Source organism: Melozone crissalis, unplaced genomic scaffold (genome assembly GCF_028551555.1).
Source record: "Melozone crissalis strain CALT ecotype California unplaced genomic scaffold, PUWL_Pcris_2 ptg000018l_1, whole genome shotgun sequence".
NCBI lineage: Eukaryota > Metazoa > Chordata > Aves > Passeriformes > Passerellidae > Melozone > Melozone crissalis.
In genome coordinates, this window is record NW_026535796.1 from 4,195,026 (window position 1) to 4,320,465 (window position 125,440).

Genomic DNA, 125,440 nt, shown 5'->3' on the forward strand with positions numbered 1-125,440 from the left:
TTTCTGAAACTTGTTGACAGAAACATCAAGAATGGAGCTGCTGTCTTTGCTTCCACCCACCTCAGCAAAGAGTGGGGGAAGAGAAGCAGCTCTTATAAATAGCTTGGTTCCTGTTGTATTTGTAAGTTCGGTGCTTTTTGTGTCAATGACATCACCCTCTTCTCCATGGCAACCCCCTACGATGTCAAAACTGCAGGGCACCATCAGAGGAACTCAGACCAGCAGATTAACAGGTTGAATCAAGATGATTTAACTGCAAAATAGTGCAGGGGCAACTGAAGGAGGTGGGAAACAAAGAGGCTACTGGCAGCTCTCTGGAAAACAAGCATCTCTAGTGTCTGATTCCCCAAACTCTGCCCTATCTCTTTTTCCAAGTCCTTGTCAGGAGGGGGTAGTGGAGGGCAGGCAGCAATCTTATTCCCGATCTTCAGTGTGTCTGGAGAGCACAACTACAGGTGACTAAGCAGGAGGAGTATGACTGACTCACTCCTGAATTATTTCTCACTCCTCTTCCCCCTCCCATCTATTCTGTTTGTTTTTTTAGCTTTCACCCAACAGCTCAGATTTTTCCCCCGGCTCTGATGAGGAAGAATTAGCAGCAGGCTTTCTTGTTACCTAATGTTCACAAAAATGTGCTTGTGGTTATCCAGGTGAGGAAATAGAAGCCAACTCCAAGAACAAGAAAAATGAATTGGCTCTGGAATACAACACCTTTATCTGGGAGAAAAAAAAAAACCAACAAAAAACAGTGCTTCTCTTTTCTGAGTGTTGTGTAGGAAATACTGAAGTAACTGACGTGCCAGGAAGTTGTAAATAACTGGCTTCTTTATCAGGATACCTATGGAAAATACCTAATTGCCTCCCTGGCAGCCCTGCTGGTGTTGATTTCTAAACTGACTGCAGTGGGGAGAAGCCATGGCACTTGGTGTCTTGATTAAAACATTGGATTCTGCTGGGTTGCATTTGGACTCAAGGATCAGGAATATAATGGTTACAGCTGCAGAGTTTCAGCCAGTATGAGCTGTTTCAATCAGCTTAATAAATCTGTCCTCATTTACATCCCTGTGAAGTCTGAAGCCATAGAACAGTTTACCTTCCTTCTCAGGGTGCCAGGCGAACTGTTGAAACCTAGCCTGCAGAAGTGTCAACTTTGTATTAGCTTTTGCAATTTTTGAAATTGCATTACTTGGGACCCAGGCAAGTTAGGCAAGATCAGCACAATGCCCAGAGTCCTGACATCCACAAAAAGACGTGGCAATGCTCCCCACATAGAGAAACGAGTCTGTGATGGAATGACACTTTATTTGCCACTTGTGGCCTGCAGTTTACAGGCATGAGAGTCTTTAATCACAGATTCTCAAAGTGTAAGGCTGTTATGTCTGTAGCTCTCTCCCCACCCCAGTGTGATGCTAAGCCTGTGTTTTCCAGGCTTGGTTGAGGGGAAAATGCATGGAGTCTCTACACACCAGAATCTTGATTAGTATCTTGCTTTTGCCTTTTGTGCAAAATGCCACTCAAGGCACTGTGCCATCCTCTTTGCTGAGCTCACAGCATCAGCCCACGATAAAAAAAGGTCCCAGAAAACATTGACTCACTGCATCCCAGCATCCTGACAGGGCTATGTGTCTGCAATGAGATCTCCTCAGCCGGAACTGCGAGGTTTCAATGGAATTGGTGTTTGTGAGGCTGTTTTACCTTCCCTGAGTTGTGCTACCACCTGTACTGCGTGCCGGGAGCAGGGGTGGGAGCATTGGGATCACTGCCCAGCACCTGGCAAGGGGCAGTGCTGCTGAGGAAGCAGCTGGAGCCGGGGGCTTTGCATGTGCATGAGGAGTTTTCTGCAGAAGCTTTAAGACTAAATTGCTGAGAATTTTTGCCTGAAGCAAGGGATGTTTCCCGTATTTAAGACAAGCAGCAACCTGCAGTCAGAAGGAAGAAGGGACTGAATTTACTCCAGAAGTATTTCTCTGGGATCTTTTTTCAAGGTAAGCCTGCTTTTGTGGGAGGTAGATGGGGCAGCAGGGCTCAGCATTCTGGACACTGAAACTAAAATGACTTCTTGCATTTTTATTACCTTCCCGGTCTGTAGAACTCAGATAAATGTATTATGTCTCTGGTACTCCCTTTTTAGGCTGAAAAATTAACCAGTAAGAGCTAATTTTCTGAGGTCTGAAGCCATGAAAATGGGTGGGAGAGAATTTTTTTAACACTGCCTTGTGCCTGTGGTGTTTTTAACACTGCCTGTGTTCTAGTGGTGAATAAATGCCAGGGACTGTGCCTCTAAAACATACATTTAAGTAGCAGAATGATGGGTATTGAAAGAACAGTAGATGAATGAAAGTAAAATTTAGTAAATAGACATCAGCTTAGGTTTATTAATTTAGTAATTTTCAACATTGCTAGATTATTTGTTGTTCTGTAGGAGGTGAAATGAAGATGGTTCCTGCCTTGGGAATTTGGACTTAAAGTTTTTTAATTGGCAAGGTTTGAGGGAATGCTGTTGAAACCTAGAGCAAGGAGATAAGACTTCTTTTTTAATTTGTATGACACCTGAACAATCAGTTTATGGCTCTTGAAAACTATTGGTTGAGAGGCCAGAAAGTAGTAGGGAGCTTGTCCTAGCTGCAGGAAAAGCATGTTAAAGGTAGGGAAAAAATACCTTGAATGTACAGAGATGGCTCTGAAAAAAACTGGTAACACCTAAAAAATGTTTGCTCATCAGTGTCCCTTCCTTACACTGAAACGATTCCTAGCTGGGAACCCTCCAGCCTGAGAAATGTGGGCTTAGGTCATGGGTATAAATGACAGTCCTTGATGGGAGTACAGCAGAGCATGGATTTGGCAGAGCTGCTGGAGCCACGGAGGGAAGGCACTTGCTGAGCCCAGAAGTGCAGGGCAGAGCATCCACACTTTCTCTTTGCATGCTAATGGTGCTCATACGTGAATGCAGTTCCATTTTGCTCTTGGAAAAGGAATAATATGTGCTCATAAAAGAAAACCACCTTCTAGTTAGGGAAATAACTATAGTCAGTAAACTTTTGGAAAAAAGCCTTGTCAAGTCTGTCAAGAGAGACATCAAAATAATTTGTTGCCTCTTCTTTTCCCTAGGGAAGGTGGGAACCAAACAGTGCCTGGAGGGAATCTGTGCCCTGGGCAGGCTGCAGAATGGCTGGGTGAGGTTGCCTGGGGAAGGGCACCTGTGCCAGTGTTGAGGCAGGGGCTGGTGGCCAGGAGGGCCTTGGTGCCAGCAGTGGTTGTGTAACGTTGTGCTGTGTCCGCAGCTGTCGCTGCCAGGCACTGGATCAGCTCACGCACTTGGATGTAGTTGCTGCAGCTTGATTCCACTCTGTAGAAATAGTTGAGGATATTCCTGCCAACTTCCAAGTCAGGAGTCATCAGTTCTGCCTCTGTCACTTGGGGAGCATGAATGAATAACTCTTAAATCATTAATCTAGCACAGCTTCCAAGAATCCTGTGTACCCAAGTCTGGAATACATTGTGATCCGATTCATTATCCAGGGACAGCAAAGACTTTGAAGAGGTGTTTACCCAGGGGTGACTGTGCTGCACTTCAAACTCCCAAAGAAAATCAACAACATGAGAGGGTAGGGGGGAGCAAAAGAAGTGGAAGCAAGGCCCCAGAGGAGCAGGGAAATCAGAAAAGGACAGTAGTAGCCACATGCTGTGGACTGGTGGGCAGGCCAGCACAGCAGCCTTTGGGGGATTATGAAAGCTGCTGCTGTTGCTTTTGGCAGTGCCACTTGACATAATTTTAAACTGGAATTCTGCATAGCCAGTATTAAACACCAGGCTATCTTCCATGGGATGGTTCTTTATATCTGGTAAAACCTTGTATTTTGCCTGGCAATGACTTGGTGGTAGAGGGGGGCTTTTTTGAGTTCCAGAGAGAACCGTGGTAGGATGGATAAATAAGAGGAAACAAGTGTTGCTGCTAGAGAATGCAAAGCACAGCAACCTAGATAAAGGTGATCCTAATTGAGGAGGAGGAGCATTGGTATCTAATTAAAACTACTCCTAAAACCCAGGTTCTTAGCAGTAAAATAAATAATAGCAGGACATGAGTAATTCCTCTCAGGGGGAATGTCAGAGACAAAATTACACTAATGTAGTAATAAGAGGGGCCTGTGTGCAATTTCTCAGAGGAATAGAAACAGGGCAGAATGATTTTTCACTGCTAAGAAGTTCAAATGTGGTTCAAGGGACAGATGCTGGTTAAAGCACACGCTCCTCAGGCCTCTTCCAAAGACAGAGCTGTCTGAGTTTCTGAGCTGGATGTTCTTGCAGGACTTGGCAATCCCAGCACAGAGACTGAGCTCCCTCTCTGCTTTAAGAAATGATGGCAAGTTCTGTGTGTCACTTGCACTCCTGCTGCTCAGTCAGGGTGTTTTCTGTGAATTAAAAACAAATATTTCAGACCCAGACTTAGGACAAGTGTGCCCCATGTCATGCATCTGAAGGCATGAAAGAGCATTAGGCACTTTTGGTTTCCTTATTTCCCTCCCATTCTTTATTTTTGATCATCTTAGAGTTCTCTCTGCATTCCTCAAGCTGTGATGCCCTTTTTGGGGAGGTGGTTAAATAGTGTGAACTCATTAACCACTCTTGACTGAGTAACAGCCAGTGACATAACATGTTTCTTCTCCATAACTGCCTTGCATAATGCTGCATTTCAGTTTTGGTTGCTCCTTCCATTTCATGCTTTTCATTTCTGTGACATCCATCTGTTTACCAGACAAGGTTGGGGGGGGGAGGGGAGTGGAAATAATCCCAGAATACACAAGGAAAAACCCATACAAGTGAGGCTGGTTAGGGCTTGGAGGAGCCTGATCTATTGGAAGGTTCCCTGCCCATGGATGGGGGCTGGAACTAGATGATCTTTAAGGTCTCTTCCAACCCAAATTATTCTGTGATTCTATGAGTATATAATGAAGAAGAGGCATTGGGACACTAGAATGAGACCTGCTGTTGCAGTGAGAGAAGATCCTGGATACTTGGGGAGCAGGAAAGCAGGTAGTAGAACTTTTTTCCTTTTGTGTTGTTCTTCCTTTCCTCTCCCTTTTACCCCATCTGTGAAAACAACCAACCAGCAACCCTCAGCTCTCCCCCAGAACCCCCAAGTTTAGTCAAAGGACAGAGTAAGATGATAGTAGCTTGTGATAGTTGTGGAAGGCCATTTTTAACCTGCTCTGAAAAATCAATTTGGCTAAACTGTGGCTTTGAGCAGTGTCATTTTTGGTGTAGACCCAGCTGAGGCAATGCAGCAGCATCCCCTGGCCAGGGGCAGGTGACCTGCTCATATGGCATGGAGAGAATGTATAGACAAGATTGTGTCATTGTTAAAATGAAACATGGCATTGCAAACTAGAAAGCAAATGGTACTCAGCAACTTGAGCAGGGACAGTGACTCCATAAGTTGATAATGTCAACTTGATGGCTCTGAGCTCAATTGTTTGTCCCTGAGATTTGGATAAATAGAGTTGACTGTCTGTGGGGTCAGTGTTCCCTTATTGACGGCCTTCTAGTTTTTTTACTTTCTTCCCTGCCAAGTATTGTGGGAACCATTTTATCCCACCTGTGTCAACATTTGAGTCTTCTAAATCTGTGACTTTTCAAGGCACAGAAGGAGCTGAGGGTCTTCATAGCACAGCTGGAAAGCTGTGCTTAGAGGAGGAGAAGGAGGGTGCAAGTCTGTCCTTAATCTGGGCCAGGAACAGAGGAGTTAACATGTAGTGGCCAGAAGGCACTACACAGATCTTAAAATAACCAAGAACAGGATAATTTGGCTTAAAAAACCATCTGGGTCTTGATTCAGTGCTCATTAAAATTCATAGTAGCCTTATGATTGGCTTCTGGAAGAATTAAGCAGGGTGTTACACTTCATAATGAGTACTTTGGGCCCTGGCCAAGAAAGTACATCACTGCATACAATAATGCTAGAAATTAACTTCTTTCCTGTAACATCCAGCTTAGAATGAGGATCTTTCTAGCACTTGTGGCAGTCAGTGAAAAAGCTCTGGTTTCAAGGGATTTTGGATTGCACCCGAAGAACAGATGTTACAGCTGACTTTGGGAAGAAGTCTCTCTGGGCAAGTCATCTCTGAGCTGGTCATGCTGCAGCAAGCTGTCCACTCTGGGGACCCTCTCAGTCTGCAGCCATCAGAGCTCCTGAGTGTGCAGGGAAAGGAGAAAAGTCAGACTGCAAACCTAGCACTGGGATGGAGTAACTGGGGCCTAAAAGGAAAAATGCCTGCTTGTGTTTATTTCATTAGAAACCTAAATGTATTAACCAATGGCACAAATAGCTTAGAATCTTGTGGCACCTCATCAGCCATGAGATGATGTCAGTAGACAAAATGCCCCTGTCTGTGACTGCTGCTGAGAAAACCTCCTGATTTCTGCCTCTTTCTTAGAGAATACTGTTTGGTATTAAAGGAAAGAAAATAATTCTGCTTGCTCCCGAACCAGGAACTTGCAAAGCTCTTTGGCCTTTTGTGTTCTCTCCAAGTTCTAAATACGTTCTCCCAAAGCATCTCAAAACAGCAGCCTGGGTCACATAAAGCTGAGCCAATAACTTATTTAGGAATATTACATTTTATTCATTTAAAGAGTCTTGTAGAACTTGGGCTCACCTGAATTTTCTGGCTACTCCTAGCCTGTGGTCTGGGATCACCTTCAGTGGTCTGTGGCTGTGCTTAGACTGAGACTGCTACTTGTGGAAAGAAGAAAATGAAGGAATTTTCAAGATAAATACTCAAGTATTTCTGCAGGACATCTTTGGGCACCACTGTTACCCAGGCTTTCAGTTTTCATTAAAATTCTCAAGAGCTAAATTTAAAAATGGTAATTTTAAGTGTTAAGAAGCCTTTTTTCCCCCCAAAGATCACATGTGGAATGGAGACAAACTAGTTGATTTTTTTTGTGTTGGAATGTATTTTTAAAAATTAATTTATTTATAGAATTTATTTGGCACCTCAGAGAGCACGTGAACAAGAAAAGGAGTTTTTTTTGGATTAGTAGTTTGAGGAATGGTGATTAAGTAGAAGATCAACTGAAGTTTTTCAGTTATTTTTGCTAGCCTCAGAATCTCTAAATGTGCTGATTAGGAAACATTACATCTTATTTACAACTTAAATAGCTATGTCTTATATTGCTCTTCTTTAAGGATGATGGTGGTGATGGAGATTGTCTTTAATATTTAGATATACACACACACACATGTGTATATCAGTGGACTGGTTTCTGGTGTCATGTTGAAGAGGGTTCTGGTTGAGTTGTTCCACCATGGTTCCCCTCCCAGCAGCCAGCAGGATCTAGACTCCTTCCAAAGGACAGGCATTCACTCTGCCAAGTGCCAGCAGGTCCATGTGCTCAGGCTGTGCCTGTGCTCAGTTTGGCCTCCCTTAATTGTAGGGTAGGGCTGTGGTAGAAAAATGTTCCTACAGTATCAAAGACAGCCGGCGTGTTCCAGTCCTTTTGAACGTGCATTGCCTGACTGTGTGCATGCTTTAGTTCATTATTGTGGAATCTGGCAGCCTTAGTAGTTGCAGAGATGTGTTGGGTAGTTTGGAAACTTGTTTTTAATGGAGACTGTGGTAGTTGAACTTTACTGTTTGCCCACTAGTCTGTGCTGTGCTGAAACCGGTACCTCAGAACAACCAGTGCCTCCTGGTTTGGGCAGTATTCAGGCTATTAAAATTCCAGCCTAAATGAAGGATGGAGGAGATTGCTGAGGATAGAGAAAGTAAGACTTGTGTAACTACTATCAGGAAAGTAAAACTGACTCTTAGGGGAGGTAGGAATTTTAACTTGTTCCTCTGTCGTAGCAGTTAGAATGCAAGACAAGGATGTCTCAGCTACCATTTTTCTGTGTTATATCAATAAATCTCTAAGTGGGGATTATAATAATTTAATCCTTTGCAACCCCTCCTGTGGACTCCAGAGCATTCGCTGCTTGTGGAGATAAGGGAAACCAAGGGTTCAGTATTGTGACATGCTGCTCTCAGTGGCAGAACAAGAAGGTCCAGTTCCTGCATTGCAGGTTGTGGCTGCTGTGTTGTGGCATGACTTCGTGCAGCTGAACCATATGCCAGGCTCCTGAGACAACCAGAGCTTGAAAATAAATTAAAAATAGTAAAAAAAAAAAAAAAGAACCCCAAAAAAACTCAACCAGGTTTAACCCTTCAACTGCCTCCTGCTTCTAAGGAGAAGAAACCAAATACTTGATCCAGTGTCAGCGGCTGGAAGGGGTTGAAATATATTTTGGATACTTGTTCCCATTGTGCTTGTCAGCCCTTTCCTTCTTTTCTTCCACAGAGATGAATAGCTGCTCTGCCTCTATCAGCCTTCCCCCCCAAAATGTCACCCACTCACCACCATAGGTCAAAGCCTCCTCTGTACTTGCTGTAGGGAAGCTGCTGCTGGGAGGTGACGCCTGTTCCCTGGCATGGGATTAGCAGTGCATCTTCCTGATTTTCATGGGCTGAATGCTTTCAGGGTAAGGCTGAGCTGGCTGCAAGGACAGTTGTTCCCTGCCTCCACACGGCTGCAAGTGGGATGGGAAACCTGTGCTGCACGGAGGCACGTGCTTGGATTTTGACAAGCATAGGCTCCAGCCCTCAAATTATTCTAAGCTCTGCAGAGTTGGGTTTGAATGTACCCAGAGGTAGAGTGACTAATGGCAGCAAATGGTGTTAGACTCCTGCAGCCGTTATTTTAGCCACTAGGAATTTGCTGGATTCTGGCTAATACTTCAGCGATAGCTGACTGACCTAGTTATTCAGAACAGAGGCTGCGGTCTGTATTCCTCTGGTGCCAGCGAGGGATTTCAATCTGCATTTCTATAGCATCCTTAAGGATCGCAGCATGCTTGGAAAAACAACAGATTAAGCCGCCTCTGTTCTGGGGGAGTAGAGCATTGTCACAGTCATTTTAGCAGCATGCAGAATGCCTTTCCCAAGGTGACTTGGGAATCTGTAGGCAATGTTGGCTTTCTGTTGTGATGTCGCCATTGCAGGACTGATCATCGTGTCTTTTGTGGGAAGCAGAAGAAGCACCTTTTGTAGAGGGTGGCACAGCCTTGTGAGGTGGACCATGATGTTACTTCTGTTATAATCAAATAAGTCTGTGGATTTATACAAGTAAAAGATCTGGAAGACGTGTGAGGTGGCTGTGTTCCAAGCTGTATTGATATTATCTATAGGAACATCTACCAAGCCACAGGAATTTAACCAGTAGCAAAATAGCATGTGCTGTGTTCAGGTGATATTCTTGAGCTTTAACTTCAGTTTCTCATCAGAGCAGGAGTTAAAATTTTCAAAGAGTCTGGTGTTTTCTTACCCTCTCTAAGCTTACCTGCTTTCTTCACTGAAACAGTTGTCAGGCACTGGGGCACTGCACCAGGGCAGCAGTGGAGTTATCATCCTTGAGATGTTCAAAGAAGGATTGGATGTGGCGCTCAGTGCTCTGGTCTGGCTGACAAGGTGGTGATGGGTCCAAGGTTGGACTTGATGATCTTAGAGGTCTTTTCCAACCTTAATGATTCTGTGCTTCTTACCTCTGGCATTCTGCAAATTTGGCAGAATTCGCAGGTCCTTGTGCTGTTTTCTTGCTGGCCACGCTTTGCTCCACCACAGGAGGTGTTTGGCCCAGGTGAGCCTGGCTGTAACCCATTGTGAGCCTGAAGCAGGACAAATTCCCTTCTTCCATGTGCCCCAATCTGCATTGTTTGGCATAGGGTAAAGAGAGACACTCAGCTCCCCACTGCCGTGCCAGATAGGAGTGTGGGGATGTGTCCAGATCTTTGACAGCACTCAGAGTTCTGGACTTGCTCAATGAACTTCCAGTTCTTCAGCTCTCATGCATTTGTGTTTTGTTTTGAATTGGAAAAAACCTCTTCTGGTTTAGACCGTAAACCTTGGATAAAAACACTGCGTGAGCTCATGCAGCTGAGTACAAGCAGGACTTTGTCCTGCTGGCATCTCAGGATCCTACCTGGATAATGGCAGCAACGCATAGTAAGCAGGAGGATAACCCAAACACTGGAGCTGGCTATCCAGGTAATGCTCTCTTGGAATGTTCTGCCCACCTCTGAATGGGATACCCTTAAGGAAAGGTGGCTAAACTGTAAGTATTTATTTAAAGTGAAACTGCCTCTGGATTGCTCCCTCCTTATCTGCAGTCCTGGCTTCACTGTCATGTGTTGATTGAGACTCCCAGACTTGATTCCTATCTCGTGCTTCCTCACACCGGTTGGTTCTGATGTGCAACACACCCTTTCTCCTAGTGACCCCTTTGTCCCAGTCCTTAAGTGTATTCTTTCACTTCCCTGGCCAGCTTCTCTAGATTTACAGAACCATGAAAGAGAAGGAAGGGATTCTGTGTGGAAGAGCATTTCTGCTTCCTATCTGATCCCTGAGCACAGGGAAGACTTGATGGAAAGTCCGGTCCTGAGCCACAGCCTGGCTTCATAGGTGGAATTGCTGTAGTTCTTACTGGGATTTCATGAATGTATCAGATTTCCTGTGCCTTGGTGTTAGGTTTATCCTGGAAGCTCTGTTGAATACAGATCCATTTTCCTTAGCAGTTTGCTCAGTTTCCACAAGCTTCAGACAGGTGAGCAGGTATGTTTCTCCTGGCTGAGGTAGAAGACAGACATTGTATATGGTACAGTTGGCCCGGCTGTCTCAGACTTTTTATATTTTAAGTTAAAAGTTCCCAGTTTTGTCTATTGGAGTAGGAAAACATTTAATAATGGGGTTTTCATCACAGAATCTTCCTCCAGTGGTGATTAAATGGAACCTATTGCAGCAGCAGTGTAGGATGTGAGATCCTGGAGTTCTCCTAGCACAACGATGTGGCTGGGCAGGATGAGGAACGAGGTGAGATCAGCACTTTGGATCTGAAATTTGCTTTGCTTTGTGTCTGGGGAGGGGACATGGAATATGGAATGGCCTTTGCTGGGAAGATAAATCAGGCAGGCTGCAATGCAGACATTTAGTCAACGTACCCTGCAGCACTTGTTGCTGCCAGGAATGGCTGTCCCGGAGACCGACGGGACCTGAGAGAGCAGCCGTAGGAGGAGTGGGGCGTGTATCGTGTGTTTATATAAATGCGCCAGTATAATTATTTATACTGTCTTGTGCAATTCTCTAGTTAAGAAGAGAGCAGTGGGCAGGCAAGGAGCAGTAAAATGTCTAATGAAGGGATAGTTGCTGAAGGGGAAAATTAGAGACGTGTCACTTTTACTGGGAAATTTTTCTTCAAAGTGTGCAGGACTGCTGGGACCAAACTTGTGAATATAAAGACTGGAAAGTGTCCTAATTTTTCATTAAGATTGTAGGCAGCAGAGGTTCACACTGATTCAGAACTGCCTTGGTTTCATCTAAGCTTGTGCCTTGACAAGTAAAATCAGGCTCTGCCATTTATAACAAACTCAAGTCTTGTTCTAGAAGATTGTGCTAGCATGTAAGCCAGGAAATACAATACTCATGCAAATGTGGAGCTCCAAGGCTGGATGACTCCTTGTAGACTGCAGAAGCTGTTTGTGTGTGACGCTCCCCACGCCATGGTTTTGCAGATGACTCCGCACTGCCTGGCACAGCAGCAAAGCCCAGGTGCACAGATGACAGGGATGGTTTGCCATCCACACCTACTACGTTCATACTCTGCTTCCTCATCCCTGATCTTCCACCCCACTGCTCTGCTCTGCGAGTTCCAGTGCACTGGGAAAGAATGCTGTCCCCCTTTGTTATTTACTATGATTTTTTACTATTAAAGGGAATTTTCCTGCTTTTGATTACATCTGTGTATGGGGCCTGCCCCGTAGGAGGGAGAAGCTAATCCCCAGACAGAAAGGAACCTGGCTGGCTCTATTTCCTATACCCTGGGGAGGGAACAGGCAGGAAACCTGGGTCACTGTGGCAGGCAGGGACCTGCAGTGTAATGTAGAAGCAGTGACTGCACGTTCGGGAACCAGCCTTCCACAACTTAGCCAGCAGGTTGGGAAATGAGGATTAGGAACCTCAGACCATCAGCTCCAAAACGCTGTCTCTATAAACCTTGGTTCTGTTCCTTCCCATGATAGTACTGTAGAGCTCATGAATTCCAACTACAGCTGAGACTGAGGTGGTTGCACAAAGATACTGCAGCTCTTTTAGTTGGAATGGACAGGTAGGGAGGAAAATGGGAATGGGGGAACAGGGCTAAAAGGTCACTGGGCTGGCTCATCACTGTGGGACAAGCCACTCCCAGCAATAATAATGACTGCCTAATGATTATTTGTAGCACGCCTCTCATTTATTTAAGGGTGGTTCAACAAAACCAATGTTATTTAAAAAACCCTAAAAAGTCACAGGGGTGGGTTTTTATGGTTTATATCTCTGTTCTTTGGACCTAAAAATATCTGAGGGTTAAGCCAGCATTGTCAGTGGTTTGGATAGGCCAAGAATCCTCCTTGTTTGCAATGGAGCGAGGGCAGCTGATGAGTTTGCTGCCATGAACTCTAAACGCTCCAGGCTGTAATCCCCAAAGTGTCCTCTGACGATGGCCCAGTCACCAAGCCCAGGCGGCACTGCCAGAGCTGGTGTCCTGCTGCTTGTGGAAAGTCTATTTCCAGTAGTCAGTAAAGCCTGAGGCACAGGCAGCGCAACTGAATTAGAGGGTGATCCCAGACTCCAGACCTGGCAGCACTGACTCATGGCGAGGACAGGGGAAAAGTAAAAGCGCCAGGTCATGTGCTGCTCATCTGCAATGCAAATAAATAGGAATGAATTCTTCTACAGCGAGCCATAAAGCAAGCAATCAAAGCTTTCCTTCCTGGAATGACAAGGGATTGGTGGCAGGTCCCGAAATGTGCAGCTAGGTGACACAGGCGGAGATGTTGGGTTTGTTAGAAGCTTCAGCAGCTCCCGGCCCTGAGGCTGTGGAGCTGAGGGAGAAAAGCTGACGAGCGGAGCTTTAATAAGTCACAGTGAAGCGGGGTGTGAAAAAGGGTGGAGGGGAATAGGAGATGATCGCCCCGAAGTTCTTGCCTGAGACGTGGCACATCGGGGTGCCCAGGTGTGACTCTGAGCTCCTTCTCTCTCTCATCCCCTCTAGGGACCAAGAGAGGAGACTGTGAGAAGAAGGCGAGATGGTCCCAAGAGACTGCTGTTGGCATCTGTCGTTTTCCATGGAACAGAAATCTGAGTCTTCTCTACGCTGAGTGCTCCTGTGTCCCATCTGCTACCACACCCTGAAATCAAACTCGGCAGCTTAGGTGAATCAGGCACTGTACAAACATGTCAGACTTGCCTCCACCCCTTTTTCTTCTCCCGCTTTCTCCTGCCGTCTTTCTCGCTCAAGTTTATCGACGTGTCAGCGGATTCCAGTGGCGGAGCATTCTCACTTCATCTCTGGGCACGGAGCAATGAGGAGTCAGGGGTAAGCGCCCTCCCGCAGATTTGGGGATCAACATTGATTTGCTTGCTTGCTTTAAAGCCAGAACAACCGTCCTAATGGCCGCTGTTTCGTGGGATTTGTTCCCTGTGTTTACGGAGGACTGGGTTTGTCAGTTTAAACTAAGTCTCTGCTTCCCAGTGGCTGTGCTGCCTCGGCTTAACCCCTTCTCTTCGGAGCTGAGCCGTGCCACTGCCATGGATTAGTGTAATGATCACACGTGTGTTGGCAGTGCCCGCCTGGGGTGAAGTGAGAGTGGAATAGTTCAGGGGGTCATACAATTTTTTTCTCTCAAGGGATGTTTCTGGAAGAGAAGAAAAACTGGGAGCTGGATTCCTTTGGGAAGGAGTTTGCTTCATCTTTACTCCTATAGCCCAGCAACACCGTCCGCCAATCGGCTTTGCTGCATGACAGTGGGAGAGTTTACCTCCAGACCCTTCTTTCTCCTCTCCCTTGGAACTGTCCACCACCAGCATTGTTGCAGCAGGACTGCCAGTAAGATCTTGTGGTTTTTACTTTCCAGGGTCTATGAGGTGGGACACCCTGTGGGGCTGAGGTCTGGCAGTTTAGCCAACTGACACTCAAGAGGATGGGGAATGTGGAGGGAAAATGCCTTGTTCAATCTCGCAGGGTGATGCTCTTAAAACCTTGGGGTGAAGAAGGGGTTAAAAATTACTCGGGATGATGCTTGAGAGAGCAGACAGCATGTCAGGAACATGCATGCTCATCGCCTTTGCGGGAGACGGAAGCAGTATCTGCTCTTAAGTATCTTCTATCTGCAAGGACCCTCACCGTACCTTACAGAGAGGTCTAGTTAAACTCTTCCTGTGTGTATTCCCAACCTTCTGGCAGCTGTGCTGGCCAGGATCCTTTCAGAACACCTCCTGAAGCTATGCTGGAGTACTCGTGTGGGGCTGGATGTGTCTGTTTTGGCTGGCTGAAAGCTGCCTAATCTTGTTCTATTTAAGTTACAATATACAGATTTATTGTGCATTTGTATTTAATTATTTTTGTCAGGTAACCAGTGCATACAGGCAGGTGTTTGCAGTGACAGAAAACAGTCCTGTCTGTTAATATTTGCTTTCTTCTTTACCAGGGCATTAATGCTTTAATGTATTTGGGGACAGAGCACTGAAAAAACAGAAGAGCAATTTGTGTCTGGTGAGTGTGAGCTCTCAGGTGAAGCTGGGGGATGTACGGAGAGTAAGAGACCTTTGGCCACTCTTTGTCTGCTTTTCTGGGTTCTCTGTTTGGGTACAACCTGTCAGCCCCTAACACAGCTGCTGGGGAAGGGAAGCTGCTGCCTTGTTCTCTCTCCAGCCATGTCCCACAGAAAAATCTCATTCCTGATGATGTGATCAAGTTTTATATTGCTTTTAACATTCAGTGCTGCCTTGGTACGTACATCCTGCATGCTATGTGAACAATGATTTATGAATCTAGAAGCAAAGCTGATGAAATAGTGGAAAGCACTATCAGCAAATAGCTTGCTGGATTAGTAACTGTGCTCCCAGATGGAAAGTCTGCTCTGTGCACAGGGGCTGTTTCTGTCTAGCTGGGTGTGAGTATGGATATACCTGGGAAGGCTACCCTGGGTCCTGCTGCCAAGGCTTGCAAAGTGAGAAACAACACTTACTTGGCCACAAAATGGTTTTCGTTCCCAAGAAGAATGAAATTAAGGAGAATTCTTTAAAGTTTGGCTGTCCTGCCTCCAATCTGAAAAAAAGAGCTCTTTTTAACCTACTTCTGTAATATGCTTAGGGAAATTCACAGGCAGAGAAAAGAGCTAAATATTTGTATAAATTGCTTTAAACAAAATTGCTTAAAGCGGCTTGGACTAGCTTAGCCCAACTGCAAGTAAAAAACACACAGCCAGGCTCTGAGCTCTGTATTGCACTTGAGGGTTTTTTGGGCACCCACAGGGGTACTCTACTGAAGTTCCATCCTGTTCAGAGCAGCACATCAGTGCTGTACCTGGACAGGACACAAGTGAGCAGGAGTAGCTGAAGGCTCACCAGGAGTTGTGCTGCTCAGCACGGAGGGCTGCAGAGAGCCCAGCAACCTCTGACACCTTGTCAGGGGGGGTTCTGGCCTGGGGAGCAGCTTCCTTGTCTGTGCCACCAATGCTGCTCCTGCACCACTCTCGCTGACTTTGAGTTATAATGTCACAGACTTAGTGCAATGGAGCACAAAATCAGCACTTGGCTGCTACAGGTCTTGTTTTTAAAGAATTCCTCATTATGGTTTCTTAAGCTGCAGGATTACCATGTGGTTCAGGGACTAATGCATTGCCATTTGGTCTTACCAATGGTACTGTTGTTCTTAGACTGACCTTCCATTTGTCTGGCAAAAAAGAACAGTGGGAATGGAGGGTGCCCAGAGACTAAAAGTTGAAATCTGTTTCCCTCAAAATGTCTCAGGAAATTACACTTTCCCTAGGGCTTAGCCATTTAACTTGTAGTGTTAGTAATTAGATTATTTTGTAATTAATTGATGAACGAAATGTAGCTGTAGCCAATAGCAGTCATTTATCTCGTGTTAGGAGTGCACCTCAGGTTTAACATACAGAGGGCTGTGTGAACACTCACAGTTGTGGCAAACAGAGCAGGATAACTGATATTCCCTGGGAGAAGACTTGTCTGTTGTAATTTAAATTTGCATCTCTGTGTTGGCAGCAGTGAGCAGGAAGGCACTGAGAGTCACGCAGGTTGTGGGGTTAAGCAAATCTGTCCTTCCATGTTTTGGGGGGCACTGCCTGGGCTGGAGTTTTCCCATCAGTTATCCTGTGGGGACAACACAAGCAAACTGTCTTGCAGGCTGCTGACAGCAATTAAATATATTTCTATTTCTCTTTGGGAGAACATGACAAGCATAACTAGGGACTGAGATTGTTTAGTGTTGGCTGGAAGGAAGTTTAACTCTTGCATCTTTATACTTGGGTCATCTGGGGAATTGCTGGGGTGTCTCTGGCAGCCCTTTGCTGTGCTACTGGAATGAGTATGGTGATCCAGGGTGGTGGTCACCAGTGCCTCTGCTGGGACAGGTCTGCTTGTGAGAATCCAGCCCTGCTCCCTGAGTGTGTGACTCTTCCTGCACACAGTAAAATCTGTGCTGTGCCCATTTGCACATGGAGCTGCAGCTTCCCTCTCGTAGCCCTGTGTGCCAGAGGCAGCTGCATCTGCGAGCAGTGCAAGAGCGTGCTGAGCCTCCAGGGCTCGCATGGAGCTGCAGGATGTGGCTCCCAGTGTTGCAGCCCAGTGCCTTGGCTCCTTCCCCTGCCATGTGACCCCACATGCCAGATGTGGCCCCTTGGCTTGTCCCAATGTAACCTCTTGTCTGATATGCAAGATGTTGCTATTCATGTGGATTTTTGGAGAGAGGACCTTAAATGTTCTTATTCTAATCTCAGTAGTACTTTTATGCTGGTTTTGAATGGATCTGTCACACAAGACAGTGAAGAGTGAAGCCCTGAATCCATCAAGCCCTGTCTTGAAGCTCTGTGGGGCTTTGGATTAACAGCAAAATACAGCAACCTGGTTTTAACCCTGATGCATCCTTCATAGCAAAATAATGTGGAGAAATCCATGTGGAGCAATGTAGCTGCTCTTTGGACAGGGGTCAGGGAGGGGATGTGGGTGTGACGTGAGTGTCAGGTGCATCACAGCATGGCTTGGTACAGCCAGAACAGGACATGAGCCACATGAATCACATAAAAGGTGGGGGAGAAGGGTCAGAGTTCTTGTGGCTTTGGTCTCAGCCTGGTGACCTGCAGCACACGTCCTGCTGCCTCTGTGTGCCAAGGACATGATGAGTGATCTGCCTTCCCTGGTGCTGCAGCAGCGTTTGGTGGCTGTACCCTCTCACACACTGAGCTCAAGGGGGAGAGGCTGGTCTTGTAATGAAGGCACTGCAGCTGAGGTTTGGGTGTGATTTCTGTCTGTGCTGCTTAGTTCTGTCAAGGCTTCTGGACCTACATGCTGGTGTTGAGATCAAACCTGTGGTCAGAGCATGTCTTGGCCTCCACTGGGGCCCTGCACCCATGTTTTCCATCCAAGCCAGGGTGTGTTGGGCCTGGATGTGGCCTTGATATAAAGTTAAAAAGCAGCCAGGAGACATAGCTCAAAGATGTTGTAGATTTGCTCATCTAGACATAGGTGGGAAGAAACTGGGCTAGTAATTTTTTTTGTCTCATCTGCAAATGAGGATAATAATTCCCTTTCCTCACCTTTAGTCTGTTTAGATGAAACCTCCAGAGGGTGGGGCCTGACTTCAGAGACAGACACAATGGGATGGTGACTTCAGCTGGGATTTCTAGGGGACTGTAAATAATGGAAAACTTTATTTGTTAAGGGATAAAGCCCATTAGCATTTGGTACATGCCTGTGCTGGTTTTGTAAAGTTCAAGAGGTCTTTTCTTTGCAAGTGCTTTTATATATGTCCCAGAATGAATTTGGTACGGTATAACTAAAACACATCTAAAAGTATGTAACCCAGCAGCATCCCAAACAAGCTGAGCAAACAGGCGTTCACTGGGATTTAGTCCTAATTTATGAGCAAGGAAATGGAGCAGAGGAGAGAGAGGCAGCACCTTCAGACCCTGCTCAGTGGAGGCATGGCCAAAAATGTCCAACCAGTTGTGCTGTTCTTCTCATTCCCCAGAAATAAACCCACCAATATAACAAATATGTCTTTCCCTAAGCTTATTTCTAATGTAATATTAATCTGTGCTCTCGTGTGTGTTTGGGCAGGATTTAGAGCATTACATCAGTTTGCTGTGCTGTTGCTTTGCTCCAACATGCAGCTTTGCCATGGGGGGCTGGTGAGGGAGAAAGGAATAGAAGGAAAGGACTTGCAATGAGGAAAGGGATAGCACAGCTAGGAAATATTCACTCTTCCTTTAGGAGGAAAAAAATACTTCAATATTTCTAAAACTAGAATTGCAGAAAAATGTAGAAGGTGTCAGGACAGTGCTCTTAGATCCCATTTCAGATTTTGGACCGTTTGGCTTTTCTTTTTCCCTTTCACTGACCCTTGTTGCCATTCCCCGCTGTGTGAAGTCACGTTCGAGTTTGTCAGCTCTTCAGGGACCTAACCTGTCATTTCCCTTTATTTGCAAACTGCTGTGATAGTTTATGGCTTGTTATAAATACTAAGAGTGTTGGAAACCTCAGGAAGGCAAACATGAGTATTTTAGAAGGTATGGGATGCAGTGAAATTCCATGTGTGCATATTCACACATACATTTGTGTGAACACATGCATATGACATGCATGGATAATGGCCTAGTTAACCTGTAATCCATTTCAAATGCAGCACATGACAGTGACCTGAGTAGCAGAGTATGGAAATACATTTTTTCCTTTTAATTGGTGTGTTCCCTGGGATCTTCATCTTCCCACTGCAAACTCAATCTGCATATTGCAGTTCCTCAGGTCCTGTAGGAAGAGTTTTCCTTCTCTCCCTCTCCTCTTGGAGCTGGCCAGAGCAGTTTGGCAGATCAGCTGTGGGAGGACTTGGAAATGATGGGAATGGCTCTCTTGAGCCCAGGGACCAAGCGTTATCTCTCGTCCGGGGCAGGAGGAATGTAGGGAACTGCATCCAGATCTGCGATAGCGACGCAATGAGCTGATGAGCGAGTTCAGTGCTGCAGCAGGGAGGGGGAGGGAGAGCTTATTTTTAACTGGAAACTGCACAAGTGAGACTGAAGTAGCTCTGTGCTGCCGTGCTATCATCAAGTGCATGTGTGAGTGAGGGAGGCTATGAGCACGGCTCCGTACGGCGCGGTGTCCTAGTGGAACGTGTGGCTGGACGTGAGCAGGGTGGAGGCAGGTCGGGTGAAAAGGCAGTGCATGCTGCTGCCTTTGTCTGGGCGTTGGAACGAGCCACTCCTGATAACATTTATCTACTTCTTTTTTTTCTTTTTTTTTTTTTTCTTCCCCTCCGGGTGATGTTGCTTCTTTTCTGTGCCCTCCTCCTCGGGTTGCCTATCTCCCAACCATTCCTCTCTCCCTTACTAACACTCATTCCCCTTCCATCCTTAATCTTCCCACCCCTTCCTCTCATCTGAGGCTGACCCCTCTCTCTTCTTGCCCCTCCTTCCCAGCTGATCCCTCCCCCTGCTCTGGATCTGCTGGCTGTGGGATTTTTTCTCGTGCTCACTGGCAGATGTGACAGCTTTTGGAACTGTATCATCCAGGAACAGCTATATCTGGAGTTGAAAAACCTAACGTGGTTTCCCAGGCAGCAGGAATGGATCGCTGAGAGAATTTCAATCTCCGACTGCTTTTGTCTTGTGGTAGTGACTTTTATTATTTATGTTTGTGACATTTCTTACAGTACAGTTGTCAGCACTGAATGAAAGACTAAAGTCTAGTAGATTATTATAAAATCAGTGTCACAGTATTTGTGTTGTTATATTAAAGGGATGCTGTCTATGTTTAAATACAGGTTTGGCTTGATTTACAAAATCTTATATGCATAAAATGTTCTTATGAATTTCTTACTGACTTAGAAAAGGCCTGGTTTATGTCTTTTATTTAACAATAAATATTCTTTAGCTGAGCATTGGAAATGCAAGTAAATAGATCTTGCATGAAAACCACAAAGTGAAAGGAGACTGGTTAAATACAGACCTCCTCGATGAGATGCAAAACCTACCAAGATTATTAGAATTCATTGGATTTCAAATAACTATTTTTAGTGTATGTATTTCATTTGATCCTAATGCAGTTTACCTTTAAACCACCTGTCTGATCTCTTTATAATCAGGGATTGATGCTGACCATGTAGAGCAAATGCCACTGGATGCCCAGGGGTGTGTTGTATTTGGAGCTGATTACATTTTGTTGTTTTTAAGCTGTCTGTTTTAAGCCAATAAGGCAGATGCAGGCCATGCCAACCAGTCACTTAAAACTGACCAGGAACTCAGTAGGGGCTCCTTTCTGGGTTTTGGAAGCATGCTTTTGGCTATGGGATCCAGCTGTAGTCCACATGTTGATTGTCAGGGATAGGGATTTTATGTAAATATACAAATGTAGTGTTGTGTTTATGCTTCTGCAAGCTGGGATGGTGAAATAGAGCCACTGTTCTGGTTGGGGCCAAAATATCACCTGGGCTTTAAAATTTTGCATTTTGAAATACTTAAGCCAGAATCATTCTTGTTATGAGGAAATCAGGAAATGGTTCAGAAAACCATTGATGCTACAAGTGCTAATGATTGTGGCATTTGTAACACCCTGTTTTACAGGACCCTTTGCCACATGAAGCACTTAAAAAGCAAACTTAAGACTGTCTGTTGTGCCCTGGGTATCCTCTCATTATGAGGCTGTGAGAGTAGGAGCAGAAGAAGAGGTACTAGTTGAAATAGTAAGATCCCTGGGATTGCTGTGGCTGGGTTAAGGTGGATCAAGGAGCTGTCATAACTCACATGTAGTCAAGGATTCAGAACTGAACCACTTGCTGTAATACTACAGAGTTACTCCCTGCTTTCCTTGGAGGCTCTCAAGCTCCTCAGCAGCTCCAGCTGTTGGTTTGAGCACTACTAACACCACGAGCTATTAGAGTATCTTTCCTTTCTGGGATTGTCTGCACTTTTTTTTTCCTTAAAGAGTTGCCCTCTGACTTTAGTCTTGATTATTACTTAATAAGCAGCACCTAAGGGGCCTGAGAGATGAATCACTGTGTTTGAGGAGCTGCAATACAGACCTGGAGCACAGACACCCTTCCCATAAGCTCTCCATTAAGATCTATTTGAGTTTTCATTGGAGCTTGTTCTAAGCAAAGATTATTCTGGCTGAAAAATCTCTTCTAGGCAGAGCAGTTGCTTCCAGCCTCTTTGGTAAGCTTTTTGGTTTTTTTTCTTTTCTTTCCTAACCTTTTGTTTTCTTTTTCACCTGTGAGGTATCTTTAGTAGGCTGTTGAAATGGACAGTGTGTGTGAAGTTGGTGTTTCACCAAGGGTGGATTGCTTGAATGGGGGGTTAGATGGAGCAAAGTCCTTCTCTGCCATACAAACACTTCCTATCCCTGTGACTGCAGGGTCATTGTAACCAAACTGGGAACCATTGTGTATTGGATTTTCAATCCAATCCCAGTCTAGCACCGGGGAGCAAAGCCATTGTTCAGGTGGTGGCTGCACTTTGCTCCCTAAACAAGTTTAGAGTGGGACAATCTGGGAAATGTTTGACATAGTTTTCACTGGGATGTGCTGATTTTGGAGACTGGTGTCCTCCAGAAGTGTGTTCATGTCTACACTGCAGTGGGTTATCTCTCTATGCAGTCTGTCTCTCTGACCCTTGTAAATATTTACTCAGCACAAATAGTTGGAAACTGAGGTCCTGTACAGGGGAAGAGTGACTGCTACAAAGTTGAAGATTAAGTGGTAAAAATCCTAAGCCTGATGTGGGGGAAGAGATGGCATTCATGGCTGTAACAGTGTTAGTGGGAGGCAAATGCCAATAGGAATGTTGTCTTTGGAAAAGGAAGAGCATATAAGTATTGTTATTTTTGTTTACTGGCAGATGTTAATTGCTTTAAAAAACCTGTGCAGCTTATTCCTAAAGCAGTAAATAGAGTCAGGGAAAAGGGGCCTTGAAAGGTGCAGCCCAACCCCCCTGCTCAAGGCAGGGTCAGCTTGGAGGGTCAGGCTGGATTACTCAGGGCTTTGGCTTTGAGAGCAAACCCCTGAGGATGGAGCTTGCCCAGCCTGTCTGGGCAGGCTGCTCCAATGTTGGACTCTCCTGGTCACAGGAAAGCTTTTCCTTCTATGCTGTTGGGACCATTCCTGTTTTGATTTATGCCTGTCTGTCTCTCACTCCCACCACTCCCCACTGTGAAAAACCTGGCTCTCCATAGAAAATCTCCTTACCTCACCCTGTCTTCCGTATCTGGTTTTTGTGAAGAGGTTGTGTCAATCCACTGCAGTCCTCCAGCTTTCCCACCTCTTGTCTGCATGCACAACTCTGGTTCTTCCTTTTCCTTCATATCTGCCCGATTTCAGAAAGGTCCAGTCTCTGAGCTTTCTGTCTAAGTATATTTTTTGGTTATAAATTTGTTTATAAATTCTTAATTCAGATTTTGAAGTCTCCTGTGTTTGGGTATATTTCAGTGTTAGGTGCTTTTGGCTTGTTGCACTTGCACTGGCTGTTCACACAAGCTGTCTCTCTCAAGCCCCCAAGGGAAAAGAATCTTAGTTTTTAATTTTAGCTTCTTCAGCTACCTGCTGACAGAGTTTGATTTCCACCTACCACCTCCTCCCTCCCTCCCGAGCCCTCTGTCTAAGCAAGAAAAACTGAGATCCAGAGTCAGTCTCTGGCAGCTCTTCCTTTGGCAACAGCTCTGCTGTCATTAAATGGGAACCAAGTAGATATTACTTACTTGGAGTAAGCAGTGGGAAGACAACCTGAGCCCTGTTCATTGCCACCTTAAATTTCAGGCTTGTGGTGGAATCAATGCTGTTTAACTTGGTGGATTCCAAAGCCATTTAATGTAGGTATAAGCAGGTAAAATATAAATATGTATCTCTTAATTACTTTTTAAATAGTTTTATCAGGCAATATGAATTTGTAGAAATAAGGGAAGTCACTAGAAATCCCATCTGAGCCATGAACCTGCAAGGTGGCCTTGGGCAAAATCATTGCTCTCTTGGTCCCTGTTTCCTCATCTATAAAAGCAGGTGATCAACTCCTGATAAAGTGCTTTTCACTGGAAAATGGTCTCAATACAACATAATTAACTCATAGAATTGATACCTGATTTTACTGCTTGGGCCCTTCAGCCCTAGACAGGCACTGACCGTGTTGCCCTCTCCCCCTCAGGCATCATGTTCCGGAAGAAGAAGAAGAAACGCCCGGAGATCTCGGCCCCACAGAACTTTGAACACCGTGTCCACACCTCGTTTGACCCAAAGGAGGGCAAATTTGTGGGCCTGCCTCCTCAATGGCAGAATATTCTGGACACGCTGAGGCGCCCCAAGCCAGTGGTAGACCCTTCAAGAATCACAAGGATGCAGCTCCAGCCTATGAAGGTGAGGGAGGCAGAAAGTTCTTTCCTGTTCCTCAGGGAGTTGCCTCCGAGTTGAGGCTCTGCTTCTGGTGCCCCATGAATGGGACTAAGGGTGGTATCTGTATGGAATTCAGTGGATAGCAGGCTTTGATAGCCCAAGGTGATAGTAACTTCATCAGGAATAAGGACAGTAGGATCCTGACCTGTTGCTGTTGAAATAACCAGGCTGCCTGTCACAGTGATGGGGACCTGTGAAAGCTCCTGTGGTAGCTGACAGGACCCAGGATGCGTTCAGCTGTTGTACAGGGGAGCCAAGAGAAGAATTTGTGGAGAGACCTGTTTTAGAAGGCTTGTCATTCTTGTGGGTGAGAAAATTTGGCTGGTAATTAAGTTGCCAGGGAAGCCTAAGTGGGAGAGAGAGCAATGTAGCACTGCCTTGCTGTTCACGGACAAGCAAGGAACACAAGGACTAAACTAGGGTCTGGGCTAAAAGGGTTAATAAACCAGCGTTTTAATGGAAAGTGGGACATAGAAATGGAACAATGTCCTTCAGTAAGGAAAAAGAAGTGATTCCTGTAGATGGGTGGGTTTAGATGGCTGCTGGTACTGGCATCTGGAGACTGTGTAAGTGACAGCAGGAACATGCTGTGGGAAAAGGCAACTTCATGGTGACCTCTCAGGAGAGGAAATGAAAGATGGTGACAGAAATATTGTGCTTAAAATCTTGCTTGCTTGGGAGAAGTTTTTGTTCCCAGTTAAAAAAAAAAGGCAAAAAACCCTGCAGGAGCCTGAAAACTGGAAGGTGTGCTGTAAAACAGAGATGTTGCTACTTGGGTTTTCGAAGGGATATAAAAAAAGAGTTGACTATCTGATGAATATATTTAGCTTTTTGTGTACAGGTGCTTAAAGCATGGGGAATAAAGAGGACTATATTTGGTATAATGTAAGCTTTGGTGCATAATCAAACCTACAAATGAAATGGCTCATCAGGATCTTGGAGCAGAATGCTGGTTTATAAAGGAAAAACTTGCTTAAGAAGAATAGGTGGGGAAAAAAAAGACAGGAGGTATTACCTGGTGTCCTGAATGTGCTTTGAGGTTCAAAATATAGTAGAGGGATAGGAGCACAATCCAGAGGAGAGATAAAATGTGTAATAAGAGACCAACTTGGTTAGATCAGGAGCTCTGTAATGAGCTTAAACTGCGGGAGGATTGCTCAGAAGGGTGGAAACTAGGTCAAGTTATAAAGGGCAAAGAGAAAAGAAATTCATGTAGGAGCGAAACTGGAAGGGCAATGCACAAAAAAAGAGATGTTATTCTCAAAGAACATAAAGGGCACTGAGGACACATCATGGGGGCAATGAGGAGGAGAAGAAGGATGAAGGAAAGAATTTGTTCACTGCGGGTTTTGGAAGAAAGTTAACAGATGATACCGAGAATTCCTAAGTGTTTAATGATTTTTCTCTGGTCTTCATTAAGTGTGATCAGTGGGCTGACAATTAGCATGAGGATGAAGGGATGAGAATGCAGATCAGAATAAGAAAAGAACAGGAACAGAAATGAGGCTTAGCTAAGAAGTTGCATATTTTCAAGTCAGCTGGGCCTAATGAAATTCAAGGAGTTGCAGATCAGTCAGAATAATTTCTATCCCCAGAAAGAGACTGGAACAAATAAGCAAGTAATCTATTTGCAACCACTTCCAAGGAGATAGCAGGGTAATAGCTGGCAGCCAGTATGGATTTATCAAGAAAAGAATCACATCAAGCAACCCAATTTTCATTAATCACAGGGCAGGGGGCTTTGGGTCAGGGAGAAGTGATGGCACTCCCCTGTATCTTGACTTCAGGGAGCCTCTGGGCACTGCACCGATGGCGTTTCCAGAGCAAGCCAAATTTCCTTAAGTATTAGGCCATGGATGCTCAAAAAATAGTGAGGCATCACTGTTGAAACAGAAATGTGTGTGAAGAGATTTCCTGGAGTTTGCCCTGAGCCTTATTCTGGTCAGGACTTTCATGTCTGACTTACTCAACCCGAGGATGGTAAAAGCTGAAAGGAGGTGCAAATCCTTTAGAGAACAAGGACAGAATACCCAACAGGCTTTAAAAAACTAAAGAATCATTTTAAACTAACACTGTTTTTCCCAGTAATTCCAAATGCAAGCACTCTCATGGACTGCATAACAAAGCTGACTGTTTCTGGTAAACTCCATTTGAATTAACTCTGGTTCGATGATACCAATCAATTCGATTTTGTTTTTCAAGTGCTAGTTGGCCAAGCCCTTGTACATAGTCCTGGATTAAATTATCATAGTAGTTCCTGGGTTTGTGTGTAGTTTATAAAAAGGTGTTTTTCTTATTAGAATTTCTCAGTTTTGGTCAGTAAGGCATGAGCTATGTAAGAGCACTCCATATGCATCTGGCTCAAATTTGGGTGTTTCCTCATTAATCTGATGCAATGCTTAAACATAGAAGCAAAGCAAGACTCCCATCTTCCCTGTCTGCTGGGGCTAGGTCTGACTTCATGGGTGTGACCTGAGTCTAATTCTAGGGAGTTTTAGCTAGAAGGGGACAAGAGCACTGCAGGGGATTTTCTGGAGAGGCCATAGCATGTTGTTAGAGTCTTCTTATTTTGAGAATACCCGTGTCTTTCTGGAATTACTTTTGTCAATTTTGGACAAAAAGTTCGTGTCCCCAGCAGATTGTTCCGTGACAGCAGCTGGGCTGTGGAGGAAGGGGTGTGTGTGTGGTGAGAGAGTAGGAGTGAAGACCAGAATTTCCAGCTGCAGCTGGTGTGTGTGCCATGGAGTGAGTTGAGTTGTCCTTTCTTCACCCTGTTGAACAAAAATCTTCTGTTCTGCCTTTCGTTCTCAGATGCTGAGCAAACCAGGTGCTCATTTGTGCACTGTGGTGGTGTTCTGTTGAAATTACTGGAGCTACTGTGTTGCACCAGCTAAGTATTAGTCTCAGTAATTAATTCAGCATGTTTAGAAGATCCCTGGAGCTCAGTTAGCAAACAGAAGATTGCTGTCACTCCAGGGAAGGACTTTCCTCAAGCAGAGGTTCAGGAAAGTGTAGGAGTGATCCTGTGCTGCAAATTTCTGTGGAGAAATGAAACATTTTGGTTCCCAGCACTGGAAAAGCTTCTGTAAGCTTTTCAGTTCCAGAAAAAAACAAGGTAGAACACTACCTAATATACCAACAGCTTCAAGTTGTCCTACTGTACAGAGCTGGTGTCTGTTTGGATGGAAGCCTTGTTCTTCAGTGTTTGCTTACAGGGCAGTTGTGAGCTGCTGTGACCCTTTGTTCATCATTTTTAATTATAATAGCTTGGCAGAGTAGAGCAGGGAGGCAGAGTTGGAGCAGCACAGTCTGCAGTGGTCAGGATTGGGATGTATTAGCAGAAATTGTAGAGAAGCAGACTGAGGGACGCTGATTACAACGCTATTGAGAGCGCTTCAGGGGAGAGATGAACCTTGTGTTGACACAGCAAAGGTGAATTTTGCAAATGGAGCTTGCAGCATGCTGGAACTTCTGAGAACTAATATTTCAGGAGCTTGGTGAGTGCATTAGTGATGTATGTAGTGTCACACAGTTTCAGCACAAGAAAGCCAGGAGTGTTGAAATATCCCAGTTTTGCTCTAACATAGTCTTTTAGAATGTGAGCACAACAGCAGAATTGACTGTTCTGGCTGACAGCACTGCTGCTCTGACAGCAGGATGTAACCCAAGGACTTTTATTTTCCCTCAGTAAAGGACATTGAAACAAAAGACAAAAATTGGTAATTTTTCCTGAATTCCTTGAATTGTCTTTGGCTACATGTACAAAATCTAACCTTTGGTAAGACAAATTGAGCCTTGATTCTTACAACACTGACTTGTTTCTCACCTTCCCCGTGTTTCCCAGACCGTGGTGCGGGGCAGCACCGTGGAAGTGGAAGGCTACATCTCTGGGTTGCTCAATGACATCCAGAAGCTTTCTGCCATCAGCTCGAACACTCTGAGAGGCAGGAGCCCCACCAGCAGGAGGAGAGCCCAGTCCCTCGGGCTCCTGGGAGATGAGAGACCCCCAGACATGTACCTTCAGAGTCCTGAAGGAGACTGGGCAGACAAGTACGGGAACTACCTCAACTGCAATGGTGGGTCCAAGGTGGCCCGGAGGCAGACCATGTGGCCGGATTACAAGCCCCGCCTGGAAGGGCAGTCTCATCCCAACGGCATGGTGACAAAAGCCCAGTCCCTGGGGCCCTCGGAGTTCCAGGGCGCCGATGGCAGCTGTGTGCAGCGCATCTCTGGGCTGCAGCACGTGCCCGTTGTGCCAGGGGAGAGCGACACGGCCACGAGGAGCCCGGAGGAGGGCTGGCTTCAGCGCCAGCCCAGCACCAGGCCCTCGGGGGAGGGCAGCCCCAACTCCAAATCACGGGAGAACAGCCTCAAGAGGAGGCTCCTGCGCAGCGTGTTCCCCTCGTCCAGCGCCTCAAACAAGCCGGGCCCTCCCCTGCAGATCAAGGTAAGAGTTATTCACTGGACTGCAGTGTTGACTTTACAGTTCCAGAGGTTACATATGCAGCCAATTTAATTGCAAACATCGGGTAACCATCTGTTCTTGTTATGATTAATGTTGGAATTAAATAGTCCTGAGCAGAGGAAATGTGTGGTCCGCCTGAGCTCCACGAGATGCTGCAAGGCACAGCTCAGGATGGCAGCCAGATCTCCAGCAGAAGGTTTGGCGGAGCTGCAGGAGCGTGGGCTGGGAAGGACGAGGGGTCTTAGTCACTGCCTTCTGTGAGGCAAAGGCATAACTGCAATGCCATTCTGCTGGCCCCAAAAAGCCTTTGCCATTTGGGAAATTGCCACGATTTGCATTAGCAGAGTATTCTTCTGCCTGTGTAAACCAGAACTACCTTGGGGGAGTGTGTTGGTTATAGCTCTATCTGCCAGGCCACTAGAGCAGCAGGGTTTGCAGCAGCACCCACGGTGCTGTCACACAGGAAGTCAGACTGTTGGATTTTGTAAAGGGTGTGACAGCTCATAGCTACAGCTCCCCCAGGAAAGCTGTCCTGAATGGATGACTCATTTCTTGTTAAACTGAAAATCTCTGGTTCCTGGTACTGGATAGGAAATGCAGCCATTGCTTCTTTTCCATTCTGGGCTGACCCAGCATCCATCTTCTGTGCATGGCTTCAAAGGTGATGCTGGGCCTGGCTGATTCCCAACAGCTGTGAACTGGGAGGAAGATGACAGGAACCACTGTCCAAACCAAACCTGACTGTTCTGAAGGGTGTTGCAGGGAGGAGATGTCTCCAATCCAGTTTCTTGCAGTTTGTATAAGGATCCAGGCTCAAGGCTTTGGCACAGTGGGAGAGGATTTTGAGAGAATGCAGTCCTTGTGTAACACAAACTGCACTTATTGCTGTCTCAGTGGCTTTGGGCTGATTTAAACTGCTTCAAGGCCTGTCCCCTGAGTACCTAGAACTGGCCACTTCTCTTTTCCCCTGAGTGTCTTTGCCATGCTCAGCACTTCCAGGAGCAGGACCAGAAGTTGCCAGCCCAGTGAATGTGCTTGGGAGTGTGTGAGCTCCAGCTGTTTGTCAGAGGAGAGGAATAGGGAAGACCTTTAGGACTAATCTATCTCCCTACTCCAGTGAGGGATCTGTGCCATAGTTGTTTATCTGAGATGTTCTTACCAGTCTCTGATGATGAAAACCTGGGTCTCCTGCTCTAATGGAGCTGATGATGTGTAAGAAATGTGTAATTGCAGATTAAAGGAACAGTAATAGAACTGAATCATGGAATCCCAAACTGGTTTGGGTTGGTAGAGACCTCAGTGTCCATTGGGTTCCACCCCCTGCCATGGGCAGGGACACCTTCCACTAGACCAGGCTGCTCCAGCCTGATTTTGAGCACTTCCAGAGATGGAGCATCCACCACTTGGCTGGGTAGCTGGCTGAAATGGAAAGGTAGTGCCTTGAAAAGCACCATGGTAAGTTTGAATGCACCTTCCTTATGAAGGGAAGGAGTGGTAGAACCAGTGACACCTCAAAATGTCCCAAGACAGAGAACATGTGCATGGGGACTGTTAGATTACAGGAGCAGGAAATAAGACTTATATGTGGTTAAGCAAACATGTGTGAGCTTGCATGCATGTTGTGTGCCCTTCTGCATGCTCTGGGTTATGTAAAACGTGGGTTTTTTTCTCTCTCCTGAGACAAAACAAGACTTGGGAAGTAAATTCTGTGTTGCTGTGAGCATGTCAGCACAGGACTGCAGGGGTGGAGCTGGTGTACGGGGAGGAAGGAGCTCCTGACAGGCAGTTGTGTTTGTGCTGTGCCCTGATGCTGCTCAGTCGTGTTTTCCAGGGCCTCTCTGTGTGTGAGGCTTATGCAGATTCTGCTCTTGACAAAAATCCTTGATTAAAACCCAAAGTGCATAGAATTAAATCCTACACAATTATTCCCTGTCTGAGACAGGGAAAATGAGTGCTCTTGTAAAAAATTCTCGATTGGCAGTTTTCAGTTCCCATGCCCATATTATTAACTTTATTAATAATCTCTCTGAATTGTGAGAGAGAAAAAGCTTTTTGCTTTGAAGTTTCTGTTTTGCCCTATAATATAAATGATGGGTTTGCTCTTTCTGAAGTTGCTTCTTTGACAGATCTACCATTATTTTGCATGTATTTATATACATATACTATGTATATTTTACATATACATATGTACGCATATAATGTATTTTGTACCTCACCTGCTAAATGCTGTTGATTTTAATTAATCAACATTTCCAGGGTGAGTATTAGCACGACAGTGTTTATCTTTCCTGGCATGGGAATGCATATCCTGAAGCCACATTCCCACAGGCTGTGATCTTACTACATCTCCTACACTAAATAGGGTTGGGCCTGCTTGTCATTTGAGTGGGAGGTCTCCAAAAACCTCGAGCATTGCTAATCCAAATTCACTGCAGGTCAGTTTTAAGCCAGCAAGGGGGCCGGTGGCTCTGTGTAGCAGGAGTCTTATGTTGGCTGCCTCCAGCTGTCCTGGTGCCTGGTGCTTTTCCCAAAGTGGAGAGCTAATTCCATGCTTGATCGACAGGAATGCTCTGCAGGTACCAGTGGAAAGTGCAGAGAGTGTTTTCAGTAGGCAGAGTGTAATTACCCAAAGGGAATTAGGCCAAGACTTCAAAGTGATTTACAGCCTTGGCATGAATCCCCTTTCCTTTTATACAAAGGAAGATCAGAGGCATGGAGGGATAAAGGATTTTCAAATTCTCTGCAGCACAGGTTGCCCCTGATTTTTGGTGGCAAGGTTGGAATGCTTTTTAGCAGCTGGGGTTTTTTTCTGTGGGTTTTGTGTCTTGGTGGTTTTCTTAAAGCATGTTCCCTTTAAACTGCCTCAATTTGGAGGCCGCTAAAGCGTAGCACCCATTCCCTAAGGGATTCTTGAAGATCTTGCATCTAAGGAGATCTTCATCCAAGCCAAATGTTGGACAGACCTGGAGACAAGAATCTGAAGCTCTTGACTCCAGTCTGCTCCCAGGTGTGCTAGGGCAGAGTGGGATGACACAGAGCTGATTCCTCACCTCTCTGCTTGTTAATCCAACCATCACTTTGTTTTTCCCCTTTGTTCTTGAAGCCTAATGCTTTCTTCAAGCCCCAGCAGTGGGGTTCCCCGCACAGCCCTGCAGCCAAAGCCCAGTCTCTCCCCCCAGACCAACCTGCCTCCGAGTTCCCCAGGATGATCTCCGAAGCTGGGACCCCCCAGAAGTCCCCAACAGCAGAGAAGGCTGTGGCAGTGCCACCAGGCCGGCCCTCCCCAGCAGGGTCCCCCAGGAACAGGCAGACCCAGACCAGCTCCAGCAACCTCCACCTGCCCCAGGACTCTGCTGGGAAGGGGCAGCCAGCCAGTGAGGACCCTGTGGTTGTGACTCACGAGCAGTTCAAAGCTGCCCTCAGGATGGTTGTGGACCAGGGAGATCCCAGGGCACTGCTGGAAAACTACATCAAGATTGGGGAAGGCTCCACGGGAATCGTGTGCATCGCTCGGGAGAAGCACTCGGGGCGCCAGGTGGCCGTGAAAATGATGGACCTGAGGAAGCAGCAGCGCCGGGAGCTCCTCTTCAATGAGGTGAGAGTGCTGGAGACAGTGGGATTCTGCTGTCCTCACTGGAGCCATCAGTGTGGCAACAGGAAGGGAAGAGCAGGATCATCTTCCTTTTAGTAGTGTTATGCTCGTGCCAAGACCAGCTATTGCTGGGGGATGGAGGCTCTGTGCTGGAGTTGCAGGGCTGTGTGTGTTCACTTGGTTGGATAGGATGAAGTGTGGTGATTTTGTGGTGGTCACTTGTCCACTGTGGTTTTACAGGTGGTGATAATGAGGGACTATCAACATGTCAACGTTGTGGAGATGTACAAGAGCTACCTCGTGGGAGAAGAGCTCTGGGTGCTGATGGAGTTCCTGCAGGGAGGAGCCCTCACAGACATCGTGTCTCAGATCAGGTACAAAGCAAAATCCCAGACATCAACATGGGAGAGCAGGGACAGCAGAGTGGGGATTTCTGGGACAAATTGGTTCCCTTAGAGATCTTGTGTTTGCAGTGCTCTGAAACTACTACAGTTTATAACTGTTATCAATTTTGAGTATGTGATAATACTTCTGATGTAAAAGGGACTAATTTAAAGTACTGATCCCTTTAGATACCCACTAGTCATCTCCTTGATGACCTTCCCTGTAAAACACAGTACTTATATAAGTGTTTACTGTATCTGTTGAATCCTGGCCAGGACCTTCATTGAATAAGTATTAAAGAAATAGTTTTCAGTGGTGCAACCTTAGCCACAAATTCAACCTCACTAACTTCTCTGGAGAAGTGCAGCAAAGCCTTGAGATCTGGACTCCTTCCCAAATTTCATTGCCTAAAGATAGCAACTACTGGACACTCTCCTAAATTTGTTTCCTTATCTATATTGCTTCATATTCAATAGTTCCCAAGGCATTTCTGTAGGGCAAATAAGTTGTTCTCAGATGGCCTCTGGTCCCTCTCAGAAGGTGTTCTGATGATGCAGTTATGGTGATTGTGTCTTACCCACGACTCTGGAGCACCCTCCTCCTGCTTCAGAGCAGTCCTGCAAGGCTGGAAACTGAGACAGGGAATGCCAGTGGAGAGACTGACCAAGAAGGTCTGTAGGGTGAGAGTTTCTTTTTGGAAGATTCTGGATCTTAACTGGATTACAGTTAGGCAGTATTGATAGCACTAATTGTATTCAGTTTTTAAAAAACCATAGTATACCTTTAGTTCATATATCAGCTTGGCCTAGGTCCTGTGGTGGGTTTAAGGCATGTATCTTACTCTGCTTGGTGGATTTAAGGCATGTATCTTGCTCTGTTGGGTTCTGAGTTTTGGAAGTACAATTTTGAGAGGCATCAAGAGCCACATTGTCCTCTGTAGCCTCCACAACCCCACTTGGAAGGAGTGCCCTGGAGACACTTACCTGGGCAGGCCCTTCCAGAATTGAGTTCAGAGGCATCTCAGGGTCTGCAAGCCAACATTTAATTCTGAGGAGTGCTCAGTTACAGCTTACAGGGCCAATGAAACTCCTGTAGCTCTTGGCCAGTACTGAATTGCAGATAAAAAGTGATGAAGAGGTTTATGAAGGGTCTGTGTATTTATATCCACCAGTGAGACCTCAGCCCAGATTTGTTTAAAGAAGCTTCCTTTAAACCTGTTAGTGAATGCTTTTTTTTAGCCTCATGATGGAAGAAGGATCTGTTATAACCAAAACATTTATCAGAAGTAAGCTGCAAACCTTTATCAGTATTTCCCAGGAAGGAAAATGCCATCATTGCAGTCATTAAACTTTTGCTGAGGGGGATAAGTGATTTACGTCTCCAGGAGTGAGGTAATCCTCCAGTAATCTGTTTTACACTATGCAGTCACTTGACTGAAACCAAATTCCATACGTGACAGGGTGAAAGTGCACCTCTTGTGATCTTTGGGAACCCCAGGGCTTTCAGGTGATCAGCTCAGGCACTATGAAAGGAACAGCACTGTTCCTAAAGGCATTGGGTTCTGTGCTGGGAAGTGCCACAGGTAGCCTTTTCCCTCTCCCTTTTCAGGTTAAATCTTAAAGACAGAAGTAGCCCCCTGATATCCCTCAGATTTAGTTGCCATCAGTGTGGCACAGTGCAGGTACAACCTTGTAGCTGTCCTGGTTTGGAAGAGTGAGGTATGGGATGCCACACAAGCAGCACAAGTGTAGATTTCTCAGCTGATGGTCTAGGAATTGTTATGGGTTTAGAAGGTACTGTTCACTGCACAGTTCTGCCTTCTGAGTGCTCTCTTCTCCTTAGGCTCACTTGCAGATCCACATTTGAGGAGGTTTCATTTCTGTCCTCAACCAGGGGTTGTTCAGAACAACTGCTAGAGACAGGCTGAGAATCCACAGTACTCAAATTGGTACTTCAGCCATTCTTTGAAATAATTTGCTTCTAGCATTGCTCAGTGTAAACATGCAGAGCTGTCACTGTCCCCAGATACAGGAGAGAATTTTCATTTCTACCACTTTCACTTGATTGTGAAGATTTCTGTATTGCTATTCTAAACAGCAGCAGCTTCTAAAGAGAGGCTTCTTGGGGCTCATATTCCATGTGCTAACAGTGGTAGAAATCAGTAGTGCCTTCCCTGCTTGTAGCCTGTGCTATCTTTAGTTAGGTGTGAGTGTACCCCAGGTGTCTGCAAACACCTAAAGGATCCTAAAGGATCCCTATATTTGCTGTCGAATCATGCATTGGGATTTTTTTGTGGATACAGTTGCACAATAAGCCTTGTGAATAATGTCTTTACTGTGTTTGCTTAAAAAAAGCTGTCTCACCAGTTACTGCAGCACCTTGGCATCAAGCAGCACTGCTGCCTGTCAGAACTGCTTGAAACAGCATCTTGCAGAATGAATTTAGGTACAGAACTCAAAGCGCAATTTCTCGGTATTAAACCTATGAAAACTTTAAAGTTGTCAAGCCTCAAGTAAAAAATGTTTTCCTCAGTAACAGACGTGGAAAAATGGTGATGGTGAGATGGTGATTGTCACAGGGAACCAAAGTGTCTGTGTTTCAACCCCTGAGCCCCTGTGAAGGAGCACTATGCTCTGCACAGTTTAAGTGCCCTGTCTGTAATTGCAGGCTGAACGAGGAGCAGATTGCCACAGTGTGTGAGTCGGTGCTGCAGGCTCTGACCTATCTCCACTCTCAGGGGGTCATTCACCGAGACATCAAGAGCGACTCCATCCTTCTGACGTTGGATGGCAGGGTGTGTTTCCTCAGACAAATTGTTTCCTGTCTTCTGCTGCTGCAGCTTCTGTCTCTTACTTCCTTTCTGCTCCCAATCCCTTGTTTTCCCCTTGTCCTTTTACTCTCTTTGTCTGTAGCATTTCCCTCTGTGTTGTTTAAGGCTTATTTTTAAGGTTGGTTGCTTTTCTCTCTGTACAGGTCAAACTCTCTGATTTTGGCTTCTGCGCTCAGATCAGTAAAGATGTACCTAAAAGAAAATCCCTAGTGGGTACTCCTTATTGGATGGCTCCAGAAGTCATTGCAAGGATACCATACACCACCGAGGTAAGGGACCACCTCCCTAATAGCAGGAGAGCAAGTGACAGTCTGAAGTGTCACAGGAAAATAACTATTGGCTTTTCTAGGAAGTCTCTAGATCCTATTTAGAAAACAAACCCAACTATGACTACAGCTTTGATGGTGTTAACATCAATATTTCCTAAATCAGTAGAAAACCAGATTGTTCTGCTTCTAGGAACAAGGCATCAACTTCTTGTGTTTTTACACCTAAAGCTTGGCCTAGACTTGTGTCTGCTGTGGTCCAATGTGAGCAAGGAGCAGCCTGTGACATTATAGGGATCAGTAAATCAATTCCATAAAGGTGGTGGAGGGGGGGAGATGTGAGCTCTGAGAGGCTCACCTCAGGGAAAGCAGACATGGGAACTCTGGAGTTCTGGGCAGGTGGCAGCAGACTGACTAGTTTTGTTTACCAACCAGCCAGGTACAGGCAGTTACTTGCACACCTTTACATGTTGCAACACCAGCATGGCTCAGTCCTGGGTGCAAAATTGACTTTGTTGAACTTCTGTAAGGAGCCCAAAAGCATTAAGGGCATCAGTGTTGGACTCTCTGTACCATTTGCCTTGAGTGGGGTGTTGTGGTCTTTGTGAAAGCAACAAAACAAAGACCTGCTCCTCTGGAGTGTGTGTATTGATATGACATTGTCTCCCACAGGTGGATATCTGGTCCCTGGGGATCATGGTCATAGAGATGGTAGATGGAGAACCCCCCTACTTCAGTGATTCTCCAGTCCAGGCAATGAAGAGACTCCGTGACAGCCCTCCTCCCAAACTGAAAAACTTCCACAGGGTGAGTATGCTGCCAAGCACTTGTAAGCCTGATGGTTATCATGGGCAAATATCCATATCAGCTGTTCCCAGTACAGCTGGCTGTGGAAATGGTCTTGCTCGGACATGTTTCTTGGGGAACAGTTTTGGCCTCAGGGTCTTAGTGGCTGCAAGCTGCTGCTGACAGCTGGTGGCTGCTTTAGGAAACAGCCCTGGCAGTGTGAGGGCACCTGGGCATAAATGGAGAGTGCAGGTTAGAGCTGCTTCAGGTGCACCCAGCAGTTCCCAGCTTACTGATGTTGATTGAGTAGCTTATCTTACAGGGAAGGGAACAGGAGGATCCCTGCTCATGAGAGTTTTCAGCTTCATGGCCTTCAGGACTACAAAGGATGCATTATGGTCAGAGCAGGTGAGCTCAGGACAGATGCAAACTCATGGAGACACTGCAGCAGCTCAGAAGATGAACTTGGCTCCATGGTTTCTTAGGAAAAAGTAGCAGTGACATAAGAAATAGTGATCACCTTTCAGTGCCCGCTTAAAGAAGTCTTCCTTTCATTCCATGCCCAGCCTCTGAGAGATCAAACAGCTTCTGCAGCATCCTGAGCTACCCAGTCTTTCCAATTAATCAGAGCATCTGCAGCTGCTAAAACTGAATTATTTAAGAGAGGAGACTGCTGAACTAACAGCACACATTCCAACATCAACAGCTGTTCTTTTCTTTTTGCCTTAGCAACACTAATTAAAATTTCACGGTCACATTCTGGACCTGGTGCTTGCTCTCCTTGGGCAGTGTAAAACCATTCTGGTCTGGGTCACACCTTGCTTGGTGACATGGGCATGCCACAGGCTGTGACAACCAGAGCTGGTTATGCTCTTGCTCTGCTCCACTTTGTACTGGGAAGCAGACTGGCTTCCAGCAGACCGATTTACAGGCTGGTGAGCATCCTCCCCAGTGTCCTGCTGGAGTGCAGCTCCAGCTGTGGATCCAGCCTTCCATTCTGGTGCCCATTCATGGCTCACTGTGGTTGGTGACTGCAGTTCTGGGGGCAGCAGGTTAAAGGGATGTGACCTGGGATAATCCCTGCTGCATTGCTAAAGCATGGGCAGATTTATAGACAGGGATACAGGCTGGATCCTGGCACTCGTCCTGAGCTGTGTGGTGCCTTCTCCAGCAATCCCAAGTGCAGTCATCCAAAGCACTCCTGAGATGAGCAATATCTCAGTGTGAACAGTATTTCAGGATCTACTGAGGGAACCAGAGCTGGGAAAATGCCCCCAGTCTAAACTGGGTGTAATTATCAGCATTACAATAAATAAATATATGCCAAGATAATTTTTTAATTCCATTTTAATAATGCATAGCATTAAACCAGTCAGAGATGTGCAGGGTCATGAAGTGATGCTTGGGGCTGCCTACTACCAGGCTTTTACACCCCTTCCAAAGGACAAACCTGTGAGGTCATTCAGCTTTTTGGTACTGGTGCTGCAGCTTCTTCATCTTCTTGTACCACTAGCACGAGGGTTTTTCAGGCTCTCAGAACCTAGGGGAGAACTGTTGCTATAGGACATGAAGGAACACAAGTGCACACTGCTGTTCTCAAGGTGAAGGTAAAAGGGAAGTTTATTTTCTGACTCTAACATTTATAGTTTTCCAAAAGTGATAGTGGATTGGAGGGTGACAGTGCCACTTCTCCAATGACACTGGACAAACGTAAGAGTCTGTCAACTTTCTCCTCTTCTATAAAGGAATGCAAAACAATGAACTGTCTACAGAAAGTGTGTGAGAAAGTTTGCTATAAAAATGTCAACACCAGAAGGCTTGGAAAATATTAAGAAATCAGGGTGACAGAGAACTCTATTTAACTACCTTTCCATAATCTGTGACCAGTAAAAGAATGCATTGATGCCCCCTTCCCACTCAAGTGCTGTGCCCAGGTAGCAGGAGTCCTGCAGAGTTTTTGAGCTGAAATCCAGGAAAGTTTAAGTAACGAAATGGGAAGCAGAAGTAATTCAAATGGAAGGATGTGGCAGGTAGTCTTAGTTTAATTGACTGTATCCCATTGAAAAGAAAACAGCCTAAGTGTTGTGCCTAGCAGTGACAGAAAGTTATGTCCATAGCATAAAAAGCATGTGACCCGTGTCACCTTGCTGGAAAAACAGGGATATAGACTGGGAATGTGCAGGATCCTTTTAACCACACTCACCTTGGCAGCCTGGTGTTGCATGAGCTGTGCCTGGTCCCTTTGCAGGGTTGACTTGGTTGGTTGCTTTTTCACAGACCTCCCCCGTTCTGAGAGACTTCTTGGAGAGGATGTTGACACGGGATCCATTGGAAAGAGCAACAGCACAAGAACTTCTGGATCACCCCTTTTTGCTCCAGACAGGACTTCCAGAGTGCTTGGTGCCCCTTATCCAACAGTACAGGAAGCGCACCTCCACCTGCTGACTTTATATGAGGGGAAACTCGAGGGAAAAGGAATGTTTGTAAAAGAAATATATAGAAAAAATTAAGAGCCCAGGCAGTCTCAACCTGTGAATGGTGCTTGGAACTTGCCAGTGATTGTTTTGGAGGACAAATGTGAATCCTGTCCATGCATCCTCAGCCTCCTGTGGCTTCTCCTTTGCTGAAGACAATCAATACAGACTGGATCTGAGTGAGACCAAGTCTGTCTCAAGGATAAAGCGGGTATTCCATGGCTTGCGGATCACTGCTGCCGAAGGATGGCGTTCAAAAGTGGAGTCTGAAGTTGGGTTTCTGAATGTCTGTGGGTTTCTGCACACCCAGGCTGCTGACTACTGAGCTGGAATGACATTTCCCACTTAGAAATGTGATCTTTGTTTCCTTCATTGTGCACTGGAGCCATGAGCTGACTCACTTTGGGGCACAGACCCCTTTAAACTGTCAATGCACAAAGACTTTTTTTTTTTCCTCTGAGACTTTTTCACAGATTATTTTAATTTCCCTTGGTTAAATATGGACCTAGAAACCTGCACACACTTCCTTAGGGAGCAGATGTGATATGTATATATTTGTTTCTAAGTGGCTCTCTTGCATCAACATGCTTCTCTTTTGCTGCAGAATGTGTATGGTTTAGTGGTCAATCTTGAATCCATTTCATGATTTTAAGCTTTTGGAGGGGGAAACCCTTGGATACGGTCCTCAAAGTGGACTCTATGAAGACCAGGTGCTCTTACCACCAGGATCTTATGGTTAAAAATTCACCATTTGCAACACCTTGTATGCTGGTTGGAATGTGAACAGCATGCTCCTGTGGCTTGCTTTCCCAGTCCTTTCTCTCTGGAGAGGCTGAGAAGTGCTGCCCTGGGGCAGTTATTGGGTAGCATTTTGGGAATGCTGTAGGAGACCAAATGGAAATATTTGAGCTATCCTGCATATCCCAGGATTGATTTTTGTGTTTGTGTGCTGCTGTCTGGCTATTGGTCTGCCCTTCCCTGTCAGCCCTTTAATCTGGAAGGTTTCTGGTTGTCTAAACAGCTCTTTCAGCTATTTTGACGTAGTTTTAGGTATTTTGTATGCTGCACTCTCTGATCAGTGAGATCCTCAAGGTAATTGGACTCTAGGTCGGGATTAACATTGTACAGTGATGGTGTGTGTTGTTGTGAGGTCTCAAGAATATATTTGTAGATGTGGAGCTGGAATCTTGTTTTGAAACTCCAGATACCAAGATTTTGGACTTTTAGGTATTCTCAGGACAGTCCTGCTGTCTCAGAAACTGACCTCAGAACTGCATTTTCTTCAGAAGATGTTCATAACCTCTGTCCTCTGCTATTTGCTCCAGCTACAGATCCTGCTTCAAAATTGAAGCCATGGTTGATTACTTGAAGTAATTTGGGATGGAATTCATCTGCACTGCTGCCAGCCAGCAGAGGGTGGGCACCCAGTCTGCAGAATGTGTAGGTTGGCTCTGTAGCCCATGGGGAGAGGAACACCCCTGGGGGAACAGATCCACAGGTGGTTCATCCCCTTGGTTCAGTCATCTGCTGAAGGACAAAACCACTCTCTCTCTCTCACCCATGGCAGGTAGAGAAGTCATAGGGGGTCTCTGTAAACTGGATGTCTAAGTTTGGGCTGATGGAGTTGGTTGAAATCAATTCATTAAGCTCCTCCTTAGCTGCACTGGAAAATTTTTGATGTAAAATGTTTCTGTATTCCAGATAAATTGCTTTTTTTTAATGCAAAAAAAGCAGGGCTTGGAAAAGATTTATAATTTGAAACAAACAGTCCTGCTCGTCTTTAGTTGTGAATCCTTTGCACTTGTGTTTTAAATTAAAGTAGTTCTTGATTTATTCATAAACCTGTTAAAGTGTTGAGATGCTTAAAAATGTGTCTGTAGTTCAGAGATGCGAGTGTGAACCTTGGAGTCTGCTCTAACTTCCCTGTTCTGTGGCTGTATGGCTTCTAAAACAAGAGGAGACTGGGGCAGGAGCCTGGATCCTGAGTCCTGAAACAAAGGCTTCTGGGAGACAGGGATGACCATTTTATACTTTAGCCCAAATCTAACTAAACACAGTGAGGGAAGGTCCTGGAAAAATTGCCTTCAAGTATCTTATAAAATTTTAAAATCTCATTACCATATTTCTGAGGAATGCAGAAAGGATCCATCTTCCTGTGCAGTGTAGAATTAAATCCCTGCTTCTTATGTTTCTCTCTTTGCAGTTCATGCACGGCCCAGCACCAATTAACTGCTCCATTACTTAGATGAGTGTGGAATCAAACATAAATCCTAAGATAAATCTAGATTAGCTGAGAGATTGAAGCTCCGTCTCCAGGGCTGACAGCTCCTTCCCCAGGAACCAGGCAGCCAGGCAGGAGAATGAGGATGCAGAGCAGGTTTGGAATTTGTATTGCAGTAGTGTTCAGGTCGGGATTTCGTGTATGCTTGGTGACATCTGATTGTACAGCAAGGTGCAGCCTCTTCTCTGACAAGCCCAGAGCCTACTCAGTGGGTAATTATGCTCAGAGATGCTGTTTTCTCTGAGTATCTTTCCTTTTCTACAAGGGTGCACTTGTGTTTCAGGGTTTGCTGCTGTTCTATGTCATGTTTCCCCTGAATCTTTCCCTTTCATTTTCCTTCCTGTCAGCTTTGCTGGTATAGAGCCTTTTTCCTTGCTGGCATAGCTCTGGCAATCAGCATCCAGGAGGCCTTTGAAGATGGCACATGGTATTTATATGAACAATTTGCTGAATCAAACAGGGAGTCTGTCAGTGCTGTCACATCCCAATTGCACTGGTTTATCTATAATGGTGCCTGTCTCCCTCCAACAGGCCTCTGATGTTGGATGCAGCAGCTTATTATCCCATTTCTTTTGGAACCAAATAAATCTTTGTGTAGAGGCCCCTGTTTTTTAACCAGTGGCAACAGAAGGACCCTGGTTCAAATGAGGTTCCTGAATTTGACATTGTTCAGTTTGGTTTGAGACATTGTTTGAGACAAGTGCCACCCTTCCCCTGCAGACTGGGGAGAGCTGCTGGCTATGCCCTGACCAGGTTATAAATGGGATAACAAGTAATAATCTAGATAATCTCAGGGAATCTTGACATGTGAGATACATGTGGGGCAGTGAGAGTGTCTCTAAAATGGAATAGATACTGTGCAGCAGCTCCTTCTCCGAGTGCCTTAGGCACATCAGCAGTACCTTTGCTATGGAGGTAAAAAGGACTGGGGTCATTTAGGTACAGTGTCTCCTGTTTGTGTCCCTTGCTGGGGTTGGAGTCCTCCTCTGCTTTAGACATCCTCATTATCTAATTTTTAATTATCTAGTACAAAGGTGGGCCTCACTTAAATATTTTGGGTGCAGGATGAGATCTGAAATATTCCATTTAAAAGATGAAAATTTGGAAAGGATCAGAGATTGTACCTGAATCTGCTGCTGTTCAGTGTCTGACTAGATGTTACTGTCTCAATTGCCATTGAACTGGAGTTCTGTGTGTAATGACAGGCCTGATGGGAGGCCTGTCTGAGCAAAATACCACATTGCCCTGTGCTTGGCAGGTAAGTGAAAACATGGGCAGGGCTGCACAGGAAGGAATCCTCAAGGATGTTTGAATCCCATGGGAAGAAACAGTGCTGGAAAATCAGATGGCCTCTCCCCTCTGGAGTCTGTGAGTAACCAACCATGATGTGACTGAATTGTGCTGCTGGGAGGGATGGTCGGGTTCAAGATGTGCTCGGGAACCCTTGCAGTAACGTTTGGTTTAGTGCCTTTATTTATTATGATTTATTATTTATTTGTTTGTCCGTTTCCCATCTTGCAGAACTTTCCCCCATTTTGTGCAGACAGGCAGGGAGGTGTTGGAGGCACCATGGCACACAGGTTCAGAGGCACCCTGGGGAGAAAGGGGGTGATGCAGAGTGTGGTCTGTGCTTCATGGGAGCCCTGGCTTTGCTTTTAGTGATGCTTCTGATGCACACTGAAAAGTACATTTAGAAGGTGTTATTTAGCACTGAGGTGAAATCTGTGTAAAAGATTACAGCTGTTTTTCATGAAATTTGGCATTAATCCCCTGTGCCAGTGTTGGGTTCCATGACAGAAGGGTTGCAGTGCAGAAACTGTGCTGGGGTTGTGTGAGGGCACAAGTTGTTGTGGTGGATTTCGTTGTTCAGGTTTCAAACATCAGTGGACATTAATGCCACAAATTCTCTGTGCTGAAGTTCCCTGTGTCATAGTCCAGCTGAGCTCTGGTCAATTTTGTAATGCCCATGCCTCAAGGAACCCCCTGCAGAGCATTTTGCTCCGGTGCTGTGTCAGGCCTTGCTTTGGCCTCTGGGTTTGTGCTGTTCAGAGCTGTGGGGGCACTGATGCTCTGCATGGGGAAGGGACAGAGGAGCTCAGCTTGAGGAGGGCAGAGCAATGGGTTCTGCTGGCTCTCAGATGGCTCCTGGGGGGGCAGTTGAGGCAAGGCAGGAATTGGAGGTCTCCAAGCTGGAAAGTGAGGCTGTTTGGGAATTGTGGCAGGATGGAGGGAAGGAGACTGCAGTGGTGCTGTCCAGTGTCACAGCTTGTGCTGGTGCTGTTGGTAGGAGCAGTCTGTGAGAGTGAACCTGGCCAGCCTGACTTGGAGTGTTTGTCCTGTCACATGCTGTGTGAAGGGACAGAGCATGTCCTGCCTGCCACTGTCCCTGTGCAACAGAATCTTTAGGGTGTGACCCTGGAGGAAGGAAAACCTGCAAGCCCCGGCCCTGCTGTTGTGTTCTGGCTTTCCCTGCCTCTCTCTCTGACTCAGGTTTATTCTGCAGGATTCATTTCCAGAGATGCTTTGAGGGGAAAAAAAAAAACAGCCCTGAAACTTTGGCAGTGTGTGGAAAAGGGGCCACCCTGTGCCCATGTTCTGGTCTGACATTGGTGTCTGGGTTCCCCCCAGGGAGAGATGGGACAAATTTTCCTTTAAAATAACCTCTAAAAAGCTCCTCTGGAGAGGTTTGAGTGGCCAAAGCTGGTGACACACTGGTGTAGGATGCAGGGCTCAGTGCCCCTGTGCTCCACCTTAGAACTGCCAGTGCTGCCTCTCTGGATTTAAGGTAAAACCTCCAACTGCTCCCTGGCTGCAGTTGAACCTTGCTGGGATCTTTGTTCTCTGATGAGGAAGGGCCTCAAACACCACAGAGACAGGTGGACAGACAGCCACACAGGGACATGGACACACAGACTCACAGACAGATACGTGCACACAGACACACATGGAACAGAGGGACACAGCCACACAGGGACACACACATGGACACAGCCACACAGGCCCAGACACTGTGACATTGACATGAATAGACAGATGTGAGACACAGGGACGTGGACAGACACACAGAAGACAGACACACAGAAGACAGACGCAAAGATTGACACACATACCTGGCTACAGAGACACAGACATGCAGACACACGCACATGCTTGCAGACATGGACAGACAGACAGACATGGACACATAGAGATGCATGGATACAAAGACAGACACAAACACACACTCAGGCACAGAGAATACACAGGGACACAGCTGGACACACATACAGTCCCACACTGAGACATGGATCACACACATATGTGGACATACAGAAACAAATGGACAGACACCGGACACACAAACACACAAATGGACACATGCAGACGTACACGTACATACCCAGACACATAGACACACACATGAACACGGGCACATGGATACAGCTACACAGACACCTGGACACACACATGGAGATGGACACACACACACACTAACTGCAGCTAAGTAACAAGTGACCCCGTTGTTTAAGAACTGCTATGTTTTATTTTTTTTTAGAAAATAAATAGCTCAGAAATGTACAATCCATAATTCCAGTACTCTGGTGACACCACAGGGGAGAGGTGGACTCTTGTTGAGTGTTCAGACTAGGCTTGGAACATGCTGTCTCATACCTGCTTGACCTGGGGTTTGGTTTGTTTTCTAGCAGCATTTGTAATTGTTTATTAATGCAGCTTCAGATGTAACTGTTCTCCTGTAGGACACACAGCATGGTGTGCTTTGCTGTGACTGAGCCCATTTCCCACCCCTACCCCACCTGTGGTGTCTCTTTGTATCAGTGTTTAGGTTTGTTTATTGCTGTTTCATTGAACCGTGTGGAAGGTGTTAGGAGGAGCTGGACTGATGTGAAGAGTTGCATGTGAGGAATGATGAGGGACCTGACTCTAAAAACTGTTCTGAATGCAAAGTAAATATTCCTGTAGCTGCTGCTGCGATGCCAACAGGGAGCGTTGGGCTGCAGGCACAGGCCCTTTCCCACTGCTGAAATACCTCAGAGCTCAGGCTGGGGAAGTCAGAAGGTGCAGTACTCTGAAGGGTGAGCTCTCCAGACTGCTTCCAGGTATCTGGAATAATGTGGTACATTCCTGAAGGATTTCAGGAGCTCCCCAGAATGGAAAGGGATGGCAGTAGTTTGTGAAGCTGGTTGTTACTTCACCATTATAATTTCTTGCAGTGAGCAGTAAGGAAGGGCCTCATCTCAGAATATGCTCTCTTCTATCTCCACATCCATTGCAGCTCCCGAGGGCTCAGTCATTGCCAGTGTAAGCCTGGACACCTCTGCCACTGGGATATTTGCTTCCAGTTGATCTGTAGAGCCTTGTTCTCCCTCAGGAATGCTCTGACCTGCTTCCTTCCCAGTCTGTGGCTCTCTGGGAAAGCTGGCTTTGGTGTAGTTCTTCACCATCTCCTGAACCTCCAAGTTCAGAACTCTCAATTTCTCCTCATATTCCACCCGTACCTGCTGCTGGAGCTGCAAATGGAGAATCAGGTCATTCCCACACACTGGAGTCAAGCAGAGAGAGCAGGAGCTCTGGGATGAGCTGTTGGTCCTTCTGGGGTCTGTGTGGGCTCTCTCATCCACTTTCTCACCCCCTGGGAATGGGTGGGCTGAGAGCAGCCATCAAGATTGATTCTCTGGGGCTTGGACTTCTTGTGCCAAGGAACAGCCCTGACCCTAAACATTATTCTTACCTGGCTTTCTCTCTCCTTGATGGACTGAAGATTTGCTGCCTGCTTCTCCTCCAGTTTCTGCTGGAACCTGCCAGTCTTCTCTGTCATCTTTAAAAAGAATAAATTAATCCCCCTCAAGTTCCAGTTTTATAAGTAAGGGGTTTGGATATCCCAAGCTCAGCCTAGCAGGGTAGGCCAGGAGCAGCAGCCTGGATGTAGGGATACCACGACAGCCTGGCAGGTTGAGTGCACATGGGCATGTGGGACATAGGGACAGGGATGCAGACATACAGGGGGACACACACACAGATACATGGATACACACACTTGCATAAGGACAGACACCTGGACACACACAGACACAGGGATACCTGCACTCACACACAGACAATCAGGCACAGCTACACACAAATGGACACAGACACAGCTGAACACAAATGGACAAATGGACTCAAATGCTGACACTCACAGACAGACATGGACTGGCACTGGGTCTTCAAAGGGCAGAGCTGGGGTCCTTGAGGTGTCTTTCCTCCCAATGGGCTTTCCCATTGTTCCCAAATCATGAGTTACAAATGCCCGGGACACTGAGTTCCCCTGGCCACCCCCTCCCCTGCAGAACCCAGAGCTGCTGGGGCAGCCTGACCCCCCTGAACTCACCCGTTTGACTGTCTGCACCACTTCCTGAATGTGGGAATTGTTAATTTCTTTCTTCAACCTTTAAAGAAAATTACAAAACCCTGTAAAATCCAGCTCTTCTCCTTCCATAAAACCCATTTGTCAGGACTGATCAGTTCTATAGTGATCAACAGGTGTGTTACATCCCCACCCTGTCCTACCACACAGAGAAGCTGCTGTACTGCTACAAAGGACAAATAAAACACCAAAACACCACTCAGAGTTGGCTGAGCCATAAGGCAAATAACTGGATGCAAAAATTCTACTTTCTCATCTTCCAAGTCAGCAGGAGACCCTGCATGGGCAGAGCCCAGGAACATCCACTCCCCCACCTCTCCTGAGCAGCCTTGTCACTGGTATTCCTCAGCATGGCCTGGACCCGCTCCACTCTCTTTGCCTCCATCCGCTTCTTAATGTCTTTAATGTTGCTGTGGAGAGAAGAGAGGAGATAGAGCCTGGTTACCAGCCCCAGACAGCACAGCAGTCCTCCATCCACAGTCCTCTGGAGTGTTCCACTGTCCAGAAACACCAAATGTGGGAGACTGTGCAGCAGGAGGCCTGGAGTCTCAAGGATATTTTAAGTCCGTCAGGATATGTCCTGGCCCAGCAGTGGAAGCAGCACATGCTAAAGGCCAAGTGTAAGAAAGAACAAATGTACAGGAAATTTTCCCTCCTCCACCTTCCCAGTTTCTAGTCTATCCTCCAGTATCTATACAGGTATCATGTTCCATGATGTCACTTGTACTTTAGAGTTTACCTTCACTTTTGGATTTCACAGCTCTTTGCTGTGAGAACAGCACTTAATTTATACACAATGTGACAGACACGCCCAAGACATTGACTGGATGTCTCATCCTTCTTTCCACTGAGAAACAGTGAGCAATCACTTCCCTCTTCCAGACCATTCATGATTTACACATTCCTGTCACATTCCCTCAAACATCTGTTCTCCTAGCTGTCCCATTTAATTCCTTTTTGTGCACAAATTTCTCCCCAGTGCTGGCTGTTCTTCTTGGCCTTTCAAACACTTCATTTGTTTCAGATGGCACACTGAGAAGGGGACAGCTCTATGCAGATGGATCCAGTGGCACAAGGCTGACTCAATCTTTTTTTTTTTTGTTTCCCTGTACAATTCCCAAAGTCCTGTTTGCCACTTTGGCCACTGCAGAGCTGGGAATGAGGAACATCCACAGCAGCTGAAGATCTCTTACCTGAGTGCCAAAGCCAGTGCACTGGTGGGCTGTGGCCAGGGTTTTCCATTCACATTATTGTATATTTATTCCTGCTGAACTGAACTGCCATTTCACTGCCTGTTGCTGCAGATCTTGGAATCTTTCTGGAGCTTCTCCCAGCCAGGGAAATGTGACTGTACTAATGATATCCTACTGTCAGCAAAACATTACCTGGCTACTCACCTGTTTCCTTAGACTTGCCTGAATATGCTGAATAGCTGAGTAAAGGGACTCTGGTTCGGTACAGACACAAAAGAGGCAGTTTTATATGAATTTGCAACTAAAGACTGAGACAGCATTTAATGGGAAGGAGGAATGAGTGAGGATTCCAGCTTCAGGTCAAAGTTCTTGTAAGAACAAATGGATACATGTCTGGCTAGAAACTGATCAATTGATTCTGCCAGTTTGTTTAAATACTGGAGCCAAGAGGCTCAATTCACTTAGAGCACATCAGTCCCTGGAAGGGATTAATGTGAGGTCTCGACTGTAAGAGCCAGAGGTGGCAGCCAGGGACCAGCAGTGTATTTCCTATCCTTCCCCATCAGTGGCTCCAGGCTGCTCACTGCAGATGGAACACTGTGTCCTGCTCGGTGCCTCATGGCAGGAACACTGTTCTGGAGATCACAAGAGGCATCTTCCCCCATACCACTGCGTGAGATCCCCTGTACATCCCCCTGCCTCAATTTCTCACCATCCTCCCTGCCTGGCTGCAGAGCAGAGCTGTGAGATCCAGCAGAAAGTGCTGCCTGGAGCAGAACCTGGCATTGTTTGTGATTCCACTGCCATATTTACCTTTCTGACGTGTCCCTCAGGACCCGCAGCTCAGCTGCCTGCTTCTCCCTGGCCAGCTCCAGGATCCTGGCAACTTGCTGTTTAAGGGATGAACACAAAAACCAAAAGGGAACAAAGCAGGATGAGACACTGCACCTCATCTGTATCCAGTTGCACCCAAGCCAGCTGTACACCTCCCTGTACTGAATTCCAGGAGCAACAAATTCTGAAACCGCGAGGCTCAGTGCAAACACTGGCACAGGAGTGAGCTCAGCTGTACATGCAGGCCCCACTGTGCCAGTGGACTGCACTTGTGAGACAGGAAGGTTTCATCCCTGGCTCCTCTCCCAGGTGAGAAACCTGATTCCCAGGTGAGCCAGTGCCCAAGTGTTATCTTCCCCTCAGGGTTGATACAGCTTGCAAGAGGCCTGTCAAGCCTAAGGTGCAACAGGGAACTGAAGATTTAAGATATATTAGTGCAAATTCCTTCAGAAAACACTAATGGGAACAGGCCTCCCAAGCCTAGAATCACTCCCCTTTCATTGGAACAGATATCATGTGCTGGATTTACCATCACCACCATCCCACGGCCTGCACTCTGTCCCCAGGCACCACCGTGGCTCCTTCTGGCTTTGGCTGAGCTCAGCTGCAGGACTCCCCTCACCTGGACTCTGACTTCCACCAAGTCAAACAGCAGAACATGCTCTGATGGTGCTACTGGTGAGCCCTCAGCCCACCCCCACACCACCCCAGCTCCAGGGCTTCTGGAGAAGTGGCAAGGTGTGAAACCACTAAACACCACATGAACTCTGTGCCAAGGCATCAGAAGAGCTGGAGCAGATGGAGCATGATGTGCTCCAGGGCAATGCTACTCTTGTTTTAAAAATAGCAGACATATAATAAGCTTCATGTCTTCATTCTCAGTTACCTGGTGTGTGCATGTGTCAGGTATGTTCTGGGCCCACATTCCCAAGCTCAGTTTAGTGAATAACTTGGGATTTTTGGGGCTGTCCCAGGACACGTTTTGAGGTGACACTCGCAGCCCTCACCTCGGTAGCGTGCTGCTCTTTCTTCCTTCGGATGCAATTGTGGTGCTCCTCCCCAAGGTGGATGAGGTCCCTCTCCAGCCTCTCCCTCAGCTCCACGAGCCAGTGGCAGTCGATGCTCTCTGCTGCTTTCACAGGATTTGCACTGGTACCAGCATCACCTGGGGTCACGCTCCTGCAGAACAGGAACAGGGGCCGTGCTGCTTCTCGCCACACCAACCCAATCCCAACCTTCCCACCCACCCTCAGAGAGAACAACCCAGGCACGTGCACATGCCTGCACTGCTCCATCTTCCTGCAGAGAAGGGAAGGCCATGTTTCCCTGGGGATCCTTGTTTTGGTTTGGGAAGGTGACCCCAGGCTGTGGTTACCTCTTCTTCTGTGTTTTCCTTGTGCGTATTGTCCTTTTCTTGCCCCCAGAGCAGGCCAGCTCCGAAAAGAGCACCGAGTATTTCTGCAGCAGCTCCTCCCTCTGTTTGCTTCCCTTCCACTCCAGCTCCCTCAGCTCCTTCTCCTGCCTCTTGAGCAGCTTCAGGAAGCGCTTCTTCTGCTGCAGCTCAGCAAGGGTGATTGTCTCAGGCTCTGAAACACAAAATAAAAAGGCTGAACAGTGCCAGCTCCTTCCCAAGGCTTGGAGTGGGGAAACTGGAGCATACAGCTCCAATACAAGTGCCTCGATCACCACATCCAAACCAGAGCCCCCTCTGCTCCACACCTTGGGATGCCTCTCCCCAGGTACATATTCTGTCCTGGCAAACCCTTTTCTTTAGGAATAACTTCTAAAAAAGCAGTGTACATAACAGTAATTTGCCAACATATCCTGAGTGAAACAGGTTTCCTCTTGTGCCTTCAGTTCAGTTTTCAGGCACAATTAGGCCTCGTGTTTGCAGGAATTGGCATCACACTACATTCAGGCACCCAGAAGCAGATGAACAACATGTTGCACAGGGAGTGCAGCTGTGCTGAAGGAAACCTGTCCTGGAACCCCAAGATTTCTGGGATTTATCTTTAGTGCTGGCTACACCAGGAAGGGTTGGGACAAATCTTTTTAATGTGGAAATGTAAATTGACAGGCAGGGCCTCAGCCCAGGTGACCAGCACGAGGAGTTACCTGCCATCTGCATTACTTCTAACATGGCTTCATCCTTGGTGAACACTGCTGCTCCTGAAATCCCAAAAGAAGTTCCTGTTAATGTCCCATCTTGGATGTTCAGGTTGGAAAGGGACAGAGGAGAGCTCACCAGAACACAGCCCGTGTGAAGGATGTTGGTGTCAGTACAGAAGAATGAATTAAACTGCCAACATGCTTAAATGCTTGGAAACTCTTGGAAACTTACCTGTGGACCTCTTAGAGGGAGGAATGCTGGGTTTCCTAGTGGAGCCTGCCACCCCATTAGTCTCAGCAGATGAGAGGTTTGTCTGTGTGCCAGGCTTCTAAAACAAAGATCAGAGGTAAATGAAAACTCCAGTATTTCAAGCTGAATCCATGCAAGGTGCTCTAGAGAACAGAACCTGGAAAAACTCACCTCCCCTGAGGTATCCTTGAGCTTCATCAAGCACTTGTCCTGCAGGTTGAAGAACTTGATGGGGTTGGAGAGGGCAATAGTGAGATCTGGAAACAGAGAGCAGGGCTTGGCTTGGATAGCAAACAACTCATGGACTCGTTTCCCTGCCCAATGCAGGACACTGTGAAGAAGGAATAGTTTGTGTTCTCTGCTTGTAACCAAAGTCTCCCTGACAGCACAAGGGAGGGAGGAAGGGAACCTCCTTCACCTTAGTGTCCAAGGCCATGGCTCACAACTGAGGTTCAGGGTAGCTCTGTGAAGTGATTTTGGGAACTCTGCTCCCAAAAGCCAGGGCAGGTTAGGATTTTTCCCACCTGCACAGCTGCTTGCTCCAATTCCAGCCCAACATTGTATAAACCTCATCTTTTTAATAAAAATGTGATAAATCAAATTTCTCAGGATTTCCCCAGTGAATAAGATTCATTTGTCTGAACACAGGGAGAGAGAGAGCAAACATGAGAAGTATTCACAAGAGCTCCTGTGGCTGATGCTGTTGCACTCTGGTTTGGTCATGACAGTTGATCCCTCTGGTGAGGCTTCTGTCACATCCAGCTCTGACTCTTCTCAGAGGAAGGTCCCCATATCTCAGTACCAGCAAGAACCTCCCTTCTCTTCCAATAGGGAAGAGAATCACTCCTTAAACCTCCCTAAAGGCCCTGTTCTCTGCAGCCCCTGAGAGATGTCATCTATTCTCTCAAGGAAACCTCTCCCTGCCTCTGAACAAGGGTAGGGCTGACCATTCCACCCTGGAGCCTGGTCCACCTGCACTGCACCTCAGGTGGGAGCCAGGCACAGCTGCAGTGGGAGCCTCCACGCTCTTCCCAAGGCAGCGAGGCTGTGACAGGATGCTGGCATGCACTCAAGTCCCACCCTGACAAGGAATTGAGGGTGCAGCAGGAAAACACTTCCCATGCTGGAAAAATACTTCTGAATCAGAGTTTGGAGGAGGCCAGAAGCGCGCACACACACACACCCCCCACATTCCAGCACTCCCTACCTGCCCAAGCATCTGGCACGTAGTCCTTGATCTCCAGGAACACGAAGAGGGCGGGCATGGTGAGCGGCATGTTGCTCTCGCTGCGCAGGCACACGTGGTGGTAGCCTGGGGCACAGAGGGGAGGGAGTTGAGCTGGTGGTATCCTGTCCCTCCCTGTCTGCTCCAGCAGCCCAAGGCTCCTCTTTACAGGAGGAGCCTGTATATCATGGGATAAAGCCAAGGCTATAAAAAGATGGATTTCAAGGTTCCTCTGCCTGTGGACATGGAGATTAAGGAGCAAAGTATGCAGCTGCTTGTATGGTCTTTATGGCTCCCACTGGACAGGTCTGAAGGGCACAAAAAGCTGAAGCAATTTCCCCTGATTTACCTGGGTGCATTGCGATGATGGGAATGATACGCTGGCCAATGAATTTCCCTCCTTCTTCCCAAGCCACAATTTTGAGAGATGCCAACTCAGGCATCATGATCTAAGGGAAAAGCAGAGTAAGGCACCAGTGTCCTCACCTCACTCCTCATAGCAGCATCCTCCTCCTTCCAACCAAACAATTCCATCTCTTCCAGGATGGCACTGCCATCCTGGAAATTGTAATCCTTGTAATTTAAGGGCACAGTTTATCATAGATATTATTTCTGAATGCCCAGAAACTCCACCAAACAGAGTCTTCTCAGCCTGCCCAGGATCACAGGTTACCTAAAGACAAAAACAGGGCAACAAACCCTCCAAACCACTGCTTCCACGAAGAACTCACTGGAATGAACTGAAATGGATAATTTAGCAAACACGGTAACATTGTTAATAAAGGCTTTTGACTCCATCCTTCCCTGTATTCTTGTGCCATAAAATAAATTCAAAATTATTCTGCCAGGAGTGAAGTCTCAGAGTGTTTCTGAAAGGACGATATTTTAGCCAAGTAGGCTGAAAATATCTGTAGCTTCATACTGTGCCTGACAGATGAATTGTATAATGTATACTTGATTTATCGTCCCTGTGCCCTGCAGCTGGATTGGTGATCACTGAATTCCTGGGGAGAGACAGGGCAGCTTTCCATGTTTTGGCACAACTAAAAACTGGTCCCATTACTACTCCAGCTTGGCTGTTTCTCACTGACAGTTTAACCACAGAAATTCAGTTCCTTTCTGATGCTGGAAGTTTTCCAAACTGATCGGTCTGAAGAGGGCATCATAGAGGGGAGACTTTGGATGCCTGTTATCTCCAGAACCATTCCCAGCTACCCCTTGTCTGTTCTGGGGAATACTGATGCAGAGTTGTTTTGGATATTGTTGTTTGGATGTTACCTGAGAGTGTCCAAAGCCACGCCAGAGGTCTCCAGAGGGGAGTCCCTTCTGCTGGCACTGACCTCTGCCAAGCCAATGCTCATGGCCATCAGGAGCTTTAAGGATTTTCTGCCTAAATGACTATCAAATGTTCTCACTTTTTCAAAAACAAAAGCCTCCTCCTTCCACACAGGGTTAATGGAGTTGGCTGTGGAGGTCAGTTTGGTTCTGTGTTTGCGTTTGGCATCCCTTGGCAGCCCAAGGAGCTCCACTTCCACGTAGGTCTTCACGCTGCGGTCCGAGAGGAACTGACCAGAGAGTACCTGTGAACAACACAAACGGAGTTAGCAACTGCTGGGAAGAATAAAATGGAGGGACCCACCCATTCCTTCACCTTAAAGTCACTCTCCCACTCCAAAACAGCTTTTCTGCTCCAGCTCTTCTTTTACCTTCACCTCTGTTTCTTCCTTCAGCACTTCCTCTCTCCCTACCAGCACAGCCTTGGCTCCCTCTGCACGGCAGATGCTCATTTTCCATTTTCATGTGATTATGATTAATTTAAAATAGCGACAAGCCTGGGAGTTGCCACAGTAACGCTTTCTCACAGGACTCCGTGAGTTCCTGTGGCACTGAGAGTCCCCCTGGGTGACAGAGGACAGGGTCCCCAGGCTGTACTTGCCGTGACACAGACAGTAGTGGCCACCAGCCCGTCGATGCGGTCCACAGAGAAGGGGTCCAACTGCTTGTCGGGGCGCCGCATGAACTCGTGCTTGAGCAGGTACCCACACTGCCCATTGAACTCAAACAGGGCCATGTTCTGCTGCATGGGGACATCTGAGAGCAGAGCAACACAGTGAGACAGGGCTGGGGGGGACAGGCAGCCTGTGTGCTGGGAGGGAGCTGAAAGCTGCCGGAAGCTCCCAGCCCCTGCCAGCCCACAGCTCGCAAAGCCATCTTGAAAACTAATTAAGCCTCTCAGCACCCTACAGGGAAAAGTATTACAGCAGCTGTTGTAAGGAAGGGAAGTGGTTTGCTTGTGCTTGCACCTTAAGTCATGGGCAGAACTAAATTAAAACCTGCTTTAAGGAGCACCTGCTATTTTTGGGTGGGAATAAGTAACTGTCTGAGCTCCTCTGCTCCTTCCCCCTTTTATTTTGGGCCTTCTCTGAGGCCATCTTCTGTCTGACACTAGTGAGGACACTGCCTGGTGGTTGCTGCACCTGCCTGCACTGCCATCCTCTTCAGAACCAACCTCGCACTCGCTCCCTTTTGTCTCCTATGCTCTATACATAACACAGCCCTCTGAGGAAGGAAGAGGGGTAAGGTACAGCTTTCTCTCAAAGCTTTTCTTTCCTTCTTATGCTGGCTGTGCAGCAAAGAAAGGCCTTTCCTCCCTGGTCAGGTCAAAATTCTGGAAATAATGGCACAGACAGGTCAGTGTTGTGGCCAGATGGAGCTCTGCCTCTTCCTTGTAGAGGTAGCAACTTGGGGGATGGGAGCTGCAGGTGCCCTCATGGATATGATTCAGCGTGACATCGTGGAAAAGGACAGCCAGGGACAGTGCCCGGACACAGGGCGACAGCAGCCCATATGTGTGCATGCCAGGTCTGTGCTGGGCATGGAAAAGTGCTGTTGGTCTGTGGGAGACCAAATCAGAGGAGAACAGCACTTTGGGAAAAGGCACATGGGACAATGACCAGGGAAATGGCAGAAAAGGAAGAGACAGAGACCAGGAGCACCTGGGGAGCAGCAGTGCCTGACCTCACCTGCTCGGAGGCTGGAGCACACCCTGACACTCACCCATGGTCTGGAAGTTGAGTGCCACCATCTGACAGCCGACATTCCAGAACATCTGGGGCTGGTAATTGGAGGAGTCCATCCGGGTGCCTTTGGGGTAAATGCGGCTCATCTGCCACTTGTTGTATCTACAGGCTCTATAGGAAACACCATTCCTGTTGTGTCCTGGGGCCAGCCCACTTATTCCCGTTACAAAAATTGTTGGAGCTCTGCTACCAAATGCTCAGAGCCTTCCAGACAAGACCCCAGGGAGGCTCAGGCTCCTTGTCCATACACTTTTCACTTAAGGACAAGCATCTGGCAGCCTTGACACTGGCTACAGTAGGATGCATCCTGTCAGGAATCTCCCTCACACTCCAAGCACCCAATGGCACTGGGAAAGGGCTGCCAAAAGGATACTCTACAAACTGCACGGGGAACTTGCTCACTAGATCACAAGCCTTGGTCTCGGTGAAGGAAGAGATGACGTAACTCCGGTTCTTCTCTAGAAACAGGAGATTGCATTCAGGAGCAAGGCACGCCCAGCCCCCCGTTCTGCACGGGCACTGCCAGAGGCAGGAAGCACTCAGCCTGCATTCCAAAGGGACTGAGGCTGACTTACTGGCAGAGAGCTCGAAGGAGTTGAATTTGATGGGCTGTATGTAATTAACCAGGCTGGACATCTCCTCGTACGCCGTCACTTCCAGGCCAGCCGTGCCCTGAGCGGAGAATAATTCAAAAGGGAACAGATGAAGAGACCTTCCCTGGAGATGAAACAAACTGCACCAGGGCCTCCCAGTCAAAGAGCTCTGGTGGCTGCCCTGACCAAAGTGCTCCAGTTTCTCTTGGCTCCCCAGTCCTACAGCTCCATGGTGAGCAGGGGCACAGGATCTCCATGTGGCTGGGCAAAAATGGAATTAAGGCACATGGAGAGGTTCCAGGGAGGATGTACACAGCCCAGGATCTCTCTGACCCCTCAGAACATGGAGTCTGGGATAAACGGGGATATTGTTTTCCCTCCTCTCCAAAGGATACCAGGGAGATGGAAATGGGAAACAGATCAGATCTTTTATTCAAGGGAATGCTGATCTCCTCCCTCCTCCTTCAGCAGCACCACTTTCAGTAACAACTTCTCAGACCAAGGCTAAGCCTCTCCAACACCCCCAAGGCAAACAGTTATCTCCAAATCATGCACAGTCAGCAGTAACTCCTTTGCCACATTCTTTATGCTTGCAACAAAATTTTTCTTTTTCAGTTTTTACTGCAAAGGTCTTGTCCTGTGGGGGATGGAAAGTCCCCCACAGATTCATTCCCCTTTGCACTTTGGGTTCATCTCTATTCAACAGGATGAGGCCCCAGAGAAAAATGGAAGCCAGCAAAAATCCAAACAGAAAAGGAAAAGAACCAACAGTGACAGTACCTCATCTGACTGCATCTTTTTAATTTCCTCTTCATCCAGATTTCTGAGCTGTTCATCCTCTTCCTCTGGCTCCTCTTCAGCCACATCACCTGCCCAGACTAAGCACACAGGCCCTTATCAGTGGTATGGATCAGGAGGACACAGACAGGACCCTGCAGGCTGCTGGCAATGGAGGGCTCTGCCAAACTTCACCACCAAGTAATGCTGGAACACTGAGGGGAAGAATCCTAAAATTTTATTGGCCAAATCCAAACATGAACTAGTACACTGAGGATGAGCACACCCAAGAGACCAAACCATTCTGGCTGCAGGCTCCCCTCATACTCAGGAGCAACAATCACTGGGCTTTCCCCTCCTAGGTCACATGTATTTGCGGGAATAAATGCCCATTTCCAGGTGTTCTGCAGTGATGCTCACCTTGTCCTCACATGACATCATGTGTTCTTACCATGACTGGGACTGTTCTGCCACAGGGGCCCTGAGCCCAGGAGGTGACAGGAAGGGAGGAGAGAGGAGCTGAAGGTTTTATGAACCTCCAAGACCCTCATGGTGAAAAACTAGGCTGTAGTGAATTTGTGGTTATCAGAGTGCTACAAGCAGTAACTAATTATCCCCCTTCCCTCAACCCAAAAGCCAGAGTGTATCAGTGGATCACTAAGGGATGACCTGATGGGCAGGTAAATGATCTTCTCTTTTGGCTGGACTAAGTGTTCAAAGTATTCTGAAGATTTAATTTCTCTTCCAATTTTCTGCTGCTGCTTGGAATAACTGATTTAATGACTAGTGCTGGCTTGTCCCAAGTTCACCAAGTATTGAGTGATTTAGAAGGCTTTGCCCATCAGTTTTATTATTTCTCCTTCCCTTCACACATACCAGTATCTTCAGCATCCACAGAGGTTGGCTGCTCAGTGGTTTCTGGTTCCGCGTTCCTCCCTTTCTTCAAAGAGCTCTGCCTCTTCCCAGACATAGATTGGTTCTTTTTGTTTTTAATCAAGATTTTCCTTAAGAGATCCTTAGGACTTGGGAGAGGAACTCCTGGCTTCAGCTGTAACAGATAAACTTCATCACAGAATTCAGACACTCACCACTCCTGTCCCCCTGGCCAATTGCCAGTGCACAGACACATCTCTCACCCACTATACTCCTAACTTCCTCCATCTGCCAGCTAGATCAATGCAGATTTTTCCTAAGATTTCACCTGTGGTTTCAGACCAGCATTTTGCACCTCTCAGCTCTGCCATGCTGCCTAGCCACCCATTCTGCTAAAAAAAACCACCTAGATGGCCTGAAGGCATCCACATACCTCTGGCTTCCCATTCCACCTACTTCTCTCATTATATCCCAGATCCTCAGTCCCTCCTCAGTACTCAGGCCACATTTAAACACTGCCTGCAGCAGATTTAAAAAAGATCCCAGAGGAGGTGGCTCAAGACAAGGACATGTGACAGACTGCACAGACAGCAAAAATAAATAGCTTAGCTGATCTCTTGAACTGTTCCCCCCTCATCCCTCTGTTCCTATTGCCTGGACATGGGGCTGGACAGTGGGCAGTTGCTGCTGGCTCACTGCTTCTTTCCAGCCCTTCTTTGGGTCTCAGTGCTTTCAAACACCCCAAGGATCTGCCTCATGTCCTGCAGAACACAGATCCTGCTCAGATGTTTAAAACCATGTCTCCTGGCAGGGCAGTTGTGTCACCAAAGGTGTCACTGGGGCCACAGAAATACCTGTTGTACAGGTAAGATGAAGACTGAGGTCAAGCAGAGGGGGAGCTTTCCTCAGCTATTCCAAGCACATGACACTGACCTGCCCACCTGTGCCTGGAAGGGAATATTTCCAGGCTAGAAGCAGGATTAGGCCTTTGCTCCTGTTTCCAAGTGCTAGCAGACAGAGCTGGACCGGTGTCACATAGAGAACACACCTGGTACCCTCTGTACATCCTTGGCCACCCAGAGCTCAGTGCCCAGAACCCCTCAGGTGACAGAGTGCTCAACAAGAGTTTTCCACCTATCTCTATGAACCAGGATCCATGTCCATGGCATTGTATCTGTTGTTGTGGCACCTCCCAGCACCAGGAGTGACCGAGTTTTCCAGAAAGGCCTCGCCAGTGGCCTCCTGCCCCAGCTCCTCATACCGGGTATTTCTCCAGTGGCTCTGTCAGCAGCATGTCTCCAAAAATTGTTCGGCAGTACTCGGCCATCTTTGCCTGCTGCTTGGGCCTAGGAGAGATCAGGCAGGAGCGAAGAGGAAAGCAAATGCCCAAAATCAGAGTTTGGCATGAACAAAAGGTGTCCATGTCCTCTACCCAGAAAACCATCTCAGCTATGCAGATGTTAAGGTCCCATTCCCAAGCCATCTCCTGTGTTCATACTCTGTAATCCTAAGGTAAAAGGCTGCACAACTGTGATCACCCCACTCTGCAGGTTAAGGCTCATCTTTCAGCTCTGACCCACCTTTGGTTGCTTCAGAGACCTCAATTAACATTTCACTTCAGCTCAGCACTCACTTAAAACCCAGCAGCCCTTGCCTGTGTATTTTCTGCTCTGGACACAGCAGCCAGTTCTCCCAGTCACCAAATACTCACGAGTCCACGTGGTTCTCGAAGGACAGGATCACAGGGTACGGAGATGTTTTAAATGCACTTTCTGCAATGGCCTCGATGGCATCCTGAGGGAGAGGCCATGGTCAGAGAGAAGCTCAGCAGTCATTAGTAACAGCTGACCTCCCACTGAACAGATTCCATAACTGTCTCTCGGGAGCTCCTTTCAAAGTCACTAAACTTCTCCCAGTAAGAAGGTGAGAAGTGTCATCTTTTTCACACCTGCCCAGATTTCCAGTTCCAGAGGATGCACTCTGAGCTAAACTCAACAGCTTGCACCAAAATGAAGCTGAAGGTGAGATTTTGGTTTTGCTGCACAGGTCAGTGTACACATCACTGCACATGAGAGTGTGTGGCCAGAGGGACAAACCCCTGCCCCAAGCACCTTGAACTGGCACAGAAAGGTGTGTGCAGCACCACATTAAACCACTGCAAACTCTATCCATACTTACCTCTGAACCTGCCCAATTTTCTATCATTTCTGCTGCTTATAAAATCCTTTTGCCTGGCAGCAAAGAGAGCTGGAGTGTTCAGTTACCAGCTGTGCTGACATTTCAAATGCAAATACCATGGAAACCTTTTCAGCATTAATGATGTAAGAAAAAATAATATTTTCCCCAAGCCCCTGTTAAACTGCCACAAACTTTCCACTATTTTCCTTTCTGGTCCTGCTAATTGGTAAAGAAGTGCCATTTGCTCCTTTACAATTAAGAGTCCCCTGATCATCCCAAATCCTGGATCAGCCATGACCTCAGCAGGGAGGGAGGCTGCCATAGCTGCTCCTCCATGGATCACTGGGAGTCTGTCACAGAAGCCTCAAGGCTCTCAGGAGAAGCCTCAGACAATGCTACTAAAAGGCCACAGGAGCTGTAGTGGAAGGAAGGACTGTGTGTTATGTAAAACCAAAACCCAGCACATGCTGTGTTAGCAGGTTATAATTTCCTTGAGAAACAGTCCCAGGCTTCAGCAGCACTCTGCAATTACAGCAGCTACAAATGCCATTATTTCTGTTCCATCTGCAGTGAACTGCTTTGCAAAAAGCAGCAGTGATAGTACAGGGCTTTGGAAATAACTGAGTCTGAGGACAATACCTCTGACCTTAAGGACTGCTTTGGTTTGTTGTTTTTTTTCCCCTTCACACATAAATATTTTAGTAATAGTGAAGTATGGGAATTGGGGGGAAGATACAGAAGAAAAATAAAGAGCTGGAAAAAAACTTCTAAAGCGCCTCTACCTGTTGGCAGCAGCTGTGTAAAGAAGTGCAGAAAAAAAGTCAGTGTGATGCCTTTGTATGTAACTTGCAAGCTGTGGATAAATGCCCTGTACTGCCTGGCTTTGTGCTGTGCTTCCAAAGGCTGGGAGCTGAATCCTCAGGGAAGCCAGCTGCTGCACAAAACACATTCCAACACTCAGGTCATTAGCAAGGAATTGAACCCTGTTCTTCCAAAAGCCTCCACTTGAGGCAATCAGCCATAGAAACCTGCAGCAGACCAGAAGATTAACTCATTTTAACTGTTTCCTGTTCGCTCCTCTGATGTGCCTCTATCTATAAACCCCCCAAACTCCTGCCAGTTCTGTGCATCCATCCTGTGGCACAGCCCAGTGTACACACACCTCTGCTCAGCCGTCTCTCCATGGCTTCTGCCTGACTTCCCACATCTCCCTCATTCATCCATCCATCCATCCATCCATCCATCCATCCATCCATCCATCCATCCATCTTCATCTAGCTATCAACCTCTCTTCTACTCCTCCCATTCCAAAACTGTACAAACTCCAGCCTAGTGCTTATCTGCTCACTCTTCCTTCTACCCACACATTCATTCACTTGTCACCTCGCCATCAGTCTTTTCCTCTCAAACATCCTCAGCCATCTGGCTCCCTCAGCAATCAGTCTAAAAGCAGGCAGGGGAAAGCATCCATGGAGAAAGCTCTTCCCTACCTTGAAGAGGATCTCAGTTGTCATGGTGAAGCCGTGGGTGATGATGGGCTCCTCATCCGGGGGCCGGCCCTTCCAGCAGTCCAGCTCCACGCAGCGGCAGCCGGCCAGCAGCGTCTGCCGGTACATTTCGGGAGAGGACGTCCCAGAAAACTGCCCAGCTGCAGGAGAGGGGCTCAGTGTTAGCTACTCACACAGGACAGCTCCTGCACACACAGGGGCAACAGGAGTCTCTGCCAGCCTTCAGCAGGTGGATGCGGCAGACTGACAAGATGTTTTTGGTTGCAGGGTGACACTGCTTCATGTCACACAGCATTTAGAGTCAGCCCAGCCCTCAAATCCCCCAGGGCACACACATCTGCCAGGCTGATTGTGTCCCTGCCCCGTCCCTGGGTGTGCCTGGCCTGGCACAGCCCTACCTGTCAGATAGGTGTTGTGTGAGGAATTGATGTAGTAGTGCGAGAGTGGCTGGGTCATGTCCTGGTACAGCATCAGCTTGTCCAGCACTATCAGGTTGTTCTCAGGGCCACAGAGGAACCAGACCATCCCCTCTGGAGACAGCTGCCCTGCATGGCAAACAGAGCTGTTCAGGGTCGCCAAACAGAACGGTTCTGGCCCCTCTTTGGAGGTGGAAAGAGAGTTGTGGGAACAACAGGGAGTTGTGGGAAGCAGGCTGACTGCTCCCCTGGAAAGCAGGATGGCAGAGGGCACAAGATCTTTTGCTCTGTCATCCCACCTGTATAGCAAGAGCTTTGGGCTGAACAAGACTCACCTCTCTGGATGTTAAACCCACTGGGCTCATACTTCTCTATCAGGCTCTGCACCTGCTCAGGTTTGGCTGGTGGGAAGAGGACGTCATTGAGGCGGGTGTCGCGCTGCTTCTTGTTGATGAACTTTGCCAGGTGATCTTTGGTCATGTAGGGCTTTGCTTTTAGATGGCTGCAGTGAGAGAATCACAGAGGGGCAGAGGTAAGGCTTGGGAATTACCCCAGAAATCTTTTCACATAGGAGAGGTTGATCCTTCCTCAGGTTGATCCTCCCTCTGGGCCCATATATTTCAGAGTCCTGTAGCACACTAAGCTCTCATCCTTTTTATTCAGGCCATGAGTGAAGGCATTAAAGGACCTGGGATCCTGCCCTTCTAAGCCTAAGGCCAGACAAACCCCATGACACCAAATCCCTTCCTTCCTGTCTATCTTTTGCCACAAGAGACCAAGTTCTGGGCTGTGGCTCGAGGGAAACTTACTGTGAGGTAAATATCTCATCAATCTCAGGCCGTGGACACAGATTCATGAGGAACGTCTTGTACACCGGCACGGGGAAGTCCTCGGGGTTGATGGCATCATTCTGAGAATGCAATGAAGATGTGTCAGGACCACAAACCCGGGACAGCTCTTACCTGTCATGAACAGCCACAGCTCAGCACTTGGCTGTGACAATCCCAGTAATGACTGGAACACCTGGGCCAGGTGTTGCTGCTCCTTGTGCCACACAGTGCACGTGCTGGAGTCACAAGTGTTACTGGAAGACACTAAGAGCTGAGGCCAGCAGGCCAGAGTTAAAGCCTGGCAGTGGTAGGGTAAGGTAAACAACTGTGAGCATCTTGGCTGATGGTTTTTCACAGCCAAAGGCATCCCAGTCAGGGCAGGGAAAAAGATCCTTTTCAAGCTCATGAGACTTCTGGATACCAGAGAAACTCTTACCTTGCCATTTGGCAGATGACAAGCTCTTAATGCTTCTTCCACCCTCTTCTTGTCTGCAGGGAACATCTGAAAAATACTGACCAGACAGGCAAACAAACATCACCATGGGGCAAGACAGAGGCTGGGGGGCTGGAGCTGCAGGCAGTGCAGGACACTCCACATACACAGCAAGGGAGACAGGCAAGATAACTGCAAACATGAACCAGCAAAGACAGACAGTGTTTTTCCAGGGCAGTAACTGAGGGACTGACTTTGATAAACCCACACAGCATTTTTTGACTGCTGATTTAAAGCAGAAGTTCTGTATTTCTGCAGTGGACTCTGTAAGAGCCCTGTCACTCAAAATCCCTCTCCTGTCCTTTTCTGCCCCTCTTGGAGGTGCTTCCTATGGTACTGGGGAGAAGTAACAATAACTGAACTTTCCCTCCTTTTAGAACATCCCTGTCAACAGCACCATGGTCTCCACCACGGATAAATCCACCTGGATTTGTAAGTGCATGGAGGCACTTAACAGCCTCAGTTCTGTTAAGTTCCTGGAGTCACAGCAAACAGGGGAACAAGGAGTGCCCTGTGCTGCCAGGTGGGAGTGCCTGATGGGGGTGCAGCAGCTCATGCAAACCCTGCCCTTTGCAAGGCAAAACTGCAGCAGCCTTGGTATGATTCCAGAGGGATTTACATATTTAAAGGAAAGGCAAATGCTTGTGGAATTTTCAGAATTTTAGGAGTTTTGAAAGCTTTATGTTTACCTATAGCCTTTACTGGAATTTTTTTACCCTGCAGTACTGAGTATTTGTATAAACCTTGCTCTTAATGTGGGCTATTTAATGGTCTGCATTTATACCATTCTGCAAGAAATGGGCACTGAGGAGAGGTACATCCTGTATCAGATATTTTTTCCTAGTTTGTTCCAGAGGAATAAGCTGGTTTCTCCCTGCAGCAATGCTACCTGCTTGCATTTTAAAGATTAATTCATAGCACTCTTCCCTAGTGTGCTATTCATTATAGACCTACACATTTTTAACAGCCTTTTGATGAATATTCTGGTTTCTGACAATGAAATTCTGCTGGTTGGTGGTTTAGAAAACAAATAACAAAAAATGTTTAGTGTTGAATAAAGCTCAGCCCTCCAGGAGCCCATTTAGTCAGCACAGCCCTAATCCAGCACAGGTCTGCCTTACAAGACACCCTGGAGCCTGTATTTATTTGGGGTAATTAGTGCTCACCTCTTGTGATGCTGTAACACAGCACAGACCTAGAGCAGAGTGGTTCAGAACTTCCCAAATGCACTGTCTGCAGCTTCTTATTCTTAAAACAAAGCATAATTTATGGACCCAAAAGGGAATTCAACATGGCAGTGCTGCCTTTTGTCATTCTATGAGCTAAATCAACACAGAGGAACCACAGGACCAGCCCTGAAGCAATTTTTCTTGGGAAGACACTGAATGGCACAAAATCAATTCCAGATTAATGCCACATAGTGCAGGGGAGAAGGGACAGGCTGGGCTTTGTTTCTCATTCTGATGGGAGCCCTACCTGATGCACAAGGCCAAGCTGGGGACAGGGAAGGACAAATCTCCATCTGTTCTGCTCCTAAGCCAGCACTTAGGCCCAGAGGCTGCTTCACTCTCATGCGCATCCAGAATGAAGGCTGAGGGATGGAGGAAGTGTGGGAGGACTGGAGTGCTCACACAGGGAGAAAGAGACAAGAAAAGCAGGGGAGCCCTGCTGCAGGTGAGCTGGGGAGTCCAGCAAAGAGCTCTCCAGATGGAGAACTCCTTACAGGAAAGGGAAACAATCCTGCACCTCATCCACCTTTCAGCTCAGGTTTGTGAAATAATCTGTGATCAGAATTTTACCAAAGTTACTTTGTTTTGTTGGTCTTTTCTTGGCAACAAGCAGGAAATTATATCTGCTATTTAAGCCATTTCTTGCTGTAGATGAAGGCCAAAAAGTTTCCTTTCCAGAGTCAAATTATGTGTCACCTATGGCAGTGCAGCAGGAGCACTTCCATGGCCTGGACACAGAGGGAAAGTTCTCCTCCTCTTAGGTGCAGGACGAGCAGACAGCTGGAGCCACTGAGCAACCATCCTCTCACCAGGTGCTCTGCCTGTAGTCTGACTGAACACACAAGGAAACAAATATCCACACTCACTTCCTGACAGGAATCTTTCCCTCTTCATTCAGTTGCAACTTCAGCTTCACTAGACTGTGAAAAAAACCCAAAGAAGATTACAAAAATGCATTTGTACCATCTTAAGAGATCCCACTAAGTGAGAAGAAAGGAAAAACATGCAATTGGGAAAACAATCTAACAGTGAACTGAAAATCGGGGTCCTACAGACCATCAGCTTAACCTTGGCATGACCCAGGCCTTGGTCTGGAGGCTGCCAAGGGACCTGGATGCTTTGAAGTCTTTTTTTTTTTTTCAAGCACTGTCAGAAAGAGCAGGACATGGACATTTCAGAGAAAAAAGTTGCTCAGAAAGGACTTACATTTTCTCTAGGAAGGTGGAGCGGGGAGCGTTGTACGTGAGGGGATTCCGGGCAATGGCCATGATATCCTCAGCCCAGTCCTGGAACAAACAGGGCAGAGGCAGTGGGGAACTACTGAACTGCTCCAGGAAGTACACAGCAAACAGGGAAAGGGCACAGAATCCTGGAATCATTGGGTTGGAAGGGACCTTAAAGCCCATCCAGTGCCACATCCTGCCATGGGCAGGGACAGCTTCCATTATCCCAGGTTGCTCCAAGCCCCATCTGACCTTGAACACTTCCAGGAATGGGACAACCACAGCTTCTCTGGGCAAGCTGTGCCAGGGCCCCTCACCCTCACAGGGAAGAAATTCTTCTCATATTCAATCAAAATCTACCTTCTTCCAGTTTAAAACTCTTACCCCTTATTCTGTCTGAGACTTCTGGGCTTTCCTCTATCACCTTCCTCCTGCTTATAAACATTAGGAGCTAAAACTTTTCTACCTCTCAGCTGCCTATTCATCCACACAAAACACATGAAAGACAACAATGACCAGTTTCTACTGGTCCTTCTCCTTGCAGGGCAGAAGCTTCTAGAACTTTGGAGATACCATACCTGACTGGAACATAAACCTGCTTGTTTATAACCTTGTCAGTAATGCTGAAAGAGCTCAGCATTATGTTTAAACTCCTATCTTACATTATCATGTCTCCTCTTCTTTCCTGCTCCCCAATGAATATCCCAATCCTTAGAGGTTCCCAGTACTTCCAAGACCTCAGGCCCTGATACCTTGCAAATCTCCTCCTTGTAGGCCACAAAGTTATGGAAAGTGAGGTCAACCATATCAGAACCAGATACAATTGTCAGGTTCTTCAGCAGGAAGGTGCTGTGAGGGTGATCCAAGTTAAAAACATCTCGGAGCTTCGGGGACTGCAAAAGAAACAGAACAGAGGGGAGTAATTGGAGAATGAGGGAAAACTGTACCCAAAAAAACCAGACCGCAATACACACATTGGTTCAGATTCACAGAAAGCATCTAAAGGGTTGCAGAATTGCTTAATGCAATCTTCCTTTCCTTGGCTTTCCTTATTTTTTATCTTTATTCTGGAGTCTGCATTACTGGATCCTCCATGGGACAAATCACCATGACTAACATCCCTGTACAACCCTGAAAAAGTCAAAGCTGGAGACTGCTCTTAAAGAAATTTCTTCTGAAACTTCAGGCTGGACTTGCAAACAAGCAAGGGAGGGTTTGGCCTGCTTGTGCCAGGTGTAACCAGTTGATTTTATCAAAATACACACACTAGAAAGTGTATTAGTGTGACACCTGGTTTTTGGGACCCCCTGTCACTTCAGAGTTGGCTTCTTCCCCTCCAAGCCCCATCTTCTGCTGCTGTCAGTTGGTAGTAGTGGTTTTTTCCATAGCAATTCCAGTACCCTACAGCAATGGCTCACCAGAGACTTGTTTTGTTAAGTGTAAGGCTCATCCGATTAGTGGTACTTGGATTGCAGCACCATATGAAAGTATTTATAGAATGCTTTAAATTATTCATCATTTTCTGCATTCCTATGCATGGTGTCACTAAGCCAAGGTATCCAAGGTATCCTAGAGTTTTACTGATGGTGCTATTTATAATGGGAAGATAAAAATTTCCATTCCTAGAATAAAGCACAGGAATCCCTTATCTGAAGCAGGACAAATCCCTCTCCAAGCCAAGCAAACAGGGAGCTGTCAGAGCACCTGCTCTCCTTTAGAAACAGGGCAAATCCACAGTCTGGGATTGCTAGAGCAGGTCAGACTTGGAACTTAAACTGGAGCTGGAATCTGAGAGCACCTTTAGGTTTCAGCACTTTCAGGTTTCAGCACCATGTTACACACACAGCTGAATACACACTGCAGAATTTTTTTACTTCAATTTTCCTAATTTCTGAAGCATTTGCTATTTTGTCACAGCAATAGCAAACAGGCATCTTTAAGAAAAACAGGACAGGGTGGGTTGTAACTCTGGATCATCTGACTGCTGTCTCTTATTTTGGAAAAGCAACTTTCCAAGGGGGTAACTCTGCAACCTGTTTATCCCAGAGCATTTGAAGGGAGGGAAGGGAAGGAATATGATTTGCCTATTTTCTACAAGGGGATTTCTAAAATGGCTCCTTCTTGCCTCGTGAGCCATTTTCTTTCACAGAACTGAGCACCACCAAACACCCACATCTCCTTCCCAAGCTCATGGCAACTCCTTGTTGGAGCTCAGCTTTCCAGTGCCAGCAGCAAAATGTTGGGATTTTAACTCATCTTGCAAATGCACCAGCATTTGTTCAGCTCCAGGGCTGTACAGGAGAGGAGGCCCAAACAATGGTGAACTTGTGGTTGTGCTGAACTCATTTCCTGTATTTGTTATCCGGGGCTCCACCCACCCCTTCCTTCTCTGCACGCTACTCTCGCTACTCCCTAGCAGACATTTGTCACCTGGCACTCTCCAGACCTCTCTGACCGGGCCATGTCCCCAGCAAGCCAAGCACTTTTGCTCTTATCCAGGCAGTGATGCATCCAACACCCAAGGAAGATGTGGAGAGAGGACCAGAGACTTGTGTGCAGGAGCTCTGAACCTGATGCCACATCATGGCTCTTTCACAACCTGCACTCCTTGAGCGCCTTGTGTCACAGCTTTACCCTGGGATTACTCACTGTCACCTTGCAGGCAGCCATAAAGGAAAAATAGGAATTGCTGCATGAAAAGCAGGACACGCATATTAGCCATGCAAATCAGAAGGGAAACACTCTTAGCAAATCTCCTTAAAAAAACCCAGACAAGCAAAAAACAACCTATTAGCAGAGTGGCTGAAATATGGAGTCAGCTGGAGTTTCATGTCCCACCCTCCTGATTTCCCTAAAATCCTCAGCTCTACAGAGATCCACAGTCCAGAGAGAAGCAAATTCTCATGCAAATATAAACAAAGAGTCAGAGACAGACACAGGATGGAGAGGGACGGTCCTTTCTCTGCTTGAGAGGGGGCAGAGCCAACTGACTGCAGGACCTGTTTGTTGCTGTGCCCTGACAGAGCTGTGTCTTGTGGCACAAGGACAACACATCTTCTCTTTTGGAGAAGAGAGCTCTTATTTGGTTGTCAGAAGGGAAAAAGGAAGCCCCAAGATATTTGGGGGATGCCTTTGACTCTGGAGGTAACACTCCTGTCCCCATTGGCCTTGCTGCTCCGCACTGGAGATATCGGCTGTGGAATGGGGAGGGCCAACCTGTCCCTGTGCCAAGCATCTTAGGGACACAGGCAGACAAAAATCCACAGTGAAGCACTCCCAGCCCTCAGTGTTTTACCTAAAGGAACTGGAAAATCAGCAGCTCAGAGTCCCAAGCACAGAATAGCCCATGGTATTCCGCAATCCAGCAGGGACATGCTGCCAGGGACAGAGAAGAATGTGTCACTGTGGATGTTGTGGCCCCAGAACTCACTGCACAACGATGGCAGAAGCAGGAGGGCCCAGCATGGCAAAGGTCATCACCCACACGTGCCCATTTCCTTGCTCAGCTCCTGCTCCACCACTCATAAATCCTTTGCCAGACACAGGCTGCTACCTGCCTCTCTCTTGCACGCTCACAGATTGGTGCCTCCATATGGCTCCACATGATCACTCTCCAGTTGGAGGGCTGGAGTTAGACTTAGTTCAGCTCCATCCTGGGCTCACAAGTTGCTCAATCCCAATGCCAGAGCTCGTCAGCCTCTGTGCTGCAGCAGAACCACTGACCACCCACAGTGTTTAGAGCCTGTGGCTCACAGCCACAACTGTGAGGGCACTGCGATTGTCCTGCAGGGTTCCTAAACAATTCCACTGGCTTTAACTTTATCGTCTCAAAACGTGATGAGTGAAATGCTTTGGTACAATTTTCTTCTTGTACATGTGCAGTTCAGGCTGTAGCTCCAGGTCCAACACCAACAGAATGAGGACAGAGCATGAAGATGGTTTATAATCATGACAGTCAGAAAGTACAACTTTTGTTTTTATTAAAAAATATGTCTGCCTCAAAGCCAATGCCTCCTAAAACATCTAAACAAACCCCAAGACACAGCCAATAGCCAGAAGTCTGGCCTAAAACATCATGTATTTTGGCCTTTATTATTATTAGATTCTCTGTCAGCATTCCAGGGTCTTGGTGCCTTAAAAAAGAAACCACAAGAAGCCCCACAAATGGAGCAGCCCTTATTGTTCCTCATTACTGAAAAGAAAGCACAGACCTGATTGTAAATAACAGCCCAATCTGTATCAGCACACTGCTGAACTACAGTCAATAGCTTTTTAATCTTGTCTCCTTGCTGTTCAACAGCACTGCTCATTCTTATCTTTATTATTCTCTTGAACACATGCCAAAGTTCGCTCTACCCCACGTAAAAAAAAAAAAAAAAAATTCCGCAAAGAAAAGTCACGGCAGAAACGCGGAGCCACCCTCAAAGAACCTCACAGGGGAGCCCTGCGTAGGAGGGGCGGGGGAAGATTCTGCTCTGTGGTGAGGCAAGGACTGGGGAAGGCAGGCAAGGGCCAATTCCATTTGGAGGCTGCTCCTATGGCTGGCAGCCCCTGGTGAGTCCCTTTCCGTGCTTCACCTGCTCCCTAAGCATCCCTAACCATGGCCAGGGCTCCAGCTGTGACCTGTGCTGGCAGTGCCACGGCAGCAGGTCTCTTCTCAAGTGGTTTTTCACGTGGCTGCTTTGGTGTTATTATTCTTGCTGTGTGTAGAGGTTACAAAGAAAAACCCCAAACCTCTGAGCAGGCAGTTGTGGGAAGGTGCTACTGAAAGCAGGGAACTCCCAACACCCACACGGACCCACCCCCTCCCAGGGAGACTTCTCTGTGCCACAGGACTGGAAAACTGAGGGCAGGTTACACCCTTGAGCCACAGCCCAAACCTGCACAGCCCCTTGCTGTGGAAAGCAGTGGCACAGATGCTCTCCATACAGCACTCTCCTTCCTCTGGACTTCTTTCAGTAACAATCCAGCAGGAAAACCAGGCCACAAGCTTTGCCTCAGAGCAGCTGCAGACTGACTGGGGCATCACTTGCAGGGAAGGGGAAATGATGTTCTTTTTATTGCTGGTGCCATCCACAGTTCTTCCTACAGCTGTGATCCTGCTCTTCTTGTCCTAAACAAGGCTGATGGCTCATTTCTTCTTCACCTTCAGGCAGTGAAATAGCTCTTTGTATTAATTCCAGCAGTTATTCTATTCTACAACCATTCCAAGCTACTATTTTGTAACAGGGCAGAAGAGCACCCATGTTCATTCTTCCACCTCTAAACAGATTTTTATTTGCTTCACCACACCAGTTTTTTATATTAATGCCTTTTGTAACAACGCCCCAGACACAGCTGCCCCATGTGGAGGGTGTGGTGGTTCATGTGAAGAATTTTTCCCTGCTTTCTGCATTCCTTTGTGAACTTCTGCTCTCAGGACAGCCAAATGAACACGACCCTGAGGGCTTTAAGCCAGAGGCATCAAGGATAGCAGTGCTATGTGTAAGTAACAATCTTCCAGACCCAGATGGCACATCTTGGTTCAACACCCCTTTGGTGCCCACATAAGGCCTCCCAGGCTCCACAAGGAAAAGATGGATAAGGAGCCAATCTAGTGTATTTTACTACATGTTATCACAGAATTCCAGAAAACTCCCTGAAATAAAAAGGGGACTTATTTCAAATGAGTCTCTGTAAAATGCAGAATTCAAAGAGCACTTGGGATTTTCACAGCAAAGGTTGTCATCAAGTGCATCACTTCTGCCCACTGAGAATATTTAATAAATCAGTCAGTGCTTGACCCTTGCTTCACTGTTCTTCAAAAATGAGCTGCAGCCAATTCCCATGGCTCTAAAATCCCATCCCTGGCCTATTACAACAACTAGAACAAAGATCTCCATCCAGGTGCCTAGGGAAAAGCATTGGAACAGGGCATATGCACTGGCACTTCTTTGACACATTCCTGCAGCTCCCAGCAATCTGGGATTCAGCAGCTTCCTAACCCAGAGACATTATCTCACATTTAATAACCCCCTAAGGGCATTTCCTTCTTGTACTGACTTTTTATACTCACATTTCCATGACTGGGCAGGAAGCATTACCAATGGCATGGTGATCTGAGGTGGGACAGTCAGCAGCACCTCCTGCTTGTGCCACTCCTACCTCTGGAAAATTCCACCTTAAATGGAGATCCTGCACTGGAAGAAACCCTGACTAATTGCTTCAAACTCTGAGTAAGCATTTCGTGCTCCCCTTCTCCATTCAACTGCTGATGTTACAGCACTCCACATCCCCTTCACCTTACTCCTTCTGCCAGAACACAGTCCCTCCCACTCAGATGCTCTGCCCCCAGCAGCCACTTCATTCCTTTGTTAATCCTGCTGCTCTTCCATACCTTTTCCAGTTCTCACTAAATTTGAGAGTACACTAGAATTGCACATAAATATGGATCAATTTGGGGTGTAAACAATAGCACAACTTAGAGATTATAAGGAAATTATTATGAAGATACAATTTACTTTTCGGAGGCAAATACTGCTGAACACTACATTGATATTTTACCACACACCCACGATGTTTTCTGAGTAGCAAGAGTCAACTCAGAGCCTGTTATTAGAGAAGGATGAGGGATTTTTTTCTGTATGCATTGCCTGATTTTTATCTGTATAAAATGTATCACTCATTAGATCATGCATTCAATCAGCAATTTAAGGTCTTCCTACAAACCAGCCTGATTTTATTACTCCAAATAACTCTGTACCATTGGCAAACTACTGTCTTCTCTTGGTACTCTCCAATTAGTCTTCCTTTACTATTTCTTAAAATCTAGGCCATCTCCAGCCTTCTGTTACCATCAGGACATCCAGCCATGGCCTCAGTGCTTCCCCCAGCAATTTATTACCTATATCAAAGATCAATTCATTTTGTCAACAGGTCATTTCTCAAAGTTTAACACCCTAGAAAAGAGTATCTCCTTTAAGTCAGCCTCTTAGTGTGTCCCATCTGGAGGGCAGCACCAACTCAAACAGCCCCAAATATTTTATTCTCTCAAATGAAAATCCAACCTCTGACAGCATTTTTAAAGCACAATTCCCACAAAACAAGTTGCTGACAAAGTTTTAGGCTCATTGAAAACTGAAGTATGTTCCAGTCTAGTGAGCTTCTAAGGAGAAAGGCAGTTTCTCTGAAGGAGATATGATTTTTATGATGGGCACTGTTCTTGAGCTCTGCTGTGCCTTTAGCCCCCACCTTTTTATGGTATTTTGAAAAATACCACTCTTGGGGAGCTCTGAATAGACATTTTCAGAGCAGATTGAGAAAACAGCCACACAACTTATACAAAAGGCTGCTTGAGGCTCAGGAGATATTGCAAAACCTTTCCCCTTTGCCTTAGAGAGTCACCTATGTCACCACATGATGCATCAGCTTTACTTCTTTGGTCCCTTTTCCACCTTTGTGCTTTACTGCAGTTCTCTGCTTGCCTTTTCCATACATGGAAAAGTTAAAAACAAACAAAGTCCCAGAAGCAAAGTCCTAACAAGGGCTGCAAGAATCTTCAATTATAACTGAAATTGAGAACAAAGCCCTGATCATGTGCAAATGTAAAAATATATGGGGGGGTAAAGAAACAAACCACTTTTTCTGAAAATGCATTTTCTTCCCTTTAAAGGGAAGATCCCAGCACACACTGTTGGAGTGGCATTGTAACCCCAGGTTTGTGGGTACCCTGTGTATCCTTACACAAGAGCAGCTCCAGTGTCTCAGTGCAGGAGCATCAGTCTCCAGCAGGACTTAGCAGTGCAGCAGGGCACTTGGAAGGGGAATTGGTTCTCCTGGCTTTCTGACATATTCCTCCCAATGAGCCCATCTACCACAGTCTGGAAGTGCTGCTTTTGGGAGCACAGAGGGCCCCTGGGAGGTCAGGGACAAGAGTCAAGATGGCTTTTCTGTATTTACATAGCTGTGATGTAAGGAGATGAGATCCTCTCTAGCTTCTTCCTACAGAAATCCAGGACAAGCTGCCTGAGCCCACCAAAACCTCAGGCAGCCCTGCCTTCCCACTGAAACACAGGGCAGAAAGAAGCTGTGGCCTCACCTTGGGCGTTTTGGCAAACCGCCCCGCTCGGGTATCTCGGATGCTGGTGATATCCAGAATTTCTCTTTCCTACAAACAGAAAAAGGACAAAAACAAAATGAGGAAAGACAAAGGAGGAAGGAAAGCACTCCATGGCTTAGTGTCTTTCCCTGTGGAAGAGCTCTCCCAGCAGGAACAAGGCAGGGAGGGAAGCCATTCCCACTGCACAGCCTTCCCCAGGCAGCCCCTCCGTGTCCTCACTACTGGCTTGCTGTCTTGTTTGTTCTTTTAATATCCAGCCTGAATTTCCTTCCTCTGTTACTAATTTTTCTTCTCACCATGGATCTGGAGAACAAATTATACTTGTTGTAGCAGATAATATTATTTTCCAAGATCACATTAGAGGACAATGTGGATGCCATGTCTTCTGGCTAGTATCCCCATTTTATTGTTAAGCAGGAAGTAATTTCACTCCTAATCCCACTCCGTTCCGAGTCTCTAGTGCAAAAGCAGTTCAGTTTACTTTAGCTGCTAACCAGGAATGTGTGACCCCTTCCAGTCTGGCTTTCCTTGTGGCAGCTAAGCTTCCTTCCCCCAGCCCCTTCCCCAGGTATCCCAATGAAGTATCTCCCTTTCCATGGTGACACCAGCTCCCCCTGTCTCACTTTGTGCTCCTCTTCATCCTGCTGGCACCCTTAGAGCAGATATTCTACTGCCTGAGTGGACCTTGAAAGCAGAACGGGAGTGACACCAAGGGGTGTGACAGTCCCCAGCATTGTGACACTGTTCTCAGGGGATGTGGCTGTGGCAGAGATTCCACAATCTCTGGAAAGGCAGAGCCCACCCAAACCCACCAGGTCCCTGGCCAGGCCTGGGCAGGACTGTCTGACTGCCATGGCATGTAGGGCAGGCGGAGGAAGTAGAGCCGAACCACAGCCCGCTCTGGAAAGCGGAAGTAAGGCCAGCCTTCCACGTCCCTCTCCATCATTTGATGTACTCATCAGTGAGGAACTGAATTCTCTTTCCTCCATGTGTTGTCTCTCCCTCTCCTCCAGCAGCTGCAAACATCACCCTGAGCACAACTTGCTCTCCAGACTCCATGTAGGCCCTACATCACTACGGTCACTACTTTTTTAATTAAAAGGTCTAAAAGCCCAATGAGTCAGTTAATGGCCCCACTGCACAGGTTAGGAGAATCCTGTATCTTGCTGGGTGACAGGTATATCAGCACTGGTTTTATACTGGTATCAGTAAAAAAATTTAGTGGTAGCAGTGATATCAGTAAAACTGTTCTTCATGAAGTCCTTTGAAGGACACATAAGCTTTGCAGGAGTCAAAAAATGTGAAAGCATGAAAGGCACAGAAAGGCCACACTCACACCTTCAGTTCTTGCACTTTCCTGGTGCTGTGAAGACCAACCTGCCACTGAGCAGCTCTCACTCCATGGTGGGGTGTCCCTACTAAGAGGAATAAGTGTGGCAGTTTGCTCCCAAGTGCAGGACTCGAGCACTTGCAGCGTTGCCATCTCACACAAACCTGAGCTGGCTGGAGCCCGAGCTGTGCGGCCTCAGCACTTACCGTGCTCTGATAGGTCCAGTACACGTAAAAGCCCTGGGGGTCCACTCTGAGAATCACAGGAGAAGCATTTGATGTTTCCTGACAGAAAAAAACAGCAAAAGAATGTTGGCACCTTGGGTGACTTGGAGAAAACATCCTGGGACACAAGGTTCCCAGTTCAAACACAGACCCAGCAGGTGAACACCCTCTGGGATTTATGAAAATGAACCCAAGGATTTTTGGACATCTCCACAGTGACACTTGTGAGGTTCTGGAAGCTGAATCCTGAGTCTCACCTAATCTGTGCATTTAACAACAGCTGTCTTGGAGTTTTCTACATAAAGAACTGAGATAACAAAGCCTCTGGAGATTCAATTAATTTTTTCATTTGATAAGTCTTCTTTGACTTGCTCCATTCTACAAGCTCAGGAGTAACCCAGGCCAAGCAGAGAAAGCATTCATCCATGGCATCTCCCATCCAGGTGTTTGTGCAGATTATCTGGGCTCCTTGTCAGGAAGGCTTCAAGGAGCGGATACATCAATGCAGCATCATTATGCTGCTTTGGATGGGAATTCTGAAACTCCACAGACTGTACACTCAGTCTCTACACAGACTATAGAAAGAAGCAGCTACACAAACACCCACACCAGAGGCTGCAATGAGATGAAATAATTTGGGGCTGATCCTGAACCCCACACAGCCATTTCTGGGAAGGCTCCAGATTCAATTCAGGAAGCTGAAGCACATCACTGCTAATATGAAACCAGTAATGAAATCTGGAAGTTGTACTTGTCTGTTGGCCTCAGATTCTTCAGTTTTTTACTCAACTCATACTTCACTCTAGAGTGTATCTATGTTTTCAGAGACCTCCATTTCCATACACAATATTTGCAGTAAAGTGCTCATTGCACAGCACATTGTGTGTGGTCCTTTTACAGCCTCTTGTCTTCCCCTGCTGTGCCAGGGCCAGCACCAGCCTGCCCAGCACCGTGTCCATGTTTCCAGAGCTCTTGGCTGCTCCCTGCACACATGGCCATGGAGAGCAGAACAGGCCTCATGGTACCACCACAGAGGATTGTGCCATGTTCTAGATTACCCTTATCTCCCACAAAGCAGCTTTCTGGAGGGCAAGCTGAGGCTGCAAGGAAGCTGCTGCCAGCCAGACTCCTGGCAGGCGGTGCAGGCAGCCTCTCCAATGGGGCAGCTCCTGGCAGCAAAGGAAATGGGCAATCCTACAGAAGATGGTCTGGCAGCCAACCTGGTTGCTTCTCACTCTGTGAGGCAAAAAACAAGCACTGTCTGCTAAAATCCTGTAATCCATAATCTTTCAGAGATAGGAACATTTCTTACTCTACTGTGAGGACTCAGAGGCCGCACAGAACCATACCCATACCCATCTGCCCTGCCCAAGAGGTCAGCTACTGCCTTGTGCCCTGCCTGGGGTTCTGGCACAATTCCCAGCTGGTTCTTTAATCCAGCTACCACCCATGTAGCAGAACTTCACCTCTTCAGTCTGTTTAGGAGCCCTAGCTTGCTGGATGCTGACCAAAGCACTGCAGAGCTGCTCTTTACCCCAAGGTCCTGCAACTAACCCATGGGACAAGTCAGAACAGTCCCGCCTGTCAGGGACCCATTGCTCTCTCCTCTAGACAGTGCCTTACCAAAGCTGGACAAGGTGAGGGCTCTGTAGAAAAAGTGTGGGTGTGCTTTTTTGCTGGAAGGCCCTAGTTCAGTCCCAAGCTGAACAGTGATTTAAGAGGCCAGCCTGATCTTCCTAAACTCCTTTGCCTCACTTATCCTGGAGGGAGTTCAAAACTGTTACCAACAGTACAGTCCTGTCAATTGAAAGAGATACAAAAAACTTAACACTCGTGAATTCTAAAGTGCAGCAATCCTGCAGTCTGGAGCTCTCACCATCATCCTCTGCAGCCTGTTCTAACCATGGGTTGGGAAAGCCCAATGTGATGGAGCAATGTGACCAGAACAGCCCACTCATGGAGAAGCCTTTCTTTATTGGTGGAGATGAAGCCTGTAAACTACTTAGTTGAGGCAACCACTTAGAAATGTTTACAAATATATAAACCTTAAGGAAGGATCCAGACGGGAATTGAGCTCACTAATCAACAGCTACAGCAGGAAATAAACACTTGGTGGGTCTTGGAAGCCCAACTGACTCACATTGGTTTTCAGGGGACCCTAACCCAGGAATACCCAGTGATGAACTTAACAGCTTCCAATTCTTGGGAGAATGGCCCCCAAGGACTGAACACAAAGTCATCAGCAATTTTAGACAAGTTTGGCTACTGTGATTCTGAGAAAGCAGATTTCAAATTCTGAGAAGCCCTGAGTGCAGTCTGCAGGGAGCAGGCCCACAGGAAAGAGGAAGGCTGTGCTTTTCACTGTACCCAGTGTCATCCTCCTGTTTATGTACTGCTCACAGGGGAACTGGCAGCCATATTCCAGCTCCTATTCCTCACATCCATCCTTCCTGCCAGCTGCACAGTACACTGTTCTCATTCTCAGTGCTGCTGGACCACCCCACTGATGCTGAGCACAGGTGATCCTCTCCCCCACATGCTCCTTTGGGACTTAACACTCTATTCCAGCTTCACACCCACAAAAGTGCTAATCCCTCCTGCACTGCTGCTGCAGGCTCCTTCTGATCATCTCATTTGCACCACCACATGAACCATCTCCCCAGACCCCTGTGAATAACCATAATCTGAGCTTTCCCCCTTTTATCAACATCCCTGCCCAACAGCAGACAGTCCATCTCCAGACAGCACAGATGGGCAGCAGCTCTCCTCCTGCTCAGCTTTGTGGGTGCTGGGGTGAGCACTCCTTTGCCTCCTTAGAAAGTGAGGAGGGGAGCCCTTGCATTCCAATGAACTGCTGCTGCTCTACACTTTGTTCCCCTCACACAGAAAGGCAGTGACTGCAAAGCAGCTGTTTTGAAGGTATAGAGGACAATGAGCTGGAGAGAGCAGCAGCTTGCTGCAGCACCCTGAGGTTTCAGCCCTGTTAAAGCACAGGCCCTTTGCTCTTCAGTCATTCCCAGGCCCAGGGGCCGGGCAGGCGTGGGAGGCCATGGCTCACCCCCGATCCACTCAGGCAACAGGGCCATAAGAGGAAGCAACTTGGAGCCTGATTTCATCTCTATCTGAAAAGTGCAATGTGTGTTTTTTGCTCTGGAGTAGATCCTACCCCTACCCCTTATGCTCCTCCAGAAAGTCCAAATGTGGCATTTGCATATCACCCCACAGAGACTCCCAGCAGCAACCACCTTCCTCAGGGCTGGACCTTGTGTCCTACACCAGGGGCTGCACACACAGACCCAGAGCACACTTGCTCCATTTGTTTCCATCCTCCACTGTAAGAGATGTAGAAAACATATCCCCAGCCCCTTACACATACACACACATACACACACAACATCCCCTTAACTTCAGTCCTCAGCTTTCCTGTTCTTCCCAGTTCCCTCTCCCCATCCAGAGATCTCTGCTGTCAGGTGGGATCCCACACAGAACACAGGCCCCTAAGCCTCCCCACAAACTGTGACCCAGCCAGTGTCTCCCTGCCACCACAGGCACAGCCCAGGCAAGGGACACCCCAGTACTCACATCATCCCATTTGATGAAGCGGTCGCCCTTGCACAGGTAGTCCTTCACCTTCGTGGGCTGCAGGACAGGGTTCAGCACAGACATGGTCCTGCAGATGAGCTCCTCAGCTACCACAAGCAAGAGCAACTGCACAGCTCACTCCTCCTTAGCCCCCTCTCCTCTATCTCTGCCTCTCACGTGGCAGGGCGTTCTGCCATGGCCTCTGTTGGCATCGGAGAGCAAACAACCTCTTATATCCCAGTCCAATTTAGGAGGGGCAGGGGCAGGCAGGCGAGGAGCGATGAATCTGCATTGTAAATCAACAGCTCTCCAGGCAAGTAGAGCCTCACCCAAGGTCACCCAGAGCAAGGCTGGCGATGGCTGGCGTGCTGGTGGGCACAAACAGCCACCGTCCCTCCGGGAGGGATCCACTCCTTGGAGCTGTGCTGGTGAGGCACCCGGCTCGCTGAACTTCCGCAACTCAACTTCCTTAAATGCTCTCTTGACGAAGTACAGGCATTGCCAGAAACGCTCCAACTGCTTCTGCAGCTGTGCTTACGGAGCAGCTCAGCTCCAGCTACAAGCAGACTGCCCCCTTCATGCAAGAGGCCAGATGTCCCAGGAAACAAACTCCTTCCTTGCTCTGGACAGATGCCATTTCTGAGGCCACTCACTGCACTGTCCAATCTTAAACAGTTTCCCTTTCTCTTATGGGCTCTTCTGAATGTCAGCCTCAAAGTGAGACAGACCAGCAGGGCAGCTGGAAATTCCCCAGATGAAATGAAACATTCCCAGAGTCCCAGGAACTGCACTGTTCCACACACCCACTTGGTTCTGTGGCAGATGCATGGGACATAGAACAGGAGAGGTGGGCAAGATGGGGATTATAGTGACAAAGCAGCAGGGAAGGGACCAAAAGCAGAACAGGTTAGATGCAAACAGAGCCAAAACAAGTCTCTGCTTCTGACCTTGGAATGAAGGATTTCCATGTGGGCAGCAGAGGAGGAAAACAGCTCCACTGGCTGATGGGCACTGGCTAACCTAGAGAGCAGCTTATGAAAAGGCCTGACATGGCCAAGATCAATTTTAGTCAGAGGCAGAGCCCCACAACTAATTACAAGTGGAAATAACTGTGCTATGATTGCTGTGGATTCCCAGGCACGTGATGGGATGTCATCCTCACCTCCTATCAAAGCCAAGATTGCCATGGCTCAAAAGGGACAAGCTGCTGCAAAAGTAGCACAGAAAAGGTGGAGAACAAACCCCCCCCCAACTCTGTAAGAGGAGCCAGCTGCATGTTTCATTCTTTTCTTTCTTCCCAGCCCTGATGTGATGAGTCTGGCAGTTTGGAGCAGCCTGGACAGCTGGGGAATGGTCACTGAAGGAATCCTAAGGGCATTCTCAGGTGCTACTGGCATGAGGCAGGAGAGATAAAGTGGAACTTTAGCAAGTGCTCCAACTGTAAAACAGTAAAAGCAGGAATCAGAGCTCCCTGCTGCAGGAAAAGAGAACCCTGAGCAAACACAACATCCGTTGTCTTTCAAGGGGTCTGCCAAAAAAAACCCTGGGAATAAGAGAGCTTCCGCATTTCCAGCTACCATGGCATTTTCTGCACTTATCAATCTTGCACTTACAGGAATTGGCTATCCAACAGAAGGCAGTTGGATCTCTTTCCTTAGGGTCACTGGGATATTCCAGGCCCAGCCAAGCCAGTGTCACCAGGATCCCAGACTCAGGAAAAAATGGTTACTCCCAAGGAGAGAAACAGAAGATGATAAAGAGTGCAGTGAGAGTGAGAGTTCTCTACACTCACCTGATCTCTTCTGCAAGGCCAGAGCAGCTTCAGATTCACTTCCCTTAAATTAGGGAGCAGCAATGGAGAGAATAGAGAGCATTAATCTTGCTCAGAGGTGCTGCAGTCCTCCCAGCCTCTGGAACACTGACAGCACTGCAGGAAGGCCCTGCAGGTCACAGCTGCAAAGCAGTGAGAGGTCGGATGAGCTTTGCCACCTGGTACTGCCAAGGGCAGGTGAGATCAGTCATAGCTACTGGATCCCATGGCTTGACTGGTACTGTCAGTTATCACAGCTTTGTGAACCAAGCCTGCTTCCTGCCAGGGCCTCACTGAGAGGCTGCTTCTGTCCTTCAGAAGGATATTCATCAGCTTTCTCTGCCTCATGAACAAAGTAAGCAAGAATCCTGCCACAGCTTAACTCCACGTGTCACTCAAGGTCAGCTTCCCCTAAGGAATAAAACCTTAATTTGATGAATAATGAAATCATATTTGAGACTCAACACAAGCAGCATGAAGATCAGTGCCCAAGTTGGTGGCTGCCCTGCAAGGCCACATGATGCCCACCAGCAAGGGCCAAACCCCCACTTGCACAAAGGTTGTCACAAAAGCTGCAGCTCCCTTCCTCTTGCCCAACCCAGACTCCTTATCTTCCACTTCACACTCCTTGCTCTGTAGGAGCCTCTGTCCCTTGCATGCAGAGATGGCTGATGGAGCCCTGATAGGACAAAGCATCAGTCCTGCCCTCTGCTGAGAGCTGCAACATCAGAGCAGGCATGAACAGCAGCACTTGAGCAGTATTTGTTTATTCCAAGCATCCTTTATTCTCTGTGTCCTGTAAGGCACATCGCTCAGTGCACACTTGTCCCACATCCCTATCTCCTTGCTTTCCTCCCATACCTTCCCTGCCAGGCTACCCACCACTTGCTACAATAGTTTTGATATGAAAACATTTCCCTTTTTAAAATTTCATGCTCTTCCTTCTCTCCCTGTGCTACCTATCCAGCAGCCTGTACCCCCTCCCACAGGGTGCATGCAGCAGCAAGGCAGGCAGCATCACCCTTCAGACAAGGTTTAGGAGACAAGGTTTCCAGACTCTCATTTAAGCCACACCGTTAAACCTCCCTCCTGACTTCCAGCAAAATACTGTAACCTCCACCCCAGCTTACTCCTGGCACAGAAAATCTGTAAGAAATCTCTCCCAGCATTGTTGCAGGAGAATTACTTTGCCATGTGTAATGCTGTCCTCTAGTGAAGAGCTGTGACACTGCACATCAGCAGTGAACACCCAGCTCTGCAAATGCCAGCCCATCCCACTGCTCCTGTGGCTGCTCTGCCCTCAGAGCGCTGGCAATCCGGAGAGGATTAACAATCCCATTAAGACCACAAAGACAGTATTTTCTTACCACCCTGGAGAGCAGAACTGCTGAGTGTGTGTACAGGGACATATCTTGTGTCCCATTTCGAGCTGAAACCACAAGGCCAAGGACTCCTGACAGCTTTCAGCATGACTCTTCAGCTTGATCTGCAAAAGTCAGAGGACAGTGGACTGTGGCACAGAGAAGTGGCCACAGATGCCACAAAACCATAAAAGCAGTGAGGTCTTGTGCAAAAAACCCCAAATCCCAATAAACTATCTGTCCAACCACCAAGACATGGTTAGGCCTGTAATTAACTGCTCACTCAGCAGTGTATTGTGTTTACAGCACTGACAGCTTTCAGCATGTTTCCAAGCAGCACAGTGAGGCTGCAAGCAGGATCACATTTAAACATCCCATACATTCCTGCAGTGCCAGGTCACTGCTGCCCGGGGCTGGCTGAACCATGCCATTCCTGGCTGCTGGGAAAAAACCAAGACTTTCCAAGACAGGTCATTAACAGGAAAGGAAGCATGAGGAGCAGTGGCACACAATCAACGTGCCCATCTCATGGTACACTTCAGTAGCAGAGTAACAAGAAGAGGAAAGCAACTTGTACCACACCTGGAGGTGAATGCAGCCTGTTCCCACCTGTATTCACCTCCAGTACGAAACACTGCAGAGGAAATCAGGATACTGGGGGAGAAAGCCCCATTGTGCTCTTAAGCTCATCCACATTTACTTCCCACTGCACCAGCCCAACTTACTCTGTTTGCCTACTCGGTTCAAGAAACTGAACAAGTGTCAGCCACAGTCTTCCCTTCACTTCTCCACATGCTAGCCCAAAGCTCTCATTTCTGTAATATCCAGCCTCAACCTAGAGCATTCTCCTCCTCCCTACAAAGGCCTTTGCACAGCTCAGACAGATGTCCCAGGCATCCCATCCAGTATTCTGCTACTCTCAGAAGCATGGAGAGAATCTATCTCAGGCCAGCAATCTTCCCTTAATTAAGTTTTCCCTATCCTGCAGCACTGGGAACCTATTCACTGACTGTGATTGTGGGAAATCAATAATGCAGGTTCATTTAGCTACATCCTTCGGGAGCCCTTGGAGACCAAACAAACATCCCACTGCAAGAGGTAGCAGCAGAATTCAAGCTTTCTATGGCCCTCAGACATGAGAAGCCAAAATTAAAGGAGCTTATAAAGAACAGGAGCCTGCAGAGCAGTTTTTGGAGTGGTGGGAGGAAGGCTGTTGAGGGACTCTGCAGCTCTCCTTCCCTGGCAGGAGTCCTGAGGGCACCACGTATCCCTGGCTCTGTCTCCAAGTGACCTCTTTTGTGTTCTTTAGGAAGAATCCTAGAGAGGGATAATTTGCAAGCTGTGTCTAGTGGGAAACACTGTCACTGACTTTACAAGACCCCAGAGCTCCAGTTCTGTACCACAGGAATCCACTCAGAGCACAGCTTGGTGTTTTTGCTAAAACCACAAGGCCAAAGCAAGCACCATTACTGCAGCTCTTTAGGGATGGTTGTTAGCAAGGAGCTCTCTTTAAGAAAGAGGGCACAGACCTGCTCACAGCTGCCTGCAGAGAAGCTCACACGCAGTTACTTGTCCACAATAAAATGGAAAGCCTTCACCTGACCTTGGCAAAAGCCAAGACTTCACATTTAATGAACTCAAGTCTATTCTTACTCAAAGCCCTGAGAGCAAAGGGTTGGCAGGGAGAAGAGTGCCTTAAGAATACTGAATTTCTTGAATATTACCATGGAATTGTGTGTTTTAGGAAGGGCAAGTCTCCACTGCAGCATGAGTGAGTCACAAATAAATGCAACAGGGAGGTGAGGCTGTTGGGCTGAAGGCAGAACATCGCAAGCCCATCACACTCTGTACATTTGCTGAGAATGTTCCAACAGCTCCCCTGCACATCCAGCCTTATCTGGTTCCTAAACAGGGAAAGGCGAATACATGCTTTGAGAATGACCAGATACATCTATCATATTGCTAATGGTATTGGTTGGTATGAGTGGATACATGCAGCATCTGGTTGGAAGGTTCATCGAGAGGTCAGCTTTGGCTCAGGGCCTGTTGTTCAGGCCTCAGTACTTCAACCCGACAAGCGCCAGGCAAAAACTGTCGAGACCTCACTCAGCCTCAGAGGCATTCTTGGTACATGTCAACCCTCTGCCTCTTCACTGGAATTAAGCAAGAGCATAGGGAAGGGACTTGTGGGAGGTAGTAACTCATCATCATTTCACCTACTGAACCAAAAAAGAGGAGGAGCTGGAGCAAACCCATCACTGAGGGGAAACACATTAAAATATTACTAGAAAATCCATTTTGTAGGAAGTGCTATAAATTCGCTTTCCAAGAATTACAATTATTTTGCAGCTACTCCATTTATTCCATAACATGTCTTCTTGGGGAAGCCTCTGGGTTATGGGCAGTTCTCCAGTTGCTGTAGGCTCCTCCAGATCTACAAGCCCTGGTTTACAAGAGGTTTTTGCTGCAACCACTACACCTGACTAACCTCAGATTGAGGGGAGGTAGAAAATGATTGCAGAAGGCACAACTACATAATTCCAAAAAGTAATTTTCTTGCACCATAAAGAACAAAAATTAATTTAGGTCCCAAATCACCATTTTAGTTGCCTTCTGAACAAGACAACAGAACAATTTTGTAGGGAACTAACACCTGTGGAGTAAGGTGAAGCCATAACTTAAGAGGAGGTTTAGATTGTATCAATAACGTGCTTGGGAAGAACCCAATTTGGACAAAACTAAGGCAGCCTTTCCCTCTAAAAAACTGCCGCTTGGCTCGGGCACCCTTGCAGCCTCACAGAGGTGCAGGCAGCACATACCTGCATCAAGGAGAGCGCAAAAAGTAACTCCGTCGGGAAGCCAAGGTAGAGAGGAGACTCCTGACCTCCTCCAGCGCTGGGCACGTTCCAGGAGGCCGTGCCAGAAGCTTTCCTGCGGCTCGGGCAACGCTGCCCATGTCCCTGAGGCACCGCTCCCGCCCACCCCTCACCGCGGGCCGGGTAAAGGGTGCGGCGACACAGGCACCGGGGGAGGGGGCTCCTTTTAAAGGTGGCCCAGGCTCCTCCCCGTGCCCGCCCCTCTCCTCTCCTCCCCTGCCCTCCTCCCCTCCTGTCGTCCCCACCCCTCGGGGCGGGCTTGCCCCCTACGCTCCGCCCCTCGCCCCCGGCGGGGCAGCGCGGGCAGCGGCACCGGTGGCAGCACGGGCGGTACCGGCATGTCCTGAGCGGCGGCGGCGGCCGATCCGGGCCGGAGCCAGCACGGAGGGCTCGGTGGAGCAGCGGGCCAAGGGCCGGGCCCCCATGAAGGAGAAGGAGGCGGGCGCGGAGCGGGGCAAGCCCGCCACTTACACCGGGGACAAGAAGGCGCGCATGGCGGCCAAGACCAACAAGAAGTGGGTGCGCCTGGCCACCGTGCTGGCCTACGTGCTCTCCGTCTCGCTGGCCGCCATCGTGCTCGCCGTCTACTACAGCCTCATCTGGCAGCCGGTGCGCGGCAGCGGCGGCTCCTCCAGCCCCGGCCCCGGCGCCGCCGCCACCCCCGCGCAGCTCCGCGCCGCGCCCGCCGGACCTACGGCGGGGCCTCCGCCCGCGCCGCCGCGCACCGGCCCCGGCCCCGCCGCCGCCGCCCCGCCGGCCGCGTCCCCCTCGCCCGCGGGCGGGAGCGGGCCGGGCGCCGGCAGCCCCTGAGCCGGGCGGGCCGCGGGAGGCCGCGCGCCGCCGGGGATGCGGCCGCGGGGCTCGGCCGAGGATGGAGACCGATGGCTCGCCCGTCCCTGCGGCACCGTGCAGCGCCCGTGGAGACTGACTGGAGACTGACCTGGAGACTGACTCGGCCCCGTTTGGACTCGGTGGAACTGCGGTATCTTCTTTTCCCCCCGATTTTTCCTCAAAAGGGAATTTTGTGGCTTCGTTTTCTTCCTCACCAGGGCTAGCTTCTCTCCCTTTGAACCCGCATTGAATTCCTGCGCTGTTTATGCCAGTCTGTTACCTATACAAGGATATCGGTGTCCAAAATTCTTCGCTATTTACAGGATCAGCTGGGAACAATACGAATTTAGAGGCTGTAATCCATTGTTGAAGTAAAAACAGTTTTGTTTAACGATGAGCATAAACTTATTTAAAATATGTGGAAGGTAAATTGACTTGTTTACTATATTAAAATATTTTCCCAATATGAAAGTCTCTGTAACAAAGTATGTTCTCTTCGGTGGTGGGAGGAGGAATGCTGAACTGGAAGGGGTCTGAGTAACAAAAATTTGGCCACTGCAATGGGCAGCTATGGTGCATGATGTTGATTCATTTGTTATTGGTCTCTGTAGGTGAGGCTGGAGAAACCTCTGTACGTGGCTAATTGTGGAAACGAAGCAGTGGTGCTGGAAAGGTTTGATCTGTGCTGGCAGAGCAGGCGGAGCTGTGGCGGTGGGTGCTGGTGGGCTCTGAGCTGCGGCGTGGTTGTACCCGCGGTTGTACCCTCGTGCTGCTGCCCGCAAGGGATGGCAGCACTTACGGATCGTCCCCGCACCTCTGGGGCATGCAGAACCAGGGTAGGTCTGGCCCAGGCAGCTCCTGGTGAGTCCTGGGAAGGCTGTCCTCCCAGCTTCACAGGGTTTCCTGCCCTGTGGTCCTCAGAAATCTTCTATTCCTTGATGAGCAGGGTGAAAAAATAGCCTTTAATGATTCTGGGATGTGGGATATAAACTAGGAAACCGTAAGAGCCATGTTGTTCCAAGCTGCTGCTTTCCAGATGGATGGATTCAGCTGAATCTGTGAGGCTGCCAGACTGTGCTGCATCCCTATGAAAGAATCACAGCAGTTCAGATTCCTTCTGCTGAGGGATGCAAATGTGGTGTTACGTGGCGTACGTATTTGAGTTGTGCAGATCACAAAGGTACTATAAAATACAGCACTTGGCTGCTTGAAAAGAGCTGTTTCATATCAAAATTGGAGTCTGGGACTGTGGTGGTTTGTTAAGGCTGCATCATCAGGTGGGCATTGCCTTCACACCATCTGTGAAAGGTAGAACCAGGAGCAGAGGGTTTGCAGGGAGAAATGAGGTGAACGGAGAGTGCTTTGTGATCTTCTTTTCACCCTCTTTTCCAGTTTTCTGGAGAGCATGCAGGGAATGCTTTGTGTTGTTGGAACAAAAAGCTGGTGGGAAGGACAAAACGATCTCGCTTAGTCACTTTAGCCAAAATCATGGGATCACTGCCACCCTCCTGCAGAGCAGGTGGAAGAGCTGGAAGCACTGAGTCAGCAGACAGGTGCCCTGCAGCTGTCACCTCCTGAGGTGCTTCTCTGCTCTCCCTGTTCATCTGCAGGGGGAAGGCTGAGTGTCCCAGAGCAGCACTGGCCCCAGGCCCCATGGGTGTCTGTTCTGTGAGTGGGGGATTGTGTTCCTTTGGTGGTTCTGCCTGCAGCGTGTTGATCCCTCTGTGGGGCTGCTCACGCCCACAGCAGTTCTGCTCCTGGTGACATCAATGCCTTTTGCTGGCCTTAGGGTACACCTTTGATTGTGGGGCAAAGTTCCTGCAGCTTCCCAAGGGAGAAATGAATGACAGAGAGAAACCAAGCTCATTGTGGTGCCAGTTGAGTTTAGTCTGCTTCTCAGCTCAGGTGGCAATGCAGAACCAGTTGGGAAGTGTCTCTGAGAAGGAGCTGGTGTTTAACTTGTAAAACCTTGGAGATAAATAAAGCTGCGTGCAATGCCATGGATGCTGGGATTTCTGTGCTGCTGGCCTGCAGCTTGGAGCTGGTGACTCTGTGCGCTGAGTGCCCAGGGCCTCCTGGCATCCTTCACTTTAACTACAGTTGCTCTCAGAAGACTAATAGAGCCTGGCTGCGTGGTGCAGAGGGGAGAGGAAGTGAATGGAATTAAATGGGCTGTGTGGCCCTCTTCCAACCTGCCGTGTAACTGCTGAGAGATGCCTTGTACTCGGGAGCAGGAACAACCTAAAGTTCTTTACCTGGTTTGTGGTTTTGGTAGCAAAGGATCTCTGGGACAGAGACAGTGCTCAGATCCACTGGATCAAAGGGAACAGGCCCTTCACTGATGGCTGCCTCCCCTTCTGGTGCTAAAAATAGTTGATGAGCCAGTATGAGGATGGTTGTGGCTGTCTGCATTCCTGTAGGAAAGTGCAGGCTTGGTGAGTTCCCAGACTGTGTTTTTGCATCTTCTCCTCTGCTGACAAACAGATTTCAGTGAAATGCTGCTATTTCTGTACCTATTACAACTGGCTTTGGAGCATCCTGGGGCTTCACTCTGGTTGTACTGAGTGTGCAAGGGAGGGGAAGCTGCCTGGGGAAGATGCAGAAGGGTTGTGTGCTGCCAGCCTAATGGTCAGGGAGTTCTGGTGATTGCAACAGCCTGGTTTTCCAAATCTTCTTGACCTATATTCTTCAGCTATAATCATTTCCCCATCCTTTTCCTAGCCAGGAGTCATAGTCCTGCAGAGGCAGATGTGTTCCCATTGGGATGCTGTTGTCAGCCTGTGATGAGCCCCTTGCTGTGCTTCTTACTCCTGTCATGACAGGCTGTCGAAGAAATCGGTGACTAAGTGTACTTTGCAAATACTCCAGTAACAAAAATGGCTCATCTGGACTGGTTTCTAGATGTAAGCTAACTTAAAATTCAGGGCACTAGGGATTTCTTGGGAAGTAGATTGGCTGCAAAAGATACTTGGACTGCGAATTTTTACATTATGTTGCTATCATTGTACTGAGACAGTCATCTGCATCTCAGCAGAATTGCTTTAGTGCCCTAAAATGGTGCAGTCACCAGTCTGGGGTAAAGCTGAGGTTTAAAAGGCAGATGGTTGTGTCGTCTGTTGTGTTACTTCAGCTCCAGTTCACCCTTTCCCTTCATTGCTCCTCAAAAAAATAATAAAATTCAGGTTCACTTAGTGTGATTGTATCAGGCATGACAAGGCACGGGGTTGTGTGTTGCTTCCCAGGTAGAAATTACTGTAACCTTGTGATTCAAGATGTTGATTCCTTGGAATTGCTGGGGAAGGTTATTCCCTTCACACAGCTGCTGTCCTACATGTCACCTACCAACAGAGCTGTGCCATGTTCCCATGTGTGCATGAGGAAGGAAGACATCTGGAAGTCAGTTGGATGAAGGAAATACTCAAATGTGAGTGAAATTTGAGTCTACCTTAAAGCTTTTTGCTTTTGTGGTAGACATCTAATACCTGCCCTCTTCCTGTGCAGACTGGTCTTGTCCAAATGAGTCCAGTTTGTCCAAGGAGAGCATTTAGTGTAACTCACATGCAGAGGGACCAGAAAGAAGGGAAACAGCAGGAAGAGTTACTGGAGCATGTAATGTGCTCCAGCAGCTGGCTCACGTTTCCATCTCTAAAAGCTCTTTTTTCCCCGTACGCGTTCTCTTGCGGGCTCATCTGATGCAATGCACATCATCTTAATCCCAGATTCCTGTGCAGGATTTCTGACAGGGAATCTTGGCTTAATCCCTGAGCGTAGCTGAAAAGCAGTTGTGTGGTGCAGGGATGATAACGAAACCAGTGGCTGCTTCTGGCCATCGGGGATTTCCCCCAGAGAAGTCAAAGCTGATCTCAGTGGGCTGCTCAGGGGGGTGTTACCGACGGCTGGCTCTGAGTCCTGGAGCTGCTGGAGCACACAGAGGGGGGAATGGCATAAGAAACAGTCTTAGCATGAAGCTAAGGGGATGAAGCTTGGCTTGTGGCTGTTCCACACACGTTCAGAGGCAGTTTTGGGAAAACTGGCCCGGTGCTGTGTCACTGCACTGGGATGGTGTGAGCAGGAATCAGCCATGGACTTCCAGTGTTGCCTGCCAGTGCTGCAGAGCCTGGGAGCTGGTTGAGCTGCTGCTGTAAAACCTTTCCAGGGAAGGCAGCAGGCTGCCTGAACTTCCTTAACTTCCCAGCAGTGCTGTATCCTTCTGCTGCTCTGGGCCTTCCATTGACTTAAAAAGCACTAGCTACTGTATTATGCACTTAAAATATAAAATTGATAGCTAAGTGCCAGTGTCCTCAGTGTCCTCTGCCACTTGCAGCCAGTTTATCTGGAGGGAGATCGTTGTGGAAAAACAGTGACATTTTCTGTTATTTTTATATCTAGAGACTCTGTATTGGGCTTTACTGGTTAGTGGTCTGTGAGTGTGCTCCTGCTGCAGGTATTGGACTTGTTGAGGTAGGAATGGAGAGCTGAACTGCTGTCAGGATTTTGTGTTATTGCCTCCTTCAGTAATTACTTTGGAAACAAGTATCTCCAACTTTATCCAAATGTATTTTTGTCCTTGGCTTGAAGTTTGTTAAATTACCTTCTTTATGCAAGAGCTGACTCACCAGTCTGGGATCAATTCTGATAGTTTTAGCTACAGAGTGGCTGTGTTGAAATTGATTTCCAAATTTTTAAGGAAAAGAATGCTGTCTAGTGGCCAGTTGATCCTCTGGTTTGAAGGAAAAAGCATTCTGCCTGGGAGTGCTGCTGCTTCCCTTGTGTCTGGAAAAGCTGGAACAAGTTCCACGAAATCCATGAGCTACCAGCCACTGCTGGGAAGGAACAGGTCCTGTGCAGGCAGGTGACTCTGAACTCTGTGAGCTGTCCTTGCATTTGCTTGCAGGAAAAGTGCAGTGGTGATGAGGTGGTGGCTCTGATGCCTCACAGAAAAAGTGATCCTCATCTTCCTGGCATTGTTGCAGGGAGCTTTTGTGGTGAGGAAGCTGAGCTAGCCCAGGAGTTCAGTGCTTCCCAAAGGAATCAGTGCTCTGAACCGGAGCTGTTGCTCTAAAAGGCAGAGATTACTGACTCTGTTTGGAAATCTCTACATGTGGAGCTGAGAAATATAAGACACAGGAGGTTTTTCCTCATTCCAACTTTTATTTCATATAAATAATCCCTCTACATCAGATTTGTCAACTTTTCAGTTTTTTCTCTCACCATAAAGAAGAAACAGCTAAGCCACAGTTGTCTGAAAAATCACAACCCAGGCACCAAACAAAGTGCATTGAGCAAAGTGTTAATGAGCAGGAAAAAATACACTTAGAACAGGCACAAGCTGTCCAGTCCCATTCCCAGAGTCTGGATCAGACTCAGTTCTTCCTGGGCATCATTACCTGCAAAGTCACTTGGAAGAAAGGAAAAAAAGGAGGGAATGGAGGACCAGTGATGGTTTTTCCTTTCAGAATGGAGTCTAGGGCAGTAAGGTTTTTTATCTCTTCAACACAGTCCTGGACCAGGGCAATGTAAAATTCCTGCCTGGCCATGTGTCCAACTGTTCCTGGGGCACAACAGCTCTTGAGCTGAGACTGTGTGTTCCATGGACCATGAGGCAAGCTGGCTCCTGGGAAATGCTGGTAATGACTCAGTCTGACTGGACCAAGAGCCAGGTCAGAGACCTGATGTACAAAATAATAATGAATTAAAAAACTAAACAATTGCAAGCAGGATTTTGAGCCAGTCAGATAAGGAGAATCAGCCTTTAACAGTGATGAGAAGCTCCAGGACCTGGAGCAGTTTTACAATCTTCTATTTATCTGTTTTATCTGATGGATAAGTCCAAATAAACCCAGTCTGGGCTTTGGTGGGGTGGAGATGTTTCTACTGATAAAACACAAAGGCTGCATGCTCTGTTTCTTTATAATACCTGGTGTGATGCCAGTAAAGTCTCCTGAATTTGGCACATGGAGGAAATTCCCAGGCTTGTGCTTCATGATAGGTGTCACGGGTCTGAGTCACGTGGGAAAACAAATGCTTGTCTGTGCAAATATTAGTTTATTAAAGCAGCATAGAGTATTTCAGTCCACACGTGCCAACCTGATCTCCAGGGCAGTCTGCCAGCCTGGTCAGCCAACATCCTGCAGGATATTCCAGGCAGTCTCCACATATACCTGTCCCAGGGACGCTTACTCTGGCATCAGATTGTAGAGCATCCTTGAAGTGAGGGTGATGCCCACTCTGCCCTGTCATTCAGAAGTCAGAAATTATGTTGTGTTATTCCTTGTGCCTTCTCCTTAACTGATAGCTGTATTCCAGCTGGGTCCTAGCTTGCTGTAACTGGAAAGCCAAGCAGCTAGAATTCCTGCATGTTTGTGCTTGTAAAGCTCCTCCAGATCCTCCATTTGAAAGGTATCTTTAAGGCCAGGTCAGAAGGTCTGCAGAGCAGCTTAGAGAGGATTCCTGCTCTCTTAATAAAACACAAGGCTATGGAAGGCACAACCAGGAAGGTGAAAATGTTTAATACAAAGTCTTGGACCTCCAGCTCCAGTCTGGCCTGGGTCCTGCTGCCAACTGCTTTGGGCAGTGTGGTGGGGGAGGAAGATTATTGTGCTGTCCCCCTCCTTGCCGTGCTGCAGGGATGCCCAGTTACGCTTGGGAAGGGGGCACGGAGTTTGCTGGGTTATGCACACACCTGGTCACCCAAGCAGGCACCTTCCTTGGCACAAAGCACTGTCCTGATGTGCTCCTCAGCCTCTAAAAGGGGAGGACAGCTGGAGGCTCTTCAGGAGGAGGTGCTGGCTTGATCTGTGCTTGTCAGAAGCACTCCATCCATCCATCCATCCATCCATCCATCCATCCATCCATCAATCCATCCATCCATCCATCCAGCCTGCTCATGCCCCGCAGCCCCTGCCACTAACATACACCTCTGCCAACACTTCAACCACGTGCAAACCTCTAGTACAAGAGCTCTGAACACAACTTCTTCACCCACCTACTGAACTACACCCTAACACCTCACCCCTCTGCTTTGCCAGTCACCTCTTCCTGCTGTTCCAGTTGCTGGCACAGCCCCTGGCACGTGCCTCCAGCCTTTGGGGAAAAAACAGCATGTGTGCCCAGAAACCCAAGCCATAAGTTTAAAAAGAATTAGTCATTAAATAAAATAAAGTGCATCCAGTAGACATTTCCTTGGCTTGCCACGCAGCTGCAATATATGCCAAACAAACAGATAAGTGATGGTGTTTTCTCTGTAGGGTGGGAGTGTGTGCACCCTTCCCTGTCCTTTGACACACGGATAGGGAAGGGGGATGCCAGAACTGTGAGTAGGTGCTGATGGGGACCCCACGTTGTGAATGGTGCTGAAGGGCACTGCACAGGTGCTGAAGCTGATTTCATAGAAGGTAAAAGAGTGAGGACAAGCTTGTGCTCCTCTTCTCCACTGCCTCCAGCACGTTATCCTGTGAAACAAGAGCAGAGACAGCCACAGGATTATCAGTCTCCAGGGAACTGCTGACCTGTAAATTAAAATGTCTGCTGAGTTCCACCCTGCCCTTCCTGCACGGCTGGGGCTGCTTGGGAGGCACCACTGGGGCATAACCCAGATACCTGCTGCCAAATCAGAACAGGAGCAGTGGAGGCTCTGCAGCCCAGGGGACGAGCTGACTGTACCAGTTTGGATTAAACACTCTCAGTCCTCCTCTGGGATACATCAACTTTACTCTTTCCTTATATCTCAGGAACAGCAATCCTGATGTGTTCTTGTGTGTGCTGGTTCAGCACCTGGAGCACCAAGAGAAGAGGCTGATTTCAGGTAGGGCTTTGTGATCCTTCCCGGTGAACCTGGCCTGGGTGTGCAGCACTTGTGAACCCCAAGGGCAGAGGCTGAATCAGCTTTTCCTAATGAAAAACTATCGTGTGAGTGGAGCCTGCTGTCCTAGAGCTGCTCCTAGACTCAGACATGCTGAATTTAACTGGGAAAGGCAGAATTTTTATTCTTTTCTAGTTGCCAGATGCTTGGGTGCTGCTCAGAATTGCTGAGCTGGCATTTTCCTGCATCCATGTTTAAATCCATAGATCTGCCTTTTGCTGATGCAGATTTCAGCACCCAAAGCTCTCAAGAAAGGTCAGGGAGAGGGATATAAAAAAGAAGAGATTAAATCCTCCAAAGGCAGGAGAGGTCACAGGAAACTTGGCTTGCATAAAAAAGAAACTTCTCAAGGAATCATCTAATGACACAGCCACATGTATTTAATAAGGAACTGCACTGAAATCAGACCCGAGGTGCTGACATAACTGATGCTGTGCACAGCTGAGATGAGATTGTTGCTGGAGATTTAATTCCTTCCCCTGTCTGTGTGCAGCAGTGAGGGCTGGCTGTGTCCTGCTGCCCAGGGCTGCTCAGTGCTGTGGCAGCACACTGGGATTTAATGAGACTGGGAAGGGCCAGAAGCAGACTGTCAGTCACACTTGGTGGTCCAGATATTGTAAAGTAATGTGGTTTATGAGTCTGAGCTGACTCCAGCACGAGTTCTTCTATTGTGGATCTATTTGATCACTGATGCTTTCAGAAGGCTCTGACTGTGTTTCAGTGCTGGGAGACAATCCCCTTTCCTGCTTTGCAGTACTATCCTTTCAATACAGACACCTTCTTCCCATGCATGAGTGAGCCTTTATAGCCAAGACACTGGTGGGCTTTAAAGTCATTACTTCTCTTGGTAATTAGCCAGAGTGATTAGCCTTTCTCACATTTCCCACTGTATCCTCTTTCCCATACATAACTCCAGGGCCAGTGGGAGATGGAGCAGCTGTGGGCTGGCTGTGAGCTGGGGCTCAGGGCAGCAATGCCACCTTGTGCTGCCTGGGCTCTGCCACCAGAGTGGGAATTGTGTGGTGGCAGAATTCCCTCTGTGTGTCAGTGTCACAGGAAAAGACTGTCACAGATCACTGCTGTCTGTCTCACACCTCCCAGCCTGGCTGGCTGGGCAATGTCACTGGGATGGCCTTCACAGCCAAGCCAACAGCAGGTCCTTGTGGGACCTACTGGTCAGGCCCCATGTGATGGAGGGATGTGCAGAACTCCCTGAAGCTGCAGCTGAACATAGCTGATGAAGGTCTGGGATAGCAGGAACAACTGTGGGATGTGAGAGCAGCTCCATTCCTGGTGTTTGGAATGGCAGCAGCTCGCCCATCAGAGCCCTGAGTTATGTTTAGATGTGTTAAGCTGCAGTAAGTGGCCCTCAGGATTCAGCCATGGTGAGCTTCCAAGTGCTCTGGAAGCCACCTTGTCCTAATTTTCCCATATTTATTCCTGGGCTTCTCCAATACATTGGTCCCTGCCCCAGCATTGTGTTCTGGCTTGGATGTTTCTTCCCCTTTGCTGATGTTCACTACCCACATATCTACAGAGATCACAATTCCACTGCTTTCTGCCTTCATTTTCCTAGACTAAACAACATTCCCTCAACAGCTCTGGAGCCTTCCCTGTGTGTCCCTAGTCTCTTGCACCATTCTCTCAGAGTCCCTGTGTTTTCCAATGTTAACACTCTCCTCCCACGTTGTGCCATGACTCCAGAGATACGGAGACAACTATGTCAAGTCCCACTCCCTGACTGCATAAAGACCGAGCTCTCCACTTAGGTGGTACTCAGAGGTGCTCTGGGAATTTAAAATGCCCATGGCATGAGGATGGGCTCCAGAGGGTGGTGTGGGCTGCAGAAGGACCAGGAAAGCCAGTGCTATTCAAGGCAAGCCCTTGACCCTGCCAATCCTAGGCCAGCTCCCCAAACATACCAGCAGATGGTACCTTCCTGTCTCCTGAACCTCAAGGAAGCTGGTTGTCCTTCGGCAGCTCCACAGCTGTTTTGGGAAGTGCTGGTTTCTGCTTGTGCTGTTTCCTGCACCAACCTTGGGCGCTGGTTTGCATCAGAGCCGACCTCTGCTGACCTCCTCGGTCCTGCAGCACTCAGGCCCTGCCTGCCCCACTCCTGTTTACGTCAGCCAGTGCTGCAAGGTCAGATCCCTGGAGCTGCTCTGGAAATCTACCCCCAGCTGCATTTTCTCTAAAGATGTTAAGATTAATTTTCTCAAGAGAATTCAGGGAAAAGCTTCTGTGGTTTTTGTGTATCGTTTACTTCTCTGGGACTTGTTGGACGTTCTCCAGGGATTCCAGTCCTGCACTTCGAGTAAATATTTATTCCTTGTTATTTGAAGCGAAGGATGAAAGCCCCACCACACTCTCTGCACAGCATCTCCCACTGATTTGAAGGTGCTGGAGATTTTTAGTGCCATAAATAGACATTGGGAGGGGGAGCTGTGAAACCCACGAGGTGGCTGCACAGGGCTGCACTTGTGCAGGAAGGGATGTGAGATCTGCATTTAATGTGAGTAGGACACGGGCCCCACGAGCCGGGCAGGGGGCCAGCACATCGTTATCACTGAGTACAGATGTTTCCAGCTGTTACACATACCTGCTGAGCTCTGAAGTGGACTCAGGGCCCTATTACCAAACCATGGGAATCTCCATCGCTGAGATGAAAATGGACTACTCTAATTTATCGTTTCCTCTTAGTTGGTGTCTAATTAAAGTTATCCTGAGCGAGCAAAGCAGTCATTAATTCCTCCATCCTCTAATTTGGTGGGAATTTTGGGAGATTGGAGAGGCGTGGCTGGACAGTAATCTCCCGCTATGTCCATCCAGGTGTTTCATAACATACTCCTAAATGCTGTTGGAATTAATTTCCCTCACTTGAAGGAATTTTAGTTCAAACATAGAACCAGCTCCTGCTGGTTCCTGATGTTTTGTCTTTTTGAAATCACTATGACGCTTGCACTTCTCCCTGCCTTTTATATGGATTGGATTATAGGGAGAGTCTTTGTTAGCAGCTTAGCCACTTCATCCCTAAGCTCATTTGTACCTCTGGGAGAAATACTGAGCAACACCAGGGGACACATTGCTGTGTAGGGTCTGCAGAAAAGCTTCTGGAATCCGGGAAAGGCACTTGGTGGGGGGATCTGCCTGCCTGGCTCTGAGCAGCTCATTGCCTCCCGCGCCTACTTATGGAACAGAGCTGCTGCCTCTGTGCAGGAGAGAGGCACGAGTATCCTGAGAGCCACTCCCATGTTAGGCAAGCTGAACTGTGTTCTGGGAATACTCATCTCTGTTTAGTGTGATGTTCTGCTCTGTGGGACATTGCCTGGAAAAAGCACACCTTGCAAAGAGCCCCTACCCTCTCTCCTTTCCCCTTCCTCCTAATTTCTACCTTAACTTTGTGCTTGTCATCCTTTGTTCCTTCTCCTGGCTTTGCATTTGCCTTTATGGAAGAAAAATTGTTTGTTTGTGTAAAACCTGGAGCATTGCTCCATAACTGGCTCTGTTCTCCCTCCCTTCTGTTTGGTTTGTGGGCCTTTACACCAGGAATCATCTCACCCCGTGTATTTATACACTGCCCTGCACATCAGTGTTACCATGTGTAATTCAAAGTGTAGCACTCACAAACCTTCTACTGGAAGAGAATCCCACATACAATCAACCTTCTCCCGAGCTCTGCCCACGAGGTGGACCCCTGTGGCTTTGCAAGTGTTTTGGGGAAGGACCACACTGACCTTGAGTTGTAATCACCCCAGAGACAGAAATAAACTCATCCCACTGAGGTTATTCCTCCCATCCTTTCTAAGGTCATAGTTTCCCAGGAATAGATCAGTATGTGCCCTAACTAATGTGTGTCATCAACGGACTTCAGCAGCCCAGTTTTCTGTCTAAATTTTTGTCTGACTTTGCATTCCTTCCCCACCCACTGCAGGACAGGCCTTTGTGATCCACAGATTTAATTACCTTAGAGATCCATAGCACTGCTAATGAACATTTCTAAACAGTTATCTGGTATGATGCCTTTGTACCTCAGAAAATGGAGTTGTGGCTCTGTACTATGGCTGAGAGCATTAATGTGATGACTCACCTTATGTCTCAGGCAAGCTGGGGCAATCTGCTAGTTGTGAGTGTCCCCACTGTCCTTGTCCTTGCAGTCCTCAGGCTGGTCCCCTTCCCCAGACTGGGATTTTGCCATGTCCTGCTCAGGCACAACAGCCTTGTCAGAGCTGGCTTTCCCTGGGGGCAAAGGCTCGTGGTGTTCAGTGCCTTCAGCATCTTCACTTCCTTTCAGTGCAAGTGCCTGTCCCTCAAGAACAGTGGTTTGGGTCACTTCTTCCTCTCCTTTGCTCACCAGCTGTCCTTGGTCTGCATCCAGCCTCTCTCCTGCTGCTGTGTCGAGCTTTCCTCCGTGGCTGTTGGAAGAGTTCTCAGAGGACTCCTGTTCCGAAGCTGGCTGCTTCTCCAACCCAGCTCCATCTACATTCGCTCCCACGGGCAGTGACAAGGTCTCCTCGCTGCCAGGCCAGGTGCCTTGCAGAGTGTTCTGTAGGCTGCTCTGTGAAGCACTGCTGTCAGTGCTCTCCTTCTCCTGGGAGATGTCAGCAGTGCCAGGCTTCCCATTGGCATCTTCCCCAACATTTTCCTTGCTTGGCATGGGCCCTGGCTCTGAGTCCCCAGCGCTGGCCACAGACACCTCTGTGCTGCAGCCCCTCACTCCCCTCTGCTCCTCCTTCTGGCCATTCTGGGCAGGCTGGACCTTCCCACTTTGCAGCCGCTGGGAGGAGGAGGCCCCGTGATCCTGGAGACTTGGCTGCTTCCCCTTTTCCTCCAGCTCAGCCATGCAGTTCTCTTCCACCCCCTCGTCACCTCTGCTCTTCTGCCTGTCCATACCAAGGCTCCTCTGAGAAACACAGGACATATTAAGTTTAGCTTATTAAAATACCAGTATATCGTATTTCTAGTCTGTGATGGTTCTGAAAACCTGAGGAAAAAAGATGTAGAAGGATGTAGGTGGAGAAGTGTTCAGGGACCACAATAGGTGAGGTGGTTGTGCTGACAGAGGGTCAGGGTAAGAAGTAACCAGGCCATGTGAGGAGTGTTAGTGGTGAGTACAGTTACCCAAAACCAGCTCTATTCCAGCTCTGGAATAGATTAGCGATTCCTTGGTCCCTTGCCAATATTCCTGATAGTGCACGTGTTTGCAAATCTCAGCTGCCAGCCTGCAACTTAGGAACTCACCTGGCCATCAAGGTCATCCTTCACAAGAGACATGTCCTCGCCTTCTTTTGCATCCCATCTGTCAAGAAAAAGTAATCACAATTTAGGCCTTGAAGTTCTTAAAAAGCCAGTGTCCCTTGCCTGACACCCAGACAGGGATTTCTTCCAGGGCCATGTATTCCTTGTCTGAGCCTCTTGTCCAGGCCTACCCAGAGCCACTCATTTGAGATCACTAAATCTTAATGAACTGGTTGTTGTAATTCTAGTTGTAATGAACACATGAACTTCAATTGCCAGAACAGACAGTTGAGTCAGACTAAGAAGACAGAATTTGCTTGTGCTGATGCCTGCCAGAGTCTGGGCCTGCTTGCCTGACAGTGCCCAGGTGTCCCAGGTCTCCACGACAGCAATCACAGAGGCAGATATTGAAGGCTAAAATTACTTTGAAGTAGCTTGGAAGTCAGAGAGCCTATTTACAAGGGCCTGCAGTGACAGGACAAGGGCCAATGGCTTCCCACTGACACAGGGAAGTGTTAGGTGGGATATGCTTCCATGTGAGTGTGATGAGGCCCTGGCACAGGTTGTCTCTTCATAACTAGGCAGGGAGTGAGGCGTGGACGTGCACACCATGGCAGTGCTGCCAGTTCCTCACCTTCTGGCTCTGCCTGTCAGTCTGTCCTTCCCCTTGGCTCGGCTGCTCACAGCAGGCACTGCCTTCGGCCCAGGGTCGCTCACATTGACTCCATGATGTCCTCCACCTAGAAAACAAGTTGGAATGCCATGCAAAAGCAGGCAGAAGCAGTTGATGGACCACTGAACAGGCCAACACCCGTGTAATCTTGGACAGGACCTCTGAGGTGGGAAGCCTTTGAAGCTCTGTGCATAATGCACATATATTTTCTAAAGTAATGAATAATGAAGACAATAAAGAATTTAGGATGTTTCTTTTGTGTTTTTTTTAAATTCCAAATTCCAATTCTAACTTTAAATCTTATTCCTTGGATACAGTCTTGTGCTGTTCTTGGAAAACTTCTCCCCTGCACACAGCTACAAGAGCAGCCATGTGGTATGTTCCGAAAGGCTCTCCAAATCTGCAAGTGTCTGGAGAGAACATTCTCCCTGAGGGATATCATAGGTGCTGGCATTTAGTGGGGTGACATAACACAATTCTGTGGTTTACTCACCTCTCCCCTCCGCAGGAAAGGACCTGTGCTGGAATTTCCTTGCATTCCTTCCCCCTGCAAGGACACAACAAAGGAAGCACTAAAGTGAGTGAGGGTCTGTAATGGACAGGCAGAAAAAACCCGATGTTCAAATAGGATGTCATGAGGGAAAGCTTTGTTTTGCCAGTCCATCTCCTGAGAAACAGGAATCAGGATGGACTTATGCTCGTAAAGAAGCCAGCATGTGCCATAGGGATCAGAGATGATGCGCTCTGGAATAGGACTGCCTCTTAAACGAGTGTGTGGGAAAGGAGGCAGGGCTGCGCCTCCACACTGTGTTGTACCAACTTCCAGAAGCCACTGCTCTCCCTGGGAAGGTCCAAAGCTCTAGCACCCAGCTGCTCAAATCCCATCCCCCGAGCCCTCTGCCCAGCAGGGAGGGCTGAGCCCCCAGCTCAGAGGTGTTTGCCCAGGAAAGCAGAGCTTCACAGCTGACAGCCACGACAGCTGCTGTGGCACTGGGATGCGCACGATCAGCGTTCACTAGCGTCAGGACAGAGTCTAGGTGTCCCTTGCCAACCTTTCTTACTGCTGAGATTATCCAAGGCTGGCTCCCCATCCTTAACAAAGTCCTCTTCAAACCTGCAGGTTAAAAACAGGCATTGTCAGACCTGACCATTCTCCTCCAGTGTGCAAAGCGTGGGCAGGAGCCCTTGGCACGATGCAAGCTCCGGCCTTTGGCCCTTCTGCACCTGCCCTCAGGCAAACCTGTGCAGGTTTCTCAGCAGAGCTGAAGCAGCATGTGCTAACTGAGGCTGTGAGGTAGTTCTACCCCAAAGAAGAACCTCTAAAACCTTTCATCAGTACACATATGTATATATTGAATGTTATGGACCTCCTATAGATGTAGGGTGTACTACACTCTGTAGATATATAGATGTAGCTGTACTACACTCAAATGCAGTGTAGTATTCCAAATACAATCTGAAGTAGCTTCAGGATTTGTCATCTCAAATCAGACCATTTGGTTGGCTTCTAGCCCTGCTTGTTTTATATTATGGCTTTTCTCTTAAAAATGGATTTTTGGAAAAACAGTAGGGCTCAGGGCTGTCTTGACATCAACACTCAGCCCCCACTTCAGTCAATTCACCCTTAATTATTGGGGTCTCAGCAACTGAAAATTGATGTGTTTGATTCCATTCCTCAGCCAAAGGACTGTCCCACCTACCTGTCCTGTGCAAACTGTTCTATCACCAAACCTTTGTAACAGTCTCCAACTCCACACCCTACCAGAAGCTTTTCCTGCTACAGGAGCCAAGTCATCCTCCAAAGCTCTCTAGCTGGTGTGACCCAGCTGAACCAGCACAGTCAGAGGGACAGTGATTAAGGCAGGGACATGTCCGGCCCCATTCCCAGCTGTCCCACATTGCTGTTCTCAGCATTGTCCCTGTATGACACAGGTGGCCTTTTGAAGTGACCCCCTTGCCCTGCAGTGCCTGAACAGGCTCAGTTTGTGGAGTGGGAGGATTTAGGCATGCTGGGCTCCCCTGTGCTTAAAAAGGACAAAGGAGTGGGGGCAGGTAGAGAACCTGTGGACTAGCAATGCAAGTTTGTCCACCCAGGTTTCTGGAAGAGCACCTGTACGCTCCTGCCATTGGATTTGTTTGTGTGGAAATGGAAAGCATCCTCCAGATGCAGACTGAGCCTTGGTTCACGCTCCCGTCCCTCCTACAGTCCATATCCTGGTTGGACCAAAGGCAGGCAATCTTTGTCAGCATATGGTATCCCCTCTCAGGAGAGCTCATATTAGGAAGAAAACATGAGAATCACTCTGATACCAGATCCCACTTATGGGCATGGTCTGGGGAGGAAGAGGCAGCAGTGTGGATTTGGTCAGGCACATGACAGCATGGGATTCATAAGTATCTGCACAAGCTCCCACCACTGGCTTTAGGCCTGCTGCAGGCAAAGCACCCTGGGACAGGGAAGGACCTACATGTGCTCTGACTTCTCCACATCCCAAGCCCGGCGCCACTCGCCCTTGGCATTCTTGTGACGTGCCAGGCGCTCCAGGTCAATCTGCTCTCGCTCCCTCTTCCAGCGCATGTACTCCGAGCGCTCCCGGCCACTCATGGGGAAACTCGGATCTCCAGGGCTCTTCTGGACTGGCTTCCCACCATCCTAGTGGAGGGAAAAGAGCTTCTGGTTAATAAAACTGTCTGAAACAGCTGCATTCAGGGTGCTTTATACTGTCACCACCACAAACACTCAGGAATATTTGAAAACAACTTTGGACAAGGTCAGCTCCTTACTCTGAAGTGCTGTGTGCACACCAGGACTCTGCTTTACCCAAAGCCTAAATACACTGGGGCTTTTTGGCTCTACAGAAGGGAAACTGAGGCAGAAACCTTTGCTAAGGTTTACTTATGGCATAGAGTCAGTTCCTGGAGTGCTTGCAACATCTCTCAACAGGGTTTGAATGATGAGTCCCCCAACCTGAAGGCTTTGGGATACATAAATTGAAGTTATGCCTGTGAAGTCCTTTAGAGTGACAAGGCAGGGAAGAAAGCCAGCCTTGTGTGACCGACCACCAGGCTTCCATGGGAGCCCACAGTCACAGAGCTGCAGCCAACCCTGTGCTCAAGAGCAGCATTCTCAGAGCAAAGGGGCTCTTTACTTTCACTGCTGTCAGGCTCCTGGTTTGTCACTCCTCATGACAGACTGGTTAAGGGCTGACACTGCTCAAAAATTTAAAGCTTAATGGAAAGACAATTCAGAGCTGATGGAGCATGTGGGGGGGAAGTAGCCCAGCTGTCAGGTTAATGGATGAGGTGGAAGCAGGAGCCGACAGGCTGTGGTGTGTTGTCAAGCAACAGTGTGTAGGGAATAGCTTAGTGCAGAGCTGAGTCCTGGGGTGCTAATTACCAGCAGATAATTCATCACCTCATACACGTGTCCTTCCATGCCAGCCACCCTCACACCTTCCCCAAAGAGGAATTAACTCCTCAGCCCTGCACTGCGGGTAAGAGAAGCAGCAGGAAGAAGGGACTGAAAGCCCTGTTACCAAGGTGACTCACCTGCGTGGGCCGGAGCTGGGGTGGCACCAATTGCTCCTGCATTCCTCAGCTGGCAGGAGCTGGGGACCTGACACCGTGTCCCCAAGGAGGGAGAGATGAAGGGGTCCTGCCAGGATGGACCCTGATGCATTCACTAAGCCAAAAGGAAGGGAAGGACTGAGGCTGATGCCTGTGCTCTCTTTTGGGGAGAGGCAGAAATGGCTGGGGGCCTATGGAGCAAGAGGAGTCAGTCCCTCACCTCAATTACAGCGTAGCTGTGGTTAGCTGGCCACAGGCTATCATGCTCCCCCTTCCTGCTCTGGGGGGCTCAGCTGGATTTAGTGTCTAAGAGCCCATCTGTGTCCTCCTAATGAATCACACTGAGGTGGGGTTATTCTATTTGTGCTCCATTAATTAAAGCATCTGCAGGCTCGAGGGAGCCAGCATGTCTCCGGGCTTTGCATTAAACAGTCAGTGGGAAGGCCTGTGCTTTAATTTACCTCCATCCTACTCAGCTCCTGCTGAAGTGAGGAGCTGTAGCTAATACAGCCTGAGTTTTTCAATCCACAAGGAAATGGTTTTGAGAGAGGAAACAGCCAAAACTGTGCTGCCACAGAGGTGAGCATGTTACCCTTCCTAACATCCCTATGGCTGTGTGAAGGGCTTGAGCAGCCATGACAAGGTGTGGAGGCAGGTCCTTGTCACCTTTCCAGTGCTGCTTGCTCCAGATGTGTCAGCTGCTCAGCAAAGTTTTGTATGATGAGAGTGATGAACAGCAGGAGCCACATCAGAGCACAAGGCTGCTTCACACAATTACAGGATGGTTTGGGTCTCAAGAGACCTCAAAGGTCACCTTCCTTTAGGATTATGGTGGGAAGGCACATTCTACTGGTTTCCTCTTCCAAGACAAAGGTCCCCACAAAGCGACTTGGGTCCCACTCACCTTCCGGCTGTGCTCACTTTCTGGGCCTCTGTCACTCTCTGTTCTCCTCTTCTCTGCTGTTCTCCGCTCTTCTCCCTGCAAGAGAACGGACACAGGAATTATTTCAGGATTAAGCAAGGATTCCTTGCAGGGGAATCAACACCTGAACCTATGCTGACCAGGACATGTAAGAACTTCTCAGAAAAGATCAGCAAAAGAGGAAGGATTTTTTATGGGGCCCCAAATCAAACTGATGTAGAAAAAAAAGAAGTCAGAAAGCAAGGGGTGCATGAGAAAAGCATTCCCAGAGGTCACTCCTTCTCCCAGGCTGGAAGCAGAGTGGTATCCTGCATGGTCCTGTTTCTTTCCAAGGCAGACCAAGTTTCAGGTGCTTTTACAGATTTGGGCCATTTTAGAATCCATTGTACTAGATCTGGATAGCTACAAACAGCAGCTATTTGGTGCAGCTACAACCCAGCATGGTCAAACTAGGAGTGATTTCAGTCCCTGGCAAACATGGCATCCTTTTACCACGGTCCATCCCTGCTCCCACAGGGTTTACCCATGCTGCCACCAGACTGGCAAGCTCTGCTGTGCTGTTGATATTCCCCAGCCTGGCAGGAGGTGACAATCAGCCTCTGTTTCTTAGTGGGCTACGGGCACCAAACATGGGCCAAGCCAGGGGTTCTCTGTCCCCACACATGATGAATAATTGAGACAGAGCCATGTCAGAGGCCAGGGTGAGATTGCAGTGGGTCTTAACAAAACAGTCTGCAGAGCATAAAGACTGTTTTAGGAAAGGCTCCCTGCCTGGTTGGACAGCTACAGGGCTGGGGCTGTGGGGGGCTGAGCTTGTCCTGCTGCCATTTTGCAGTGCCAAGCAAAACTGAAACACAAAGAGGAACGTGGCAGCACAAACTGCCAGCTCAGCCCTTCCAGAAAGCAGCAGCGTGGTGAGGTCCAGCCCAGGCTGGAAACAGGACTTTTATTCCATGCATTCACCAGACACAGCTTTAGTTTTACAGGGAAAACTTGGGATATCAGTCTTGATACCTGCAGCTCTGTCCAATCTCCTAAGGCAACAAATGCTGCTGCAGCTTGTTCTCATGTATCCCATTGAATCATGCAGGGAATGAGCTGGAGACACATGTTTGGGGGATTGCCCACACATGCTAAGTCTGAGGCACGTGGGAAGTGTGGCCATACAGTCCAGGGACTGTCACTGCACTCGGTGCATGACAGCTTCACTGGTCTGACTTGTAGCTCCAGTACAGATGGAGGTTTGTTCAAACAGATCCTTTGAAATAACAAGGAAAATTTTAGCTATATTGTCCTGGGATTTCTCTGCAAAGATTTGGGAAAAATGTAGAGGGGTCTGTGCTCAGAGAAGCTGCCCCTCACCACATCCTGCCTGTTGCAAAAGGGGATATGGTGAAAGATGACACTGGGGATTTATTTCAAAATATTGCTGTGAAAACTTATATAACCAAAAATGCTCCCTTCTGGACTCAAAATCACCTGCTCTGGCAGCCCTGTTTGAAGAACCCTGTAGTAAGAGATTGAATGACTCTCTGCAGTCCCAAACTGAGCATTTACTGAGAGATTAAACAGCAGAAATCTGGAAACTTTGCTCTCCAGGGCCCTACATGCCAGTGGCTGTCCCATTTGGAATGGTCACTCATCAGTGCCCACCACAAACGTGGGTCACAGAGACACTGCACAACCCTTCATCCTTTTACACCCTCACTGCAAGTCAGCTGCCTTTTGCCTCAGTCTGCTTCTATTTTTGCTTCTCAGAGGGCACTGTGGAAAATGGAGAAGACCACAAAAATGTAGTTCTTTTGTACCAGGACAGCGGGTCTGAGCTGTGCAGAAAACAGTCAGCTTGGCTCTTGCACTGGCTCAGGAGCAGAATTCCTGTTGTCCTGCTGTCCCAGAACTGCTCCTCCTGTTACCACACACCCAGGCCAAGAGGGAGCAAAACATGTTTTTCTTTTCCTTCTCCTCTCTGCCCCCAAAATTAAGAAAAATGACATGGACGTTATCATTCCTGATGTAACTGTTCCTGCAGAGCAGGAGGAGGACACAAAAGCCTGAAGCAGTCAAGGAAGATTATGATTGTTTATCCTGAGGTTCCTGCCAAGATTTCTCAGTTTTTCAGTCCAGAATGGCCCAGGGTGGGGCCCAAGGTGGGGCAGAGCCTGCTCCAAACCAGCCCTGGGATCCCAAATGCCTTTTGCCACTGGGTCTTTCTGACTCCCTGGCACACATATTCCCAGCTAATGTCACTGTGCAGTGGTGACAGTACTGATGCCATTATCCAGCCAAGCACTGGTTGGTACTAACAGTTCTCCAGAAGCTTTGACAGGCTTCCATATCTCTGGGCTAGTTCAACGCCTTCTTTTTTTAAAAATAAGGACAATCAGATGAGTTAAACAAACCCTTTGGCACCCACCTCTCCAGGCACGTGTCAGCACCACAACTGGCATTTCTTCTTGAAGAAATGAGGAGATTTTTGTAGAAGCTTAAAGCCGTTTTTCTAGTGCTCAGATTCCCCACTGGGCAGGATTTTTGAAACTAGTACATGAGAGGATTTTTTTATAACTCTTTTGAAAAATCTGCCTCCTTAATTGTGCTGCCTGAAGGGAGCTAAAGACTTTTCAGCCACCCTCTCTGCCTATTTTTCCCTCCCATCTGCAATGTAAAAGCAAGTGTTTCTCCTGCCACAGGTTTGGTTCCTCTCCTCTGCAAGCACCAAGTCCGACTCCTCTGTGTTAGTCCCTGAAAGCAGCTTTTGTATCTCTTGATTACAGTCATTTCTGATACACCATCCTGGGAAACTCTGTTAATAAAAGGACAATTTAAAAGCCCTGAAGCTCTATCAACTGCCCATTTAAAAGATGATTTGTAACCTGTTAATTAACCATTGTGCTCCACTGGTCCTGGGCTGCTGGCTCCCAGCTCTAATGCACTAATGAGCCTGAAACACTGCCAAAGTGGCTTTTTAGGGCTAAAAATGAAGGATTGTCTCCAGCCCTACATGCAGGAGAGCCCTGAGGCAGGTTTAGGGGCAGCCAGGCAGAGATGGGTCCCAGATGTGGCACTTCCAAGCCAGCAGCAGCACTGGAGGTCAGGAAGCTGCAGCAGTAGAGCGATGGACTCTGCAAGGAGACAGGATAATTTGGTCCCTTCAGCCCTGTGGGCTAACAGAGAGTGAAAGAGTCTTTCTGCTTATGGCACTGGAGCTGTCTCAGAAAAGGAGATCATGAAAGCATCTTTTTTCTCTTGCATTTCCTTTGGTAGCTCCTATCTCAGCTCTGCTGCAGTCTGGGACTGACAGTGTGGGGTTAGCCAGAAGTACCATGGGCAGCAAGAATGGGAGCCGGTTTCCTCTTTGGGGATTTTTTTGTTTTGTTAGTTTGGGCTTTTTTTCTTTATTGAATTTCATCAAGAATAAAAATAGAGAAAATGTGTGGTAATGAGGACACCCATCAAATACTTTAATTGGATAAATATGACACATGCACAGAGGAGGAAGCAAATTTGACAGGGGCCAGGCTACTGGAGGGGAAGTGATGGATGTGACTCTTTCTCCTAGGCCTTTGTGGGAACCCCAAAAGAGCAGGGAACCAGCTGGGACACAAGGTAAAAAGGCCCAAAGGATGAACCATGCTGGGGTTAATGAGGGACTGAAAGTTAATCCTTGAATCAGGGGTCCCAGCTCAGGTCCTAACACACAGTTACCCAGTCACTGACACTCCACCACGCTCCCCAGCAGCTTGGATTTGAGGATGAAAATGAAGTTTCTCTTTTAACAACTGATTAAAGGATAGAAAAGAAAAAGTGGCAAGAAAATGGTGGTTTCCATGGCAGAAGATTAGCAGGAGTGTGCCACTGGAACATGTACTGCTCAACATGCTCATAAATGGTCTGGAAAAGGAGCTGAAGAGAGGGATGACAGTTTGCTGATGATACTAAATCATCCAGGGCAAAGAATGTAATTTGCCCGGAAAGAGCTGCGAAAGATCTCTTGACATTGAATGCCTGCATCATAAAATTACAGCTGAAATTCAATATCAGTAATAGAAAATAACTCACACAGAGAAAAATGTCCCTTCTTGTATACACACACACAGTAATGAGTCCTGAGCTATGATTAACAGTCAGGAATGAAATTTTGGTGTTACTGTGACTAGTTCTCTAAAATTGTTAGCTCAATTATTTAGGGAAAAAAAAAAAGCAAAGAAAATGCAAACTTGCTGGGAGAAGAATAGAGAACAAACCAGAACATTGTTATGTCACTGAGTACATCCTGGAGAGCCCGCAGCTGGAATACCATGTGCAGTTCTGGTCTGCTTGTACTGAAAGAATATGGTAAAAATAACAAAAGCACAAATGGGGACAATGAGAATGATCAGAAATAAAGAACAGTCCTCAGCAGACAAGCCTAATAGGGACAATCTCTTAAGTTACATGAGATAGGTGAGGGAAGATGTGAAACAGGTCGATAAAATCATTTGTGCTTTGGGAAGTGCTGGGAATGATCTATTCACTACTTCCCCTGATGCAGGAACAGCAAATGGAGCTGTCAGGGAACAAGGCTGAACAAGTCTGGGATTCCAAGCTTCCATGGTTCTATGGCTTTAGCCAGTGCAGCCTTGGGCCCACCCTCATATGCTCTGAATCTAGATGCTTTGAGGCCAGGACAGGATGAGCAAGGCATTGCCAAAACCACATACATGCATGCTCAGCCTCCAATTTCATATTCCATAATAAAACCAGATTAGAGATGACCTTCCAGGGCAGTCCATACACTTAAGAGACCACAGGATCTAAAGCCAACATCCAGGCACTCCTCCTGCAGCTCTATCCTAGTACAGCCCCAACCTTGATGACCTCAGAGACAAGTGTTTGAACAGGTCCAGCAGAGAGCAGAAGGAGACACTTGCCTGGCACATTACAGAAGTACATTTGACAAGCTGAAGGGCAGAAACAGCACAGTCAGGTCAATCCCATTACATCCAGGAATGCTGGTGATGATGTCTGTCATGGGGACTTTGGGGTTACCAGTGGCTCAATCAGGCAGCTCATTTGAGCTTTATGGCATTCAAAACACAGCTTGGCAGCCACAAGAAAGGAGCACCTGAACTCCTGGAGCCTAGGTAAGCCCTAGGGAGGAGGAGAAGCTGAAGATGAGCGTGGCTAGTAGCAGCAAATGGTTGGCACTATTCCAGAGAGGGGCTGCAGATGTCTCCCAGCATTCCTGGGTGGTTGGTAGCTACACCAAGTGTGTTTTCCTACACAGTCTCTGATCCTGTTTGCTGCAGGCATTCTTTCTTATCTGTGAAAGCTTCCAAAGAGGAAAATAGCACATGCCTCTGTGTGTGTAAAGAGAAAGGTATTTGTAAAGAAGTATTTGAAATATGTTTCAAAGACTACCAAAGTTCAGCCAGTTCACTCAGCAGGTGATGACCAGGCACAGCAGGATGTGGTTCAGAGGCAGATATAGCCCAGCTCTGTTAATGTTTAAGTGGTGCAGTGAGTCAGGAGGACACTGCTCCTGTTCCAGTCTGCGGTGTAGCTTCAAAGAGAAGCTGGTAAGAGACAAGGTGAGATTCATGCCCCATATCTAGCAGTGCTTTCATCAATCCTTCCAAAGCAGCATCTGTTGATGAACTCAGTGTGTTTAGGAGGCTTCTAGGTTTAGCTAGGATCACAGGGGAGGGAAAAGATTGTGACTTTCTTCTTTCACAGGGATGGAAGGCAGAGGTAAGGAGATAAGCTGCCCTATTAACATGGAGTGTCTCCCAACATCCTGTGGCTAGGCTCTCCTCATGCCAGCAGAAGTGGATGCCATGGATAGGTTCCAGGCCAGTCACTGGCACTGTACTTACCTTTTCCTTGTTGTCCATGGTGATGGCAATCTGCATCCTCCTTCCCCGTCGGAAAGCCACCAAATGGTCCATCTCCTCCTCGCTCAGCTCCGGCACTCGGCCCGGCCCAGGGAAGCTCTCGGCGCGCTTCTCGCTGACGATCCTCTTGCCCTGGAAGGCACAGGCTCAGTTAAGGACACCCCCATTAGCCCTCCTAGGAGAGTGGCCATCCCAAACTGCAAAGGATTTTGGCCTGGCAGGACAGAAAATGAGCAGAACAGTCAGACCCCTTGGCTCATGAAGCTGCCATCCCACTGGAAGGGATCTGTGATATTACAGAGGTGTGTTTAGCTGAGCACAACACCAGCATGGTGGGATTTACCCTCATGTTCATGCTTAGATAATCTGCAGCATGAACACTGAAGGATGGTTTTATTTTAAGCTTGTGTCTGTGTCTTAGAAACAAATGTGAGGTTGTCCCCTCCCCATACAACATGTCCCAATAAAATGTGAGGTTACCTTAGAGCATAAGCCTAGAAGGTGGAGGAGAAGGGGAACAGTGGGGTTCCTTCACTTCAACCTTGTCCACATAGCAGTTACTCCCCTAAAGTGTATTAGCATTTGATAATTCATCAATTCATAGTCATTGTGCGTTTGTATTTCTGGAATTATTTATTCAGCAATGGAATACTTAAGAAACCTGATATATAAGCTCTTAAGCAAGGGCAGTTTACCCCTCTCAGATATTATTTACAGCTGTCTGTATTAGTGTCATGACTTCACTACATGGATTTACATCTGTTTCTTATTTTGTTAATGATCTTTGTTGCTGGCTGATGTCCTGCCAGTGCCCTCAGCCATCAATTCCACAAAATGAGCACATCTTTTGTACAAAAAGATACTCATTCTTTTTCTCATTTAAAAGTATCATCTTTCAGGCCAGTCATGTGCCTTTTTATTTTTGCCTTACAAGGAAATGAGAGACTTAATAAGTCATATCCATTGTTATCTCTGATCTTTTCCTTTTCTCTTCATCCATATGAAGTCTGCTCAACTTCACCAGGGATGAAGGAACCTCAGCAGCTTCCCTCTCTAAAGGATGGTGCATTTTACTCTGTTTTCCACCCTGAGCTTTCACATTTACTGGAGTCTTGATTTAAAAGGTACTCAAAATCTCCAAGGAAACTTTAGTGAAACCTGGGAACTTTGTTGCTACAAAATTGTTTTTAAAAACAAAAAGCACACCCAGACCTCTGATTTGTAGGGAAGACATGCAATCAGGGCCTTTGGCATGACATGTGATACCAAGAAGCCTCACATTAACCTCATTTTCCCTCAGCTCTGCCAGGAGTGCAGATGTTAGCGAGGAGAGAGCCTTCCTGTTCACAGCCTCCATCAGCATGACCTTTTTTATGGCTTCTCAGTCATCGGGCTTCCTAGCACATGATAAATGTTTTAGGAGACACTGGAGTATTTCCAGCAGCAGAACCTCAGTCTCTTGTTTATTCATCTTTCACATTTGTGTGATTTTGCTGTTTCAGCAGAGATAGTTCTTGAGTCAGCCTGATGCAGGGGAGAGGAGTGGTCTGGCTCTGCCTGTCCTGTCAGCCCCAGATGAACAGACGTGGTGGGAACCTTGTTACATATTCCCTTGGGGATTTCTAGCTCTGCTTTTGGGTTCAGTAATTCTAGGCTGTACTGCTGAGGTGAGAGCCTGAACTGGAGACTGGCCTGGCTCTGCCCTACCCAGAGCACTTGTGTGAGGTGTTTGGCATTCTACTTAACATAATTTTTTATTAAGAAAGTAAGCCCAGAGATGGTTTAGAAGGCAACAGCAAGCTATTAATCCACAAGCATTTATTCATCTTAAGTCAACAGCTGTTCCCTAGAGCTCTTCAGTGTTTAGGTGTTGATGGTTCATCCTTTAGACATGTAACAGGGTCACAGATACCTCTTGCCAGGGAGGTCTGGCACTGGGAGGATATTTGAAGGTGACTTCATCACTTGCTGTCTGAGAAAGTCTCTCATGAGACCCAACACAAAGAACCTTGTGCCCAAACACCTCGAGCACAACAGAAGCCTCAAGAGAACATCACTGGATTACAGGGAGGTGACACCATCCCTGGGCTACTGGATGTTAAAAGGCATGGTGTGAAGGCTGGTGTGCTGACAAAGTCTTTAACCCTGCATTTATTGAGCAGATGGCAAGGAAGACTCAAAGGAAATACAGGAAACAGCTATTTAACATAGATGTGGCAGCTAGACACATCCAGGCTGGGAGACCACCAGATTTTCTGTGTAATACCCTTTGCTCTCCCTCCCTTTACCACTCCTTCCCTCCTTTCTTCCCTCCCTCCCTCCCCATTTTGCTTCTGGCTAAGCTGCCTCGCCTGAAGGCACATTCTGCTCAATGTGTCTGCTGACATTGTCTTCTTTCCTTGTTTCCTATTTAACAGTCTGGGTGATCTCTCAGCCTGCTTGTCCCACATTGGGAAATCCTGGTCCTTGGTGCCCCAGCTCCCAGAGTGAGAGATGTCATATGAGGAGAGCACCCATGCAGAGCCAAGAGGGACAGAGAGCAGGTCTACAGCCACAGCACCTGGCAGAGCCAACTCCTCCCCTCCACAGGGCTTGTCCTGGGTCATTCCCTGCCTGACAGAGATCTGGGACTCTGGCACCAGCTCTTTAGCTTAGTCAGAACTACACCACTCCCCATACAGAGTCACTGTAAGGTGAGATGTGCCCATCTCATGCCTGAGGCATGCCCCAGACTGCAGAGGCAGTGTTAAAAATACTCATCCGAGGCGTGCCAGGAAAAAGAACAGGGGAACAAAGGAAACTCCTGGACTTATGTCCATTTTGTGAAACTTTCCAGCTGGCTTTCCTCTGGGGCATCTCGCTTGACTATGATTTAGGTTATTGATGATTGGATGTGAGTGGTTTCGTGCACAGCCGAGGATCTCTGGTGCTGGGACCTTGCAGTGGTCACAGGAAGGATGGTGGTGCCTCATTCAGTCACCACAGTGTCACCAAGCAAGCCCCTCTTTCCAGGCACAGCAATACAGTTTAACACCAGACTGGCCCAGGAGGGCAATAAATTGACTGATCCCTTAGAAAGGGAACTGGTTCCACCTGGCTGGGTGGAAAGTGTTGCTGAGGGGGCTAGCAAGGCCTGAGGGCTGATTCCTGAGAATCAAATATAGAGAGGGAGCATGTGGTAGCTCTGAGGTTGTGCTGAACAACTGTGAAATGAGAGGAAACAAGCAGCAAGGAACTGCTCCCTTTGGATGTGACACACTGGACAGAAAGCTCAAGTGAGAGGCAGAACAGAAGCTCCTTTGTAAGGCAAGAGGCTGCAGTGTGAGAGCAATCCTCTTCCCTACTCACCTTTGCTTTGTTGTCCATGGTAACAGCCAGCTGCACCCTCTTCCCCATCCTGAATGTGAACATATGATCTGCTTCCTCCTCCTCCTCCTCTTCCTCACTGCCAATGCCAAACCCAGGGCTTGTAGGACAGGGGTTTCCCCTTTTCTCACTCACCACCCTTTTGTCCTGGAAAATGAACCACTTCCATTAGCAAATCCAGAGCCTTGACTCAGGGATGTGATTCCCTTCCCCAAACACACCTGCACACAAGCGGGAAGGCAGCTATAGAACAGCCCTTGCCCCCAGGAAGTTCTCTGTGCCCGGCACACTGCTGTGACATTCCTGGGGAACAAGGGGCTTGTTGTCTGCTCAGCAGCAAAACCCACAAAGACAGCAGGGCTGAAAAATCCTTTGCACTTACAAATCTGACATTTCAGACTAAAATGCCAGAGTTATGGGAAAGAAATGCCATCCTCATCTCTTTCTGCAGCACACTGAGTTAGCTTGGGAAAGCCCAAGTCCTGCTGAAGGTGGCCTTGGAAGCCAAGTGGATGGCTGAGGGTGGTGCTCACCATCGAGAGGGCTGGGCTATCTTGTCCATAGTGTTCAGTCTGGGTAATTGCATCTTTCAGGTCCTGTATGAGAGAAAAATGTGTGCAGCAGCACCCCGAGAGAGGCGAGGGCCGTGGCCAGGGTGGGAGGAGAGCAATGCACTGGCCTGGATCCAACAACCCGGAGTGCTGAAAGCAGGGTGGGCTGGCTCAGCAGGCTCTGCATGAGCTCTGGCAGAAAAGTTCACCAAGGGGTTAAGGCAGGACTGGCTTTCCAAGCCCCATGCTGCCAGGATGGGTGGACAGAGCTTATCAGATTTGATCCAATTAGGAAGGAAACCTGGGACTCACAGTCTCTGGCCCAGGGCCACTTGCTTTGCTCACTCCCAAAGCCTAAGGAGACCATAAGTTTTCCATGGCATTCTCAGAGGCATTCCTGATGCCTCCAGTGACTGACACACAAACACACACACACACACACACACACACACACACACACACCTGATATACTCTGCCTACATATTTGCAGTGATGCTGACACCTGGGACCGTTTGAGGGCCAAGTATGCCTGTTCACACACCCAGTCATCTGCCAGTTATCTCTTTGTGCATGGGTAGAGGTGCCTGGGCATGGCTGGAAACGTATGTGCAGCACCTAAAATCACTCTGATCACACATCTCTGCAGAACTCACACACACTTTTCAGGGCTTAGGATGTATTTCCTGTGCTCAAAGAACTTTGTTGTGGATGGTCTCTCTCAGAAATGCCATTTTGCAGGAGCAGGACTGGAGTGAGAGCTGGCCCGTGGTGAAGGAGAGGCACCACTTACATTGTGAGCTTTGGTGATGGTAATGGTGAGTCCATCCTGCTTGGGCCTCCTGGAGGTAACAGCCATTCCCTCCTGTTCTGCTCGCTTTTTGTCCTCTTCTATTTCCTGAAACACAGATAGCCCTTATCACAAGCCTGTACCTGGATGTTGTTCATTTTCCTGTTTAATTCTGTTAAATGGACCCACCTCCACGTCTAAGAGGGAGTGGACCAACTTGTGTCCCAGTTATGGGATGCAGACAGAGGAAGGTGGCAGTGGGTGAGGAGATGCTGCAGCAGTGAGGCAAGTGTCAGTGTCTGTTCTCTGAAGCAGCTCAAGAATTGTAGTTAAAGGCTAAGGTAAAGCCTAAGCTAAAGGCAGAGCTCTACCCACCTGCTCTGAGTGTTTCCAGTACAAACATGCTATCTATGTAACACGGTCATTCTGACTGTGCTGACAATCTACACTGTGAGTTGAGGACCCCAGATCAGAGCTGGGGAAGGTAAGGACTTGCAGACTCACCTGGTACCTTCGTATCAGTGCTTCGTTTTTTTTCCGCAAAGCCAAGATTTTCTTATCAAGTTCAACATCTTTCTGCTCTTTCTTCCTTAACACAGCATCATCCACAGCAGCATCCTAGAAACACAAGGAGCAAAGCTCTTCTCAGTCATTTTACCAACAGGATGAAGCCTGCTCCTTCTGTCTGGACAAGGTGGGAAGTGAAAGAGTCTTTCCCATCACTTCTCCCTGACTTTTCCTGACAGAATTCACATTTCCTTTTCTTACAATTTTTGTTCAGCAATGAGGTAGTTTGAGCAAAGCGCTGCTGCCCCACTTTGATGGCTGTCAGTGGGCTCCAGAGTTAACACCCTGCTTATCTGCATGCAGTACATGACCCTCACCTTCATGTGTTCTCAGGCACCTTGTCAGACATCAGTGAGGGAAGGCAGCAGAACCTGCTCATGACACAGACCGCAGCTCCTGCACCAGCCCATCCCCACTGGCGTCCCTTGTGAGGGGTATCTGATCCTACAGCCCCTGCCAAGGGCTGCTTCACCAGGACACAGGGACACAGGCACACATCTGTGCCCCGGTGGGACAACGAGAACATTTAAACTGCCTCCACACATTCTTCTGCTGGACAATGGGATTTTGTCAAGATCTGTGGGAAACAAATGGCTTTTCCACTGCCATTCATCATCGGATATGCGACAGGTGAGCAGATTGCCTTTGTGGGTGGATACAGTTCCATGGGCATTTTGCAAGGCTGATTAAAGCCAAATTCGGTGTTTACCTGAACAGAAGCTGTTCTGGGAGCACTAAATTGGCAGGTTCACTGTGTACTGAGCTCTGGGGTGTTGGCTGCCGAGGGTGGGATCAAAGTGGTGCATGCCCTCAAACACACCCCTTTCATCTTCAGATTCTTTTGAAGGAGAACTGGCAGAGCTGCAGGCTTGAGAAAAAATTTAAAATTCCTGCAGAGGTTTTATTCATGCTCTTCTCTTTTTAAGGCAAAAAAATGGAAAAGGCCTGTCACGCTGTCCTCCCTCTGCCCATTTGTCAGCATTTTGTCTACACTGCAAGACGGCTGGTATTGGGGGGGAGGGAGTCTTTCCATTTCCAGCTGGACACAAGTCACTGGAAGGAAAGTTTGCTGGTGTTCAGCACTTCTCCTTCCCTTTATTAACGAAGCCATTATGGTGTTTCTCTGTGCACAACCTGTTTCAGCAAATGCTGAGAAGCTGTGGGCGGGAGGGGTCGCTCACCCGCACACCCGGGCCCCGCGACTGAAGCGCTGGGCAGCGTGTGGAGCCCACGCTCAGCTCCCAGGGGCTCACCCATTGTACACTTCAGCCCAGTCAGCGTTTGCTCGTCAGCTGCCGCTCCGAGCCAGCCGATAACAGGGGGCCGGGCCCTGTCCTCCCTTTCTGGAACGAACCCGCTGCTCCAGCCCGTGCCGGAGCTGATGCTCAGGATGGAAAGTGTGGCTCCACCGTGCCCTCCCCAGAGTAAAGCTCTTCCGGGGAGCCAAGGTGCCCGTATGTCACCGCGACAGAGTTATAAATGGTTTTGGCAGAACAAACGTGCGATGGCTTTGAATCAGCAATCAGCTGAACCCAAAGCCTCCGCGAGAGCAGGGCATAGCCACGGAACGAGAGGCCTCATTCTATTGCAAATTAAAATGTCACAAAAGGAGAAAATTGAAAGCTATCGGCTTTGGGCTTCAGTTAAATGACGACATCCCGTTGTGTGACAGCCCCTCTCCTAAGTGGCACACACACTGGCTACGCAGCTCCTCGGGGGCTGGAGGGACACCGCGCTCCAGACTGTCTCTGCGTGCAGTGTTTCCCCATACACTTCTACGATCGCCTGCTTCTACAGCCAGACCTCGGAGACAGCAGGGTTGGGAAAGTGTGAATGGCGGGGAAGGGGGGGAGGGAAAGGGGACAGGAGCGGCCCGTACTAACGCTCTTCTGCGTAAGCAAATGTATCCGCTCTTTTTAAGAAATATCCTCTTCCTTGACAGCTGCAGCTGAAGCCCTCACCAGCACAGGCACCATCCAACACTGCCTGCGTTTCTGTTTGCTATCTGCCTCCCGGGAGACACCTTATTCTGAGCCAGCCACAACAACCTGCCCCGGCGAGGGATGTAAACCCCGGCACCCAAAATGCGCTCCCCCCCAGCACCCCTCCCGCGGTGCGGTACGGCGTGTTTGCTCTCCGTGCCTGCTGGCAGCCGGGCGAGGCAAGAAAACAAAGCGACGGCCGCCGAAAGGCCACCCTGAAGGAAGCGAGTGCAAGTCCTTGCGTGGCCTTTTGGGGTGAGGGACCCCAGCGCCCCCGCCCCTCCCAGGCCCCGCGCAGGCAGCACTCACAGCTCGGTGCATGTTGGACATCGGCGGCGGAGCCCGGCGGATTCCAGAGCAGAGCTAAAAGAGGAGAGCCATCAGACGGCCTTTCTCAGCACTGGTTGCACAGCATACAAGATCATGTTTTGATTACAAAAGCCTCGTCTGGGCTCCCAGCCAAGAGCACTGGCTGCCTAATATACCAAGCACAGACAGGGTTTGGAGTGCCTGTGTCCTCCTCTCCAATCTCACTCTCTTTTTAAAAGAAACACTCCCCCTTTTCCCCCCTCCTGACTCCTTTTAACTTCCTGATGCCACAAACCCTCGTTCAAAGTGGGAAAAGCCGGCTGAACAATGACGGATGGATCAGGCAAACAGCTTGGCTTCGCTGCGTGGCCATTCACGGGGTCGTGTTGTTTGTTATGCATGGCTGGCTCCACGCCTGGCGGGGCCGGGAAATATCTGGGGTCCTGCACGTCTTGTGAGTGTGAGTGTGTGCACGAGCCTGCATGGGAAAACATGGGTCAGATTTGCCTTTTTCTGTTTAATTTCAGTATTCTCTGGGAATGATTTCCCCCCTGTTAAAGTGGGCCTTTCTTTCAGGAAGGAACAGAAGAGTGCTGTGGGGTGGGCATCACCAGCTGGCAGCAGGACTAGCAGGAAGCACACAGCCAAAGCAGAGGGACTCCTATGAGTCCCTGTCCGAAAGCTGCCAAAATAACCCTCAGGAGAGTAACAAGTAGCAACGGGGCTTTGAGGGAACAGCATTCAGCTGCTGCATCTTGAGTCGCCACATGAACCCTTACCTCACCATAGGATATCCTGAGTTGGAAGGAACCCACAGGATCATCCAGCCCAACTCGTGCCTCTGCCCAGACACCACAACAATCCCACCCTGTGTTTGAGAGCATTGTTCAAACCCTCCTGGGGTTCTGTCAGCTTTGGGGCTGTGCCCACTCCCTGGGGAGCCTGCTCAGTGCCTGACCACCCTCTGGGGGAAAGAAACTTTTCCTGATATCCAGTCTAACCCTCCCATGACACAGCTCCAGCTGTTCCCTCGGCTCCTGCTCCTGGTCACAGAGATCAGAGATCGGAGCTGCCCCCCCGCTGCCCCTTGTGAGGAAGCTGCAGACCCCAATGAGTCTCCTCCAGGCTGAAGAAACCTCAGCCATATGTCCTGGCCATGTGCTACATTCTCCCTCAGCACAGACTGGCTGCCCTCTCCCTCCATCCTGAGAGACACAGATCGAGTGTGAGGCAAACAGGAGATGGAAGTACACCAGGGAATGTTTTGTTGCCCAAGGATTGATGCACAGCCCCCCCTTAATGTGGGCCCTTCTATGTTCGTATGTTAAAAAAACCAAGCTGGTCCACTGCTGCCCACTGTCCACTCTAAACCTTTAAGGAGTTCAACTCCTCACAAAATTCAAGAAAACTGACCTGAAACCTGGAGTAGTTGAAGGGAAATCTGCCAAAGACTTTGCAGAACTCAGAATCTGGTCCCTTCTTTGCACATGACTTGGACATCATGGCTAAGGCACTAAGGAGATGGAAGCACAGCTTAGTAAAAGCTCTTGGAGGGACAGAGTGACCTATATTAATTAGTAGGTACTCAATGATGAAAGGAAATTGAAACCATTTCCAAGGCAGTGCTTCTGGATTCAGGCTTGATGAAGGAAATGAAGACTCAGCTGTGGGCAGAAAATCGGGAAAAGGAGCTTTGCTGGAGCCCAAGTGCTTGTCAAGACGTTTGCAGTGGACACAGCTGTGCAGGAGATGCAGAGTCATGTGGAGCTTTACCTTGACCTGGGAATGGAGGGGAACTGTGGCATGGCACTGCCTTGGTTTTCCAAGCTGGCACACTCTCTTTTGAGGGCAGAGTGATATCCCATTTTTAGCTGGGCTGGAGGCCACAGGGACAAGGTCACCCAGGACTGGGTTGAGTCAGGGAGTCAGTGTTCATGGAAACACTGAAGCCCTCATCAGCATAGGCACCATCCAGCACTGCCTGCATTTCTTTTTGTTATCTGCCTCCTGGGAGACACCTTGTCCTGACCAGCCATCACAACCTGCCCTGGCCAGGGATGTAAACCCCAGCACCAAAAATGTGTCCCCCCAGCACCCCTCCTGCAGTGCAGCATAGCTCATTTGCTCCCTGTGCCTGCTGGCAGCCAGGAAAGGGAAGAAAACAAAGCAACAGCCGCTGCAAGGTCACCCTGAAGGAAATGCAAGTCTTTGTGTGGCCTTTTGGGGTGAGGGACCCCAGTGCATTATCCTGTGCATTGTCCTCTTTGTGAGGTGGTCATGTCTCTTGCCTCAAGGACACTGCAGACTATGTTGATGCTGAGGTTCAGGTTAAAACAGAAACCATTACCCAAACTCCAAGGCCAGGTTCTGTGTGCAGTGCTGGCTGAACACCACATGCAGCTGGGTCCGTTGTGTTGCCCATGTCATGCTCAAATTATCAAGGCTTAAGCCAACTGCTCACAAGGAATTTCTCCAAACTTTTCCAGACCTCATAGCCATGGCATCCTATGTCCCTGCCATTCCTGGCAGTGTGACCAAGCTCTTCCAGCAATGAGCAGTGCCATGAACCAGGGGCGAAGATCCCTAAAATAACTTTGCCTTTGCTGATGTTGCTGGAGAGCTGCATTTCCCTCCAGGGCAGTCTCAGCTGCTCCTGACCTCAATACAAAGAGCTGACATGTCTCAGCTGTCCTTTACCATGTCTGAGTGGTACAAATGACAGGCACCTACTTCTGCATCATCATCTGACATCAATGGGAACCCTCAGTGAACACTGCAGACACAGAAACCCATGGGCAAAAGGGCCCAGTCAAGGAAGCAGCTTCTGCAGCTGCAGCAGTGGGGCAAAACAGGCTGGTTTGGGGACCTGCTGGTGCCCTTGGGAGAGTCAGAGGAGAAAGCAGAACCCTATGAATGTGCCAAGATTTATGGGATTATGAATATGCATGTACATTTAATTATTCCCAGCACTGTGGCCAGAAAGGGCTGCAGTAACACCACAGCTGTCCCCAGTAAAAAGCTGTCAAAACCCCTGATTTTCTCTAAAGTGCAGCATCAATCCCAAAACTGGCACTGCCTTCCAATGAGGTCTGTGCCTGCATCAAGCTATGGGCAATCCTTCTGGACCATCATCCAGGCACCAGGGATTCCAATACCCAGAGGTTTGCTTTTGGGAAGGAGAGGAGCCAGAGAAGGTTCCTATTACTCCTGCTCTAGTGAGCGGGGTGTGCTGGATGCAAGACATTTTGGGAGTCCTGCAGGACTTGAGGACACACTGAATCCTGTTCACACCAACACTCCCACCTGGGTGGCTGCAGGACACCAATCCTGCTCTCCAGCATTGGTGGCAGCGCTTCCCACACGCAGCAGCTTGACAGAGTACTTCAGACAGCAAGTGTGTCCTGCATCCATGAGCAACAGGAAGGACATCTGGAGAAACCAGCCTCATTACTCACTCAGCAATTTGTACACCACACCTAGAGTTAATCTCTTTTTTCTTTCAAATCCCAGAAGACCTGCTGGGACAGTCTAATTCTGGGCTCTCTTGTGGTCTGGCTGGTGCCACCTCTGAAACTGCTCAGCACATGAAGTGTACCCAGGTTGGCTCTGTGGTTTTTGCTTCATGGATCTCTCAGCTCTTGCTAACCTCAGGCTGCCCCTGAAGAAGTCGCTGGGGTGGACAGCAGCTTCCTTCAGGAAAGCCTGGAAGCTGGAGGAATCAAAAGTATATAAAGGGGTCTTTTCTGCATTGCCCTGCTGTGGCTGCATTGTACAGGGGCTCAGCTGACTGTCCTTAAGCACAGCCTTCAGCTGCCTACTTGGAGCCCTCGCTCTCCACTTGGGCCAAAGTTTGCTGGAGATTTTTCTGGGGCCAAGGAAAGAAAGCAGGGCAATGACCTCTCCATTTTGTGCTTGTGACAGTGAAATAGTCCCTTTCTCTAATTGTGTGCTGCAAGGCCTTTCAGTTTTGGCACAAAGAACCATCCCTGACAGTAGTCTGCCATCTCCCTGCTCCAGGACAGCACTCAGCATCTGGCACAAAGTTTTGCCCCATATTTTATCAGTAAGACTCTGTCTCTCTGCCTTACAGAAAGACTGAAGGAAAGAATCTGATTCTTCAAAAAATGCAAACTTGCCTGCTCCGAGAAATATTCCTGGCATCCCTTCATCAGCCCTTCCACCAGCAGGAACAACTTCAGCTTGAAATCCTCTCTCCTTTTCCTTTTGCACTCTGTGAAACTCCTCCAGAGCCACTCAGTGCCATACTGCCACTTTTCCCAAGTGCACTTCACCCAGCCTTATCCTGGCTCCTCTCCATTTTTTGCATGACCGCTATCGAGTCAACAGATGGCACTCGGGAACTGCTGGGAGGATCTGGGAGGCAGCTGCCAGAAGCCCACTGAAGGAGCTGAAGTCTGGATGCTGTGGGAGGCTGTTTCTGTATTATGTGTCAGGACTGCAGATGAGGCACAGGGCTGGGTCTCCAGGCACGGCTGTGTGCAGCGATGTGCTGCCCGAGGCTCCTGAGCTGAGCTAGGAACTCAATCCTTCTCCAGGCCTTGCAGAGAGGGAGGGATGGGAACACAGTGTATCAAAGAGTTCTGGGAGGCCTGAAGGCACACTTCCTACCAAACACACAATAAGGCAATTCCTCTTGCCTCCCTTGCCTCCCCCAGCTCTGGTCCTTCAAGCAGCTGCGCTGTGGGATTAAAAAGGGGTTGAGGTGTTTCCTCCAGCTAGGAGAAAGGTCAGCATATTCCCTAGACTGGGAAGAGAGACCAGGCAGGAACCTTAAATGGGCTTTAGCTGGAGAGACTCATGGGGATCAAAGAGCTGCTGAGACATTTGTTTTGAAATGGACCAAAATTAAAACTATCAAAGACAGCTAAAGGATGTAATGGCAGCTTGGTCCTGTTTAAAAGCAGTAAGGATCATAGCTGCCTGTTGGTACTTCCACAGGGATACCAATCATGGCACAGCACAGAAATATCTCAGGATGTGCAGGGCAGCCCTCTTCCCATTTGGAACCAGACATCCCCTCTTTTCCCCTTCCCTGTGCATCATTGCAGCCTGCAGGGTCCTGCCTCAAGTCCTGTGGGTGAGTTCTGTGCATACTTGTGTTTAATGCTGCCTTGAAAAACCCATCATCTTGTCAGCTCTTCCAATATTTTCTGCTCCTGAAGACTTATCATTCCAGTCTGAGTCCTCTGAAGTGGTCAAAGGCTGAGCAAATGAAAAATTAATCTGTCCACTTAGTTTTTCTCACTTGCAGACACTCTCAGCAGAGACAAATACAGGTTTGCTGACCTTGTTCACTACCCAGCCTTCAGATGTAGGACACGGGACCCAGCCTTGGGAGGGTGTGAGGATGTGGAAAGTGGCCGGGACAGCCAGTCAGGCAGGTTTTTTCATCTTTTATGGAAATGTAGTCCTTGGGGAAAGCATGGAATGCTGCAGACAGCAACTTGTTTGCCCTGTCATCAGCAGGGGCCCAGGGAGGTTCCTCATTCCAGCCATGGCTTCAGCCCAGATCTAGGAGGACACGGACAGCCCAGTGGCCTGGGCTCACAAGCTGCAAATGAGCAGCCAGGAGCCAGCTTGCTCTTGACGTGGTCACATGCCCTTTGTGAACTCCAAAAAGTCACAATTATTCCAGGTATGGCTGCTTTGGGGCTACACGAATTATAGTGACCCACTTTGAGTCTGATGCAAGAAGAAAAAAGTGGCAAATTTGGTCCCTCTCATCCCAGCCAAACTCCATTAAAGCCTAACAAACCATCTCATTTCCCTTTGCCAGCAGAACTCAAAAGCAAGTCCAGAGACCAACCTTGGCTGCAGGGTTTGAGCTGGACTGAAGAATCTCCGTGGGCTCCAGTGGTGCCACTTCACAGGGATGCTGCATGGATTCTGACTGGGCTCAGCAGGAACACTGGCTCTGCTTGTGCAGAGGGTCAAGGTGTGCAGCTGGTTGGGAGCACAAACACAGGAAGGACCAGCCTGGGAAGGGAGGAGATGAAAAGGGGAGTCAAGGTGGCAATTAAATATTAAAGGACTAGTTCAACAATAATTAGTACTTGGGTGAAGGGAAGGGGTGGAGGTGCCTGGAAAATAGAATAGTTCTTTCCAATAATGTTAGAGTGAATATAAAAGCAAACCTTTACTTGAAAGCTTGCAAGTACACTATATGGCAAAAATCACACGTGGTATAGTAATTGTACAATTTTTATAAGGTTAGTCAATTAGTATATTTATCATATACTGTCCACTTAAAAGGTTCGTTGATTAGGTAATAATTCCTGGGGTGTCCACTGGAAGCAGTCCAGAGCTTTCTTTTGCCCCACTTTTATTATGTCTGGTCCAGATTCTGGTTGGAAAACAGAACATCCTTGTAGTTTGTTCTGTTCTTGAAATAAGACTACACAATATTTAGGTTTGTAAAGTTATCCTATTGTTCCTAAATGTAGGGAAGAAAGAGAAGAAAACTACTAGAAGCTACAGCCATGCTTTAGCAATCTACAAAGCTACAAATATATTAAAAATATAAAAAGCAAAAGATCTTAAGCATCACATGAAGCACTTGCAGACTTGCTGGACTGTGCCTGGCTGCTGAGAGCTTCACTCAAGTGGCAAAAAACTTCTGAAAGTGCAAATAATCCCTGTTCCAACAGGATGGAAATCATAATTCAAGAGGGTGATGCCTTTCTCTGGGTGACCATTTCGAGTCCCTGAGTGAGATCCTGAGCCAAGTGATTCTCCTTTGGGAATGTGGATATTTTGTTGGCCCTTCTGACTTGATCTCTGCAGAAAGGCTGAGGGTTTGCCCAGGCCTAGAGACACTGTGCAGTCCAAACACATGGGATTAGGGTGGGCTACAATACAATTAGGGTTCAGAACTAGGTTTGAAAAAAGGAAACGTTCCATTTCCTTTCTCCCTGGAATATTTTGTTCCCTTCAGTACTTTCAGAAGGAATTGATTAAAAGCACTCTTCCTTTGCCCTGTTGTTATTGAAACCTTTTGATAAGAAAGGTTTGGAACAAACATTTAAAGATGCCTTTTTCTGGAAGCACCAGATGAAATACTTGGAGCATTTCTGAAGCGCAGTTACTAACCAAAAAAAAAAAAGCAGAAACATTTCAACAAATATGAGAAGTGTAAGCTTTCCACTCTGCTCATATATCTGCTCTTGAGCCAAAAGAACTGGTTTTCATCCCCCCAAGGCTCTGATCCTCCTGAAATGAGCCGTTTTGGCCAATTTCCTCAGCCAAATGTCAACTGGGCCATCTCTGGATGACACTGACACGCTGGCACTGGTGCCATTGGGACCTTGTTTAGACTGTGAAGGTATTGTAACAGGCAGTTAGTCAAGGTGTGTCACATACCCCAGTGCCTTCTCTGGCCTTCCCCAGGCTGAGAATTTGTGTCCCAAATGTCACAGGAAGAATATTTATGTACAAAGGATGAATTAGTCTGGGATATCTCAGGATGCTTGGAGGGAACTGGCTCACTGTCAATCACGCTTGGAAATGGTGTGAACATATGGGCGGCTTCAGAGCGAATGTGGCTGCGCTCCCAGCACACAGCACCAGGAAAAATGGGACAATATTGCCACAGTGAGACTTCCTCTGCCAAGACAAAGTGGAATTGGGTCTCCATGGGCCTCCTGCCCCTTCAAACACAGTGCAAATTCAGCACATCTCTTATTTGCTCCAGTTTGCAATGTACCAGTGCCCAGAAACATAACTGCCATATGCCTGCAACCTTCTCAGCCCTGCTACTGGGTCAACAACTATTCAGAGCTTTCCAGCACTGCAGGAGCCTCGCAGAAGCCTGAGAAAGAGAGAAGGGCCCTGCATGGATCTCTCCTCTGTGTGCAGCATGTGGGCCATGCTCCAGCACACACCCTGGGCAGAAATGATGACTGGCAACCAAAAACGACCTGTGAGCCTGATTCCTGAGCCCTTTTCAACCTCATACCTTAAAATGGCGTACACTGGGGAAGATACTTCTTATCAACACAGACAACTGCACAGATTTTGGAAGGTGATGGTTCCTCCAAGCCCATCCCAGTACAGAGTGGTCACAAACAGCACTGAACAAAAAGGCACTAAATCTTATTCTTTCAAGTAGTTATACTCCTAAGAACTCAGAAAAAGGTGGGCTCCATGGAGTGCAGACACCTGCAGAGACACACATCTTCTGTGCACAATGACATTGCTTGGCTGTGCTGCTGGGACAGCAGTAAATCAAACTGGCTGTGTAGAGGAGACCCAGCATCCATCTGGGCCTTTCTCTTCAGGCACCCAGCACCAATGGCTTTGGTGTAAAATGTAAATGTTCAGACAAACAGCTCTGTCTCAGGTCCTGGCACTGAAACCATGACTAAAGCACTTTATATCTCTAAATTAACCCCTCCTGAAGTTTCAGGAAGTGGGCAGGTACATTCACCTGTAAAATAAGCTCTGCACAGTGAAATGACTGGGGCTCAGTTGGCTAATGCAGTGCTGCCCCCGCCAGAGAGCTGTTCTCTGGCTAAGGAAGCAATTTCAGTGGCTGAGACAATGGGAGGTTTATGCAGCAGGAGCAGCCAGGACTGCTGCTGTACCCATGGAAATCTTCCAGCACGGGAGGTGTCTGGCACACTGTCACTGGCTTCGAGCAGCAGAAATACCCTGGCTATTTCATTGCTCCAGTGAGCAGTGACAAACCAGGGTTCATAAGCTGGCTGCAGATCCATGAGCCTGTGCACATTGCCTGGAAACCAGCAGTCTGCTGCAATCCGAGGCAGCTGCGCAATGATCCCAGCCTTGCTTTGGCCAGGATGACTTCA

The 125,440-nt window shown here is 48.0% G+C and overlaps 4 protein-coding genes across 7 annotated transcripts; 2 read left to right on the forward strand and 2 right to left on the reverse strand.

Annotated features, from left to right (window-relative positions):
- Nucleotides 1-1,551: 1,551 nt before the first annotated feature.
- On the forward strand, nt 1,552-40,152 carry PAK6 (p21 (RAC1) activated kinase 6). 3 transcript variants are annotated; one of them, XM_054275516.1, is made up of 13 exons: nt 1,552-1,985; nt 13,117-13,440; nt 13,752-13,950; nt 14,552-14,616; nt 19,559-19,750; nt 23,270-23,478; nt 27,359-27,961; nt 31,083-31,574; nt 31,812-31,945; nt 34,623-34,749; nt 34,929-35,054; nt 35,724-35,858; nt 38,115-40,152. In XM_054275516.1, exons 6-13 carry the CDS (start codon nt 23,275-23,277, stop codon nt 38,280-38,282), a joined length of 1,989 nt encoding a protein of 662 aa, XP_054131491.1. In that variant the 5' UTR covers nt 1,552-1,985; nt 13,117-13,440; nt 13,752-13,950; nt 14,552-14,616; nt 19,559-19,750; nt 23,270-23,274; the 3' UTR covers nt 38,283-40,152. The 3 variants fall into 3 exon arrangements, with proteins under 3 accessions (XP_054131491.1, XP_054131492.1, XP_054131490.1); XM_054275517.1 differs by having other exon boundaries at nt 19,559-19,747; XM_054275515.1 differs by lacking the exon at nt 19,559-19,750.
- A 3,748-nt stretch (nt 40,153-43,900) lies between these two features.
- On the reverse strand, nt 43,901-78,172 carry PLCB2 (phospholipase C beta 2). The gene is made up of 32 exons (XM_054276112.1): nt 78,042-78,172; nt 74,442-74,519; nt 72,885-72,953; nt 65,560-65,700; nt 64,791-64,870; nt 64,451-64,504; nt 62,299-62,374; nt 61,842-61,942; nt 61,368-61,534; nt 61,015-61,161; nt 60,599-60,756; nt 58,642-58,724; nt 58,192-58,276; nt 56,934-57,105; nt 56,061-56,158; nt 55,263-55,359; nt 55,061-55,145; nt 54,665-54,789; nt 53,544-53,698; nt 53,023-53,187; nt 51,957-52,056; nt 51,590-51,694; nt 50,554-50,639; nt 50,365-50,461; nt 50,139-50,192; nt 49,399-49,609; nt 49,031-49,202; nt 48,003-48,079; nt 46,311-46,406; nt 45,961-46,018; nt 45,322-45,408; nt 43,901-45,100 (listed from the first exon to the last, which is right to left on the reverse strand). The coding sequence occupies exons 1-32, from the start codon at nt 78,123-78,125 to the stop codon at nt 44,828-44,830; spliced, it is 3,636 nt and encodes a 1,211-aa protein (XP_054132087.1). The 5' UTR covers nt 78,126-78,172; the 3' UTR covers nt 43,901-44,827.
- Nucleotides 78,173-84,426: 6,254 nt separating this feature from the next.
- Nucleotides 84,427-84,898, forward strand: INAFM2 (InaF motif containing 2). The gene has a single exon (XM_054276113.1). It carries the CDS (start codon nt 84,512-84,514, stop codon nt 84,896-84,898), a length of 387 nt encoding a protein of 128 aa, XP_054132088.1. The 5' UTR covers nt 84,427-84,511.
- Nucleotides 84,899-90,061: 5,163 nt separating this feature from the next.
- CCDC9B (coiled-coil domain containing 9B) lies at nt 90,062-118,070 on the reverse strand. 2 transcript variants are annotated; one of them, XM_054276164.1, is made up of 15 exons: nt 118,026-118,070; nt 116,613-116,666; nt 114,259-114,372; nt 113,758-113,862; nt 112,950-113,012; nt 112,399-112,563; nt 109,033-109,182; nt 103,160-103,234; nt 101,157-101,341; nt 99,741-99,802; nt 99,182-99,235; nt 98,650-98,755; nt 98,019-98,076; nt 96,868-97,680; nt 90,062-92,370 (listed from the first exon to the last, which is right to left on the reverse strand). In XM_054276164.1, the coding sequence occupies exons 2-14, from the start codon at nt 116,631-116,633 to the stop codon at nt 96,898-96,900; spliced, it is 1,941 nt and encodes a 646-aa protein (XP_054132139.1). In that variant the 5' UTR covers nt 116,634-116,666; nt 118,026-118,070; the 3' UTR covers nt 90,062-92,370; nt 96,868-96,897. The 2 variants fall into 2 exon arrangements, with proteins under 2 accessions (XP_054132139.1, XP_054132138.1); XM_054276163.1 differs by lacking the exons at nt 112,950-113,012; nt 118,026-118,070 and having other exon boundaries at nt 116,613-116,817.
- Nucleotides 118,071-125,440: the final 7,370 nt, after the last annotated feature.

What these genes read in the sequence shown, in the direction of transcription:
- CCDC9B (XM_054276164.1), bottom strand. Translation starts at nt 116,633, where the DNA reads ATGTCCAACATGCACCGAGCT. An exon ending in TAATCTCAGCAGTAAGAAAG is followed by an intron (nt 99,236 to 99,740) that starts GTTGGCAAGGGA and finishes GTGTCCTTGCAG; the next exon opens with GGGGAAGGAATGCAAGGAAA. An exon ending in AGGATGACCTTGATGGCCAG is followed by an intron (nt 97,681 to 98,018) that starts GTGAGTTCCTAA and finishes TGTGTTTCTCAG; the next exon opens with AGGAGCCTTGGTATGGACAG.
- PLCB2 (XM_054276112.1), bottom strand. Translation starts at nt 78,125, where the DNA reads ATGTCTGTGCTGAACCCTGTCCTGCAGCCCACGAAGGTGAAGGACTAC. An exon ending in GTCATCTGCCAAATGGCAAG is followed by an intron (nt 61,943 to 62,298) that starts GTAAGAGTTTCT and finishes TTGCATTCTCAG; the next exon opens with AATGATGCCATCAACCCCGA. An exon ending in TCAAGGAGAGAGAAAGCCAG is followed by an intron (nt 45,101 to 45,321) that starts GTAAGAATAATG and finishes CTCCATTTGCAG; the next exon opens with CTCCAGCAGCAGGTACGGGT.
- INAFM2 (XM_054276113.1), top strand. Translation starts at nt 84,512, where the DNA reads ATGAAGGAGAAGGAGGCGGGCGCGGAGCGGGGCAAGCCCGCCACTTAC.
- PAK6 (XM_054275516.1), top strand. Translation starts at nt 23,275, where the DNA reads ATGTTCCGGAAGAAGAAGAAGAAACGCCCGGAGATCTCGGCCCCACAG. An exon ending in GGGAGCTCCTCTTCAATGAG is followed by an intron (nt 31,575 to 31,811) that starts GTGAGAGTGCTG and finishes GTGGTTTTACAG; the next exon opens with GTGGTGATAATGAGGGACTA. An exon ending in AACTGAAAAACTTCCACAGG is followed by an intron (nt 35,859 to 38,114) that starts GTGAGTATGCTG and finishes GCTTTTTCACAG; the next exon opens with ACCTCCCCCGTTCTGAGAGA.